The sequence below is a fragment of the Macaca nemestrina genome, chromosome 17 (assembly GCF_043159975.1).
Source record: "Macaca nemestrina isolate mMacNem1 chromosome 17, mMacNem.hap1, whole genome shotgun sequence".
Lineage (NCBI taxonomy): Eukaryota > Metazoa > Chordata > Mammalia > Primates > Cercopithecidae > Macaca > Macaca nemestrina.
Genome location: NC_092141.1, coordinates 91,199,599 through 91,326,578, shown reverse-complemented (window position 1 = coordinate 91,326,578; position 126,980 = coordinate 91,199,599). Strand labels below are relative to the sequence as shown.

General features: G+C 56.2%; 3 protein-coding genes and 2 long non-coding RNA genes across 25 annotated transcripts in view; 2 read left to right on the top strand and 3 right to left on the bottom strand.

Annotated features, from left to right (window-relative positions):
- Positions 1 to 22,257: 22,257 nt before the first annotated feature.
- On the bottom strand, positions 22,258 to 24,841 carry LOC105469339 (uncharacterized). 4 transcript variants are annotated; one of them, XR_011615230.1, is made up of 3 exons: positions 23,333 to 23,673; positions 23,022 to 23,141; positions 22,258 to 22,803 (listed from the first exon to the last, which is right to left on the bottom strand). It is a non-coding gene; the product is annotated as an uncharacterized lncRNA (long non-coding RNA). The 4 variants fall into 4 exon arrangements; XR_011615229.1 differs by lacking the exon at positions 23,333 to 23,673 and adding an exon at positions 24,344 to 24,841 and having other exon boundaries at positions 22,258 to 23,141; XR_979909.3 differs by having other exon boundaries at positions 22,258 to 23,141; positions 23,333 to 23,680.
- Positions 24,842 to 37,891: 13,050 nt separating this feature from the next.
- Positions 37,892 to 43,884, bottom strand: LOC105469338 (uncharacterized). The gene is made up of 3 exons (XR_979908.3): positions 43,216 to 43,884; positions 42,629 to 42,808; positions 37,892 to 39,655 (listed from the first exon to the last, which is right to left on the bottom strand). It is a non-coding gene; the product is annotated as an uncharacterized lncRNA (long non-coding RNA).
- A 131-nt stretch (positions 43,885 to 44,015) lies between these two features.
- On the top strand, positions 44,016 to 77,453 carry LOC105469335 (casein kinase 1 delta). Of its 6 annotated transcripts, none has more exons than XM_011720274.2 (10): positions 44,016 to 44,417; positions 52,156 to 52,266; positions 62,077 to 62,225; positions 62,821 to 63,049; positions 63,463 to 63,633; positions 64,194 to 64,342; positions 66,183 to 66,354; positions 66,767 to 66,906; positions 69,996 to 70,059; positions 71,213 to 73,391. In XM_011720274.2, the coding sequence occupies exons 1-9, from the start codon at positions 44,342 to 44,344 to the stop codon at positions 70,026 to 70,028; spliced, it is 1,230 nt and encodes a 409-aa protein (XP_011718576.1). In that variant the 5' UTR covers positions 44,016 to 44,341; the 3' UTR covers positions 70,029 to 70,059; positions 71,213 to 73,391. The 6 variants fall into 6 exon arrangements, 5 of the variants coding, with proteins under 5 accessions (XP_011718576.1, XP_070937981.1, XP_011718575.1 ...); XR_011615228.1 differs by lacking the exons at positions 69,996 to 70,059; positions 71,213 to 73,391 and adding exons at positions 76,415 to 76,563; positions 77,308 to 77,453 and having other exon boundaries at positions 44,081 to 44,417; XM_071081880.1 differs by lacking the exons at positions 69,996 to 70,059; positions 71,213 to 73,391 and adding an exon at positions 76,415 to 76,748.
- Positions 77,454 to 77,499: 46 nt separating this feature from the next.
- LOC105469337 (solute carrier family 16 member 3) lies at positions 77,500 to 81,913 on the bottom strand. The gene is made up of 5 exons (XM_011720276.3): positions 81,565 to 81,913; positions 80,291 to 80,539; positions 79,645 to 79,788; positions 78,619 to 79,374; positions 77,500 to 77,774 (listed from the first exon to the last, which is right to left on the bottom strand). Exons 1-5 carry the CDS (start codon positions 81,911 to 81,913, stop codon positions 77,500 to 77,502), a joined length of 1,773 nt encoding a protein of 590 aa, XP_011718578.1.
- Positions 81,914 to 105,574: 23,661 nt separating this feature from the next.
- The window catches only part of LOC105469334 (coiled-coil domain-containing protein 57), a 129,338-nt gene continuing 107,932 nt past the window's right edge, over positions 105,575 to 126,980 (top strand). For 3 of the 13 annotated variants that reach the window (XM_071081871.1, XM_071081857.1, XM_071081866.1), the window contains exons 1-7: positions 105,575 to 106,079; positions 111,938 to 112,136; positions 118,001 to 118,415; positions 121,514 to 121,622; positions 124,653 to 124,754; positions 125,903 to 126,060; positions 126,212 to 126,286. In XM_071081871.1, coding sequence (XP_070937972.1) covers positions 118,009 to 118,415; positions 121,514 to 121,622; positions 124,653 to 124,754; positions 125,903 to 126,060; positions 126,212 to 126,286 — 851 coding nt within the window. In that variant the 5' untranslated portion in view covers positions 105,575 to 106,079; positions 111,938 to 112,136; positions 118,001 to 118,008. Of the gene's footprint in view, positions 106,080 to 106,116; positions 106,188 to 106,260; positions 107,011 to 111,201; positions 111,386 to 111,937; positions 112,137 to 118,000; positions 118,416 to 121,513; positions 121,623 to 124,652; positions 124,755 to 125,902; positions 126,061 to 126,211; positions 126,287 to 126,980 lie in introns of those variants that run through there. The other 10 variants (XM_071081859.1, XM_071081860.1, XM_071081864.1 and 7 more) reach the window with 10 other exon arrangements.

Genomic DNA, 126,980 nt, shown 5'->3' with positions numbered 1-126,980 from the left:
TTGACAAGTAAATTACAGATCAAAGGTTAGTATGTTTAATTCATACAGAGCCGTATCAATCCATGGGAAGAAAACACCAACTAAAAATATGCAAATACAAAAATGAGCAATAAATACAGGCAACCATTCCCATTGCTAGGCATCAATGCAACACCAGTTGAAATGAGGTAACATTTCGCCAGCTGGGTTTGCAAAGATGTAAATGTCATTAAAATATAATGCAGCCAGGTGCGTGACTCACGCCTCTAATCCTAGCACTTTGGAAGGCCGAGGTGGGTGGATTGCCCGAGCTCAGGAGTTGGAGACCAGCCTGGGCAACATGGTGAAACCCGGTCTCTACTAAAATACAAAAAAAAAAAAAAAAAAAAAAAAAAAAAAAAGCCGGGTGTGGCAGCGTGCACCTGTAGTCCCAGCTACTCGGGAAGCTGAGGCAGGAGAATTGCTTGAACTAGGGAGGTGGAGGTTGCCGTGAGCCGAGATGGTGCCACTACACACCAGCCTGGTGACAGAGCGAGACTCCATCTCAAAAAAAACCAAAAAAACAAAAAACAAAAACAATAAAATATAATGCCCGTTTTACCTGGAAATCCCACTTCTATAAAAGTTTCATTGGGAAATTATCTTTAGGCACAGAAGCAAGTTTAGAGGTATAGTGACATTCATTGCAATGTAACTTTCAATAAAAAAATTTAACAACTGAAGCTGGGTACCGTGGTGTGCACCTGTGGTCCCAGCTACTTGGGAGGCCAACGTGAGAGGATCGCTTGAGCCCAGGAGTTTGAGGCTGCAGTGAGCTGTGACTGCACCACTGCACTCCAGCCTGGGTGGCAGAGCAAGACCCCATCTTTATCTTTATTTTTTGTGTGCGTGTTTTTCTTTTTTCTTTTTTTTTTTTTTTTTTGTGGGGATGGAGTCTTGCTCTGTCACCAGGCTGGAGTGCTGTGGCGTGATCTCAGCTCACTGCAACCTCCGACTCCCTGGTTCAAGCTATTCTCCTGCCTCAGCCTTCTGAGTAGCTGGGACTACAGGCACCCGCCACCACGCCCGGCTGATTTTTTGCATGTTTAGTAGAGACAGGGTTTCACCATGTTGACCAGGATGGTCTCGATCTCCTCACCTCATATTTTTATGTTTTATTTTTTAATATTTATTTTAATTTTTAAATAGAGACAGGGTTTTGCCATGTTGCTCAGGCTGGTCTCAAACTCCTGGGCTCAAGCAATCTGCCTGTCTTGGCCTCCCAAAGTGCTGCTGGGATTACAGATGTGAGCCACTGTACCCAGCTGAGACCCCATCTTAAAAATAGATATAACAACTAAGGAAGGATGTAAGTCTCCAAGCAGGAGACTTTTGCGATAGTGATTATGGCACATGCAGCGTGTGTTAAAAAGGCACCACAGGCTGGGCGCCGTGGCTCCCGCCTGTAATCCCAGCACTTTGGGAGGCCAAGGCAGGTGGATCACTTGAGGTCAGGAGTTCGAGACCAGCCTGGCAACAAGGTGAAACCCCATCTCCACTAAAAATACAAAAACTAGCCAGGCGTGGTGTTGGGCGCCTGTAATCCCAGTTACTTGGGTGGCTGAGGCAGGAGAATTGCTTGAATCCAGGAGGCGGCGGTTGTAGTGAGCTGAGATTGCACCACTGCACTCCAGCCTGGGCGACAAGGAGAGACTGCATCTCAAAATAATAATAATAAAAAAAAATAATAATAGAAATATTAAAAAAGTAAAAGGGCACCATGGAAAAATCTGTGACTTCACCCTAGGACCTCACACGACCCAGTGAAGCCACACAGACAGTTGTAGAATAGACGTATGAGGCACATTTAGTACAATATGGAAGGTGTACGTGCTGCTCACAGGGATGCATTCTGAGAAACGCATCACTAGGCAGTGTCATCACTGTGCGGCCGTCAGCGACTGCGCTCACATGACCTAGACATAGAGCCCAGGCCACGCCCAGGCTTCCTGGCGGAGCTGCTGTCATCGTATGGGACCCCCGTGGCACGTGCGGCCTGTCGTTGAGCAAAATATCTTTATGCTAAGCATGGCGACGCTTGTATGCATGTTTATTTCTGCATGACTAAAATAATGGAATAGTCTTACAAGCTGCTAACAAAGGGTCTCTCTGGGTGATGAGCTGTGGGTTCAGTTTCTTCTTTCTCAGTACTTTCTCAGTACTTGCATTTGACAATGGTGTGTTAGCCGGGGCAAGGAGTCACCAGACATGATGGACTTGGCATTCCAGGATACACTCCCCAAGTTCTCACGGGTTCCCAGGGCTGCAGCCAGTAGTGTCACACTGTCCCAAGGCCCTCATGGTGGCCTCTGTGGTGTCCACGGCCACTGCTGCTCCCTCTGCACCTGACGCTTGGACCCTCAGCACCAGGAGACCACCAAACTCTTCTGTAAACATGGATAAGTCACTAAGGTACCCGCATTTGGGGAGCCCCGGGACCCGTTCACCAGCAGCTGTGTGCCTGCCCGGCTCATGCTGGTTCCTGTGCGTCCAGCACTGACGGCTGGGACCCAGACAGTGACCAGGGAAAAGCTAAGGGGATGCAGGGATAAGGGGTTAGGGCTTGAGGTTCCAAAAACCCAAGCACTCCACACAGGGGACCTCTGTCAATTCGAGAGGGAGCCCGATGACCTTGAACAAGTCACTGCCCCTCTAGGCCTTAATTTGCCATCTGTAAGTAAGGGAGGTGGGTTCACGCTCTCCTCGATGGCAGGACTCTGGTTTCCAGGCCATGCCGGCCAGCCTGCCCACACCCTCACCCTCAGCTCCCACCAGGGTGCTGTCTCCACGTCCCGTCCTCTCATCCCAGATAAGCAGAGAGCACCATGAGCCCATCAGCAGAGCTCCTGTCACCTGAGGCATCCCCCGCAGCCTGACTGCACCCCGGGGACCAGACGTCATGCAGGGACAGGTTGTGCTCCCCAAGGTTCTCCTCTGCTCCTCATTCTCCTCGTGCTCCCCAAGGTCCTTCTCCTCTTCCTTAATCCCCTCCATGCTCTGGGCTGTGCTCCCCGAGGTCCTCCTCCCCTCCTCATCCCCTCCATGCTCAGGGCTGTGCTTTCTGAGATCCTCCTCTTCCTTAATCCCCTCCATGCTCTGGGTCGTGCTCCCCAAGGTCCTCCTCCCCTTCTCATCCCCTCCATGCCTCCACTGCTCATTTCGGTGCCCATAATCGTCTCTCCACTTCTCTGTCCACAGCCAGACTGCAAGGACCTGGAGGACAGGGAGGGTCCCTCATAGTGTGTCCCCCACCCCCACCCAGGCTCAGGTGTAGAGGGCCTCTGACAGCACGCTGTGTCCCGGGCGTGTCGGGTCAATGTGTGCGCCAGTCAAATTCTTCTCGCAACAAAGAGCATGCACCCTGCCTGAGTCCTGCTTCCCCCACCGTCTATTTCTGGGACTGAGCCTCTTGGGGCTTGGTTTTCTCGTTTGTAAAATGCGGACAAGACAATGCTTGTGAGAGCAAACACTCCCCAACTGCGCAGGCTTGGCAGGACGCCGCAGGAGACGGGAAGTAAAGCCCTTGACCATGAGGGGAAACCTTTCAGACTTGGAGAAACACAGTGAGCATCAGCCCAAGGCAGCCCCGTGCTTTGAGGAGTGGTGGGAGCCCCCAGTGTGGAGCACTTATCCCTCACCCCAAAGCCCGAGGGTGGCCATGGAGCCCCCGCTTCAAGATCTTAAAGCCAAGCTCCCAGCCTGGCGCGGTGGCTCACGCCTGTCATCCCAGCACTTCGGGAGGCCAAGGTGGGCAGATCACAAGGCCAGGAGATCGAGACCATCCTGGCTAACATGGTGAAACCCCGTCTCTACAAAAAATACAAAAAATTAGCCGGGCGTGGTGACTCATGCCTGTAATTCCAGCTACTCAGGAGGCTGAGGCAGAAGGATCACTTGAACCCGGGAGGCGGAGGCTGCAGTGAGCCAATATCACACCACTGCACTCCAGCCTGGGTGACAGAGCGAGACTCTGTCTCAGAAAAAAAACTAGGTTCCCAACACAAGGTGCTGGCCAAGGAACCGTGGCTGACAGGGAGGGGGTTGGCAAGGCAGGCAGAGGGCTCTGAGGGGCAGGGTCTGTGCCACCCAGGGGCTCACCCCTCCGACTCCAAGCTTGGCCCAGCCCCAAAGCCTGGACCAGGCCTGGGTGCCCTTGAGGCTCATGGCCTGATAGCTGGCATCCTGAGCCGGGCACTCTGTCCAGGAAGGAGATGGCCACACTGGCCACACGCATCTCAGGGAGTGAGGGCAGAGCCATACCCGTCACGGCCAGCAAAAAGCACACCCTCAAAGGACAGAAGCAGGAAGAAAAAGCTGTCAACACCCACGCAGCATGCCAGGGACGAAAGACAGATCCCTGACCCAGTGAAACCGCGGACGGAATGAGCAACAGGAAAGCCGCATTAGGGAGGGGCAAGATCCAGCTGAGAAAGTCTCCCAGAAGGGAAAAATAGAGAGAGAAAAAAAGAAAAAGCTAAGAGACACAGATAACCGAAGAGAAAACATATCCAATAAAGGGATAAGAAAGAGAGGGAGAATGATGATAAACCTCCCGGAAGCAGAGGAGAGAGAGCACTCACATCCCAGCAGCACAGAGAGGGCCACACAGGAGAGAGAAGGAAAACCCACTGGGCACATTCAGGGGACTAGAACATCAAAAGCAGAGAGAATCCTCAAACTCAGATGATCTCAGAATTCTCCGAGACACCTCTGGGTTCAAGGAGACAATGGAAGCAATATTCTTCAGTACTGAAAGAGAAGAAGTGTGTACCTGGAATGTCACCTCTGACTAAATTATCATAAAATTTAAGTATATAATAAAGATATTCTCAGGCATATAAGGGTTTTTGCTTTGTTTTGTTTTATTTTGTTTTGTTTTTTGAGACAGAGTCTCACTCTGTCACCCAGGCTGGAGTGCAGGGGTGCAATCTTGGCTCACGGCAACCTCCACTTCCTGGATTCAAGTTATTCTCCTGCCTCAGCCTCCTGGGTAGCTGGGATGACAGGCGTGTGCTACCGCGCTGGGCTAATTTTTGTATTTTTATTTTTAGTAGAGATGGGGTTTCACTATGTTGGCCAGACTAGCCTCAAACTCCTGACCTCAGGTGATCTGTCTGCCTCCCACAGTGCTGGGATTACAGGCCTGAGCCACCGCGGCCAGCTGCATATAAGGTCTTAAGACACATCAGAGAAGTTGACTTTGAAACCCCTCTTGGAGGCAGGATCCAAGTAAGAAGAAACCGAAACAAGATCCTTACAAGAGAAATAAGAAGCAATCAGATAGAGTTTATTTTGTCCAAAATAGAAAAAGCAATGACCAAAAAAAAAAAAAAAAAAAAAAAAAGAGCACAGGCTCTACAATGTATGTTCAATCTACGTAATAATCTAGAATCAAAATTCTAGATGGTACCAACGTCATGGAGAGAGGGAGGCGGAGACCGAGGGATGTGGCAACATGTGGAGACACTTCTCCTGTCACAAACAGGATGTAGATGAAGATGAGATTTAGAAATCAAGCTGGGCAGCCGGGTGCCGTGGCTCACACCTGTAATCCCAGCGCTTTGGGAGGCCGAGGTGGGTGGATCACTTGAGGTCAGAAGTTGGAGACCAGTCTAACCAACGTGGTGAAACCCTGTCTTTACTAAAAAATACAAACATTAGCCGGGTGTGGTGGAAGGTGCCTGTAATCCCAGCTACTCGAGGGACTGAGGTGGGAGAATCACTTGAATCCGGGAGGCGGAGGTTGCAGTGAACCAAGATCGTGCCATTGCACTCCAGCCTGGGCAACAGAGTGAGACCCTGTCTCTAAATAAATAAATAAATAAATGTAAAGATTCAACAATTTGTTGTCTACAGAAGACATCTACTTTTTTTCTTTTCTTTCTTTCCCTTTTTTTTTTGAGACAAGGTCTCACTGTCGCCCAGGCTGGCGTGCAGGGGCTCAATCATGGCTCTGTGTAGCCTCGCCCTCCCAGGCTTAAGCAATCCTCCTCCCTCAGCCTCCTGAATAGCTGAGACTACAGGTGTGCACCACCACGCCCAGCTAATTTTTTTTTTTGAATTATTTGTAGAGACTGGTCTCACTGTGTTGCCCAGGCTGATCTCAAACTCCTGGCCTCAAGCGATCCTCCCACCTCAGCCTCCCAAAGTGTTGTGATTACAAGCATGAGCCACCACGCCTGTAAACACACCTTAAACAAAAGGACTCCAATGGGTTGGAAATAAAAGGATAGGAAACTTATGAGGCAGATGGGAACCAGAAGAAAACAAAAGTTATCAATCTTATGTTCTGACAAAATGGAACAATAGAATAAGATACAACCAACACGAACACAGGTGAAACTAAAGATAAAGACAAAATATGCAAACCAGGAATGATGGAACTACAGAGAAAAACAGATACATCACCCATTTAAGCCCAAGCTTTTAACGTGCTCCTTCAGATCTAAGTCATGAAATTAGTTAACATGGACCTCTACGCTTGTGAAACAGAAAACAGATACTAGCATCAGTGTATGTGAAACCTTGTTTAAATGCTCATTTACTGTCATCAGGAACTAAGCAAGACGATGAGAACGAGGCTGGGCGCGGTGGCTCACACCTGTCATCCCAGCACTTTGGGAGGCCAGTTGAGTCCAGGAGTTCCAGACCAGCCTGGGCAACATGGCGAAACCCAGTCTCTACAAAAAATACAAAAATTAACCAGGCGTGGTGACGCGTGCCTGTAATCCCAGCTACTCGGGAGGCTGAGGTGGGGGCATCCCTTGAGCCCAGGGTTTGAAGTTGCAGTGAGCTGAGATTGTGCCACTGCACTCCAGCCTGGGTGACAGAACAAGGCCCTGTCTGAAGAGGAAGAGGAAGAGGAAGAGGAAGAGGAAGAGGAAGAGGAAGAGGAAGAAGAAGAAGAAAGAAGAAGAAGAAGAAGAAGAAGAAGAAGAAGAAGAAGAAGAAGAAGAAGAAGAAGAAGAAGAGAATAACACTTCTTAATTCCTCCACACCCTAAGATAACCATACTTGACCACACAGACAGGCAGGAAGCTGCCTCTGGGGTCTCGCACACGGTGTGGTAACGGAAGCCTGCACGCAGGGCAGTGCAGAGGGTCGGGGGAGCAGCTGCTCAGCAAAGCCGAGCCTCAGCTTCTACAAATTGAGGGGGCTGTCTAAGAAAATAAAGAATTAGAAATAAAAAATTATGTACACAAGCGAATGTTTATTTAGAATGAGAAAATCTCAAATTTTTAAAAAGCATCAACAATATCCAGGAAATAACAATATTTTTAAGTTAACGGGCGCCACAGGTTGTATTTTTGCTGCTTCATTTTGCTGCCTGCTCTCTGGCCGCCTCTTCAGATGGCCACGGTGTCGTGACATCATTTGTTCCCCTCCAGAGGCTCTGAGGGAGGACGGGCTCCGGGCCTCTCCCAGCTCCTGGGGCTGCCAGCGGCCCTGGAGTTCCCGGCTTGTGGCTGTGCCACTCCAGTGGCTGCCTCCATCGTCATGTGGCCTTCTCCCGGGCCTGTGGTTTCTCTCTTCACATCAGGACACCAGCCGTGTGGGACTCAGGGCCATCCAGTAACTCAACTGGATGACAATTGCCAAGACCCTGTTTCCAAATAAGGCCCCATTCAGAGGTTCCAGGTGGACACGAATCTCGGGGGACACTATTCAATCCAGGGCGACATCCCTCCCTCGGACAGCTGGAAAGAATATCCTCAGTTTTGGAGCCACTGCACAGCCATCAGCAGACCCCACTAAGCTAAGCCCAGCTAAACACCCAGCTCAGCGTCCCTCAGCCGGGCCCCAGAAATGCTCTGGGCACCTGATGCCAGAGGAGATGGCAGTCTGGACCAACCGCTGTCAAGACAGCTTGAGCAAATTGTATACAACCCCTTGCCAGACCCCGTCCAGGGCCTTCAGAGGGCTGAGGTCTGCAGTCAGGCGCTTCATGGTGAAAGGGCCCCAGCCAGGTCCAGCCAGACAGGCCGCCTCGAGGAGCCGGGGGGTGTGCACAGCGTCGAAGGCCCTGAAGGTGGGGTTGTTATTTCTGTGTGCTGTGTCGCAGGAGAGGAGGGCGCCAGCGACAATCCCATGTCAGAGACCCCGTCTGCTGCAGCTTCGCCAAGGGTCGACCGGAACTCAGGGGCAGACCTGAGACCACCCCCCAGCCCCATGGCAGGATTTTCCAGCCCCCAGCCTTCCACGTGCCCCGTTTGCCCCGGAGCCAGTGCTGGGCCTCCCCGGGCACGAGGACGCCCAGTTGAGTGGTAATGGGAGCTTGAGGCCTGAGTAACATCCTCAAAACCAAATGCCAGGTTAGGAGCAAAGCTGGAGCCAGGAGTAGGTTCTTGTTCCTCGGAATAAGTGACTTTTACACTCATTCAGCTTTTTTTTTTTTTTTTTTTTGAGACAAGGTCTCTCTCTGTCGCCTGGGCTGGAGAGCAATGGCGCCATCACAGGTCACTGCAGCCTCCACCTCCTGGGCTCAAGTGATCCTCCTGCCTCAGCCTCCCAAACAGCTAGGACTACAGGTGCACATCACCACATCAGGCTAATTTTTTTTCTGTGGTGGTGGTGTGGTCTCTCCATGTTGCCCAGGCTGATCTCAAACTCCTGTGCTCAAGCAATCCACCCGCCTCAGCCTCCCAAAGTGCTGGGATTATGGGTGTGAGCGACTGCGCCCAGCCTCATTTCCAAAGTGCTGGGATTACTGGTGTGAGCCACCGCGCCCAGCCTCATTCAACAAACACTGACTCAGTGGCTCCTTTGCCCAGGGTGGTGGTCTAGGTGCTGGGGATACAGCAGAGAATAAACAAACTCGGGGTCTTGTCCCAGGGCCCTGGGGGAGGCAGGGCGATAAGTGATATCCGTAAGCAGCATCTGAGGTGCTGGGCAGCAAGGGAGCTGATGAGAGGACAGTAGGAGAGCTATGAGGGGTTGGGAGGAGGGGAGGGCGCAATGCCAGGGCCCAAGCCAGGGGCCAGCCTGGGAGCACCAGGGCCGTGTCCAGGAGAGGGACAGGAGGGCCGAGGTACTGGGGCGGGTGCTCACAGTGTGTTTGCTGAACTGGCTGGAGGCACAAGTGCAAGAAGGGGAGGTGGAACAGGTGGATGAGGTGGGTCAGGTGGGTTGGGTGGATGAGGTGTGTTGGGTGGATGAGGTGGGACAGGTGGGTCAGTTGGGTCGGGTGGGTCAGGTGGATCAGGTGGATGAGGTGGGACAGATGGGTGAGGTGGGACAGGTGGGTGAGGTGGGACAGATGGATGAGGTGGGACAGGTGGATGAGGTGGGACAGGTGGGCCAGGTGGATCAGGTGGATGAGGTGGGACAGATGGGTGGGGTGGGTCGGCTGGTACAGGTGAGACAGGTAGGTGAGGTGGGAAGCTGGGCCACACGTTCTCTCTGGGAGAGGTGAGAGAAAGCTTCAGGTCTGTGCAGATGGCCCTGAGGGCTTGGAGTGCAGCCAGGGCCCTGCTCGTCATTTTCTGGGCACTGGGTTCCAGGGTCCTGGGCCCAGAGAATGGGTGCCGTCCCGGATGAGGTCAGCAGGGCAAGGTTGGGGAAGCACCTGCTCGGGCCATTGTGCTCCTGAATCAAGTACCTGGGGGTGAGCAAAATGTTCCCTTCCCCGCCGCCACCACCACCACCACACAAAGGCAAAGGGACGAATGTCCGGGGCTGCCTGAAGGCCTCTGGGGCTGCACCATGCAGGCAGGGGCCTCCCAAGGCAGGGGTCACAGGTGGGGGTCACAGGTGGGAGGTCACAGGTGGGGGGGGTCACAGTGGGGGTCACAGGTGGGGGGTCACAAGTGAGGGGGTCACAGGCGGAGGTCACAGGCAGGGGGTCACAGGCGGGGGGGCACAGTGGGGGTCACAGGCAGGGATCACAGGTGGGGGTCACAGGCAGGGGTTACAGGCGGGGGGGTCACAAGCAGGGGGTCACTGGTGGGGGGTTACATGTTGGAGTCACAGGTGGGGTCACAGGTGGGGGGTCACAGGTAGGGAGGTCACAGATGGAGGTCACAGGCAGAGGTTACAGGCGGGGGGGTCACAAGTGGGGGCATCACTGGTGGGGGGTTACAGGTTGGGGGTCACAGGCCAGGGTTACAGGTTGGGGTCACAGGTGGGGGTCATACGTAGGGGTTACAGGTGGGGGTCACAGATTGCGGGTAACAGGTGGCGGGTCACTGATGGAGGGGTTACAGGTGGGGGTCACAAGTGGGGTCACAGGTCAGGGGTCACAGGTGGGAGTCACAGATGGAGGTCACAGGCAAGGGGATCACAAGTGGGGGATCACAGATGGGGTCACAGGTGGGGGATCACAGATGGGGTCACAGGTGGGGGTCACAGGTGGGGGGTCTCAGGTGGGGGTCACAGGCAGGGGGTCACAGGTAGGGGTCACAGGTGGGGGGATCACAGCTGGGGGGTCACAGGTGGGGGGTCACAGGTGGGGGGTCGCAGCTGGGGGTCACAGCTGGGGGTTACAGGCGGGGGAATCACAGGTTGGGGGGTCACCCATTCTCTCCATTTTCCACTTGTCTACTGTCAGCCTCTGCCTGGTGGAAAGGGGTTACCAATGCTGTTGGGAAAATAGCCTCAGAGGACAGGACAGGGAATCACACTGTGGCCTGGGCAGCTGGAGTGGGGACCGGGAGCTGGTGGCGGACGTGGGGAAGACAGGAACGGAGGAGGGAGAAGGAAGGGGATAAAGGGGCAAGGAGCAGAGGGGCGGGGAGCAGGGGGAAGGGAGGGGATGGATGGGGCCGGGCCACCCCCGGGCTCGCAGAGTCAGCAGGGAGAACACACATCGGCTCGGCTCCCACAGGCGTGGGTCGGCCAGAACCCGGCAGCCGGGAGGCGGGGAGCCTGGGGCTCTTGGTGCTCAGAGGCCAGGGGGCCTCAGAGGGCAGCTGGAAGAAAGGCAGGAGCTACGCAGAGGGGCACTAGCCTCCCTGTGATAGGGCTGGGTCGCATCTGCTCTTCTCTCCTCCCTTCCTCCCCTCCCCTCCACTCCCCTCTCCTTCCCTCCCCTGACAAGCCCCCCTCCCCCAGGGCTCCTTCTCCTTCCCACCCCCAGCCCCAGGGGCTCCTCCGCTCCCCCATTTGCTTGAATGGTGAAGGACGGTGGGGTGGGCTGACAGTTGGACGGCTGCCGGGCCGGGAGCTGCTGTCCGGCTGAGGCTCTCAATCTGCCCTGCGTCCAGCGGGCAGCCTCCGAGACCCCCAAGCCTCCCAGTCTCCAGGTTGTGGCAGGTGGCTGGCCTGCTCGGAGACACCCCTGGGCCTGGGGCTTCTCATGTGCCCCTGAGCACATCCACCTTTCTCTCAGGTTCAAGCCAGCAGCTTCACCCCATTGTTTAATGCATTTAATCTTCATGGGCCTGCAGGGAGCCAGAGAGACCCTGCCTCTCCTTTAACGAAACCAGGCCTGAGCCAGGAAGAGGTGGCCCAGGCCAGGACAGCGAGGTCTGAGGGGCAACCGCCTGCCCCAGGTAACCATGATGGGGAAGGAGAGTTCCTCTCTGGAGAGACCTCACCTCCCCCACCCTGTACAAATGGGGAGTCGCCACCAGGGCCTGTGGCCACAGCTGGATGAGCTCTTCAGGAGCTGTGCAGGTTGGAGGAGTGGCGCAGTGCAGTGCAAAGACCCGCAGGACATGGTGCCCCCCGACACAGGGACACGGGCACCAGAGGCCAGGGCCACCACAAATGGCCAGGGCTGTTCCCACACTCAGCCTGCCTACCCCAGGTGCCCCACACCTTGAGACCACACAGTGGGTGTCCCGCCCCTAGCTGGGGAAACAGCCTGCACCGTCCTGTGCATGAACTCTTGGTGCTTCCTGAGTTGAAGATGAAAGTCTGCCCTAGACCACGGAGGAAGATGCCAGAAACCGGGGGAGGGTGAGGACGCTGTGGGCGCTGGCCACACAACTGCCCCTCTCCTTCCTCACCCACAGACTGGGCTGCTGTGGGATGTGGGAAATGGCTCCCAGAGGCCTGAGCAGAAGGCCAGGCTCCAAGGCTGGAGTGCCTGGCCATCCGTGGCCACAGAGGGAAAGCCGTGGTGCAGAGGCGTGGAGCCGGCCAGACCCACGCCCCCTGCTCAGCATGGTCAAGCTGAGGCTCGGGCCGGGGCTGACCCGCGGGGGGCTGAGCTTCCTGTTTTTCACGGTGGGCGCGGAGGCGGCATCCTGCCTCTCTTTCTCTTCTGCCACAGCATTCACCCCTGGAGCAGGGCTCCAAACCACCGCCCGCCCCTGGCCTGGGCCTCCAGCAGGCTCCCCCGCTACCTGGGACACCTCCACCCACGGCAGGACTCCCCATCCTAAGACCCCCGCCTGGGTTTCTACCCCAGCAGCCCCTGACGGCCCCTGTCATGAAGGATGGAACTTCCCAGCCCTGCTAAAGGCTCAGCACCCAAAAGACCACCTTCAGCTTTGGGCCCAGCCGCTCCCAGTCCCACAGTGCAGGCCAGGAGAGGGCGACCCAGACAGAGGACACCCGGCCTGCCTCAGGCCTCCTGGATCACGACGCCGGTGGGTGACTTGGAAGAGGGCTTCTCTGGGGAGGGGCCCCAAGCCCCATGGAAGTGGTTTTGCTCGGGTGAGGGGCTGCATCCCCTCCCAGGAGCAGGAGCTGGGAGCCAGGTCCTGGGACGGCACCAGGAGAGGGTCACTGCCGGTGCTGGCTGGCTGACTGAGACCCCAGGCTCTGGGACCAGGCTGCCCCGCTCCCTGCATCTACCCTCACCCCGAGCTTCAGAAACCTCAGTACAAGGGAGTGATCTGCAAAGGGACCTGGGCTTTTCCAACTCCCTCTCCCTGTGGCAGGCCCTAATTTCACATTTTCTGGCCTTCAAAGTCCCAGCCTGGGAAGCTGAAGAGACCCACTTCTCATTAAGGCCTTGGGCCTGGCCACTCGGCCACTGGCCTCCTTGAGCACACCTCACACTCGGAGAAGGGGCTGAGCAGCCTCTGTGGACGGGTAAACCGCGTTCCCACCAGTGCAGACACCACTTCCTACCCTGCGCGGAGGCCCTGTGCCAGCTGCTGTTTAGCTTCCCAGAGAGCCAGCCCCACCCAACCCCTCCTTGAAGACAAGAGGGGTCTGAGAAGAGCAGTGGCGGGGGGCCCCAGAAATTGGGGTCCCTGCGGGGGAGACAGGGTGTGTGCGAAGTGGAGTACAGGGCGTGTGGGGTAGCCCCCTTCTCACCGAGATGTGAGAAGGTCCAGGCCCTCCCTGGCACTCCCAGGAGAGACCACCTTGACCCTCAGAGTCCTCTACCGTTCCTCTCCACATCCTCAGCGGGGCAGGACCGAGACCTCAGATTCCCCAGGCCCCAGGCGCCTGCCTTTCCCACACCTGGGGGTGGTGGCTGGGGACCGGGCTAGTCTGCACAGGCTCCCTACTGCTCTCCCAGCTCCATGGGCCCCAACCCCCCTGCTGAGGGCTGTCACTTGCCAGGCTGGGGGAACATGGGCCAGAGAGCAGGGGTCCACCCCGGAAGCCCCGGCACCCCTGCCATCTCTGGGACCAGCTAGGGGGCCCCAGCACAGACATGCACCCCCTGGTCCTGGTCACCAAGCTCTGTGCGGGGGACCTTGAGACAGCACAGTGGGGGGCCTTGAGACGGACAAAGTGACCACATTGTTCCCAGAGCTGCCAGGAAGGACATTGTGTGCACCCAGGGCTGGCTCTCAGGCATGCTGGGACCCCTGCCCGGGCCCTCTCTCCACACCAACCCAGGGCTCCAGGGCCCCTGCCCCTTTCCCGCCATCACGAGCCACCCCTTCCACTGCCCTCAACACCCTGATGAGAAAACCTGTGTCACTTTCTCCCCCCTCCCCGGGAAAGCCCTGAGCTCAGCCTGTGCTGATGTGACCCCCGGCCCTGCTCCCTGGCGTCTGGGCTGAACCCGACTGCCCACCCAGCCATCCAGTGCCCTGTGGCCGGAGGTCCCCAGGGATGCACTTCAGCAGTCCCCCTCCTGCCCAGCCCACCCCTCCTGGCCCTTTCCCCGCCTCGGTCCATCAGCCAGGTCACCTCAGTGCCCCCCGATCTCCTTGCTGGGCACATCTGGGTTTGTGGGACCTGAGGCTTCTCCACGTCCAGGGGGTAAGGGAGAGGCCCAGGAGGCAGCTTCCGTCACACACGCCCTGCACACCTCCCCCTGGCCTGCCTGGACCCCCTTCCTCTCTGCTGGAATCTTCTGGGCCAGCCCCAGCCTGCCCTGACCCAGGGTGGGCCTGCCTCTGAGGCCTCTACTGCCGGAAGGCAGCCCTGGCGGGTGGCCTCCTAGCACCGTGGGCTGAGCACCCTACAGGAGCAACGCCAGCTGCGCCGGGCCGGCCCCGGGCTGAGAAGGGCTGCTTGCCCTCTGGTGGCGGGACAGGGCATGGGCGGGAGACTGCCTGCCAGAGCTTCCTGGCCTGCAAGGGAGTTGGGCTAACAGGTGGGGAAACTGAGGTCCAGAGGTAGCAGAGACTTTTGACAAGAGTTGGAGCCTTCCTCCCCGCCCTCAAGGTGAACTCCCAGTGGGCTGAGTGGTCATGGACCAACAGGAAGGTCCCCCCACAGGAAGGTCTCTCACAGAGAAACCTGCATCCCACACATTCTGCACGATTTGGGGAGAGTCCAGGGTTAGGAAGTCCAGAGTATGGGAAATTTTTTTTTTTTTTTTGAGACGGAGTCTCGCACTCTCGCCCAGGCTGGAGTGCAGTGGTGCCATCTCGGCTCTCTGCAACCTTTCACTCCCTGGTTCGAGTGATTCTCCTGCCTCAGCCTCCTGAGTAGCTGGGATTACAGGCACGTGCCACCACACCCAGCTAAATTTTGTATTTTTAGTAGAGACGGGGTTTCACCATGTTGGCCACGATGGTCTCAATCTCCTGACCTCGTGATTCACTTGCCTCGGCCTCCCAAAGTGCTGGGATTACAGGTGTGAGTCACTGCGCCCAGCCCAGAGTATGGGACTTTAAGAGCCAGCCTGAGAGCTGGGTTTTGTTGGGAGCAGCAAGGCTCACACCCCAAAGTCAGCAGTGTGTGGAACTTCATGGGACAGCAGGCAAGCAGCTCATCTTCTCAGCACATGGAGAGCTCCCAAAGCCACTAAGGAAGAGAAGAAGGCACGGTCCGGTCTCAAACAAGATAACAGCTTAGATACCTGTGAAAATGCCTGACTGCACTCATCGTCACAGAAATGCAAAGTGCAATTTTCACCCATGAAATTGTAAGCTTCAAAAATCCGTAGTCCAGTATTGATGACAGCGTGGGAACGTGGACAGTCTCCTATATCAGGTTCTGGTCACAGAGTAGAAGAGGAATGCACACAACACAAGAAGAGAATAGCAACCCGGCCAACGCAGGACTCAGCCTGTAACCCCAGCACTGTGGGGGGCCGAGGCAGGAGGATCCCTCAAGCCCGGGAGTTCCAATCCAGCCTGGTCAACATGGCGAAACCCCATCTCTACTAAAAACACAAAAATTCACTGGGCATGGTGGCAGACGCCTATAGTCCCAGCTACTCACTGGGGGCTGAGGCAGGAGGATCACTTGGGCTCCAGGAAGTTGAGGCTGCAATGAGCTATGATTCTGCCACTGCACTCCAGCCTGGGTGACAGAGTGAGACCCTGCCTTAAAAAAATAAAGACAAGAAGGCTGGGCATGGTGGCTCACACCTGTAATCCCAGCCCTTTGAGAGGCCGAGGCGGGAGGATCACTTGAGGTCAGGAGTTCAAGACCAGCCTGGCCAATGTGGTGAAACCCTATTTCTACTAAAAATACAAAAATTAGTTGGGCATGGTGGCAGGTGCCTGTAGTCCCAGCTACTCGGGAGGCTGAGGCAGGAGAATTGCTTGAACCCAGGAGGCAGAGGTTGCAGCGAGCTGAGATCGCACCACTGCATTCCAGCCTATGCGGCAGAGTGAGACTCTGTCTCAAAAAAAAAAAAAAAAAAAAAGAAAAGAAAAGAAAGGAAAGGAAAATAGCTACCCACCAGAAAAGTGGCAGGCGCCTGAGGAGACGCAGAGGCCGGGACGTGCCCCTCACCGTGTCGCGGTCCTCGCAGCCTCAGAGCCTGGCCACCCCTTGGTCCGGTGAGGGAGAAAGACCCGACCGTGGCAGATGCTGTCCAGGTTTGGGGGCACCGAGTTCTGCCGCCCGGTGGAGGGGACAGGGGTCACTTTTCCGGCTTTGGAGAGGAAGACCCACGAGGTCATCGACCTGCATCCTGCCGTCCGTGTCTCAGAGGGGGCCGGAGAAAGCGCTGAGAAGGAGTCTGTGTGCTGTGGGAGACCCGTCATCCCAGACACTTGAAGGATGGCTGCAGACGTGTCTGAGGAAATGGCCCATCAAGCTCTGTGGTCAGTCCCTCAGCAGAGGGGCCGGGCCAGGCCCCAAGACGCTGTCAGTGCTGAATTTGTAAGGAACAAACACCGTAAAAAAGAACAAGGCTTGGTGAGTGCGTGGCCAGCAGCCTCCAATGTGTGCAGAGTATTAACGTGTCAGGGCTGAGTGTTCTGGGATTGCTCTAGAGGCTGGCAAGGGCTCCTGAACCAGTGGTTTCTGTCCTGCCGGTCTGTCAGGGTTGGAAAGTCCAAGCCGTAGGACCCAGTTTCCTTTCTTCGCTGATGTTTTTCTGCCAGAACATTGTGGGCCATTACTTGTCTTGAGCTGGAAGCGGTTTGTATTTACACCTGTAAATGCATCCATCCTTTTAATTTATGTAAGGGGTTTTTTGTTTGTTTTGTTTTGTTTTTTGAGACAGAGTCTTGCTCTGTTGTCCAGGCTGGAGTCCAGTGGTGCAATCTCAGTTCACTGCAACCTCTGCTTCCCAAGTTCAAGTGATTCTCCTGCCTCAGCCTCCCGAGTATCTGGGATTACAGGCGCCCGCCATCACACCCAGCTAATTTTTGTATTTGTAGTAGAGACAGGGTTTCACCATGTTGGCCAGGCTGGTCTCAAACTCCTGATCTCAAGCGATCCGCCTGCCTCGGCCCCCTAAAGTGCTAGGATTACAGGCGTGAGCCGCTGCACCTGGCCAAATTTTGGTTTTCTAATGTTAGGTGAGAACATTAGGTCCCAGTAACATGTCATTGTGTAAGGAAAAATAGAAGTGCTGCCGTAACCAAAAATAAATAAAAAATTAAAACAAGAACAAGCCGGCCTGAGTGTTGACGCTGTGAGTTCTTGGTGATAGCCGCGTATGTGAGGATTATTCTCCTCTCCACCCTCCCCTGCTCGTCTCAACCTTCCTGAAGTTAAGAACAGAGGGTAGGGGTGAGGGGTCTCCGTGGTGACCGCGAGAACAAGGTGGAGCTCCAGTCGGGACAGGGACTGGCTCCGAGTGAAGAAGCAGGGGGCGTCCCGTCACCCATTTGGGCGGAAAGAATACAGATAGTTCCAAGGAGGGGCGCGCACCTGTGCTGGCCTCCAAGGTCGCAGCAGGAGCCGGAGCCAGGGCTGCTTCTGGGCAGGAAGCGGAGCTGGAATTCCCATCGTCCAGCCCCTTCCACCTCTTGAATTTTTACCATGGACCTAGGGCCTCTTCTGGTTGGTTGGTTGGTGGGTTTGTTTTACCGAGTTACTCCTGGAAGGCTGGCGGGAACTTAGGCATTCACTTGGTTCTTTCCACGGCAATTGTGGGGATTTTATCTGCCTGGCCCAGGCTCAGTGTTGGAGACGGGACCCAAATCCCTGCCCCACTGCCCTCCCGCCGGCCTGCCCTGTGACCTCCAGCTCCCGCATGGCTTCCCAGAGACTCCTCAACCAGCCCCACAGACGCAGGAGGCCAAGGCCCCTTAACAAATCCCCCATTTTATAGAAACCTGCAGGTGCCCCCTAGAGCTTCTACTGCTCTGAACCGACCCTGGTGCATGGCATCGCCCTGTGTGCCCACCTGCTCCTCAGACAGACTTCTGCGATCTTCATGACCCCACATTCAATCCGCTGCAGGGCCTGAGGGCACCGTCTGGTGAGGGGCATGCCCTGGGTCCCGTCCTCGGGGATTTTACCAACATTCGGTCACTGTGGACGCCTGGGGTTCTGGGGCTTTTGCCGACAGAGTGGAGAGCTCCTCTTTTTGAACCCGGTTTCCAGTCCCATCTCCCAGACTTCCGGCTTGTCACCCCAGGCCCTTCAGGAGTGAAAATCACAACCCCGCCCACTGGGTCCATCTGCAAGGCTGGAGCCAGCGTTCTGCAGGTGGACAGTGGCTGTCCTGTTTCCCAGAGCTCCCTGGGCCCCCCTGCTGCCCCCAGAGCCCTACTCTGCCTGCTGGCAGCCTCCCCCTCTCCTCTGCTGCCTTGGAAGGTGTGGGAGCCTCTGCCAGGTCCCACCTCTCCCTCATACCACACTCTCCCCTCTGTGCCCTTGCTCAGTCCCAGTCCCCTGGTCACATCGCAGGCAGCAGGCACTCACATTGCCTCTGCCAGCCCCAGAGCCCGGCCCTGGGCACCTCCACCACCTACGGGGTCCTCAACTGTAGCTCTGTTCCTTGAGGGCTGTGGAAGGCCACTCTGGCTGGAGTGAGCCGCCAGGTCCAGGGATGCCCTGTGGGGGCAGGGAGGAGCTTGGAGCTGGGCGAGAGGCATCCTCAGGAAGGTTGCCCAGTCGCTCGCTGCAGCTCTGGGGTTTGGCAAAATTTCCACTCTGCCGGGATGGTGTTTGTGTGATCATTTCCTTGCAATGACGTGGTTTCCACTGCTCGCGGTCCCTGGGGCATGTCATCCCTCCCAGCTCATGACTTCCGGGTAGATGGTGCCAGGAACTTACTGAAGGAGACAATCGGGGTGTTTGATGGAAACCTGTCCCTCAGGGCAAGCATCTGGGGTGGGGACACAGTACACGCAGCCTCCAACATACACGCGGAGCCCGGAAGGGGCTCAGGCCCAAGTGAACCCTCCCCAGATCCGCTCCCCACACGCACACACACAAGCTTCCTACGCACACACGTTCCCGCACCGCACGCCCGCCCCAGCCCTGCGTGACTGTTCCCCAGCCTCGCCCCTCCTGGCCGGCCGCTCCTGCTCCAGCACCTCCTCCTCCTCCCAGCCTCACTGGTTCAGCCTTGCTGAGCAATCAGCTCTTCTGGCCTCTGTCCAGGAGGAACCTGGGGCCAGGCACTTCCCGCACACGGCACAGCAGCTCTCACCTCACTGTACCGGGAACTGGAGATGAGTCTCTGTTTTTATATTTCGTCAACGTATGAATAATTTACAAATGTAAACACAAGGACAATAAGAAAAACCTTCATTAAAATGTTTAATGTGAATGTAAGCACAGAAAACCTTCTTGTACCCATAGCCAGTAAGCACAGACGTCTTAAGCAAAGAAGAAAGCCCTTCTGCTCACGTGAGTTGTGGTCCAGGGGCTGGTCACGAAATGGTGTGTGATGACGTCCTTCCTGCCACCAACTGCAGGAGAAATCCACTGCTTGCTCACCGATCACCTCCAGGAGAAATCCACCGTCCGCTCACTCACCGATCACTGCCTAGGACGTTGTGTGTCCCCCACTGCTGCCGTCACCGGCCACGGGCTCCTGGCTCCGTCTGACTCGTCTTCTCCCACCAGGTTTCTTCGCTTTGCCACTGTGGGCAGCAGTCGGAAGATCCTGAGCTCTCGGCTGTGTCTCATTCCACCTCGAAGAGGATGCAGGACCCAGGGCAGCTTGTGGCAAAGCTGCAGGGTGGCACGGTGTTGGGTCATCCTTCCAGAATGCTCTCATTTCTTAGGATTCCAGTCGTTGTGGCATAGCTGGGAGCCACAGATGCGTGATAATTCCCAGGATGATGGACTATAGCAGACATCTCATGATAGGAAAGCCAAGACCACCGGGATGCCTGAGTCATATGTTTTATAGGTTTATGAGATGTTTTTCTGCCTGACAAGATTCATGTTCTTGGGTCAGGATAGGATGCGTTTTACTCTATTAGAAAAGCAAAAGTAACTTTGTGTTCTCTTTGCACTTTGGAAGACCCATAAGAATATTAAACTCGTAAGGTTATCAATCCGTACAAAAGAACTGCTCCAAAAAGCCATTCCAGAACTAGCTTCATGGGGTGCTGGGGGAAGGGGGAAGGGAAGGAAGGATGGGAGGACAAAGGGGAGGCTGAGGCGGGTGGAGAGGAGGGAGGCAGGGGCGGCCAGCAGCTGGCAGGCGGTTGGGAGCTCAGGGTCGGGGGCTTCCAGGCATCGTGCAAGCTAATGTTTACATCCCCAGGCAGAAATCGGAATATAGGCTCTTTTCATATGTAACATTTCATTTGGCCTACTTGACAGATGGTTAAATAAAATGTCCATTAAACCTCATCACTACTGAGTTGCTAATACTCTCCTTGCAACATGGCTAAAACCAGCAGTGGAGGGAGCTGCCCAGAACCAGGAGACCGGAAAGCCATCCTTAGCAACGTCATCTGCAACACAATTTAAGTGGTGCCTTTTAGGCCAACTGCACTGTTGGTATTTTACCCAAGGTTTTGGGTAAAGAGAGGCATTGGAAGATTCCTTTTCCAGATCATAAGCCACTTCAAACACCCTCCTGTAATAGTTCATTTCCAATAAAATGCCACTAGGGCAGCATGAGTCACTGCAGTCAAGGTATGGAACCTGCCTAAGTGTCCGTCAATGAATGAATGGATAACAAAAAATGCCAGGTCTGTCCTGCAGACCCTGGCCGATGGGTGAAATGAGTACTCAGACACAGGTATGCAGTGTAAGAGCAGCTAGGGGGCTGCCTGGCTCTAGTGGCCAGAGAGCAGCTCGGAGAAGCTGGAACTGCTTGCTTTGTTTTTTTGAGACGGAGTCTTGCTCTGTTGCCCAGGCTGGAGTGCAGTGGCGTGATCTTGGCTCACCGCAAGCTCCGCCTCCTGGGTTCATGCCACTCTCCTGCCTCAGCCTACCGAGTAGCTGGGACTACAGGTGCCTGCCACCATGTCCAGCTAATTTTTTTATATTTTAGGTAGAGATGGGGTTTAGCCAGGATGGTCTCGAACTCCTGACCTTGTGATCCACCTGCCTTGGCCTCCCAAAGTGCTGGGATTACAGGCGTGAGCCACTATGCCCGGCCACTGTCTGCTTTTATTCAGTGCAGGCGCAATGCCAAAAACCTAGAGGGCACACAACCTGTAGGTAATTAACATTTATTATTCCCCTTTCAGGGAACATTGCACACATGATCAAAGGTTAACATAAGTAACCTGGTTAACATAAGTAAACAAGCCTGTTTAAGATAAATTCCCCTACACTCCTTTGTACCAACTACTTGCCCTCTGCCTCAGAGTTCTAGGACAGCTGCCTTCAGCTATTCTCCGCCCGGGCTCTGCAGAACTTTCCACCCTCTCAGAAGGTTTGTGTCCTTTTCCTACAGTTATTCCCACAACTCTGACCCATCCGCCACAGAAAAAGCACATTTACACCTTAGAATACCATTGAACCTTTAAAAAGAAGGAAATCTTGTCATTGTTGACAACATGTATGAACCTGAAGGACATCACTAAGTGAGCCAGGCACAGAAAGACAAATCTGCATGATCCACTGAAATACATATGGAGTGCAAAAAAGCAGAATTTGTAGGAGACAGTAGAATGGTGGTTACCAGGCTGGGCACGGGGGTTGACGTCTGTAATTCCAGCACTTTGGGAGGCTGAGGCAGGTGGATCACCTGAGGTCAGGAGCTTGAGATCAGCCTGGCTAACATGATGAAACCCCATCTCTACTAAAAATACAAAAATTGGCCTGGCACAGTGGCTCACACCTATAGTCCCAGCACTTTGGGAGGCCAAGGCAGGTGGATCACCTGAGGTCAGGAGTTTGAGACCAGCCTGACCAACATGGTGAAACCCCATCTCTACTAAAAATACAAAAATTAGCCAGGCGTGCTAGTGCATGCCTGTAATCCCAGCTACACAGGAAGCTGAGGCAGGAGAATCACTGGAACCCAGGAGGTGGAGGTTGCAGTGAGCTGAGATTGCGCCATTGCACCCCAGCCTGGGCGACGGAGTGAGACTCCATTTCAAAAAAATAAATAAAATAAAATGGCTACAACACACACACACACACACGCACGCTGGCATTACCAAGTGCTGTGAGGATGTGGAGGAAATGGAAGGCTCAGACTCCACTAGTAACATGGAAACAGCCATGTGGGAAAATCTGGCAACTTCTTATGAAACTTAACATACTCCTTTCCTTTGACCCACGCCTCAGTATCTGCCCAGAGAAATAAAAACATGTCCACACAAAGACTTCAAAAAGAAAGTCAACAGCAACTTTATTCATGATTGCCAATAGCTAGAGACAGCTACAAGTGTCCATGAATTCAGCAGGTAAACACACTGGTGTGTTCACACTGGACTACTCGGTCATCAGAAGAACAAACTCCCGAGTCGTGAAACAACACAGATGAATCTCCAGAAACATGACGCTAAGGGAAACACGCCTTACACAAGGACATGTACCTGAAAGGACAAGATCCATTGGTAGGAACTCTTAGAACGGGGGAACCATAGTGGAGAAATCAGAGTAGGTGGCGTGGTAGCAGTGGACATAGAAGGGAAATGGGCATAAGAGAATTTTCTGGGGCGAGGGAAGGGTTCTATTTGTCTTGATAGCATCTTCGGTTACACAACTGTATTTGTTAAAACTCAGCAAATGGAGGCTGGGCATGGCGGCTCGCCTGTAATTCCAGTCCCTTCAGGAGGGTGAGGCAGGAGGATCGCTTGAAGCCAGGAATTTGAGGTTACTGTGAGCCAGGATCACGCACTGCACTCCAGGCTGGGCCATAGAGCATGCCTGTCTTGAAAACAAAGAACCTCAGCGAACGTACAATTAAGTTTGTGCACTTGTTACAAACTTAACATTTAAAAACTACAAAAATTATATGCTACTGGTATGCACGCTGTTCAGGCGGTGAAGGATGCTGACATTTGCAATTTAATACTGTAACTAATATCGTTTAACTACAACAGCATAATAACAACGAGCGTAATAACGAGCACCTGCAGACCCACCTCCCGCAGCAAACCAGGTATTTCCAGTGACTTAGATCTACTCGTGTGCTTCTCCTGTCCCAGTCCCCGGAATGTGCAGCACGTTCTTGCTTTCCGAGGACTCCCCCCATGTGTGCGTACCTAAGTCAAATGTTTTATTTATCCATTTGTTTATTCAGAGACGAGTCTCGCTCTGTCACCCAGGCCGGAGTGCAGTGGCACAATCGCGGCTCTCTGCACCCTCTGCCTCCCAGGTTCAAGCGATTTTCCTGCCCCAGCCTCCCGCGTCGCTGGGATTACAGCTGCCCGCCACCACGCCCGGCCTAAGTCACCAGTTTTACAGGGTGATGTTGATCTGCCTGACAAGCTGGGCGGATGCACGGGGCAGGTGAGGCCGCGACCGCGCAAACAGTGGCGGTCACCGCAGAATCCAGGCGGTGCTCATCGCAAAATCATTTCCACCTTGCCAGATGTTTGACGTTCTTCATTAAACAAAACCCCCTGATCGGAACGCCCGTGGCCAGCGCGAAGGCGGGTCAGGGGAGCTGTCTGGGTCTTTTTTATTTTCCATCCTGGGGGACCCGCAGGCTGGTCCGCAGTGGCCCAGTTCTCCGCAGTCGGCCCCGGGCCTGACCCAGGCGCTGCCCCGGGCGGGGTCCGCAGCCCTGAACCCGCCCTCCCTCCCCGCAGCCCCGAAGCCCGCGCCCTCCCCTCCCCGCCCTCCCCTCTCCTCCTTACCCTCCCCTCCCCTTGCCCTCCTCTTCCCTCCCTTCCCCGCCCTCCCCTCCCCACTCTCCCCACCCCTCGCCCTCCCCACCCTCCCCTCTCCTGCTTGCCCTCCCCTCCCCGCCCTCCCCTCTCCTCCCCGCCCTCCCCTCTCCTCCTTACCCTCCCCTCCCCGCCCTCCCCTCTCCTCCTTACCCTCCCCTCCCCGCCCTCCCCTCGCCCTCCCCTCCCCGCCCTCCCCTCTCCTCCTTACCCTCCCCTCCCCTTGCCCTCCTCTTCCCTCCCTTCCCCGCCCTCCCCTCCCCACTCTCCCCACCCCTCGCCCTCCCCACCCTCCCCTCTCCTGCTTGCCCTCCCCTCCCTCCCCTCCCCGCCCTCCCCTCCCCTCTCCGCCCTCCCCTCTCCTCCTTGCTCTCCCCACCCTCCCCTCGCCGTCCCCTCCCCTCTCCGCCCTCCCCTCCCCGCCCTCCCCTCTCCTCCTTACTCTCTCCTCCCCTCCCCTCGCCCTCCTCTTCCCTCCTCGCAGCCCCAAAACCTGCGCCCCCCGCCCTGTCGCTGGACCCCTCCCGGCGCCCTCCCCTCCCCTCCCCGCACCAGCGCGCCCTCCCCTCTCGCACCCTTCTCCAACGCCCGCCTCCGCAGGGATGCGGCCCTAAGACTGGCAGGGAGCGCCGGTTCGACCCCTGCGCCCTAGCAACCCCTGCCCTCGCCGCTCTAGAGCGCGGGTCTCCCGGCCGGTCCCTCCCGGGTCTCCGTAGCCGGGATCGCCAGACCCTGCGAGCCGAAGCGCCCAGCCCCGCCCACTCCGGGCACATGACCCGGGCCTGGCCATTCACAGCGCAGCATCATCCAGCCTTAGTGATTGGGCCATCGGCGAGCACGTGACGCCAGCTAGGCCAATTAGAGCCCGGCCGTCTCTATTTATGGTGGAGCCGACGCTCGGCGCGCGGCTGGACGCGGTGGGTCGCGCTGGGTGTGTGGTTTGTTGTGGGTCTCCGAGGCACCTGCCTGCCTCTGTCCTGCGCCTCCGCAACCTCTTCTGCGAATGAGTCTCCCGAAGGACATCCGGGAGGATCGGAAACCTCAGCCCAGTCCCGGCGCGGGCAGTGCCCTGCGCTCCTACCCGCGGTCTGGCTGGGGTGGGCCCGAGGCCCCCGGCTCCCGGTTACCGCCGCGGGCGCGTCTGCGTCCTGACCCGGAGGGACCCACGGTCCGGGCCGTACCAGGTGGCGCTGGGGTTGGGGTTGCTGCCACGGAAGCCCAGCTCTGTGGACTCCTGCGGGGCACCCGCATCGCCCAGGACGGGGGACCCAGCCCAGCCGCAGGGGAAGGACTGGGGCTCGCGGGGCGGAGGGCTGTTAGGATTGCTGGGTACAACACGGAACGCCCAGTTAACGTTTTTGTTTAACGTGTTTTTTGTAGAGATGGGGGTTTCGCTATATTGCCCAGGCTGGTCTTGAACTCCTGGCCTCAAGCAATCCTCCCGCCTCAGTCTCCTGAGTAGCTGGGACTAGAGGCCTGAGACAGCAAGCCCTTAAGATTTTAAAACAGATTTGTTGAAATACAATGCACTTACTATGAAATTCACTTCTTGAAAGCTTACAGTTTTGCCGCATATTCGGAGATGTGCAGCCATCCTCACTATCTCATGTGACACCGTTTGTGTTGCCCCAGAAAGAAACCCCGTGCCCATGAGCGGTCACTCCCCACCCTGCCCACAGCCCTGCAAATCTGCTTCAGCCCATATAGATTTACCTCTACCGCGTTGGGCATGTACTAAAAAGTATTTGTTGTTTATCTGAAGTGCAGAATTATCGGCATCCCATATTTTTATTTGCTAATTCTGGCCAAGATTATTTGCTAATCTTGGCATCGCTGGTTCTGACCAAGGAAGCCTCAAGGAAGCAGGCAGGCACCAGAGCCCATCCCTGGCCCTGCCTGGCCCCTCAGAGCCCATCCCTGGCCCTGCCTGGCCCCTCAGAGCCCATCCCTGGCCCTGCCTGGCCCCGCCTGGCCCCTCAGAGCCCATCCCTGGCCCTGCCTGGATCCTCAGAGCTATCCCTGGCAGACTCCGGGCTCAGGTGTGCTGCCAGGCCAGGAGGGGGACAGTGAGGCTGTTTTAGGTATAACAGTCCTGGATATTTCCTGAGTATATTGTCCGAATGGTTCCTCTTTCCGTATTTTCTAGCTTCCTCTGTATATTTAAAAATAGTCTTATTAGTGTGTTTCTTCACGACATTTCAATTTGTTGTTTTTCATCATTTCCCACAATTTGAGTGATGCAAGATGGTCCTTTCTGAGCAGAGCTCCCCTCGCTCGTGCTCCTTTGTTTCGCGTAGATCTTCTTGAGGGGATTGTGTGGCCAGTGCAGGGCCGCGCAGGCCTCCCCACCCTGCATCATTCAGCAGAAGAACAGCTGGTGCCAGGGGCCCTCAACACGCTCACCCAAAAGTCAGCGAGGTGTGCACCGGTCCACTAGCCTTCCAATTGTAAACTGAAAATAAAATCTTGGCCAGGCATGGTGGCTCATGCCTGTAAACCCCGCACTTTGGGAGGTGGAGGCAGGTGGATCACCTGAGGTCAGGAGTTTGAGAGCAGCCCGGCCAACATGGCAAAACCCCGTCTCCACTAAAAATACATAAAAATTAGCCGGGGGTGGTCGCACACACCTGTAAGTCCAGCTTCTTGGGAGGCTGAGGCAGGAGAATTGCTTGAACCTGGGAGGCGGAGGTTGCAGTGAGCTGAGATCGTGCCACTGCACTGCAGCCTGGGTGATAGTGAGACTCTATTTAAAAAAAAAAAAAAAATTCCTAACCCCCCCCCAAACTGCTGAAAAGACCCCTCTCAGCCAGGGGGTCCCGGAGACACCTTAGAAATTTGAGTTTCCAGCCGGGCATGGTGGCTCATGCCTGTAATCCCAGCACTTTGGGAGGCCAAGGCGAGTGGATCACCTGAGGTCAGGAGTTTGACACCAGCCTGGCCAACATGGCAAAACCCCATCTCTACTAAAAATACAAAAAAATTAGCCGGGCATGGTGGTGGACGCCTGTAATTTCAGCTACTCGGGAGGCTGAGGCAGGAGAATTGCTTGAATCCGTTTCAGTGAGCCGAGATCACACCACTGCATTCCAGCCTGGGCAACAGAGTGAGACTCTGTCTCAAAAAATAAAACCAAAAAACTGAGTTTCCAGCCATGCTGGGATGGTAGGTCAAAGGCACCTCATTCTACCCGCTGCCGTGTGCGGTTTAGACAGAATTGACCAGCATTCATGTTAAAATAGAGATCATAAGACTAAGAATAGGCTCTGTGGCAATAAAATACCAAATTATAAACAGGACCTAAGGCCAGGCCTGGCGAAAGTAAGTCGTGCGTCCCTGCACATGAAGAACCAACTCTATTCTAAAGGCCGCAGGTTTCTCTTTTTCTCTAGCAGCTAAACAAGCACTAGCCTCACAATAAGCAGCGTTGAGACCGGGCACGGTAGGTCATGCCTGTAATCCCAGCACTTTGGGAGGCTGAGGCGGGCAGATCACGAGGTCAGGAGATCAAGACCATCCTGGCAAACACTGTGACACCCCGTCTCTACTACAAAAAAAAAAAAAAATTAGCCGGGCGCAGTGGCTCACGCCTGTAATCCCAGCACTTTGGAAGGCCGAAGCGGGTGGATCACAAGGTCAGGAGATGGAGACCATCTTGGCTAACACGGTGAAACCCCGTCTCTGCTAAAAATAGAAAAATTAGCCGGGCGTGATGGCCGGAGCCTGTAGTCCCAGCTACTCAGGAGGCTGAGGCAGGAGAATGGTGTGAACCCGGGGGACGGAGCTTGCAGTGAGCAGAGATAGCACCATTTCACTCCAGCCTGGGCAACAGAGCGAGACTCCGTCTCAAAAAAAAAAAAAAAAAATCAGCATTGAAACAACTGCAGCTCCTCCACCAGCCGACCCTGACTCCACACCCCTGCTCCACCAGCCATAGCTAGAGCTTTCCTTGGACAAGAGAGTCATTTCAGTAACTTTTCCCTGATAAGAGACCCCAACCATAGATGGGTTCTGGCTGGTTTACAGAGATTCTGCCCTCATACGCCTTCATGTCCTGAAAAGACCTTTCGAGGTATACGACCTAATTGTAATACGTTTACATGTTGCCTCTACCCCAAGGCGAACATGGGTCGTATGTAACATGCATGTTTGGATAAAGCACACGTGTCCAGATAAACATGCATGCATATTCACAGCACCTCCTGTAACCTGTTGAGTATGTATACCTGACCAACCCATTCGGCTTACATTCCTGTCTCACCCCACTCTCCCTCCAAGTGTCTCTGGCCTTAGGCTGGAGGCGACACTTCCCAGCCTGTCAGAATGGCCACCTTACAGGCTATAAACCTTTATAAGAAGTAAAGTCTCCTTTCTCAATGTATAGATCTTGTGATTTTTAACTTAACACAATCCACAGCCAGTTTCCTTCTTTTTTTTATATATATAATTTATTTTTTTGAGATGGAGTCTTGCTGTCCCCCAGGCTGGAGTGCAGTGGTATGATCTCTGCTCACCACGACCTTCACTTCCCGAGTTCAAGCAATTCTCCTGCCTCAACTTCCCAAGCAGCTGGAATTACAGCCAGTTAATTTTTGTATTTTTAGTAGAGATGGAGTTTCACCACGTTGGCCAGGCTGGTCTTGAACTCCTGACCTCAGGTGATCCACCTGCCTTGGCCTCCCGGAGTGCTGGGATTATGGGCGTGAGCCACTGCACCTGGCCTTTCTTTCTTGCTTTGGCTGGGCCTCCCGAAGGGGTCCCAGATGCAGAATATGATCAGAACAGACAAGGCCTCTCTGATTTCATCTGTTTCTTTGTTACTCAGCCATCCTTGCTCTCATTCCTCTGACTCGTAGGCAGCCCTTCCACTGCGTTTTGTGTACATGTGTTTTTTCCATCTCGAGACGATAGATTTAAATGCCCATTCTTGTTACCACTATTAGCAAGCTAGGAACGACGGGGAGAGCCTTAACCTGCTATGGGAGCAATCAGGAACCTACAGCAACTTTTTCCTTTTTTAGATAAACGTTTCATTTTAGAATAAATCTGCATTTCCAGATAAGATGTGAAGATAGATAGGAGGGCACTCTTGTTAACATCTGACATTAGTTTGGTGTTTGTGTGTAATTAATGGGCCAATACTGACACATCGTTTTTGACTAAGGCTCGCACTTGATTCCTATTGCCTCAGTTGCACTTGCTGTCCTTTTCCTGTCCCAGGAGCCCATCCCGGACCCCACAGCACACTCAGTCCTCAGGTCTCAGGCTCCTCTCGGCTTCCCTCGTGTTCGATGACCGTGGCAGTTGTGAGGAGCGCTGGCAGGTGTTTTGGAGTGTGTCCCTCTGTTGGGATTGGTCTGATATCTTTCTCTTGGTTAGACAGGGGATATGGGTTTTGGGAGGTAGACCGCAGGGTTGAAGTCCCCTCCTCATCCTGGCCTGTCAAGGACATATGCTCTCTACCTGCCAGGTCACGGGTGGGGCTGGCCTGGGCCACCTGGCTGACTCAGAGCCTGTCAGGTTTCTCCACCATGACGTCCCCCTTTCCACACGGTGCTCTTGGCGGGGAAGTCACTATTTGCAGCACCCAAGGAAGGCGTGGGGGGTTAGGCTCCCCCTCGTTAGGGGCAGAGTGTCTACATGAATTACTTGGAATTCCTTTGTGATTCATCTCTCCTCCCCACTTATTTATTTACTCAGTCATTTCCTTATATCGGTATGGATTTGTGGAGATTTATGCTGCAAGTTATGAGCCAACACGGTGCTGGTTTTGTTTTTTGATCACTTCTTCACCTTCTCACTATATTACCAGGGCTGCCACAGCTAAATGCCACAACCTGGGTGGCTTAAACAACAGGTGTTTTTCTTCTCACAGTTACGGAGTCTGGACGTCTAAGATCAGGCTGCCGGCAGGGTGGGTTCCTACTGAGGCCTCTACTGTGATGGCACCCATTCATGCTCACGTGGCCTCTCCCTGCACCCTCACGTGGCCTGTCTGCATGCTCACGTGGCCTCTCCCTGAGTCCTCACGTGGCCTCCCCTGTGTCCTCACGTGGCCTCTCCCCCTGTGTGCTCACGTGGCCTCTCCCTGCGTCCTCACGTGGCCTCCCCTGTGTCCTCACGTGGCCTCTCCCTGAGTCCTCACGTGGCCTCTCCTCTGCGTGCTAACGTGGCCTCTCCCTGCGTCCTCACGTGGCCTCTGCCTGAGTCCTCACGTGGCCTCTCCCCTGCATGCTCACTCCTGGTGTTTCTTCCTCTTCTCATAAGGACAACAGTCTTGGCCGGGCGCGGTGGCTCAAGCCTGTAATCCCAGCACTTTGGGAGGCCGAGACGGGTGGATCACGAGGTCAGAAGATCGAGACCATCCTGGCTAACAGGGTGAAACCCCGTCTCTACTAAAAAATACAAAAAACTAGCCGGGCGAGGTGGTGGGCGCCTGTAGTCCCAGATACTCGGGAGGCTGAGGCAGGAGAATGGCGTGAACCCGGGAGGCGGGGCTTGCAGTGAGCTGAGATCCGGCCACTGCACTCCAGCCTGGGCGACAGAGCAAGACTCCGTCTCAAAAAAAAAAAAAAAAAAAAAAAAAAAAAGGACAACAGTCTTGGCTGGGCACAGTGGCTCACACCCGTAATCCCAGCACTTTGGGAGGCCAAAGTGGGAGGATCACTTGAGTCCAGGAGTTCAAGACCAGCCTGGGCAATATAGTGAGACCCTACCTCTACCAAAAAAAAAGAGACACCAATCTAATCATGACCCTCATGACCTAATTGAACCTTAATCATTTCTTCAAAGGCTCCATCTCCAAATGCAGTCACATCAGGGGTTAGGGTTTCAACTTGTGATTTGGGGGCAAAGAAATTCAGTCCGTAACACTAGCACTGCAAGGCACTCCAGGATCATCTTGTGTATTTGCTATTCCAGTCCTAGAATCAGTCACTTAGCCAAAGACCTGTGGTTGTTTTCACTGGAGAAGGATCTTAGAGACCAAGATCTGAAGGCTAAGTGTGCTCACTGCTTCTCAGCTGACATAACAAAGAGAGAGATGTGTGTAGACGAAGCTGTGTATATACACATCTATTTGTACACATATCCACAAGTGGTTACATTAAGCATAAAATTATACCAATGTCTCTAATTCTGTTACCATATGGATCATTCTAGCCTTTCCCCTTGTTTATCTGTAAGCTCCCATTCCCATAGTGAGAAACCTGACCCCTACCACCTGCCACCACGTACTCGATTGTTCACTTCCAGAATGTTGTACAGTGGTTTCAGAATTATTAGCTGGTATCCCCGTGGGAAACGCCTTTATCAACTAGAGGACAGTGTTGACATCCTCTGTCTTTAGTCCTACAGACTCCACCCGTGTCCAGGGTTATTTAGGCCAGCACCCTTCCGTGAGGCTGTCCCATGCATCTGTAATGCAGTGAGAGTCCCTTGTCACAGTCTGAATTCCATCCCGGGATCCTCCATCTCCCAAGTGATTAAATTTGCATACATTAAGGCCAACTCTGTCTCCTGTACAGTCTATGGATTTTGACACATGTAGTTTTGTGTATTTCGCATTATAGTAGCATACTATGCTAGCACGTAGAATCGCTTCACGGTCCTAAAATCCTCTGTGTTCCATTCTGTTCACCCCTCCCTCTCTCCTCTTTTTTTTTTTTTTTTTTTTTTTGAGACAATGTCCCACTCTGTCACCGAGGCTGGAGTGCAATGGTGCGATCTCAGCTCACTGCAACCTCTGCCTCCCGGGTTCAAGCAAATCTTTTCCCTCAGCCTCCCGAGTAGCTGGGATTACAGGTGCCCAGCACCACGCCCGGCTAATTTTTTTTTTATTTTTTTATTTTTAGTAGAGACAGGGTTTCATCATGTTGGCCAGGCTGGTCTCCAACTCCTGACCTCAGGTGATCCGCCCGCCTCGGCCTCCCAAACTGTTGGGATCACAGACGCAAGCGGCCGTGCCCAGCCTCCCACTGGTTTCTTTCACCCTCATTCACAATTCATGCATGCCTTGGTGTGACGCGCTGGCACCTTCCATCTTACGTCACGGGACGGAGGTACTGACACCAGAGAAAGGATATCTTGGCTGCTTCCAGTTTGGACAGTTTTGGACGATTATGAATAAAGATGCTATAAACATTCCCATGAAGATTTTTGTATAGGCACTGATAAGTTTTCAACCCAGGTAACACCAAAGAGCACGGCTGCCAGATTGTGCGTCTCTGAGGCCGCGGGAACCAGGAGCACATCACTGGGCATTTTGTCCTGGTCATGGGCTCAGCCACTGGAGTTTCTCCACCACACACATGGTTGCTGTGGACACGAATGTCTAACCTGTACCATTGAAAAGTATGTCTATTTGCTAAGAGCTTTTAAATCATCAACACAGTAGGTGAAATCAATGATATTCCATCTAATGATTTTCTATGCCTGAGTTAGAGTTTTTCTTCTGTAGCGTATTGATGGAACAAATTGCACTGATATTGTCTGATATTAAACTAGAGAAACCCAGACCATGAGGTCCAGCTAGCCAATATTTTATTTCAAATTTTTTCTTTTTTCTTTCTTTTTTTTTTTGTTTTTTGTTTTTCTGTTTTTGTTTTTGAGACGGACGGAGTCTCGCTCTGTCGCCCAGGTTGGAGTGCAGTGGCGCAATCTCGGCTCACTGCAAGCTCCGCCTCCCAGGTTCACGCCATTCTCCTGCCTCAGCCTCCTGAGTAGCTGGGACTACAGGCGCCCGCCACCGCGCCCGGCTAGTTTTTTGTATTTTTAGTAGAGATGGGGTTTCACCGTGTTAGCCAGGATGGTCTCAATCTCCTGACCTCGTGATCCGCCCACCTCAGCCTCCCAAAGTGCTGGGATTACAGGCTTGAGCCACCGCGCCCGGCCTCTTTTTTTTTTTAGAGAGAGGAGCTCACTCTGTCACCCAGGCTGGAGTACAGTGGCACGATCACTGCTCAGTGCAGCCTCGAACTCCTGGGCTCCAGTGATGCTCCTGAAATCAGCAGCTCAAGTAGCTGGGACTTCAGGTACACACAAACACGTCGGCGAATTGTTTTATTTTTTCATGGCAACAAAGTCTCACTGTTTTGCCCAGGCTTAATTTTTAATTTTTTTTTTTTTTTTTTTTTTTTTTTAGTAGAGACAGGATCTCACCAAGTGGCCCAGGCTAGTCTTGAACTCCTGGGCTCAAGTGATCCCCCGCGTTCAGCCTGCCAGGGGGCTGGGATTACAGGCATGAGCCACTTCACCTGGCCCCTAATATTTTATTTCGTGTTTTTTGCACCTAAAATCTGGAGTGAAACAGGCCTCTCGTGTTCTGTTTTTGTCTGTTCTTGTTGGTTTGGAGTTGCTATCGCCCTAGCCTCATAAAGTGGGCTGGACACATCCCACTCTTTTGACTTTCTGGAACATTTTGTCCGAGACAGGAATTAACTGGCCCCAGAAGCTGAGTGGAACTCACTCATCCAGCAGCCTAGGCCCCGTGCTGGAGGAGGGCGGGCCCCCACAAACACTTTCAATCTATTCGGTTTTTTGCCTTTTTTTGTTTTGTTTTTCTCATTTTATAGTTTTCTAGGAATTTAGCGACTTCATGCCGGTTTTCAGTGTTACTGGTTTGTAAGTGATTCTAATTGTATTATTTACAACTCTGCAGTCACTTCCTTGCTTGTGTTTTGTTTGTGCGGTCTTGAGTTTTCCTTTCTTCATTCCTGCAGGGCACTTTCACGGGGTCATTCCTCCCATGCCTCCGCTTTTGGGGGTTTTGTTGTTTTCTGAGACAGAGTCTCACTCTGTCGCCCAGGCTGGAGTGCAGTGGCACAATCTCGGCTCACTGCAAGCTCTGCCTCCTGGGTTCAAGCAATTCTCCTGCCTCATCCTCCCGAGTAGCTGGGACTACAGGTCCAGCTAATTTTGTATTTATTTATTTATTCGAGACAGAGTTTCGCTCCTGTTGCCCAGGCTGGAGTGCAGTGGCACAATCTTGGCTCACCACGATCTCCGCCCCCACCCCCCGCCCCCATTCAAGTGATTCTCCTGCCTTAGCCTCCTGAGTAGCTGGGATTACAGGCATGTATCACCACGGCCGGCTAATTTTATATTTTTAGTAGAGACGGGGTTTCTCTGTGTTGGCCAGGCTAGTCTTGAACTCCTGACCTCAGGTGATCCACCTGCGTCGGTCTCACAGAGTGCTAGGATTACAGGCGTGAGCCACCGAGCCCGGCCTAATTTTTGTGTTTTTAGTAGAGATGGGGTTTCTCCATGTTGGCCAGGCTGGTCTCGAACTCCTGACCTCAGGTGATCTGCCTGCCTCAGCCTCCCAAAATGCTGGGATTACAGGCATGAGCCACCACGGCCCAGCTTTTGGGTTCTTTAATCCTCATTCTTCCCTCTCTCTCTCTTCCCTTCTTGCCCCAGTGCTTTCTGCCTTTTTAATTTTTCTCTCTTTGTTCCTTTGGGTCTGCTCTGACTTGAGTTGCCTGCCTCGAGTGGATGCCTCAGTGCTGCGTTGGAGCAGATAGAGCTGGTCTGGAGTCAGCTGCCTTCAATGCCTCCCCGTTTCTCGACGTCATCGCAACTCCCAGTTGTGCAGCTGTCCCTCCTTGAGCATCCCGCATCCTGCATCCAGCACTGTGCTGGGCCCTCCCAGCAGCTCTTCTACCCGCCCCCAACTTCCCAGCATGTGCTCAGAGCTCTGTTTCAGAGGTCCCAAATCTTGCGTTAATTTGACCCAGAATGCCCTCAGCCTGCTCCAGCCCCAGGGACATACCTCCCAGTGGCCTCCCCAGGGAACATGCTTGGGACTGGCCAGGGCTACCCCATGTTACCTGGTCACTTAGCCTGACCTCTAGAGCTCTGCCAGCTAAGTTGGGTGGGATGTCCTGCCTGGAGGAGGCGGCAGAGAAAGGAGGTGGCCTGGGTGGACACCCTGGAGAGGAGGTGCTAGGGAATTTCCCATGGCTGCCGATTCACTGGGTGGCCCCTACAGAGGCTGTGCTCACCTGGGGCAGGTGGGAGGCCCCAGTGGCTGATGACTCATGCCCAGTCACCCCACACAGCTGTGAGATGCAGAGAAGAGGGATGTCAAGGGCATCTGGGCACAGACGCTCCCCAGCTGGCCGGGATGGTGCCTGGGGTGCTGAAGAGCACGCAGGCTGGGCCTCTCTGCTGGTTCCGTGCCAGCCACGAGAGAGGAACGAGACCTCTGGGAGCTGGGGACAGGCATGACCCTTCCAGTTTTGTCCTGACCAGCCAGCAGCAGGACTCATTGGTGGGAGGGGGATGGGGCAGCAGCCCTAGGCCTGGTGGGGACCCCTCCGACTTCCTGCAGGCTGGGCCAGGGCTGCATCCCCTGCACTCCTGTGGGCATCATCCCATCACCTGCCCACACCTCCAGTGGCAGAGGCGGCCGAGGAACAGCTCTCTGCGACCTGGGTGAGGCAGGTGCCACCCGGACGCCAGGCCTCACTCCTCCCCTGGCTCTGGAGGAAAGACTCCATCCTGCTGGGAGTGGCTGTCCAAGTCACAAATGAGGGCAGTGGCAAGGACACGTCGTTCCTCCTGCATGCAGCGCCGGCTTCTCGGCCATTGCAGACAGTGCACTGATGGTGCCCTGTGTGCCCAGCCCTGCACAGCGAGGGTGGAACAGGGAACAGGGACTTCAGTCACTGCCAGTCACCCTGGAGAAGCTGACTAGAGGGTACACGGTTTGCCCAGGGCTGCCAGGCTAAGGACGGGCCCCAGGGCCGAGGGAGGGTGCTCCTGAGCCAGGCATGCAGGGCTGGGCCTGGGAACCCTGGAAGACCTCTGAACACAAAAACTGGAGCAGCACCCAGCCCAGGTGGCCCATCACCTTGTGGGCTATGTGGGGGAAGGTGTGAGGGTCCAGGTATGGGGCAGGTTCCACCCCCAATAGGTTCCCAGCTCAGGACTCAAAATGTCTGATGGGAACCAACTCCATCGGGGCATGCAGCCCCCACCGTGCGATGACCACAGACGTGGGTCACCCTTAGCCCTACCAAGGGCCAGTACAACCGAACCCCTCCTCCCACCTGGCTTCTTCAAGGCTCACACCCTCACCTGACCAGGTAAACCAGCCATGGAAGGAGCCACGTGCATGGAAAGCTCTCCCTCGTAGCCAGCCGTTACCGTGGATTCTGCCAGGGGCATGAATCAGGGCTGGGTCTGGGGCAGGGAGTAGGGGGTCTCTGCCTTAGCCCTACTGACTCAGGGCCAGGCCATTCTCTGTGGCAGCAGCCACATCCCCCCTAGAGAATGAAATCACCTCTGGTCCAAACCACTGGTCTCCAGCAGCCCTGACCACTCCGAGTATCACCGAGCACTTGAAATGTGGCTTCGGAGCCTGAAGACCTGCTTTTTACTTTTATTTAATTAATTTAAATAACCACATGTGGTTGACGGCTGCCATGTTGCACAGGGCATCTCTAGGGCAACCTCATCGCCGTCCCAGCCTTCGTGGTGGCCTCGTCGGTGCCTGGGCTAAGTCGTGGGAGGTGGAACATGAACTCACTTCCATTCCTGCCTGGCGTGGGCTGGGCATTGCTCGCCTCTGCCCAATTAGTCACCAGGGCTGGCTAGAAGCCTCGGGAACATGAAGGGCTGCTTTCCTCAGCTCTACCCGTGCCTCTGTCTAACCTGAGCCCTGGGTGATCCCAGCACTTCCTGGAGTTACCTTTGGCCAGCAGGTGGGTGATAGATAGGTTTGCCCAACACTCACGCACACACACACCTGTGCACACACACATGCATGCACACACGTGAACACACACATGCAAACACGGACACTCGTGCACACATGCACACACACATATGCACATGCGTGCACAGGTACACACAGGCACATGCACACACACGGACACATGCACACACACGGGCACACATGCACACGTGCACACGCGTACACTTGTATGCACACACGCAGGAACACATACTGCCTCTAGCTCCTGGAATACCACCCCCAGGTCCCATCTGGGAACCTCCACGCCGGCATCCTTTATCGGACTGAAGTCCCCTCCCCCTGAAAGCTGCTGGAAGCCGCAAACCGCAGCCCTCCTTGTGCAGCTGTCAGTGGCCTTCATCTGTGCAGGGCTGGCTTGTCCATCTTCATCACCCCCAGGCTCAGGGGTGGGGCAACATTGGTGTCTTCAGGAAACTGCAAGTGGGATGGGAGGTGAGGACCTCTAACCCAGCAAGGGAGTTGGCTCCAGACTCAGGGCTGCTTCGTGGGTTTTGGTGGTTTTTGTTTCTAGGTTTTGTTTTGTTTATTATTATTTTTTGAGACAGAGTCTCGCTCTGCACTCTGTCGCCCAGGCTGGAGTGCAGTGGCGTGAACTCAGTTCAATGCAACCTCCGCCTCTCAGGTTCAAGGAATTCTCCTGCCTCTGCCTCCCAAAGAGCTGGGATTGCAGGCATGAGCCACTGTGCCCAGCCTCTTGTTTTGTTGTTGTTGAGACAGAGTCTTGCTGTGGCCTAGGCTGGAGTGCAGTGACGCAATCTCAGCTCACTGAAGCCTCAAACTCCAGGGCTCAAGCAATCCTCCCACTTCAGCCGCCAGAGTAGCTGGAATCACAGGTGTGCACCACCATGCTGGGCTGAGTTTTATATTCTTTGTAGAGATGGTGTTTTGCCATGTTGCCCAGGCTGGTCTGAAACTCCTGAGGTCAAGCCATCCTCTTGCCTCAGCCTCCTGGGTAGCTTGAACTATAGGTGTGAGCCACCACACCTGGCTAATTTTTTATTTTTTTGTAGAGACAAGGTCTCACTAGTTGCCTAGGTTGGGTTTTTTAAAAATTTAATTAAATTAATTTTTTTTTTTTTGAGATGGAGTCTCACTCTGTCGCCCAGGCTGGAGTGCAGCGGCACGATCTTGGCTCACTGCAACCTCTGCCTCCCAGGTTCCAGCGATTCTCCTGCCTCAGCCTCCCGAGAGCTGGGACTACAGGTGCGCACGACCACACCGGGCTAATTTTTATATTTTTTAGCAAAGACGGGGTTTCACCTTTTTGCCCAGGCTGGTCTCGAACTCCTGACCTTGTGATCCACCCACCTCGGCCTCCCAAAGTGCTGGGATTACAGGCGTGAGCCACTGCGTCTGGACTTTTTTTTAATGTAGGCAAAATTTACATAACAAAATTCATCATTTTAACTATTTGAAAGTATACAATTCGGTTAATTTTAGTACATTTGCAATATTATGTAACCCTCACCTCTGTCTAGTTCTGAAACATTTTCACCGTCCCGAAAGGGAAGGAAACCCCCTCCCGATTAGCAGTCACTCCCCACATCCCACCCAGCCCCTGACGACCACCGATCCACAGTCTGTGTGGATGAATCTGCCTACTTTGGACATTCCATGTAAATGGACTCATACAGTATAGAGTCTTTCGAGACTTGCTTCTGCTGCTGAGCATCGTGTGTTTTCAAGGTTTGTCTGTGTTGTAGCACGTTACTGCCTCCTTCTTTTTTCGGTTAGTGCCTCCTTTTTTTTTTTTTTTTTGAGACAGAGTCTCACTCTGTCACCCAGGCTGGAGTGCAGTGGTGCAATCTCAGCTCACTGCAACCTCCACTCCCAGGTTCAAGTGATTCTCCCACCTCGGTCTTCCGAGTGGCTGGGATTACAGGCGCCCGCCACCACACCCGGCTATTTTCATATTTTTAGCAGAGGCAGGTTTTCACCTTGTTGGCCAGGCTGTTCTCGAACTTCTGACCTCAAGTGATCCACCTGCCTTGGCCTCCTAAAGTGCTGGGATTACAGTGTGAGCCACCGTGCCTGGCCATCATTCATTTTTTTTTTTTGAAACAGGGTCTCACTCTGTCTTCCAGGCTGGAGTACAGTGGTGCGATCACGGCCACTGAAGCCTAGACCTCCAGGGCTCAAGCAATCCTCCTGCCTCAGCCTCCCAAGTAGCTGGGACTGCAGGTGCACACCACAATGCTTGGCTAATTGTATTTTTGTAGAAATGGGGATTCGTCATGTTGCCCGGGCTGGTCTCAAACTCCTGGGCTCAAGTGATCCTCCTGCCTTTGCCTCTCAAAGTGTGGGATTACTGGCGTGAGACACCGTATCCAGCCTTCCTCACTTCTGATGAGAGCTCTGGGAAGATTTCTGCTCCCCACTGCTCCCTGCCCCCAGCTTCCAGGTTTTAGTGCTAGCCTACAGAGGAATTCCTTACAGCAGCATTTCCTGTAGAAAATCTGTTTAGCACTTACTTCACCCAGTTCCAGAGAGGTGATCATTATTTATTCTCTGCCACATGTTAGCACGCATGCAAGTATACACACACATGCATGCTGTGTACATGCACGTACACACGTGCACACACGCAAACATGTATGTACATGATGTGCGTGCACCTGTGTACTGTGTGTGCATAAATACACACACAACACACATGTGTGCATGCAGGTGTGCACAGGTGCCGACTTACACAGAGAGTGCTGCTAGACGTGGTGCCCCCTCCCCTTCCCCGCCCTGTCTGAGATCTGGGTTCCGTTTCATTCGTCGTTCACAGGGAGGCCTTCCTGGCCCCTTCCTGGCTGGGCTCAGGGTGTTAGACTCGGCATCCTCCCACACCCACAGACGCCTTCCTTCGCCCTGCCAGGCAGATGGCGTCTGTGCCAGGCATGAGTCCTGGGAGCCGTCTTGGTTGTCTGAAGGTGTTTTCTGCAGCTTCCAGTTATGTGTGAGCCGCTATCTCAGTCTGTTCGTGCTGCTGTAACCAAACGCCACGGACTGGGTATTTATAAAGAACAGAAATTGATTTCTCACAGTTCTGGGGGCCGGGAAGTCCAAGATGAGGGTGCTGGCAGGTTCAGCGTCTGGTCAGGGCCTGGTGTCTCCTCCCAAGATGACAGCTTGTTACTGTGTCCTGCAGAGGGGAGGAACGTGGTGTCCTCACACGGCAGAGAGACAAAAGGGGAAAAGGGACCAAACTCCCTCCATCAAGCCCTTTCACCAGGCACTAAGCCATTCATGAGGGCGGGGCCTCACGATCCGAGCCCCCCTCCAAAGCACCCATTCCACTGATGCACTAGGCAGGTCAGTTTCTGACACACGCTTTGGGGAGGTCACGGGCAGGTGACAGCAGAGCCCCAAGCCAGTCTGATTCTTTCACTTTGTTGTTGTTGTTGTTTGTTTGTTTGTTTGTTTTTGAGATACAGTCTCGTTCTTGTTGCCTGGGCAGAGTGCAGTGGCAGGATCTCAGCTAACTGCAACCTCCGCCTCACGGATTCGAGGGATTCTCTTGCCTCGGCCTCCTGGGTAGCTGGGACTACAGGTACGTGCCACCACACCTCGCTAATGTTTGCATGTTTAGTAGAGACAGAGTTTCACATGTTGGCCAGGCTGGTCTCAAACTCCTGACCTCAGGTGATCTACCTGCCTCAGTCTCCCAAAGTGCTGGGATTCCAGGTGTGAGCCACCCGGCCTGATTCTTTCCCTTTCTTAGCAGATTCTTTCTAAATGGGTATCCATAAACTTTCCTTTCCCTGTTGCTATAGTTTGGGTGTTGGTCCCTTCAAACCTCAGTTGAAATCTGATCCCCAGTGTTGGAGGTGTCTGGGTCATGGGGGTGGATTCCTCACGAATGGCTTGGTGCTGTCCTCTTGGTAATGAGTGAGTTTTCACTCTTACTAGTTCCAGCAAGACGTGCTTTTTTTTAAAAAGGCCTGCACAGCCAGGCGCGGTGCCTCACGCCTGTAATCCCAGCACTTTGGGAGGCTGAGGCGGGTGGATCACGAGGTCAGGAGTTTGAGACCAGCCTGATCAACATGGTGAAACCCTGTCTCTACTAAAAATACAAAAATTAGCCGGGTGCGGTGGCGGGTGCCTGTGGTCCCAGCTACTCAGGAGGCTGAGGCATAAGAATCGCTTGAACCTGGGAGGCGGAGTTTGCAACCTCCATCTTTAAAAAAAAAAAAAAAAAAAGGCCTATACTTCCCTACTCCTCCAGCTCCCTCCCGCACGCGGTCTCCACACACTCCAGCTCCCCTTCACCTTCTGCCACGAGTGGAGGCAGCAAGACCCTCACCAGGGGCAGACGCCCGATCTTGAACTTTCGAGACCTCAGCATCATGAGCTATGTTAGGCTGTGGTTGCCTTGCTATAAAGAAATACTTAGGACTGGGCAATTTTAAAAGAAAAGAGGGTCAGGCATGGTGGCTCATGCCTGTGATCCCAGCACTTTGGCAGGCCGAGGTGGATGGATCACTTGAGCTTAGGAGTTTGAGACCAGTCTGGGCAACACAGTAAGACCCCATGTCTACAAAAAATAAGAAAAATTAGCCAGGCATGGTGGCGTGTGCCTGTAGTCCCAGCTACTCAGGAAGCTGAGGCAGGAGAATCTCTTGAACCCGGGAGGCGCAAGTTGCAGTGAGCCGAGATCACACCACTGCACTCTGGCCTGGGTGACAGAGCAAGACCCTGTGTCAAAATAAATAAATAAATAAATAATGAGAAGAGGTTTACTTGGCTCATGGTTCTGCAGGCTTGACAGGAAGCATGGTACTGGCACCTGCTTGGCTTTTGGGGAGGCCTCTGGAAGCTTCAGATCATGGTGAAAGGCAATGGGGGAACAGGCAACTCACGTGGCCAGAGCAGAAGCCAGCAAGCGAGCGAGAGAGGTGACCCACACTTTTAAATAACCAGATCTTGGGAGAACTCACTATCTCAAGGACAGCACCAAGGGGATGGTGCTAAACATTTCTGAGAAATCCACCCCCATGGTCCAGCCACCTCTCAGCCACCACTCAGTGTAAACCCCACCTCCAACCTTGGGGTTTACAATCCAACATGAGGTTTAGTAGGGACAAATATACAAATTACATCATGATTCTTCATAAATTGTCCAGCCTCAGGTATTTCTTTTTTTTTTTTTTTTTTTTGAGACAGAGTCTCGCTTTGTCGCCCAGGCTGGAGTGCAGTGGCCCGATCTCAGCTCACTGCAAGCTCCGCCTCCCGGGTTTCCACCATTCTCCTGCCTCAGCCTCCCGAGTAGCTGGGACTACAGGCGCCACCACCATGCCCGGCTAGTTTTTTGTATTTTTTTAGTAGATATGGGGTTTTGCCGTGTTAGCCAGGATGGTCTCGATCTCCTGACCTCGTGATCCGCCCGTCTCGGCCTCCCAAAGTGCTGGGATTACAGGTGTGAGCCACCGCGCCCGGCCTCAGGTATTTCTGGATAGCAACAGTAAAGGAGACACTGTGGTGTTCAGGAGTTGTATCAGGACGGGCCCGGGTGTGGGCTCGCCCTCATACGTCCTGCTGGGAGCTCAGGGGGCTTTCCAGCCTGCAGGTCGGGACGTCCTTCTAGTCTGAAAGATGTCCTAGTATCATCAAACCACCCCACAGACCATGCCTGGAGACTCTGCCTCACACGCCTGTTCCCAGCAGTCACCAACCCCTCATCCCTCCCTTATCACCGCATCTGTGCAAGCGTCTCCCCTGTGACGGAGGCTGTTCCTTGGCAATGACTATCCTCAGCTTCAGCCCCCTGCTGACAGTTTTCTAGCTCAGAACCTGGGGCTCTGGCTGCAGGATGTCCTGTTCATGCCATGTCTGCATCCTGTCTTTTCGGAAGGGGTGGTGTCATTCTCTGGGCTCCACATCTGTTTTGTCCTCCTCTCTCTGACCCCGGGGCTCCAGGGCACCACTGTCCTCTTCCTTTGTCAGTTTGTTGTGTCTGGGGCTGGTAGTGGGGGAGCCACAGCAATCAGCCTCCCTCACCTTGCCCAGCCCGCACATTCCCAGGGCTCTGGCCATCCCCACTACACCACAGCCCTGTGTGCATGGGTTATAGAGTCAAGACACAAACACACAAAAGCCAGGCAGACGGGCACAGTACCTGCTGCAGCTGCATGAAGCTGGGGCACTGTGGGTGAGAAGAGCTAGAAATGTTGGGGCCATCAGAGCCCAGGAGGACCAGCTGAGGGAGGAGCAGCTGACAGGTGGGCAGGTGCCCCTGGTCAGGGAGAGCAGGACTCCCCAGGAAGAAGGATCACAGTCACCGCGGGAGAACTGGGCTCTGTTCATCAACAGAAAAGCCATGAGCGATCCTGCCAATAAGGTCAGTTTTACTAGTCTGGCAGCCCCCACCCCAGGCTCCTGTAACTCAGAAACTGGGCAGTTCCGACTGCCTGTGCCTCATTAGTGACTGACGGTGGTATGGCCGGTGGCGTCTCCTGTCTCCAGGCCCTGCTGTGTAACTTCAGGAATGGATACCTGCCTCCCCCACCCGACCTCCAGCTGTTTGGAGCTGAGGGGTGGAGAGGAAGGACTTGGGGGTGGAGAAAGGCGGGCACCACTGCGGGGCCTGCGGGGGCTGCTTTCCTCTTCTGCAGTGACCTGGACGGGCTGAGGCTGTTGTCTCACTCACGCTGTGGTGCCCACACCAGAGCCCTGGTATGCTACTGCCTCAAAACACACATTCACCTGTTTCACGTTCTTGAGTTTCAGCGAGGATGTGACAGGTCTCAACATACATGGATGTGGGACCATGGGTACGGGTTCTTCAAGGTCCCCATGCACCGCAGCCCAGGGGGCTTGTCTGAAGGGCTTTCTTCCCAGCGATGGGAATCAAAGGCCCCAATCTTTGAAGCTGGCCATCAGCCTGAACGTCCACTCCTTGTTTTCTTTTGCAAGGAGGAACATTCAGAACCAACACAGATAAGAATGTTGACTCGGTCTCCAGGCCGCAGGGACTGGCGGGAGGCAGGTGGTCTGGCCTCGTATTGTGAAAGGTGGTGGCTTTGCCCTTGATCTCCAAGCTGGACATCAGGACCTCCGAAGGCGTGGGCCCGCTCTGTCTCTGGCCTTAGGTGTCAGGAGGTAAGGCTGCAGACGCTGACGTCCTGGGAAGCCCCAAGCCCGGGAACTGGTAGCCCAGTGAGGGGGTCTCCCCTGTGTCCCCTGAGCCTGGCCTGTCACTCTGTCCAGGCCTCAGCTACCTGTCCCCTCCTGCAAAAGGCACCGCCTGTCGCGAGGAACTCATCTGGCTTCCTCGACATCTCGGGGGACACACGAAAAGCCCCCGCGAGAGCAGCGGGAGACTGCAGGTGGAAGGGGCTGGCGGCCCGAGGTAACGGGACGGTGCGGGGCAGAAGGGCTTGGCCCTGCGCAGAGTTGGGAGGAGGCCTGGAGCGCTCGCCCCGCCCGGCCCCGCCCCCGAGGGCCAGGCCCCGCCCCCGGAGCGCCGCGGCCCCGCCCCACCGGGTTGCTAGGGGAAGTGACGTCACAGCGCGATGGCGGCGGCTCCTTTAGGCAGCTGAAGGGGGATTTAGGCCCGGAAGATCCGAGTCCATCCGCGGCGGGGAGAGGGCAAGCGGGGTCGGCAGGGGCCGGAGCAGCGGCGGCGGCGCTCGGACTGTCCCATCCGCCCCGTATTGAGGCGCTGGGAGCGGCGGGGTGAGAGGAAAGCGATGGTGAAAGCGGGGCCGTGAGGGGGGCGGAGCCGGCAGCCGGACCCGCAGTAGCGGCAGCAGCGGCGCCGCCTCCCGGAGTTCAGACCCAGGAAGCGGCCGGGAGGGCAGGAGCGAACCGGGCCGCCGCCGCCGCCGCCATGGAGCTGAGAGTCGGGAACAGGTACCGGCTGGGCCGGAAGATCGGCAGCGGCTCCTTCGGAGACATCTATCTCGGTGAGGCCCCGCCGCCCCCGCCCGCCGTTCGAGGACCCGGGCCCGGCGGCTGCCAAGACCAATCGCGACCGCGGAAGGAAGTGGCGGCCCCCGCGGGGTCTGCGTGCAAGTCGGGGCGCCGCCGGGTCGTGGCCAGAACCCAACGGCCACTAGGCGAGCGCGGCCAGGGGTGGGGAGGGCAGTGGGGAGCGGACGTGGGGGAGGGGCAGGGCCAGGTCGGGGGCGCAGGGTCTGGAGGGAGGAGGGGACAGGGGAGCTGACCCGGGGTGGGGCATGGGCTCGGGGGCGCTGACCCGGGTAGGGGCAGGGTCGTGGGGAGCGGACCCGGGAAGGGCTGGGTGGGGCGTGGGGAGGCGGGCCTGGGGGAGGGGCAGGGCGGGGGTGGGGGCAGCGGGCCGCGGGCGGGGAGGGGGCGAGGCCGGGGCGGCGGAGCGGGCGTCGGCTTCCTCCACGCCTAAGGTCACCGCAGTAAACAAAGGCCACGGTCTTTCTTCCGCAGCCCGGTCCGGGGCTGTCTGGTTCCCCCCACAGAGGCTGCCCCTGCGTCTTGCACGCGTGGGGGAAAATGTCAGAAAGACCCAAATGCCTTGTGGGAGTGGGGGAGTGGCCCGGCTGGGAGCGGAGCTTGCCCTCCGCCTCGCAGCCGCCCTGATGACTGACCGCTGGGGGTTCTCTCTCGCCTGTGCCCCTTGGCCTTGGAGCGGTGACTGAGTGCAGATGAGCAAGGGTTAAGTTTAGGTGACGGTAGAGAAAGTCACCCAGGGTTAAGATGCTGGCGAAGTGAGAGGCAGATGAAGTAGTTGTACTCATGAGCTGTCCTTTAGACTATAACAGTCTCACGGTAGATTTCAAAAAACATGGGATTAGAACGTTCTGGGGTGTGTCATATTTACAATGGAAAAATATGCACGTGAACACAAGTGTAATGAAAGGTTGGCTTAAATCTTCAAGTTTGTAATTTTTTTTTTTTTTTCCTTTTTTGAAACGGAGTTTCGCTCTTGTTGCCCAGGTTGGAGGGCAATGGCGCGATCTCGGCCTCCCAGGTTCAAGCGATTCTCCTGCCTCAGCCTCCCTAGTAGCTGAGATTACAGGCATGCGCTACCACGCCGGGCTAATTTTGTATATTTAGTAGAGACGGGGTTTCTTCATGTTGGTCAGGCTGGTCTCCAACGCCCGCCCGATCTCAAGTGATCCGCCCACTTCGGCCTCCTAAAGTGCTGGGAAGCCACTGTGCCTGGCGGAAGTTTGTAATTTTAAAGTAACAATTTTCTGCACTTGTCAGTGGGATTGTGCAGTGCACGAGTTATTCCAAGACCCCTTGCATTTGAGGATATGTAGCCTGAGGCGGTGTGCCTGCAGAGGGGCTGCTGCAGACCTTTGAGGGGAGCTGTTTTCTGTTCCAGCAGCCCTAGCTTTTGGGGCATTTGTCAGCCAGGGTCAGGAATCCCATGGGATGTCAGTAATGCCTCTGGTCATACCTTTTAGATGAACCCACATGTGGACAGTACCCAGCCTCACTCCCTTCCCATTTTTCACCAGAGAGAGAACTCAGGACCCGGTGGGCTGACAGCGTTAGGCTGAATCCATACATATGGGTGGCTCATACTTCGGGTGCCTGGTTAATCTGCCGGGTAACCCCGTCATATGCCATGTTGTTGCTTTTGAACCTGTACATATGCCTTAGTGGCCTGCTGAGTAAGCAGGCCTTAGACATTTGGGTTTGACTGTTTGAACATTTATACCAGGTGGTCAGCTGGATGTGTTCTTGGCAGTGTTTTGGAAGTCAGGGTGCTTGGTAAATGGAAGTCGTTTGGCTTATTTATAGAACAGTAGATTTTGGGGAAAGTTTTAATCCCAGGATCTGAGTTACACTGCAAAGCCAGTCCATTAACCACCTTTAGGCAGGCATCAAAGAGAAGTATTTTGGGCCAGGCGTGGTGGCTCACGCCTGTAATCCCAGCACTTTGGGAGGCCAAGGCGAGCGGATCACTTGAGGTCAGGAGTTCGAGACCAGCCTGGCCAAAGTGGCGAAACTCTGTCTCTACTAAAAATACAAAAATTGGCCAGGCGTGGTGGTGGCTGCCTGTAGTCCCAGCTACTTGGGAGGCTGAGGCACGAGAATCACTTGAACCTGGGAGGCGGAGGTTACAGTGAGCCAAGATCATACCACTGCACTCCAGCCTGGGTGATGGAGTGAGACTCTGTCTAAAAAAAAAAAAAAAGAAAGAAGTACTTTGAAACTATTTCTTCTCTTCTCTGAGACCTTGTCAAACAACTTTTGTGCTTTCCAAAGATAGAGTCAGACAAATTTTGGTGTGGTTGTCACCAAGTGATTCCAGAGGTGGAGGGTGGAAGGCTGTCTCCTCACTCAGCGTTCTACCCTCCAGGCCTCACCTCTCGCTGGGCATACAGTCATGTTGGATACGGGATTGCAGGCGGCTGTGGCTCTGACTCCCTGGGGTTGGACCCCCCCCAGACAGCCATCCATCAGGGTACACGTCCAGTTATTTGAGTAGGGTTGGGCACAGCTGAATTTTTTTTTTTTTTTTCCGTCAGCATTGGCTCCTGGCCACACTGTGGTCCTTTCAGATGACCCCTCTGAGGAAATGAAAGGCGAGGTGGTCACGTTAGCCGGAGTAAGGCAGTTTGGAAGAAGCGTGGGTCTCAGCAGAATGGCAGTTAGAGTCAAAGATGGCTGATCTGAAGACCTCGAGATGGGTTGGTCATCCCCACCGTAGTTTTGTTTGTGCAGCCAGTTAGACATAAATTGAGGAACTAGGTCTTCATCTTGACCTCTGCGTGTCGTGTGTATTCTAGTGTGACTGTCGTTAAGACCATTCCTACTGTTGTCACTGTGGTGTCCTCCAGGTGGGGTTCACCTTGCTTTGAGCCTGGCTTTTGGGTTTTTGTTTTTCCACTGGGGACTTTCTGTGCTTTCCGGTGTTTGAGCCCGGGAAGGCGGGGGGAAGGCTGTGCTTCAGTGGAGTGCCCGTGGGCTAGAAGTGTGGTGTGGGCCTGCCTGCCCCGACCCTGCTGTGAGAGTTGGAGGGCAGTGCTGCAGTGCAGGACCCCACTGGGTTGTCGTGTTCCAAAATTGCCCCTTCAAAGGGGGCAGTATTTTGGGGCTATTTCTTGAATGCCCAGGCTTTGGAAAGTGGGACCCCAAAAAGAAAAATCTCAGTCTTCAGTCTGAGATTGCCAGATCTGGAAGGCCCTTCAGGAGGGCAGGCTGGGAGGCGGCACAGCCCACACACAACCTGTGGAGCGCACACCTTGGCAGCCTGTCGTGTGACCTGGCCTCGGCCCTGTGCTGCCCTCCACATTCGTGTCCGTGTGGTGTGGCCATAAACCAGAAGTCCTTTCGTTTTTGCTGGCAGAATACCAGTGAAAATAAACTTGATAACATTTGAAAACAGACAGTCCTTAATGTGGACCACGAGTTCCCAGCCCCAGTACCACAGGGGTGTCTGGGGGAAGGAGAGTGTTCAGCTGGGCCAGGTTAGAGGGAGAGGCCTGTGTTCACCCCGCAGGGGGCCCATGCAGAGAGGCAGTGAGAGCCCAACTGGCCTCTGTTCTCACCCGTAGTGTGTTCTGGAGGTGAGTGGCAGGACCGGATTACCTGGCTGGTGGGCTGGACAGGTGCATCTGTTGGCATTTGTACTTGATCCCATCGCACCGTCAGCTTGTCAGGGCCTCCGTTTGTCCTCCTGTTACATGGATGGACTGACCTCGTAATGTGCACGAGTATCTTTTGGGAGCTAACTACTGCTTCATCTCTGAAGCACATGTTTTTCCCCTCACTGACTGATTTCTCAAGAGGCAGCCTGCAGGGTGCCTGGCATGCAGTAGGACCCCAAGACGTTGACCAGCCATGAGAGGAGAGCGGTCACCTGTTCTCACTGTAGGTTCCGGGGTCTCCTCACTGCAGTGTTGAGGGCTGTAGCCTCTGTTGACCTTGGACTGTGCTTAATTCAAGCGTCTGTAATGAGAAGTCGTGGTACTGCTGACCGCTGCCCTGTGAGGTGACCTTTGTCCTGCTGCTCAAGGCGTCTCCCTGTTTCTTTGTTGACAAGACAATCAAGCCTTAATGGGAGTTGCCAGCGTCCAGGCTGACAGGGCCACACTCTGGTTAGGTTCACTTAATTCACCATCTGCTTTTGTTTTTTTTTTTTTTTGAGACGGAATCTCACTCTGTCGCCCAGGCTGGAGTGCAGTGGTGCAGTGGCCGGATCTCAGCTCATTGCAAGCTCCGCCTCCCGGGTTTATGCCATTCTCCTGCCTCAGCCTCCTGAGTAGCTGGGACTACAGGCGCCCGCCGCCTCGCCCAGCTACTTTTTTGTGTTTTTTATTACAGAAAGGGTTTCACCGTGTTAGCCAGGATGGTCTCGATCTCCTGACCTCATGATCCGCCTATCTCAGCCTCCCAAAGTGCTGGGATTACAGGCGTGAGCCTCCGCGCCCGGCCTTTTTTTTTTTTTTTTTTTTTTAAGACAAAGTATCATTCTGTCTCCCAGGCTGGGGTGCAGTGGCACGATCTCAGCTCACTGCAACCCCTGCCTCCTGGGTTCAAGCAGTTCTTCCGCCTCAACCTCCTGAGTAGCTGGGGTTACAGGTGCACGCCACCACGCTTGGCTAATTTTTTCTGTGTTTATAGTAGAGACGGGGTTTCACCATGTGGGCCAGGCTGGTCTCGAATGTCTGATCTCAGGTGATCCATCAGCCTTAGCCTACCAAAGTGCTGAGATGACAGCCGTGGACCACCACACCCGGCCACCATCTGCTTTTGGCTGCTGAGCTTGAGGGACATGCTTTTGTTTTTGTAGGATTAACATTAACTGACGCCCAAACATGGACTGAGGAAAGCGCTGTCTCAGGGCAGACCAGGACTGTTGAGCTGCAGGGAAGAGCTGAGGTTGTTGTGCTGATAGAATGTCCTTTGTACAAACAGACAGCCCAGACAACCTGGTGATCTGTGTGTCGCCAGGTTTTGGTTTGTTTTGATTCTGACACCCAGGGCTCAGGGTCTTTCAAATTCTCATTCCCCTTTTAGTCGTGCTTCTCAGATTTAACCTGCGGTGAAGGACCAGGCTTGTAATTTTCAATCTGTTGCACACCAAAACTTGTGTATAACAAGGTCAAAATGCTGCAGCGATGCCAGATTGCCACCACAGTTACTCAGCGCCTCCGTGCTGCCTTGTGGACTGGTGGCAGCTGGAGGACCTGGCTGAGCAGCACGGCTGGTAGAGTGTGGGGTGCCCCTGGTGGGTGAGGTGGGACAGGGCTGCAGGCCAGGGGGTCTGAGCAGTGCTCAGCGACCTTGAGGCAGGTGGTGCCCAAGGAATGCACAGACCATGATGCTCTGCTGCTTGATGCTTCTGCATAGCAGGTGATGAGGTGCCTGCTGGAGGCCCCAGAGAATTGCCGTCCTCACATCTGTGTACAGGGCCTGCATCCTCTGCTCCCCTGTAGAGACTTGGGGCAACCTTGGTGTCTGGTTCCACAGCAGGGCTGGCTCTGTGTGCTTGCACAGCAAGAGGTCCCAGCCCCATGATAGGGTGTGATTGGTGGTGTGTGCCAGAGCGGCTGGTGATGACTTTGCCCCACGACAGTCAGTGTTGCAGATGTGACTGGCAGACATTAGCTGTATCATCTACAGAGAAGTGCAGCGAGAGATGCTAGTCAGCAGGCTGTGTGGCCCCAAGCCATCGGCCCCAGGCCGTGGAGTCACTGGGCTGCCAGCTGGCGAGGGTGGCGGTGCTGTCCGAGGCTGCACTGCGCCTGCTTGGGGGTTCAGGGAGCTGCTGACATAACTAGTGGGATGAGTCACCCTCCCTCCCGGCTGGCGAGTTGAGTTCAGAGTCCAGGTCCTTAAAGGAACTCAGAGTTCAATTTTCATTTGCACAGTACATTTTTCGATGAAGTCATTTCTCTTGTAATGGGATAGACTGTCCCAACTGTAGGCAGGAAGAACAAAATTTATTACCTTGAGTGCTCTGAAAAGTCTCTGTTGATAGTAAGTGACGTTCTTAAATCTAGAATGGTCATTGGCGATGACCTGATGATGGCGATTCCTATGGAACGCAGCAGTGGCGATGGGTTTGAGGCCCAGGCCGGAAGTGGCACATCTCGTGCCACCATCTGGGCAGACGAGGGGGTTCTTGGGTGTTCAGTGGATGTGTGTGGATGTCAGCTGACGGCTCTAGTGCTCACTTGACCTTACTCTGCCTTTCATCAGGGAATCTTAAAGAGCTCATTCATCTCCACGACGCTCATGAAACAGATGTCAGACCTCACCACTGATCTCCATTGACAAGAGAAACTGAGTCACTAAGAACTAGCCAGGTCGCTTTGCCCAGCACTAGTCTCCCAGGGAAAGAATTCTCCCAGGGCTCTGTCTGGGCTGCTGAAGCTAGTGTGAATTCCTTTGCACATAGCCACGCTGTTGGGAAGGATTCCAGTGTCTTTTTTTTTTTTTTTTTTTTTGAAACGGAGCCTTACTCTGTCGCCCAGGCTGGAGTGCAGTGACGTGATCTTGGCTCACTGCAAGCTCCGCCTCCCGGGTTTACGCCATTCTCCTGCCTCAGCCTCCCAAGTAGCTGGGACTACAGGCACCCGCCACCACACCCGGCTAATTTTTTTTGTATTTTTAGTAGAGACGGGGTTTCACCGTGTTAGCCAGGATGGTCTCCATCTCCTGACCTCGTGATCTGCCCCCTTCCGCCTCCCAAAGTGCTGGGATTACAGGCGTGAGCCACCGCGCCCGGCCGATTCCAGTGTCTTATACTCCGAAGGGATCCGTGATGGAAGAGGAGAGAGCTGAGTATGTGCTGTGTGCAGCTTCTTTTTCTCTCCTCTTTGGTTAAAGCTCCTGGGATACCTCACGCAGTGCATTTGGGGAAGGCTTCGGGCCAGATTCAAACTCAGTAGTATTTGTGGGTGAACCTGAGAGGGATGGTGGCTGTCACGTTTGTCATTTATCAGAGTAAAGCAGAGATGGAACATTTCTAGATAAAAAGTGTAATTTTGCCTCCAAACTCATAGTCCAGTCATCAGGGTATTAGATGTGTCATTGGTTTTAGCCATTGACTGACGAAAGATGTGCGACCGGTGTGTGTTGGTAGGTGGTGCATTTCGGGCTTTGAAAACAGGCGATTCTTCTGGCTTTGTGGCCCCAGGAATGGAGAAGGGCCTCCCTCCGCCTGGCGGAGGGTGTTTGCAGTAGGTTGGCTGGAGATGACTCCTGCTGCCTGCTTGGGTGGACTACGGCTGTGATTGTTGGGTAAAAACCCAGCCCTTCCTCAGGGGGAATCTCAAACCACCCCCTCCCAGAGGCCTGTCAAGGCAGCACAGAGAAAAGGGAATGGCACCCTGGAGCTCCACCATGGGCTGTCTGGGGCAGGTGGATGCAGGGGCCCTGGTCAGGGCTGATGGGAGGACGCAGACCAAAAGGGCTACTCTGGAGAGGGAGCTGCAGCACCTGGAGACTGGTAGGCGGGTGATGGAAACTGCATAGACTTTCTGTGCAGTTCAGACTGCTCCTGTTGTGAAAATGGGACTAAGGATAACTTCCCCCAGAGATGTGCTGGCCAGTGAGCCCGCCTTACTATGCTGGAAAGGAGAACACATCCATTACTTGGTCCTTCCTGGAAAACTCACATAGTGCTTGTCGTTTCTCCAGCATGTTGGGTATTTGGTGGACACCAGGTAATTCCTGTTGCGGTTTTCTTTCTTTGCCAAGGTACGGACATTGCTGCAGGAGAAGAAGTTGCCATCAAGCTTGAATGTGTCAAAACCAAACACCCTCAGCTCCACATTGAGAGCAAAATCTACAAGATGATGCAGGGAGGAGGTAGGTCCTTTACCAGTCACAGAGGAACACCAGGGTTCTGTTTGCTAAGGGAGAACAGCAACTCAGCATTGCTGGTTAAAATAAACCCAAAACTGGCTCTGGGCAAAAGGGAGGGAAGTGTTCCCCACACCCTGACGAAGAGGTCACAGCTTCCTTCAGAGAGTCTCGGGTCCAGAGACCCTCCCTCAACACAAAGATACGTCTTATGGGCTGGGTGCGGTGGCTCACGCCTGGAATCCCAGCACTTTGGGAGGCCAAGACGGGTGGATCATTTGAGGTCAGCAGTTCGAGACTAGCCTGGCCAACATAGTGAAACCCCGTCTCTACTAAAAATACAAAAATTAGCTGAGTGTGGTGGCGGGCACCTGTAATCCCAGCTATGCAGGAGGCTGAGGCAGGAGAATCGCCTGAGCTTGGGAGGCAGAGGTTGCAGTGAGCTAAGATCACACCACTGTACTCTAGCCTGGGCGATAGTGAGACCCTGTCCCCCCCCCAAAAAAAGAAAAGAAACATCTTATGCCATCTTGTCCCTTTGTTTAAATTTTGCCTCATGTCGGGTCATGGTGTCTGAAATCAAAAGTTTGTGTGAATTTTAATGCATGATCCCTTTGGTGTCTGTGCCCCTCAGTGGTCGCTGGGGCTGTTGCTGGTGGGACCTTCCTGCTGTGTGATCCCTGGGTGAGGCCTCTGCTCCTTCGCATGCTTTGCTTACAGCTTGGGGGATGTCCCTTCACACTCTCTGGGCTCGTTTTCTCCTGAGCAAAACAAGAGTTTTGGGCCTGGCGACCATCATGACCTGTTCCAGCTCAGTTACTGTCCCCGTTCGGCGAGCCCTCAGCCCAGAGCCTTAGGTACCTGGTGTTCCATGGTGGGCCGAGTATGGAGCAGAGTGCTCCCGTCCTGACCTCAGAGTCCAGCTCTTGCAAGTTCCCTGGACTTTGAAATGGTTCAGCTGATGGAGCAGGAGGGCATTCTCTGCAGGAATTTCAGAGCCATGAAGCACGCATCTCAGCAGCAGAGCTTCGGTCTGGCAGGTGCGCTCTTTGGGAACAGGGCTTTCTGTCTGAAGAGTGGCTGTGCCATGTCCGTGGAGCCCTCCCAGTTAGAAGCCTCCGGGGCACATTTGTAGGCGGATGGTTGGATGAGTCCCCTTGGGCAACCGGCCAAAGGAAAACTTGTTCAGGGTCTCTGTTAGCCCTGTCGTCACGGGAAAGGGAGGACTGTTGATGGGCTTTTTTGACATCTTTTCTCAGCACAAGCAACATAATCTGTGCTACTACAAGAAACTGACATTTCTAAGTTTATGTGACACAAAATGTCTTTGGCAGCACCTGTGGTCCTGGGGAGCCCGTTACAGAGAGGGTCATCCAGTGTGTCCTACACAGGCCTCACATGAGCGGAGGAGGCCACAGGAATGAAAAATCCCATCACCAACCCAAGGAAAGCTCAGCAGAGACCCCACCCGGGGAGCCTGTCTGGCGGCCCTTGGTGGTGGACTGGCTTCTCAAGGGCCTGGAGCCTGCATTGAAGGTGTGACGAGCCAAGGAGAGCAGGGTGGTGCACGGTGTGACCTTGGCCTGCGGGAGCCTGGTGCGGGGGTCGAGTAAAACCTGCACGCTTAAAAACACCTTAAGTTTTTACGAGAGACATCTGCAGGTGAACTTGCAAGCCAGAGGTACACAAGGGCAAAGGGAAGAAAGCCAGTCCTTAAAAGCACAGGATAGGCCGGGCGCGGTGGCTCATGCCTGTAATCCCAGCACTTTGGGAGGCCGAGGCGGGCAAATCATGAGGTCAGGAGATCAAAACCATCCTGGCTAACATGGTGAAACCCCGTCTCTACTAAAAAAAAATACAGAAAATTAGCCGGGCTTGGTGACAGGCTCCTGTAGTCCCAGCTACTGTGGAGGCTGAGGCAGGAGAATGGCGTGAACCTGGGAGGCGGAGCTTGCAGTGAGTGGAGATGCGCCACTGCACTCAGGTCTGGGTGACAGAGCGAGACTCTGTCTCAAAAAAAAAGAAAAAAAAGAAAAAAGCCCAGGATGGTCACTGGGGAAGCCAACCCCGAACCAAAAGGTAGCTACGTGGTTCCTGAACAGGACTTCCCCTGGCACTAGTGCCATTCGTAGTGGTGTGTTCTCTGCGTGGTAGATGTTGGCAGCACCCCAGCCCCCAGTTGTGATACTCAAAACTTCCTTCAGACAGTGCTGAAGGCCCCTGGCAGGCAAAGTTCCTTCCCCTGTGGCCACTGGCTTGAGAGAGTAAAGAAGCTGCACCTTCCTGTTCCTGCCCATGCACCTTCCCTAGGATCCTGGAAACCAAACAGGATTTCAGAAATGGATTTTCTCCCTTTTGGGCTTCAAGCTCATTGCCATGTCCCTGACCATTCCAAAATGTAGGTCAGGTCTTCTGTGTTAAATGCACACATACCTGGTGGATACTGGCAAAGTTTTGTTGTTTTGTTTGTTTGTTTGTTTGTTTTTTGAGACGCAGTCTCACTCTGTTGCCCAGGCTGGAGTGCAATGGCGGGATCTTGGCCCACTGCAACCTCTGCCTCCTGGGTTCAGGCCATTCTCCTGCCTCAGCCTCTGCAGTAGCTGGGATTACAGGCGTGAGCCACCCCGCCTGGCTAATTTTTGTATTTTTAGTAGAGACAGGGCTTCACCACGTTGGCTGGGCTGGTTGTGAACTCCTGATCTCAGGCGATCTGCCCACCTCAGCCTCCCAAAGTGCTGGGATTATAGGCGTGAGCCACCGCGCCTGTCCAGATACTGTAAAGATCTAAAGATCTGCATTTTAGAAAACAAATGATGTCCAGGAAGGCAAAAGGCCTCATTCTGGTGGTGGTTCTTGAATTCACTTTGAGACAAAACCAGGGAGTTGACAAATAATGGGAAGAAATTGCTTCATCCAGAAACCACCAGATCTTGCCGCCGCCCGTTCTTGTGCAGTGTCTGCTGTGGGTGATGCAGATTGTCCTGTTGTGGGTGGTGCAGATTGTCCCCTTGTGCAGTGTCTGCTGTGGATGGTGCAGATTGTCCTTCTGTCTCTGAAAAAACGGGCAGCAAGCACCTCTCATTGCGGTTTTCCTTCCTTTCATGTGAGAGTCAAGCAGTGGTGCCGGGTTCTGATCTTGCTTACGTCTGCTTGATGGAGGCTGCCTTTCAGGAGAAAGCTCCACGCCGAGTGCATTCTGTTATCTGCAGCTTGGGAAGAGTGAGCATTAAAAACACACCGGTCACTGCCCACAGCAGCCCTGGGCAGTGGGTACTGAGCTCTTCAGCCTGATGTTGCAGATGAGGAAACTGGGTTTAGAAGGCTGTGTAACTTTACGGAGGACAGACTTGAACTTGGGTGTTCTAGCCCCCCAGGCTACTGCTCAAGCAGCTGTCTGCTCCCAGAGAAGGAAATGGCAGCCACCCTATGTGGCCTTCAGCCGTCAGGAATGTGCCCCAGATGCTCCCACCTGTCCCAAATCTGGTTGGGACAGTAGATTCAATACCTGAAATAGTAGAAAGAAACTAAAATTAGCTGTGTTGATAGAAGACTTGGATAGACACCTAGTTTTTATCAAAACCGACTGGACTGGTGGGCAAAACCCAGGGACTGTTGTAGGTGCTCTTTTCTTTCCGATCCTACCATCCCCCAAAAGCGGCTTTAGGTCACTCCCTCCTTGGGGAACCCCTCAGCAAGCAACATTTACTTAGTTCTCAGCTGCTTTTGGTCAAGGCTAAGATGGCAGGCCTGGTTTCTGGGAGGGAGGAGGGAAGTGCTTGTGTAGAACTGGGCCAGTGGGTGAAGGTTCTGTGGTTGAGGGTGGGCGACTGCCTACCATCATCTTTTTATTGTGAAATATCGTACAACTCCAAAGAACGTATGTAACATGTATGGTATCGAGGACATTAAAATCAACAACCAGGACCCTGTCCTGCCCGTCTGAGAGGAACGCTCCTCCCTGTGGAGCCCATTTGCCTGCCATGCCCCATGCCTGTGCCAGGCCCTCGCTCACCCGTTTGTAAGTTTTTGTTTCTTTGTCATCCTACAAGAAACTTTCAAAATCCAAATAATGAAATTATCTAGAAACATTTTACAGTTAGATAAATCATTTTAGGGTTGAATTGCTGAAAACTTCATGAAAATTTCTATTTGCATTAATGCTGAGTCCCCACATTTATATTGAAACTTTTCACAGATCAGGGTGGAGCATGTCTTTATGTATCTGGCCTTGTCCCCCCATTTTTTTATCCCCACGCATATATTTAGCTACCTTTGGGCACCATGAGGCAAAAGTGTTGAGGTGACAAATAGCAGCACGAGTGGCTGCTTCTCACCGTGACAGCACCTGGACAGGGCAGCAGGGTGGCCCTGGATGACTGGCACACTTAGGCAGCCTTGGGTCTCTGTTTTCAAACCCATTGGCTTCACTTGTTACTGCACAAACACCAGTCGCAGTAAGTCCATTGAGCACAAGTGCATTGGGAGCCGAGAGCGTGTTGCTTTTACTGTATTTTATCCATTCTCTAATGCCATGAATGACGGGGTGCATTGTGACAGCTAACAAAAAAGGGGTGATTCTGCTGAGACTTTGGGGGGCAGGGAGGAAAAAGAAACAGGCCAGGTGCAGTGGCTTACACCTGTAGTCTCAGCTACTTGGGAGGCTGAGGCAGGAGGATGGCTTGAGCTCGGGAAGTTAAGGCTGCAGTGAGCTGTGATGGTGCCACTGCCCTCCAGCCTGGATGACAGCAGGACCCCTGTTTAAAAAAAGAGAGAGAGAAAGAAAGATGGTGTCAGTAAATACACCATCAGTAACACCAGTCAGTACACCATCAGTCAGAACGCCGTCACTCACGTCAGTCAGTAAACCATCAGTCATGTCATTCAGTACACCATCAGTCAGTACACCATCAGTCACAGTCAGTACACCATCAGTCAGTGCACCATCAGTCACATCAGTCAGTACACCGTCAGTCACATCTGTCAGTACACCGTCAGTCACATCTGTCAGTACACCAGTCAGTTCACCATCAGTCACGTCAGTACACCATCAGTCAGTACACCATCAGTCACATCAGTACACCATCAGTACACCATCAGTCACATCAGTCAGTACACCATTCACATTAGTCAGTACACCAGTCATGTCAGTACGCCATCAGTACACCATCAGTCAGTACACCATCAGTCACATCAGTACACCATCAGTCACGTCAGTACATCATCAGTCAGTACACCGTCAGTCACACCAGTCAGTACGCTGTCAGTCACACCAGTCAGCACGCCGTCAGTCACACCAGTCAGCACGCCATCAGTCACACCAGTCAGTACGCCATCATTACATCAGTCAGTACGCCATCAGTTACATCAGTCAGTACACCATCAGTTCAGATGGATCATGAGTCCATGCCACATACGTCTTTTGAATACATGAAAGTTTTAGTGTTATGCAATGCGGTCTGTATTTTGTAACTTTCTTTGACCCAGAGTATTCCAGAGTATTCCTGAGATTCTTCCCTATCGATTGCAGCTCTAGGTAATTGATTTTCATTGTTTGATCATCTACATAGTTGTATAAAGTAGCTTCCTCTTACTCATTCTGCGTTGAGCCCTGGGGAGCTTCTAGCATTTACTCTTAGGGACAGTGCTTTTGTGCACATCTTGTCCATGTGTCTGGGGCACACGTGCTAGCACCTACGTCTGAAGGTGCAGTGGCTGTTGCTTGGCACGTGCAAATGTCCAGTTCTGCAAGATAACGCAGGCGTCCGCATATTGATGTGTATCGATTTTTCCAAAATGGTTATGCAGATTTCCATTCCCCCCCTGCAGAGCAGCAGAGGTTTGTGTAGCTCACATCATCCTCAGCCTCACAACACTGTTTTCAGCAGGGCAGGGGGTGAAAAAGGCAGGAAAAAAACTGCTGTTACTGGCATATTGATGTGATGTCATTTCCTACATAGGGATCTCAACAGATTAGAGAGTTTAGCAAATTTAAGATCAAAATATAAAATCTATTTATTTTGTTAAACCAACAATAATTAATTAGTTATGCAATGTAATTTAAAAAGTACTGCTTACAGTAGCAAAAAGGTATCTAGGGATAAATTTTAAGACACATAAGTTCTGTATGCAGAAAATATATAAACTTTATTGAAGGACATTTAAGAAAGATTTGCCTAATTCTCCTCTATGTTCAGAGAAAGGAAGATGCCAGGTGTCAGGTCTCCCAAAGTTGCTCTTAACATTGAGTGACGTTCCTATCGACATCCAGCCACTTCTCCTACATGACGAGGTGATTAGAATTCACCGAGAAGAGTGCAAGGCCAGGGTTAATTAAAACACCTGTGAAGAAGAGGCCCTTTGCCCTGCAAACACCAGCACTTACTCTAAAGCTGTCACGATGAAACTTTGTGTAGTTCTGGCCACGAGAAGGGCCTAGAAGGAGTGACAGCCTAGAACACTGAGCACGCCGGGCCTCCGTGGGTTGTAAGTATTTATCGCTCTCTGTTAAGAGGAGTCCTGAGTGCTTGGAGAAGCAGCTGATTCCAAGGCTGGGGCAGAAAGAAGGAAGGTGAATCTGGAACATGTGGCAGAAAGAAAAGAAGTTCAAAACCGATAGGCATTTGTTGTGAGGGTACGGGAAAAAGCTTGAAAGGTTATCTGTTGCCTAAATTTAGGACAGTGAAAACTTCAAAATGAGTATTAAGAAGAAGGAACTGTGATACATTGGAGTGGAGAAAGAGAATTTGGGAATCCATAATGCTGCATATATAGAGAGAGAGAATTCACAAATCCGTAGTAAGGTTGAGTATCTGAAACACCCAAAATCAGAAACTTTATGAAAAGTGCTGACATGATGCTCAAAGGAGATGCGAATGGGGGCAGTTTGGATTTTCAGATTAGGGATGGTCAGCTGTGGCGCAGAATGCAACTATTCCAAAATCCAAAAGTAGGTATGTATTTGCATGTGTATATCATATGTTTTCAGGTTTATATATACATTTATATGCAACTGTTCCAGAATCTGAAAGTAGATATGTATTTGCATATATATATCTCATATGTATTCAGGTTTATATATACATGTTTTTAAAATATATATACTTATATACAAAAGACTGAAGTCAAACATAAACACGCATGTATATGTATATGCCTCATGCCTTTAACTTGTTTTTTTTTTTTTTGGTGAGACGGTCTCATTCTGTCACCCAGGCTGGAGTGCAGTGGTGCAGTCACGGCTCACTGCAGTCCTGACTTCTGGGCCTAAGCCATCCTCCCACCTCAGCCTCCCGAGTAGCTGGGACTGTAGGCGCACAGCACCAAGCCCAGCTAATTTTTAAAATTTTTTTGTAGAGACGAGGGTCTCACTATGTTTCTTTCTGGTCTCAAACTTGGGCTTAAGTGATCCTCCCACTTCCACCTCCATCGTGCTGGGATTATGGGCCTGAGCCTGGCCAGTTAAACTTTTTGATGTGGAATGCAGTTGAAATCTGTAGTAACGTTTCATGACTTTCTCTGCTGATTTGAACATCCGGGTCCATTTCATTTGACCTCTGACTCCAGGTTTGTTTTCCACTGTGGATGCCGGACATCGAGAATGTCACGCGTGCTGTGCTCTTCCACGTTCTGCAGGCTCCTCCTCAGCTCTCTTCTGGGATGAGGTTGGGTTCCTGGATCTGCTCAGTCTGGCCTTTGTGCTTATGCTCCCAGCAGTGCAGGGGGCAGCCCAGGGCGCCCTCTCGGGGCCCCTTCCCGCCCTCAAGCACGGCTGTTATTGGCTGGTATGGCTGTCAGTCACTGGCCGGCCGGCGTTGTTGAAACCGCCCTGTCATGTGTGAGGCTGTGTGTTTTGTTTTTTCCCTTAGTTAAGGTGTGAGGGCGAATCAGGCCCCATTACTGTTTTTGCTAGAAGTAGAAGTAACTTTTATACTTTTAAAAGAAAACAATAGCATCTCTTTTTGACGCTGAGGGCAGAAATTATTTTTTAATGTAAGATACTGAAAGCACTCATAAAGCAAAAAGATAGAGGCATTCACATTCATGAAAATTAAGTCTTTTCATCAAGAAACTCCAGAAGAAAATAAAAAACGTGCCATTAACTGAGAGATACTTGCCTCACAAAAAGCCTACAATGGTTTAGTATCCGGAATTTATAAAGAACTACTATAAATAGGAAAAAGATACCACGATAGAAAAACTTAGCCAAAAAAAAATACACACCTTCAGAGGAGAGGAGCTACATATGGCCAGTAAAACGAGCCGGGCGCGGTGGCGCCTGCCTGTAATCCCACCTACTCAGGAGGCTGAGGCAGGAGAATTGCTTGAACCCAGGAGGCGGAGGTTGCCGTGAGCCGAGATGGCGCCCCTGCACTCCAGCCTGGGTGACAGTGAGACCTCGTCTCAAAACAATAAAATAATGAAACAACTTTTTTAATGAAGTAAATTTCCCTAATGGTACCAAAACTTGCTGTAAGACTAAACTAAAAATCTGTCTTGCCATGGAAGGACATAAAAGGTTTATCCAGGCCGTTCATAAGCTGTATGTGTGTAGAGCCATGTGTATAGTTAAGGACCCAGTGCTGTGAAAACATACCAAAAAAACATGTTCTTGTGGATATAAGAAAAAAAATAGGACTGAAGGGCATATTTTGGGGGTGGTATTTTGAGAAACCCATCTGTTGCTGCAGTATTCGAATTTGACTCTGGCGTGAGGCTGCGGTGCGCACTCCTGCGTGTTCCTGCACGCGTCTTTACCAGCACGTGTTTCCATCTCTCAGCGTCTTCTTGTGGTCGTTGACTTTTCATACGTAAAGTCTTGGGTGAAGTGTCCAGGTCTTTCACCCATTTTTTTCTAAAGTAGATTTTTTTTGTTTTGTTTTCAGACAGGGTTTTGCTCTGTGGCACAGGCTGGAGTGCAGTGGTGCCATCGCGGCTCACTGCAGCCTTCATTTCCTGGGCTCAAGTGATCCTCCTGCCTCAGCCTCCCAAGTAGATGGGACCACAGAAGCGTGCCACCACACCCAGCTAATTTCCAAAGTTTTTTTGTAGAGACATAAGGGTCTCCCTATGTTATTCAGGCTGGTCTCAAACTTGAGCTCAAGCAGTCCTCTCGCTCCAGCCTCCCAAAGTGCTAGGATTACAGGCATGAGCCACTGCACCTGGCCCGTGTGTCTTTTTAGTGTTGATTATGCCTTCAGCACTGATACTGTGCAGCCATCTGTAAATTCTTCCTGTTAGATTTATTGTGTCTGTATTCTCGCTTCCTGATTTGTATATTTCAAGCTTGGGTTACTGTGTAAATCCCCAAAAAGTTTTCATTGCTTTTATTTTTCTCTTATCCAGTCAAATACTTCTACCAACATTGTAGTAATTGAACATATTTTCTTCTCTCACCTAACCCATGGTAGCTGCTTTCTCTCCTGAAGCTCCTCCCCTCTCCGGTGTGACGTCTCTGGCGGGCTCTGCTGGTCCTTTTCTGCCTGAGCTCTTTCTCCCACATCATGACTGTTTCCTGTGTCTCCCGCCCCCCTGCCCTAGAAGACGAGAGTCAGGGAGGTGGGGCTTCGATCCCCTCCTTGTCCCCTTTGCAGCTCCTGCCCGCTTGGCCCTCGTCCAACCTCTGCCTCAGGCCACTTGCTAACAGATGGGGCCTAATCAAGATGGGTCCCTGAGGACCGGCGTTGCCGGGGTCTTCTGCCTCCATCACCCCTTCCCCGTTCAGGGTTGTCACCAGGACCCCATGGTGTGCACAGCGCAGACGTAGTGTGGAGCTGAGGCAGGGCCTGGACTGAAACGCTGTCTGATTTCCTCGCCTAGTGGGCATCCCCACCATCAGATGGTGCGGGGCCGAGGGGGACTACAACGTCATGGTGATGGAGCTGCTGGGGCCGAGCCTGGAGGACCTCTTCAACTTCTGCTCCAGGAAATTCAGCCTCAAAACCGTCCTGCTGCTTGCCGACCAAATGGTAAGGACTGTTTCCTGACACTTGGCACACACTTGCCGTCTGATGGAATCAGCCGCTCACTTGTGCTGTTCTCGCCATTATTACGGCTGTTAATTCACAGAGGAAATGGAAATGTGCTAAGCCTTAGCCTTGAGGCTCTGGTGGCTCAGCTGAGTGGCTTGGAGGCCACCCTCTCGGTACCAGCATAGCACGTTTCCATTCAGCGGGCCCCTCCGTCTCAGGAACATGCGTGTGATTCCTAAGCACCTCCGTGCAGCTTCTCTGCCAATCCTGGTGTGTAGCCTATGCGGAGAACAGTGCTGGGAGAGACCGATGTCTAGTGGCGGGTTGTCCCCTCTCTGTCGCCTCACCTCTCTGTTTTGTGGGAGCTGAAGGCAAAGCGCCTAGGCCCGTGGAGGGTGGAGGGTTGCTGAAGGCACCTGGGGGAACAATTTGGTCAGTTCGGCGTCCCCCTCACTAATGGTTAAACTACCCTGCCGTGGCTGAGGGGCTGAGGGGCAGGAACAGCGCAGCCACTGGCACAGCGTCCTGCAGTTGAGCTGTCCCTCCCTGAGACTGCCCTGGGCTGCCATCTCGCGCCTTGCTCTGCTCGCAGATCAGTCGCATCGAATACATTCATTCAAAGAACTTCATCCACCGGGATGTGAAGCCAGACAACTTCCTTATGGGCCTGGGGAAGAAGGGCAACTTGGTGTACATCATCGACTTCGGGCTGGCCAAGAAGTACCGGGACGCACGCACCCACCAGCACATCCCCTATCGCGAGAACAAGAACCTCACAGGGACGGCGCGGTACGCCTCCATCAACACGCACCTTGGAATTGGTGAGCCCCTGGGCATGGGTCACTGACCTAGGGTGCCTTTGGGCATGTCCATGCCTCAGCCCAGGGAGAGGCCAGCCTCTTGGGGAGCTGGGGGTGCGAGTGTGTCATCAGGGGAGCTGGGGGTGCGAATGTGTCCTCGGGAGCTGGGGGTGCGAGTGTGTCCTCAGACCTCTGCAGCAGACAGTCTGGCTCATGACTGCCAGGTGTATGGGGGCAGGCGGATGCTGGGATGTTTCTGAGTCACCTGTGATGTGTTCGGGAATTTCCTTAGTATGCATAAGGGGCAGCTCTGGGTGAGAGTGATCCGGGCGTGCGTGTCTGAAGCTCGTCTCCACTGGAAGTGCCAGCCAGGTCTTTTGCTTTGACGTGAGCACGCCAGTGCCGTTCTTCACGCCTTTCCCTTTTGTTTTCAGAACAATCCCGAAGAGATGACTTGGAGTCTCTGGGCTACGTGCTAATGTACTTCAACCTGGGCTCTCTCCCCTGGCAGGGGCTGAAGGCCGCCACCAAGAGACAGAAATATGAAAGGATTAGCGAGAAGAAAATGTCCACCCCCATTGAAGTGTTGTGTAAAGGCTACCCTTGTAAGTCTTTGGAGGCTTCTTCTCAGTGGAGCTGCTCATGGGGGTTGCACGTGCGTCGGGCCCGCCTCAGGTGTGCTGAGACGGCTCAGCCTGGGTTTTGTCAGAAGAGTTGCTCCCCTTCCAAAGGGGTGGTGGCAGGAACGAGGGGTGCTTTTGTGTATGGTGGTAATAGCCTGCCCTCCTGTTCATCTTGACTTGCCAAGTGCCCATCAGTGTGGAGAGCACTTGGAGGCCCTGCAGAGATGGCAGGTGAGGCAGGCCTGAGCCTTGGGGTCCTAAGTGGCTGGAAGGGGATGGATGGGCAGTGGTGGGGCCTCTCTCTCTCTGCATTTGTAGGACTGCTCCAGGATACATACCACAGATGAAACGAAATTGTGCTTTATGATTTGAATTTTTTTAAAAGCTTTCTTAAGGCCTAGAGTCTTAGAAATCTGCCAGGTGTTTTGTATCTGTCCTTCTCCCCTTGAGTGTGCAGCAGCAGGAGGTAGACAGCGACGCCGGCAGACACGTCGAGTTGCAGTTGGGTTTCACGAGTTAGCTTTGAGTTTCTTGTTTTGCAGCCGAATTTGCCACATACCTGAATTTCTGCCGTTCCTTGCGTTTTGACGACAAGCCTGACTACTCGTACCTGAGGCAGCTTTTCCGGAATCTGTTCCATCGCCAGGGCTTCTCCTACGACTACGTGTTCGACTGGAACATGCTGAAATTTGTAAGTTGCGCTGCCAGCACGTTCGCTCAGTGTGGTGTGCGGGGGATGCCTTGTCAGCGAGAGGCCGGTGACCGTCTTGTTGGGGGGCTGTACCGTATAGGGAGTGTCTCTGGTGGTGAAGGGCGAGTGTGTAGTGGGCAGGACTGGGACTGAGTGGGTGTCTGCCTGCCAGAAAGGGGTGCCAAGAAGTAAGACACCATCAGGGAACGCAGAGGGGTCCGTGGAATTCCCGGGTGTGGACAGCAGGAGGCCCCATCCCTCCCTGTCACCAAGTGGAGCTAGGGCCCAGAGCATGCCCTGGGGGCAGAGGGTGGGGGCTGGGGGTGTGCATTCCCATTCACTGTGCCAGATGGTCGTGGTGCCCACGAGATGAGTGGGGTTGGGGCCTGGTGAGGTGCTGCCCGTCCAGCCTGACTGACCCTGTTGTGAGCTGGTTTTGCCTGTGGCTCTCTTGATGCGGGTGTGAGCATGCCCTGGAGCCTCTAAAACGCAGCCCAGCCCTGGGTCCACGTCTGAGCCGAATTACTATTCCGACACCGCTGCCAGAATTGAAGCTCCTGTGGAACTGCTGTTTTCTTTCATTAAAAACTTGCTGTTAAGTTGTCAGTTTTAAATAGAAGTTGGAGTCTTTCCAGGCAACAGTCTGATGGAGGAGCAGAATTGCCTCTTGGGAGGGTACAAAAACGGCAGCCTTGTCCAATATTCGTGCAGGGGCCAGGGAGGGGCGGGGGTGCCCTGGACCCGGCCTTGGCGCCTCCAGGTGCTGGGAGGGGTGCACTCTGCAGAGCGGATGGGTCCCTCTGCCGAGGCTCTGCTGCCTCGGGAGGCGGCAGAGTGACCCTCCTGCGGTGTTTCGGGAGGCGGCAGAGTGACCCTCCTGCGGTGTTTCGGGAGGCGGCAGAGTGACCCTCCTGCGGTGTTTCGGGAGGCGGCAGAGTGACCCTCCTGCGGTGTTTCGGGAGGCGGCAGAGTGACCCTCCTGCGGTGTTTCGGGAGGCGGCAGAGCGACCCTCCTGCGTGGTGGAGTCACCTGGCCCTCAGAGCAGGCTGGGCCAGTGTTTTCCGTAAACGGCAGCCTGAGGAGTCTGGGCGGTGCTGGCTGAATGGTGCTGCAGCCGCAGGCGTGTGTCCCGCTGTGTGTTGCCTGGTGGACATGGCTGTGTGTAGTGAGCTGTACTTGCAGGAAGAGGTGGCACCTGGGTTTGGCCCCGGCTGTAGTTTTCAGGCCCCTGCCACACAGCATTGGCAGTTAGAATCTGCTCTTTCATAGGCTGCTGTCTCGGCTTAGAATCTGACCTCCCCACCCCTGTGCATCTGGACAGTGCAGCACAGACCCGGCTGCCGGCCGCCCCGCCACACCTGCACAGGCTGTCACAGGCCGCAGGGTCTGGACCCTGAGTGAACTCCTTGTCCGAGCAAACGCTCTCATCCCCACCCTGCTTTCGTCCCCAGCTGTCACCATTTGGGGCCTGTCTCTGGCCTCTGATGGTTCCTGTCTCTCTCCTCTCCCTGCGCGTGTCAGTGAGCATGTTCACAGAGAAGCAGGGGGCCAGCTGTTGCCCATTTTGAAGTTTAAGGAAGTTTTGAGCCCACAGGGAAATGACATACGAGTGGAGTTTTTTTGATTGTTGGGGGAGCTGAGAGGCCTGACTCTGACCCCTTGTGAGGATCACGCTGGCATCCCGTGGGGAGAAACGCATGGCCTGTGGGCGGCTTCGCAGGCAGTCTTGTCCCAGTGCCGTTTGGTAGGGATTTTCTCACGTGGCCGGGGCAGCCTAGGACCTAGGGTTGCTTTCTGTCAAACCTGGTTCCACTCCAGCCTCATCTCCTGCCTCCTCAGGGTGCCAGCCGGGCCGCCGACGATGCCGAGCGGGAGCGCAGGGACCGAGAGGAGCGGCTGAGACACTCACGGAACCCGGCTACCCGCGGCCTCCCTTCCACAGCCTCCGGCCGCCTGCGGGGGACGCAGGAAGTGGCTCCCCCCACACCCCTCACCCCTACCTCACACACGGGTGAGTGCCCCCCCCAGCGCTCTGGAGCAGCTCTGGGGTGACTTCCTGTGTCCCGGGGTTGGTGGGGAGAGTACACTTGGTGGTGGACGCTGTAAGTGCCCCGTGTCAGGCGATGCTCGCTCCTGCGGGTAGATGAGCCAGGCTGCCCGGGTGCCTTTAGAAATGAGGGCACCTGCTGGTGTGCGTGATTCCTCCCACATCTCACATTCCTCCCCTATGAGCCCCTTGGCCTCGCTCCCACATCCCTTTGTGTCCCTCCGGCCGGATCTGAATGTTGGTGGCCATCGGCTGCTGCCAGCTCCTGACTGTCCAGGCAGCCCGGGGTCCTCTCTGGCCACAGCCTCTCACAGGAAGCCCCAAGCAAGAGGCAGTAGACAGGGGCGACCCACTCCGTTTCTCTCCCTGTCCTCAGCTAACACCTCCCCCCGGCCCGTCTCCGGCATGGAGAGAGAGCGGAAAGTGAGTATGCGGTTGCACCGCGGGGCCCCCGTCAACATCTCCTCGTCCGACCTCACGGGCCGACAAGATACCTCTCGCATGTCCACCTCACAGGTAGGTGCAGAGCTCCTGGGCGGGCGCTGGGCCTTGGGCTACCCCGTCTGAGTCAAGAGCGGGCTGTGGTTTTTCCAGGGCTTCTTTCCTTCTTTCCTTTCTTCCCCCCATTTTTGAGAGTTTTTAATCTTGCCAGGGTGTGGTGTTCTGGTTGCAGATGAGGCTTCTCGGGAGGGCCTGGGAGACAAGCTGGGCCGTCACGGGGCTTGTCTCCTGGTCGCAGGTGGCCAGTCTCAGGTTCAGGTGCCCGAGGCCAGCAAACCGTGGGGGCTTTCTCCTGCTGTTTGAGTGCCCGCTGCCTGCAGCTGTCCCCAGACAGCCAACACCACGCGCCCGCTTGCGTCCCGTTGTGGGTGCCCCTGGCCCAAGGGAACCTTCCTCATTCTTCCTCATTCTTGCTGCTGGCCAGGGATGGAGGCCCGTAGGGACCTCCACGGGCTCCCCGCGCGACCCTCCCTGGTGGCATGCCCTACGACAAGGCTTTCCTTCTTTTGACGGCCTCGCCTGTCTTCCCTCGGACGAGAAGTACCCTGTTGCACAGCCGGGGCCTGGCCACGCCCGCCTCCTCTTCAGCATCCTGCAGCAGCCTCTCCTCTCCTTGCTCTGGCTTCTGTTGTCTTCTGCGTTTGCTAACGTGCTCTTTGAACCAGAACAGCTTTCTCCACATGGATCCATTGTATTTTTTCAGATAGTTGTCTGGGTTGTTCGCCAACAGGGACAGGGTTAGTGGGGCAGGGCCGTGTTTCACCAGCAGGCATCCTGGGGGGTGCCCAGATCCCCCACAGGTCTTCCGGATGAGCAGGAACTCGGTTCAGAAACGCCCTGGAGCCTGGCTCTGGGCTTGTGGGGAGGTGTCTTTTGGGGTCACAGGATGGAGCCAGGCCTGCTGCCGCGAGCGGGGCTGGGTGTAGCTGGCTAGCCAGGAACACGCCGGAGTGGGGAGCACTCTTGACCACCTGCCGTCTTTTAATAAAGTGATTGGGGTTACTGCATATTTCTAAGTCACTAATGATATCACTAGAAGTGGATTTCTTGTATGATAACTTCCTCCCAAAGAGACCAAAGATGCAGGATTTTGACTTCATGGTTATTTGAATTGGGTTCAAGGGGTCTGGGCTGCATCACGAGAGTGGGTCCCTTACCTGCACACAGCCCTGCTCTCACCTCCAGACACAGAGAGGGTTTAACTGGCTTCTTTCCAGGAGCCTGGCACTTGCGCATCAGTTACCGTGAGCAGGTCCCAGGAGGGTCTGCCCGGGCCCTCGTGTCTTCTTGACACACGGCTGGCTCTGTAGCCCTGAACCATGGCGCAGGAGCCGAGAGTGCTCCCCTTGCTGGGCGCTGGCTGGACCTGGGCCGCCTTGCCGCAGCGCTTGGCCAGCAAAGACTAGGGAAGGGGCCTGAGTGCTTTCTGTTTGTTTTTTTTTTTTTTGAGACGGAGTCTCACTCTGCCGCCCAGGCTGGGGTGCAGTGGCCGGATCTCAGCTCACTGCAAGCTCCGCCTCCCGGGTTTACGTCATTCTCTTGCCTCAGCCTCCCGAGTAGCTGGGACTACAGGCGCCTGCCGCCTCGCCCGGCTAGTTTTTTGTAATTTTTAGTAGAGACGGGGTTTCACCGTGTTAGCCAGGATGGTCTCGATCTCCTGACCTCGTGATCCGCCTGTCTCAGCCTCCCAAAGTGCTGGGATTATAGGCTTGAGCCACCGCGCCCGGCCGCTTTCTGTTTGTTTTAAAGAAAGTGAAGTGTTTAGTGGTTTGGGATCTTCGAGGGCAGTGAAGCCGTCCTGAGCGGGCTGAGCAGCCACGGCCTGAGTCCAGCTGCCTCTTCTCGGAACACAGCCCTGGTGGCACCTGGGTGTGGCCATCATAGCCACGAGCCCCCGAGGTGGCCGTGAGCAGTGCCTCCTTCCATGGTGAGCTATGGCAGGAACCCACGGCTGGCTCTTAGGCCCTTGTTTTCCATGTGAGGAAATACGATGTGGACTCTTAGCAGGGAGGAGTCTCCAGAGAGAGCTGGTTTGGGGGTGTGTTCTTTCCGAAAGAAGCATCTTGGCCTCTGCTCCTGGATACCCTGGGGGGCCTTCTTGAGAGGCATGTTGAGGGCTCCCCACCTCCAGGGCCGGCCCCTCCGTCACCATCTCACGGGAAGGCTTTGGCTGTGTTCCCTTCCTGCCAGACTCTGCCAGCACCAGCACGGGTGGTGGCTGTGACCGGCGGCCCCCCGTTTTGAATCCCAAGGGGGGTACAGGAGGCTCGAGTGCTCTGAGCGCCTCATCTGCTTGCTCAGGTGAGCTGGAGAGACAGTCACCACGGGCAGTGACTCATCCCCGGCCAGTCTTCCTCCTCGGGCCGTCGCTCTTCCCGGTTCTTTCTGCTCCTCTCAGGAGTCCTTGCGCCCCATGGAGATGGGAGGAGGCAGCAGGAAGGTCTCCCAGGGCTTGCTGGCCATGGCTGGGTGGAGGACCACATGGCAGCCCTGCCTGCAGGTCACAGAGACCCCCATAGTTGTAGGACTCCGCCCCAGCCTGGACTCCACCTGGGTCTGTTCCATCTTCACCCCCTCTTCTCGGGCTGTTGGTGTTCGGCCAGGGCTCTTTGGCCACGGTAGCCTGGGCCCTAAAGGCCATCTAGTTGCTGAGTCTGTTTGGGGTTACTTTGTGCGAAGAACGCCTCGTCACTTCAACAGTTGATGACTCGCTTTGATCAACCCCTGTCCAGGACTAGGCCTGAGCCGTGTTGTCATAGCGGCGAGGACGTGCGTCTCCGCTGCCTGCAGGCTGCGCCCTGAGACCCAGTTGTGGGGCTGCCCAGTACCTGCCATCCCGCTGGGAGTCAGGTTTCCTTAGTGCTTGAGAAGACTCAGGAGGGCCTGTCCCGTGCCCTCATTGGCCTTAAGAGCAAGTGATTCCTATCCAGAGGCCCGTCCCAAGAGGCAAGTGAGGCTGTGCGCCGTGCCTGGGCTCACCCAGGCGGCATCCGTCGGTCTGTGGACCTGGTTGAGGCAAGGACGCCCATCTGGACATGGGGCCGACACAGGTAGTCAGGGGGCCGGCGGGACGCTTACCAACAGCTGTCTTTTCCCCACCTCAGAATAGCATTCCTTTCGAACACCACGGCAAGTAGCTGCTCGTCTCCCATCGGAAGGCAGCACTGGGTGAGTGTGCGCGCGGCGGGCGCCAGGCAGCAGTGCCAAGTGGGTGGGAGCCACCATGCCCCGCCCGTGGGAGCTTGCAGGTGGGCTGGGCTTGCATGCCAGGTGCTGGAGGTAGAGTGAGGCTTCTTCTGCTCTGTTCTTCTTGTGGGGTGCAGAGCGGCGGCAGTCCGCTGCCCAGTCTTGGGGGGAGGCTGTCCACAGAGAGCCTTGGAACAGAGTGAGCCCAGGAAACCATCCTGTTGGCCTGTGGCCTCCCCGTGACTGCGTTCTGTGTGCCGTTGCTCCCCTCCTGTCCTGGGCGCCCACCCGTGGGGCAGGAGCGGCAAGGCGGGTGCCCTGAGCACTTGAGTTGCCTTGTCTAGGGTGGGCCGTGCCTGGAGGGCGTCTGTGTCCTGCTCAGCTGAGTGGCTCCACGCTTGTGTTGGGGGCTCCTAAGCTCTTGCCGCGCCACACTCCTGGCGGTCTCTGCCATGCCGGCTTTTCTAGTCGCCTCTCTCTTCCTGTCTCATTTATCTCTGTCCTTGTTTTGTGTTTCTTTTCACACTTGGTCTCTGCCCAGCCGTCTTGTCCACGCAGCTTCGTCTGTATTAACTCCTCCAGCTGCAGCCCACTCACTCCCCGCCGTCGGTGCATGGCCGGCGTCCACGCTGTGCTCCCTCCTTGGCGGCCACGCGCGCTCGGCAGCTCCTTCCAGCAGGGGCTTGCGCTTCTGTCGGGTCCGTGCCGCTGGGAGACCTGCTGCAGTTTTCACACTGTGCACACTCTGGAAATGTGTTGACAGGAACTGCTTTTCACGTCTTCCCCGAGAAGGGGTACCCGTTTTCAAACACCAGGTTCCTTTCCAGGAAGGGAGGCAGGAGCACCCATCTCCACTCCACTCTGATCCTCCGACCGTGCCGAGCTCGGCTCTGCGGGCACCTTGCTTGCATGCCTCTTCCTCCTTCCCGTCTTCCTGTCACTCGTTCTGCTGAGCACGTGTCCCGGCCACAGAGGCCCCTGTGCGTGGCGAGGGACGCAGGCGTCTAGACTGGGGCTAGGCAGTGGCAGTGCGTCCCCTCCCTGCCCAGCACCGTCACCGTGGTATCTGTGCCCGGGTGCCTGACCAGCTCCCCCGGCCCCATGCTGACCTTCTCCTGTGCTTTGGCTCCGACAGATTCCTGGTCGGGTGGCTTCCAGTGGTCTTCAGTCTGTCGTGCACCGATGAGAACTCTCCTTATTGCTGTGAAGGGCAGACAATGCATGGCTGATCTACTCTGTTACCAATGGCTTTACTAGTGACGCGTCCCCCGGTCTAGGATCGAAATGTTAACACCGGGAGCTCTCCAGGCCACTCACCCAGCGACGCTCATGGGGGAAACAGACTAAACGGACAGACTCCAAGAGCTGCCACCGCTGGGGCTGCACTGCGGCCCTCCACGTGAACTCGGTTGTAACGGGGCTGGGAAGAAAAGCAGAGAGAGAATTGCAGAGAGTCAGACTCCCTTTCCAGGGCCTCAGCTCCCTCCAGTGGTGGCCGCCCTGTACTCCCTGACGATTCCACTGTAACTACCAATCTTCTACTTGGTTAAGACAGTTTTGTATCATTTTGCTAAAAATTACTGGCTTAAATCTGTGTAAAGAAAATCTGTCTTTTTATTGTTTCTTTCTTGTCTGTTTTTGCGGTCTTACAAAAAAATGTTGACTCTAAGGAATTCTGAGACAGGCTGGATTGGAGTTTGTGTATGAGGTGGAGTCGGGCAGGGAGAGGGTGCAGGCAGATCTCAAGGGTGTGTGTTGTGTTTGTTTTGCAGTGTTTTGTTGTCCACTTTGGAGAGGAGATTTCTCAGCAGAAGTCTGTGGTGTGTGTGCGTGCCCGTGTGTGGTGGGACCTCTTCAACCTGATTTTGGCGTCTCACCCTCCCTCCTCCTGTAATTGAAATGCCTGCTGTCGGGAACTCTTGAGGCCCTTGGAGAGCAGTTAGGGACCCGCAGGCTGCCGCGGAGCAGGGGTGCGCGGTGGGTGTTACCAGGCAAAGTGCTGTGCTCTTCTTCCCCAGGAGGTGGGCAGGCAGCTGAGAACCTGGAAGCAGAGGCTTTGAGACCCTAGCAGGACAATTGGGAGTCCCAGGATTACAGGTGGAAGATGCGTTTCTGGTCCCTTGGGAGAGGATTGTGAACCGAGAGGTGTGTGGTTACTGCAGTGTTTGTTGCCTTTGCTGCCTTTGCACTCGGTACGTTTTCTCAACACTCAGTGCTCCTGGGCAGATTGGCAGTCGATCTGTGTGAATGCCCGTGCTCAAAACCAGGAGCAGGGCTGTCCTTGCCAGGTGCCAAGACTAGCTCAGAAAAGCCGGCAGGTCAGAAGGACCCACCCCGAGGTGCCAAGGAGCAGGTGACTCTCCCAACCTGACCCAGAACCTTCACGCCCAGGAAGTAGGGTCTGCGCTCTGTGACCTTCTGTTGGGCGCGTGTCTCTTGGTCAGAAGTGAGGCAGCGTGCGTGGCGCCGAGTCCCACCAGAAGGCAGGCGGTCTCCGTGAGCTGGTGCTGCCCCAGGCTCCACGCTGCTGTGCCCTGAGGTTCCCAGGATGCCTTCTCGCCTCTCACTCCGCAGCAGTTGGCCAGTAGCCAGTGGCCTTGTGCTCCCACCCCCGATGCGCAGTGCAGTCTGTGTTCGTGGGCACTTCTCCTGGACCCCATCACGATGGACAATGTTCCCTTTGGACTCTAGGACCCTGAAGGTGTGTACCTGGGTTCTTCCCTCTCCTCCCCAGAGATGCCCGGACACCGTAACTGGCTGGCATCCTGGAACACAGTCGTTCACCCTCCCGGCTGGCTGGCTGGCTGGCTGAGCCCATGGGTGTTTTCTGAATCCTAGGCTGGTTACTGTGTAAGCATTTTGGAGTGCGGGGCCTTGAGCGGGTGGGAGCTGTGTGTCGAAGTACAGAGGGAGGTTGGGGTGGGTCAGAGCCAAGTTAGAGATTTTCTTTGTTGCCGGACGCCTTCCTGAAGGTGGACGTCCCCGACCCGGAGAGACGTTGCGGCTGTGGCCTGAAGTGGCGCAAGCTGGCTTTGTAAATACCCGTGGTCCTGATGTAGCGCCAGAACGTTTGTGCAAGGCAGCTCTGCGCCCGGGTTCCAGCCTGAGCCTTGCCGGGTTGCGTCTTCGGAGTGTGCTTGTGACAGTCCTTGCCCAGTATCTAGTCCCCGTCGCCCCGTGCAGGAAACGTAGGTAGGACGTTGTGTCAGCTGTGCACTGGCGGCCAGTCTCCAAGCTGTGCGTTTGTATCGCCACTGTATTTGTGTACTTTAACAATTGTGTAAATAATAAATTCATAATGACTTCTACCTTTCTTCCCTCCCCTTTCCATGTGGTCTTTATTTCATCAGCTGGAGAGTTTTCAATGCATTGAGGTGAACTCTGTGAAAATACTTTTTTGAGACGACTGTTTGTTCTTTCTCAGCCTGTGGGTGTCTGGGAGCTGGCAGAGCAGGAGGAGAGCTGTGCCCTGGGCCTCCTGCCGGGCAGGGAGGGGTGGCGACTGCTCCTCGCCGTGCTGCCCCCTTGGGCTCTGGTGTGCACACGGAAGTCCACGCATGTTCTGTGTGATGGTTCTGGAGAGCCCCTGCCCTCTGAGGTGGCGCCGGCAGCGGCACTCCAGCCGCCTGGGGTGAGCGCGTGTCCATTCCCACTGCCATAGGGCTGCAGTGCTCAGGGCTTCCCCTGTCACTTGAGCTGTTGAAGCCCAGGAGCTGCCCCGATGGCCCTGCACAGGAACAAGGATGCGGTTCCTCTCTGCCCGCCCCGGAGCACACAGCAGCGGCCCCTATCCAAGGCCTTCGGGGGCTGTCGGGCTGCCAGAGCAGGGAGGTCCACACCTACTCCTGACCTGTGCTTGTGTGTGGATGAGCTCAGCCAGGCTAGGCCGCCTCCCCTCCAGCTTCCCTCCCGCCCCTACCTCCACCCCACACACTCCACTCCAGGCCACTCCTTTGGTCCTTGGCCACAGCCACGCCAGCAGGGTCACACTGCCTAAGATGAGGATATTTTGGTTTGTAGTGAAAGCATAAAGACTTTGGGTCGCTTGTGTGGAGGTTGCTGGAACTAAGAATGGTGTAGCTTTCTGAGCCCCACGTGGGTGTGTGCTGAGGGGGTTCCGGGGCTGTCCCGCCGACTCTGCCTGTGACGCACTCCGCCCTGACCCTGGGGAGGCCTGTGGCCTGGAGCTCTGCCAGCCCCTCCTGCGCAGACTTTGCTGTCTCCCAGGGCCTTCCCCGTCTCCAGGCCCCCTCACATGGTTCCCTCTTGCTGCCCCAGACTGAGACGGTGTGTGGGGCCTCACTGTGGCCGTGGGTGAGGCTCAGCCCCTGCCCTGTTCACCGGCCCCAACTGGAAAATGGCAAGACCCAAGTTCCAGTTCCTGCCTGACCTTCCCCAGGCCCGCAGCCTCCCTCCTGGGGTTCCCTGCCCTGAGAGGGAGCAGGGGCTGCACGTCCTCAGGGCCTGCTGGGTGGCGGCTCTGCATCTCCCCTGTGAGGGCCTGAGCGGACAGGGCTAGAGAGCTTGTTCTCTGCACCTGAGTCTGGCTGGGTCTGTGTCCTCAGGCGTGGTTTAGGGGGAAGAGCAGGTCTGCCAGGCACTGGGCACTGCCTCCCGGGAGCTTCACCACAGACCCCTTGGAAGGCCCAGGGATGGCAGCGTCTGGAGCCACCAGGCCCTTTCTGGGTTCCCTGCGCCTCCCCCACCACCTCCCCCAGCACGGGCCCTGCACACGTCTGTTCCAGGCTGTTCTCTGGGAAAGCCCAGGCCAGGTGAACACGTCCCTCCTCCCTCTGATGTGGGATCGTGTGAAGAAGTCTGTGTGCCCTCTGCCCCCCGCCCCGCCCCGCCCCGCCCAACGTAGCAGTGGGTTCTGGATGGACGTGTCTCTGGTCAGGGGGTCTTCACAACATGGTAGACCTGAACCACTTTTGGCCCCAGAATCTGTCACCGGGGTTGGGGGGTAGCTCTGTGCAGCCCACACACCAGACCTCTGCGCCCAGCTTCCTCCAGCCCCGGCCGCCCTTCCCTTCACTCCTCCCTTCCCTCCACTCCTCCCTTCCCTCCACTCCTCCCTTCCCTCCACTCCTGCCTGCTGTGTCAGAGCAGACCCGCTGCCCCATGGCTTCTCGCCTATAAAGACACCAGCTGAAGGAGGGGGTGGTAGAACTCAACACCCACTCTGCGGCACAGGGACCCCAGCCCCCAGACGTCCCGTCCCCCAGCCACGCATGGCCGCCTTCCCCAGGGACCCCAGCCCCCAGACGTCCCGTCCCCCAGCCACGCATGGCCGCCTTCCCCAGGGACCCCAGCCCCCAGACGTCCCGTCCCCCAGCCACGCATGGCCGCCTTCCCCAGGGACCCCAGCCCCCAGACGTCCCGTCCCCCAGCCACGCATGGCCGCCTTCCCCAGGGACCCCAGCCCCCAGACGTCCCGTGCCCCCAGCCACGCATGGCCGCCTTCCCCAGGGACCCCAGCCCCCAGACGTCCCGTGCCCCCAGCCACGCATGGCCGCCTTCCCCAGGGACCCCAGCCCCCAGACGTCCCGTCCCCCAGCCACGCATGGCCGCCTTCCCCAGGGACCCCAGCCCCCAGACGTCCCGTGCCCCCAGCCACGCATGCCCGCCTTCCCACATCGGGACCACTCCTGAATCACTGAGCAGGGCCCCTCAGGCGTGTCTGTCTAGGAGCAGCACTGCCTGGCCACTTTGTGTTGGGCCTCTGCTGTGTGCTGTGGGTGTGGGGACCAGAGTGGGGCAGATGAGGGGTGACAGTTGAGCTGGAGGGGCCTGCTTCCTGCCTAGGGGAGGGTGAGGGCCTGAGATACCTGGAAACAGAGGGTTCCAGGAGCAAGCACCCCCCACCCGGCCATGACCTCCCTGCCAGTACCTCTGTAAGCCCAGGTCACTCCTGAGGCCAGCAGAACCAGGCACAGCCAGGTCCAGAGGCGGCAACTCCTGGGTCTGAGCAGCCCCCATGGGGCCCTGATGTGGGGGTGCCGGCCGGGGAAGGCCATGTGTCTTCTGAGGCCCAGGCTGCCTGCTTCCCACCACCTTGCCTGCTCCCACCTCCTCGTCCTTCTCCCTTCAGCTGCTGGGTGGGGCTGGTGGACTCTGTCGAGACACATGGGCCTGGCTGTGCAGAGGTGGACCTTGATCCATCCCTGCAGCTGCTGGCATTGCCTGCCAGCCTGAGCCCTGCTAGAGGCCTCCACAGCCCTGCGGCTGCAGGCAGGAGCCTGGGCTGAGAGCGCTCCAGCCCAGCTGGGGCAAGGCCAGGGGCAGATGGGGGCACCTGGAGCTGAGATGTGCGCTTTTCGCTTGCTTTTCATTGCAGAGGAGCAGGGACATGGCATCTCTCCGGCTGCACGCAGCCCGCCAGGGCACCCGCTGCCGTCCCCAGCGCCCACGACGCACCTACTGAGGGCCCCGGCGGCCTCTGACCGGGCTCCCAGCCACGCAGGCCACTGCTGGCCACGAGGGCAGGTGGGTGTTAGGTGCCCAGGACAAGCTCAAGTGCTGGACTGGGCTGGATGGAGGACAGGGCACAAAGACCAGCCCTGGGCACTGGCCGCACTGTGCACACTGCCAGCCAGAGGGGCGAAAAAGGGAAGGCAGGAGAGCCCTGTTTCTTAAACATAGCAGTGAATAAAGTGGCCTGTTCCACCTCAGCTCCCATATAACCACCACTTAGGGGCTCCCAGGGAACGTTTCAGAGACCACCCTGGCACAAGCGGCCTCCAGGCACCCGCCCCGCACCCCCCTCCACGCAGTGCCTGCCCCTGCTACGAATGCTGTGCTGCTGCAGGGAAAGCTGGTGAGGACAGAGCCACTGTAGGAACAGCCAGGCTACCAGCAGATGTGAGATTTGGGACACAGAGTTAGGCCACATGGCAAAACCACACAGTCCTAGGAAACCATTGTCCTGACGCTCCACCCACATCCAGGTTTATTTCCACCTTCCAGGGGTGGAAGGAGCTGTCCCCAAGACACTAGAGGGGTGGGCACAGGCCCCACGTGAGAGTCCAGGGTAGGACAGGCTGGAGAGGGCCCCACGCAGCACCTGCCCTGCCAGCCTGTCCGCGGCCCACCCTCCCATTAAAGTCACGTTGTCTTGCAGTGCGGGTTTCTAGGTCCTTGAGCATAGCAGTGGCCGCAGGCTGCTTGGGACCAGCAGGCGGGGCCCCTGGTGAGGATGCCTTGTAACCTTGTGGCTTGGTTTCACCACAGATCCACTCTGGAATGACATGGTTCCCACCCCGCCACCTTCCCCCGCAAAACACTGATCAGGTGACGATCCGCTGGGCCGGCAGCCGGAGCCCAGCCATGGCCCTGCCTGAGCCAGTCCAGTTTGTAAAATAAATAGCAAGCGTTGCCGGCTTCTGTACCTCCTCCCTGTGCCTGCCGGCCCCGCCCAGCCACTCAGACACTCGTTTCCGGGGTGTGAATCACCTCCCCGTTTTTCTCAGGCTCAGCCTTCAGGAAATGCTCCACCTCCCGCAAGTCCACCCCCGAGTCTGCAGGAGGTTTGTGGAGCTTCTCCTCCTCCGCGGCCGCCACCTCGGGCTGTGGCTCCTTGGGCTTCTTCCTAATGCAGAAGAAGTTGCCCAGCAGCAGAATCAGGGAGGAGGTGAGCACCTCGGCCCCCGCCAGGATGAACACGTACTTGTAGACGTGGGTCGCATCCAGGAGCTTGCCTGTAGGAAGACCCCCTTTAGTCCCAGCTGCTTCTGCGGGCTGCCCCCAGGGCCCACAGCTCCCCCAAGCCTGTGTCTCTGCGTCTCAGCACACACGGGTCGCCCTGTCTGCCTCTGAGTTGGTGGGGCTGGGAGGTGTTCTCTCCCTCCATGTGTTCCAGCTGGGGGCATCCTCCCTCCTCAGCCTCTTCTCCCTCCTCCCCAGGGGAACGAAGACTTAAGAGGCTAAAAATAGCAGTGGCTTTGCGGAGAGTTTGGGCTTTGGTTGGTGGCAGGAGTCAGGCTGGTCCCCACCGAGTTCCCCTGAGGCTTCCAGTGGGCAGCCACAGAAGCCCTGCTGTGTTCAGCACCAGCTCTGTGTCCTGGCCACCGCGGACTCCAAGACACGAGTCTGGGGGTGAGACCTTGGCCCTCCCCAAGCCCAGGACCCCCTCGCCAGGCAGCCAGAGCCTGGGCAAGGCTGCTCCAGTCAAACCTAATTTCCCTCACGTGTTAGCTCAGTCAGCCTTCAAAAAGGAGGCCCCAAAATACAAAAACTGGCTGTGGGGTTGCCCGGAGCTGCCACGTGGTGCCCATGTAGAGCCTGGAAGAGCTGCCCACCCCACGGATCCAGCCCCTAGCTGCCTTGTCTATCTGGGGTGCACTGTGCCACATCGAGCCCCCCACTCCTAACGGAGATCCATTGGCCCCAGCAGAATCAGGGCCGGTTCAGCACAGTGCACCCCCTTCAGCTCTGAGTCCCACAATGCTGACAGCTGCCTAGGGGTGTGTGTCCCTGCCTCACAAAGCGGGCATCTGATGGGAAGGGCAGACGTGGGGAACTGCCTGGGGGCGCAGCGCTCACCTCCTGATGGGGGCCCGATGAGTACGGCCACCGCCTCCATCAGCAGCACCAGGCCGATGGCGCTGGAGAACTTGTGGGTGCCCACGATGGCCATGAGCACCTCGAACTGCAGGGCCCCCACCATGCCGTAGGAGATGCCAAAGAAGATGCAGAAGACCACCAGGCCGCCGTAGTCGCCGGCCGTGGAGCCCGCCAGGTCCGCGAGGCCGTTGAAGAACATGGAGAAGCTGAAGAGGTAGACGGAGTAGGGCCGCACCTTCCCAAGCCCCGCCACAAAGCCCGCAGCCGGCCGCGCGAAGATGTCAATGAAGCCCAGGACGGTGAGCAGGAAGGCGGCCTTGGTGTCCGGCACGCCCAGGTCCTTGGCGTAGCTCACCACGAACACGGGCGGGATGAAGAGCCCCAGCACCATGACCGAGGCGGCCACCGCGTACAGCACGAAGCCGCGGTCCCGGAAGACGCTCAGGTCTAGCAGGCGCCGGGAGGATCGCGGCGGCCCCGAGCCCGGCTGGGCCGCGGCCACCAGGGGCCTCATGAGTGCGGCGCACACGCAGCAGTTGAGCAGCAGGCCGCCCAGGATGAGGAAGCCGCCCCGCCAGCCGTAGCGGTCCTGCAGCAGCTGCCCCAGCGGGCTCAGGGCACACAGGAAGACGGGGCTGCCTGCTGCCGCCAGCCCGTTGGCCATGGGGCGCCGCTTGCTGAAGTAGCGGTTCAGCATGATGAGCGAGGGCTGGAAGTTGAGCGCCAAACCCAACCCTGGAGGAAAGGGAATGTGGTGAGAGCCCCCACAAGGCTGCCCCCAAAGCCCAAGACCCGCGTCTCTACCCCCAGGTGCCCACGGGCTCGGGCTCCCAGTGTGCAGAGCCCCTGCCACCCACACACGTGAGAGGGGGACAACGAGGTGGGGCCGGAACATCCCGCAGCCACCCGCCCTGCTGTCCTCCAGAGGCGGCCTGGACCCAGGAGCAGAAGTGCACGGCCCGCCCCCCTCTCGGCACCTGCGGCCCACCGGCCGGCCCCACTCACCAGTGATGACCCCAGTGGTGAGGTAGACTTGGATGATGCTCCGGCAAAAGGACGCAGCCACCATGCCCAGGGACGCAAAGAGGCCTCCCACAAGCATGACGGGCCGGCAGCCAAAGCGGTTCACGCACACGCTGCAGAGTGGGCCTGAGGAGGGCGGCAGCTGAGAGGGGCTGGGCCTGCAGCCAGCTCTGCCCCCGCCAGCCCACCGAGCTCCCAGTCTGCAGCCGGCCTCCCCTTCCCACGCCACCCCTCCCTCCGCGGGGCACCGGGGCACGCTGGGGGCCAGTCCCAGAGCGCAGGGCAGAGTGACAGGCGAGTGCCACCTGCTGGGCTCCGTGGTCCCTGCAGCGCAGGAACAGCCATCTTTTCAGGAACGGCTCTGGGCAGCCCTGTCCTCTGGGACTGTTTATAAATACAGCCGACCCGTTTGGACAGGGGCCAGGATGGACTTCGCACCCTGCCTGGGTTGGCCCTGTGGAGAACATGTTGCTGCCCAGCAGGATCCGGCCCCGAGGGCTTCCCTCCAGGGTTCCTGGGGAGCGGGCAGAAGGCCCTGTTGCCGAGCCTGGCCACACGCGGGCTCCTGCGCCCGGCATGATCTGCCAGCAGAGCCCCGGACGGGGGCCCGGTGTGAGGCCGCCCTCACCTGTCCCGTAGAGCATGGCCAGCAGGATGGAGGAGATCCAGGCTGTGTCGCTGTAGCCGATCCCAAACTCCCGCATGAGCTCCTTGAAGAAGACGCTGACGGCCTTGGGGAAGGCGTAGGAGAAGCCGGTGATGACGAAGCAGCCGAAGAGCACGGCCCAGCCCCAGCCGCCATCGGGGGCCTTGACGCCTGTGGGGCCCTCGTCCACCACGGCCCCTCCCATGGCCGAGAGGGTCGGTTCCGCCTCACCTGAGAGAGAACGCAGGCTGACTCAGGCTGCCCGGGTGACCATCCCAGCTGCAGCCCGTCGGGGAGCAACACGAGCTGGGTGGCACACACGCCTGGGCTGGATGGCCCCGCAGCTCGGCTGAGGGGCAGCTGCCCAGCGCCCGCACTTGTGGCCCCCTGACCTGGTGCTTGGTGGAGGCAGGAGGATGTGGAGGGAGGCTAGCAGCTGGGGGTCCCACTCCCTCTGCACTGCCTCCTGCACTCACATAGCTGGCTCTAAAGGGCAGTGGCTTTTTTGGGCTCGGCCAGGACTCAGATTACCTCCTGGGAGGAGCAGCCCCCGGCAGGAACATGGGCCTGGCCGTCATTTCTGTCCTGGCTCGCTCTGGCTGACCCGTGCTGGGCAGGGCCACACACCATGATTCTGGCAACAGCCTGCACCTCCGGTCCCCAGCACTGAGCTCGCCCCGGGGCCTCAGGGGTCGCGTCCGCCAGGTCTCTCCCTGTCTAAATCTAGATGGAGCGTGCCTTGCTCTGGCTCTCCTGCCCCCAAGGGCCCACTTTGGCTTCAGTGGAGCCTGCCAGGAGCTTGCACAAAAGGAGGCGGGCAGTCGCTGGCGGTGAGGGGCTGGGCATCAGGCTGGAGCGGGCAGTTGGAAGCACAGGGGCTGCAGTATTAGAGTGGGTGGGGTGGGGAAGGGGGGGCACAGCTGGCCCCTTATCCCTGGATGCCCCCTTGCCTCCCAGCAGCCCTTTTGCTCAGCAACTTCTCCAGTGAGAAGAGACTCACCCCACCTGTGCCTGGAGTGACCCACAGGCTGCAGCCTAAAATCGGGAGGGTCTGGAGCCTCCCGGGGAGGGGAGGGGCTGGGGAGGCTCCCATCCAGCCCACCAGAGCAAACCACGCCAGCCCCCACAATGTCTGAAGCTGGTGTCCCTTTTGTAAACTCCAGGAGCTCAGCTCGTTTGAGTCAAGTTGGAACCCGAGGCCAGACTTCCATCTTCATGCCCCACCCCACCCAGAAGTCACCTTGTCCTCTCCTTACCAGGGAGCTGCAACCTGAGACCTTGGGTGGTCTGGTCCAGCCGGCTCAGCTTCTCCAGACTGCTGTGAACCAGCGCCCTGGGAGGCAGCAGCAGGCCTGCTGTGCAAGCTCCACGCAATCTGTGGGGCTCCACCCCCACCCCCTTTCCTTGGGTTCCTCCTGCAAGTGTGTGCGCAGACCCCATCCTGGTGGGTCCTCCGTGACGGCCCAACTTTGCCTCTAAGGCAAACACGTAACTAGAGGCAGGACCCGCACAAGGGCAAGGACCTTTGCTGGGAGAGTCTGAGGGGTTCCGCGCGTGGCTCCTCACTCCTTCCGAACCCTCCCCACATCCAGCCTGCCTGACCATCCCCACCACGGGTGCTGTGCCTCCTGGAGCCCCTGCCTTAGAGGTCCGAGGATGGTTTGTAAGGGCTTCGTAAGTGTTCCACGAAGTCACTGTTACTGGGAAATGCCGCTTGACGAGGGGACCCAGGAGCCAGCTGTGGCTGGCTGGCTGGATGATGACGAGGCAGATGCGGTCCACTGGAGCAGAACAGACCCCCGCCACAGGGCCAGAGGTCCACTCCCCAACCTGTACTGGCTTCCCTGGGGCCAAGGCCTCGGGACCATTTCTGGGAAACCCGGGAGCAGCTTTTGCTTCTGCACCTGGACACCGGATGCCCCCACCACAGTGCCTGGGACAGGACAGAGGAGGACTGTCGCACCTCCCCAGGACACACCACTTCAGGACATGCTGTCTGGGGTCACTAAGCAGCAGGGTAGGTCCTGCTCATACTGGTATTAAGTTTAAAAGTTTCCTAAGATGACAGTATACAGCAGGGTAACTACAAGATATTAAAAATACATGCACTTGAGGAATGAAACTGGGAAAGGATGCAGACTGTGGGTCATGGGGGAGACTGGAGGGGTTGACGGCCTCAGGGCCCCAGCTTGTTTGGGGTTGCAGGTTGGCACTTTTTAAAATAAACAGGCCATGCAAGGCCAAGGAAGGAAATACACAAGAGACAGAACAGCCGGATTTTGCGTACCCCAGGCTCCCCCTCCAAAACACAAAGAGGCACCAGGGCCTCTGAGTCTCCTTGGCTGCACCAGTGGGGGCGGGGGACGCAGGCAAACCCAGCATCTGAAGCTTGCAGGGTCCTCAGAAGACAGACGAGGGCTCGCGGGGAGGCAGGGGACGGGGGCCACCCTCAGGAGACGCGGCGCCCCTGAACTAGAGTCAAGGAGGGCTGGCAGAGGGTTGGGGCAGTGCCAGGACTCACTGGCCAGGAGGGCACAGCATGTTCTGAGACCTGAGATGCTTGTGGCTTCCACGTGAAGCTCACGTGGGGAGGGCCATTTTTCTGTGTCAAGATGAGGCATTTGGACAAGCCCCCAGACCACAGCCTGGCACCATCGTCTGTCCTCACCCAGCCTGGGGTGCCAGCCATGCTGAAATGGCTCCAGGAGTTCCCACTCCAGCTCCAGGTGTCCAGGGGCTGACTTGGAGCCAGCTGTCTGCCCACATGGCTTGGGGCAGGGGATTCCACAGGAGGCGGAGTACGGGGAAGGGGCACGAAATAACGGCGCAGACAACCCATCTCCCAGGGTAACCCCAGCACTGCGATGGGCCAAGGTACAGGTCGCCTGGTGTTCCGAGGACCACCCTAGGGCTGTCCTGCCTGGAGCACACGCCACAGTCACCAAGCATTGGCCTCTCCGTGGGCAAACGCCATAGGCTGGCCTTCCCCTGACATTTACTGCCCCCCCGCCCCCCAGGAAGCGTGCCAACCCGCCCAGAAATAACCTGGCCTCTGGGATGAGAAAGCTGATCTCCCAGGTGGGGGCTGCCGGAGAGCGGGTCCCCCAAAGACCACGACCCCAGGCTGCTGGAAGCTGAGCAGGAGGCCTGGGACAGGGGTGGGTGGAGCCCTTGCAGGAGACCCCGCATCCCACAGCCATGTGCCCTCCCAAGCCAGGGGCTGCTGGCAGCAGTTCCCTCAAGGGTGCAGGGCACAGGGGTCTGTAAGGACCCCTGGCTTCAGGCCAGGACTCAACCATGAAGCCCTCAGGACCTGGGTGCCTGCCAGTCAGACCCCTGCACTGCCCCATCACAGGCTTGGAACGCCATGCCAGGTGGCTCGAAATGCCGACCTGCAGAGCCAATGTGGACTCACGCACAGAGGGTCCGGAACCCGACCCCTGCTGCCTAAGCCTGCTCCTCCTGGGCCTCCCTCCAGTAACCTCGCTGACCTCCTTGGGGGCACTGGGCACCCTGGCATGCTTCCCCACAGGCGTCTGGACCTGCAGACCCCTCACCCGCCTAGGTCCTCAGGTTTATGCGCAGTGCTGCCGCCTCGCTGAGGCCTCCACTGGACTGTCAGCCCGTTCCCTGGGTCCGTGCAGTGGCCTGAGCCCCGGGCCCGAGGTCTGTTACCTAACTGACTCCAGCCCTTGAAGGATGGGCCTTGGCCCTGCCTTTGTGGCCCAGGCAGGAGGCGGAGCAGGAAAAGGGCAATTCCTTTCCTTCCTGGATCCAAGGGAGCTGCCTGAGGACCAAGGAAGCGGCCCCTCTGTGGCTAGCGCCTGGCTGCTAAGGGGTGCTGAGGGCAGGAGGGCGCCGCACCGGGGGAGGGGCCTCGCTGAGTTCCTTTCTTCCCCCGCCGTCCCTGTTGTGCAAACAAGGAAGGAGCAGTGAGTAACCCCCGGCAGCCCCGCCCCGGCCGCCTGCAAAGGTGTCCGGGCCGAGCTGGCAGGGGGTGGACGCTGCGCAAGGGGCTGCCCCAGGCCTGGGCCCTGCACCCCACCTCTGACCCCCGCAGACCCCCGCGCACGCCCGTGCCCTGCCGCTGTGTCCGCTTACATCATGACGGCAGAGGCCGGCGGGGCAGACGCACAGGCCGGACTGGCCACTTACACCAGGGCCAGGAGCCCCCACTGGTGCCCCAAGAGGGACTGGGCTCAAGTCCCACGTGGGAAAGGGAGGCTGCATGTGCCGCCGCCGCCGGCTTCAGCCCTGAGCTGACACTCCGGGGTCTCAGAGCTTGAAGACCCCTATTCCGCAAGGCCGAGGTCACCGCCCTGGGGCCGGGAGGCGGTGGGGACCGGAGCTGGTCCAGAGCCGCCTTCCCCCACCTCCCAGGCCTCCTGGACCCCGCCAGGCCGCCCCTCCACGAGGCCACCTCGCCCCATTCCTGGATTCCCATGCACCCCTCCACCCTAAAGCCAGTGCCCGAAGGCCAAGACTAGAGGGGGACTCGGGTCAGGAGGCGCCCCCCCCCCCCACCGCCGCCCAACGGGCGTCGTGGGGACTCGGGGGGAGGTAGTGACCGGGAGGAAGCAGGAAGGCGGGAGGTGGGGGGCGGAGGGGGGAACCCAAAACTCCACCCTTGCCAGGAGAGGTCCCTCCTCGGCGCACCCCCGCCCGGGCTGGAGGGAGGGCGCCTGCGGGTTCCGGCTTCCCGGCTCTGCCGGCGGGGGTCGGCGCGGGTGGGCGAGCTTGGGCGGGGCCCACCTGGGGGAGGGGGAGGGAAGGATGCTCCGCCCGGTCCCGCCCCGCCGGCCGCGGGACGTGGGGGACGTGACCGCGCCATGGGAGGAGCCCCCGTATTGCCCGCAGTAGGAGCCCTACCGGACGCTACCGTAATTGCCGGCGCGCGGGTCTACCGGGGTCAGCGGAGCCCGGGAGCCGCGCCAGGCGTCGGGGCCTCGAAGCCACAGGGCGGGGCCGGCTCCACTTGCTGCAGAGGTGGGTTGAGTGGGCGCGGCTCGGGGACGTCGACTCGTGAACCGCGGGTCTCGGGGCAGGGGCCCCCGAGGTTCTGTGCGTGCGGCTGCCCGGCGTGGCCCATTTCACAGATGGGACGGACTCGGGCAGGTGACGCTGGGAGGACTCCACGAGCCCTATCTGCTCCCGCCCCGCCCCTGCGCCAGGGCCTGGGCACCTCCAATGGCTTTGCGCCACCGCCCAGAAGGCCCCTGCTGGGGCCCAGAGTGTAGCCCACATTTGGCTCCTCACTGGAGGGGGCGGCACTGGCCCTTCTGTCCCACGTGGCCAGGTCACCCCAGAACCCACCGCTGAGCCAGCCAAGCCTGGCATAAGGGTCACTGCAGGCCAGTGGGGGGGAACCGTCTGGCCTGACGGCTGGGCCGGGATCCATAGAGCCCTCTGGTAGCTGCACCTCCAAAGTAAAGTGCCCTGCTTCAGTCAGTGGGGGCTGGCCTGACCATGCAGGCCACATGGCTTTCTGGGTGGCCTGGATGGTGGGCCCTGCCCAAGGTCACATGGGGTCGTTACCAAGTCTGCCTTGAGATCAGGCCTCCAGATGCCCACCCCAGACTGTCCACACCACAGAGCCCTGGGGGAAAGACTGCACCTGCCAAGGCAGTGCCCCTGTGCACTCAAAGCCTCTCTGGGGGCAGACACCCGCCATGGCCTCCTAGCACCTCCTCAGTTCCTGCTCGCCATGTGGGAGTCCAGCCCAGCCTCCTCCACACCATGCTGGAGAACAGTTCCTCTCCCAGCACGGTCAGGCCAGCCCCCACCTGACTCCCAGGCCTGTGAAGTGAAGCTGGGACCCTGGACTCCCCAGCCCCAATAGACACAAGACCACCCACCCTTGTGCTCAGCACGGACAAGCCCTTGGGCCTTGGGGTGGGCCAACGGCCATTTCCTGCCCAACAGGCCTGACTCTGGCCATCACCAGGAGAGGGACCCTTTCAGCCCAGGCCTCCTGGCCACGAAGCTCGGTGCCTCTGGGACAGAGAGGAGGACAGCGGCCCCTCGGCTCCCCCTCTGGTCCCTCACCGACTCCAGCCACCCCTGGTGGCCCCGGCCAGAGCCAAAGACTTCCCTTCCAGTCTGCAGCCCCTGTGTCTTGGCTGGCCCAACACCCAGGGAGGCTCCTCATCAACCCACTTTTCGGATGGGGAAACAGGCGTGGGTTAGGAAGTGGGAGGCTACCAAAGTCTGTGCCTGGTTTTCCCACGCCTGGGGGCCGGGGTAGAGGTAGGGCGAACCCAGGGAGCCCAGCCTGGCCCTGGAGGGGATCCTCCATTTCCCTGCACGGGCTGTTAGTCATTGCCCAAGGGCGGGTGTGGGTCGGGGAGTGTTTAGGGTGCTGTGAACAGGGGAAAGCGCCTCGGCCAGAGCGCACGTGCTCCCCACTCCCCTCGGGGAGGCCACCCATACAGGGAGGGCTGCAGCAGCCCCACCAAATATAGCCCGCGCCCCCCGCCGCCGCGGACCGAGCTATTTATACCCGGACCGGGCCTGGCCGCCAGCGCAGCCACCTCCTGGCCGGAGCCCAGCCCCTGAGGGCAGCCCGACGGGTGGACGCCCGGCCGGACCGGGGGCCACGAGACTGGGCAGCCAGGGATGCGAGGGCGCGGAGGGGCGCGGCTGGCTCTCGGGAGCCCTCGGTGGGGGCCGCGCGGGGGGCGAAAAGGCTAGTCCGTGCCCCGGGCGCCCCCGGACCTGATGGACAAAGTGGGCGGGGTGGGGGCGAGGGTGCGGACCCAGAGGCCGCCCCCTTGCCGGGCACGGGGAAGCTCTTGGGCCCCGGCCCGCGCACGAGCGTCGCGGCCGCGCCTACCTGCCGCCGCTGGGCCGCCTCCGCCCGCCTCTCGCCGCCTCCGCCCGCCTCTGCCGCCCGGCGCCGCGCCGGGGGCGACTTTAAGTGCTCGGGTCGCTGGCGCGGCACGTCCCCCGCGCACGTCACCGCCTGGCGCCGCCCCTGCGCGCCCCGCCCGGACCCCGCGCCGCCTCCGGACGGGCTCCCGGGCCGCCGCTCCCCGACGGCGCGTCCCGCAACCCCGCCGGGCCCAGGGACCCCCCAGCCGGAACCGTCCCCGTGGCGTCCCCGTGGCGTCCCCGGTCCGGAGCTCGCCCGCCCCCTCCGCGCCCCGGGACTGGGGCCACCCTGCCTCGCCTCCCCCGGAGTCCAGGCTCGCTGCTCCCCGCCAACCCCCATTCCCCCGTCCCTCCGTTTCCCCGGCTCGCGGGGAGCGCGGCGCGGCAGGTCCCAGCGTCCTCCAGGCAGCGACCCCTTGTCCCCCAACGCCGGGGCCCCTTGGGCGGGGAGGGGCGCGCGGGCCCCGTGGGGTTCCGGCCGCCTGGCTCAGCTCCGGGCCCGCATCCTCCCTCTCTGAGGCCACATCCGACCTGTCCCCCTTCAGACCTCCGCTTCCTCGTCGGTCCCGGTGCGGACGGCGGCCCCTCCTGGCTCGGGGAGCGGCCCGCGGCCTGCGCTGCCTGGATTTGGGGCACGGCCTCGCCCTCCCTGAACTTCCGTTTCCCCAGGTGGCTCCGCGCCCTGCGGGGCCCTACAAAGCCACCGACTCCAGCACTGCGCCCCTGCCCCGCCCCTCTCGCGGCTGAGAACCCGGACGTCTCCACCTTCGGGGAGGCCAGGGCTGTCCACCCGCTGGACCCCGCGAGGCGCTTCTCCCAGCGCGTTTGCAACGTGGAAATAACGGGGCACTTTGGGTGCCGAGGTTTGAGGCAGCTTCAGGGTGTAAGGCCTTTGTTGGCCTGGACCAAGGAGTCTGGTTGTCAGGGCCACAGGACGCTTTAACTGGCCCCTCACGGACCCTGGGGCTTCGGAGGCCCCGGCACCAGTAAGCCCGGACCTTCGCACAAAAGAGGCAGTGGGTATCAATGGAGGATCCCTCCAGAGGGCAGGGGGAGGCGCATCCCTGGCAGTGAGGCCGTGTGGGCCTTGGCTCTCCACCTGGAGCCCAGCCTTCCGGGATGCCAAGTCCAGTAAGGCCGCCTGTTCTTTCTGTGGAATGTAACGAGCCCGCCCTCCCACTGGCACTCCCAGAGGCTGAGTCTGGGCCTCACCCCTACCTGGGGCCCAACCACCCCCATCCCCAGACGTCAAGATGAGAGCCTGTGAACAGAACCCAGGCCTGTGGCAAGTGGTGAGGGGGCCTCGGACTTCGTGGAGGGAGACCCCACGTAGTTGGCCCGTGCTGCCGCCCCGGGCAGGTGGTGGAGCCACCCTGGGTGATGCAGGTGGTGCTCCCGTCTTCCTGTACCAGGCGATTCGTCAGTTTCTGTGAGGGAGAGCAGCAGAGGGTGGGGGCACCGTGCTCCCCATCCCGGATTGTTGAGTCACCAGGCCTGCCAGCTGGGCTTGGGGCCCCCACCGAGGCCTTCAAGACACCTTCCACGCCTGCCTGCGGCTTGGCCCTGATCCCTGAACCCTGAACCCTGAACCCACCCTAGAGCAGCAACGGGGGGAGGAAGACAGAGCCGGAGAGCCTGGGGTCTCACTGCCCCCTCCTGCCTCTTGAAGCACAAAGGGGCGCCCCTTCGAGAGCCAGGTCTTCTCCCAGCTGGGAAGACGCCCACTCATCCCTCCAGGGGTCCCAGGGAGCACCTGGGGTTTGGCTCAGACCCCCAGGTCTGGCCCCCTCTTAGGCATGGCTTCTCATGAGTGTGGACCCCAGGACTGCGCACCCAGAGCTGGGGTGGAGCCTCCTTGCCCTCAGAGGGGAGGGAGCAGGCAGACTGACGAGCACTGGCTCCCAGCAGAGAGGTCAAGTCTGTGGGCTTTGACTGGGGGGACTGGAAGCCCACCGAGTGGTCACAGTGATGTGATGGCTGCTGGGGGCTGGGGCTGGGGGCTTGCCAGGTTGTCACCCAGAGGAAAGGCTCAGCACGGCTAGCGAGCAGGCCACCGGGACAGCTCAGCCCAGGCCTGGACAGGACAGGGCGCTGTGGGGTTGGGCCAGAGCCTCCGCGACCCTGGGCCCCTCTCTGAGGATTCTGGCACTCTGGTAGCATGAGGTACCCCTGACCTCCAAGTGCTCAGCTTGTAGAAAGGTCTAGCAGTTGCGGGGGGGGGGCATTCCAGGCCTGGCACCAGGGCCCAGGTGGCCAGGCTCCATCTGACACAGGACTCCATGGGCACCTGGGCACTGAATACCACTCAGGTTTTGGGTAAGGTACCTTCCGGGGGTCATGCCCCTCCCTCAGCAATCATGGATGTGTCAGAGACAGCGATGGTGCAGCAGGGGAGAGGCACCTCTGGGTGTGGTGCAATCCCCTCGCCTGCTATTGGCCTGGAGGTGCGGGAAGGGGTAGGAAGGGCCACGTGTGTCTGCATCTCTGCAGCCACACTCTGGGTGGTGTGGGGAGCACCCACCCCAGACCTGGCTCCAATGCCTGCTCCCCCACAGTGGCCCTGGGTCAGCCCCCAGGCCCAGGCTGCCCTTTTCTGCAAGAAAGGAGGTGTGGGTGTGGACAGGTGGCACCATCCCTGGCCAGTGAGCAGCTTCACAGGACGCCCCCCCTGTGACCCCACGGCCCCCAGTCTTGACACCAGCCTCAGGTGCCCCCGCCTGCCCCCACCTGCCTCCAACTTCCTTTTGTTCCCAGTTCCAGCTACGGGGCCCTGGAATGTCCTCCTAGGGGCCTGGCCCCCAGGTCCTTCCCACCCTGCTCCCTGGCAGGCTTAAGCTCCCTGGGGAACATGGTCCCACCTTTTCCAAGAGCAACCTTTGTGGGAGGGGACGGGCATGAAGGGAAGGCTGGGATCTGCTTCCTCCCCCATGGGCTGCCCCAAGGGTCTCATCTTCAGTCAGGTTGGGAGCCAGGCCCTACCTCTGTGTCATGACATGACCTAGGAAATGCGGAGAGGCTGCTGCCCCAGGGAGGGTGGCAGAACAGGCCCCCAGACCTATCGGGGCCAGATCTCGGGTCCCAGGGAACCTTCCAGGGTCTAGGGAGCCACACAGAGCCCACATCCTGCGTCCTGGGGATCCCCGCACACCATTTTCCAGATCCCAGCAGGGCCACCCCGTCCTGCCCCAGTCCTGGCCGTACCACCCAGCACCAGTTGCCGCCCCATGGACAGGACTGCGGCCAGGACTGGCCGGGTCAGGGGAAGAAAGCCGAATCACGGGGAAGGACATTCCGGCCGAGCCACAGCCCCGCCTCCCTGGGGTCCTGGGCTGTCCAGCGCCTGACCCTGCCTGCCTTACAGCTCCCTGCCCAGAGGATCTGGTGACACAACTGTCACAGCCTGTCACTCCACACCTGTGGCCACACCTTCCCCAGACTCCAGACCCGTGCGGGGCATGTGGTGGGACGTGCCCAGGCTGGACAGGGGATGCAGCCAGGACGGTGCCAGGGGAGGCTGGTGACCCCACCGCACAGAGCCTAGACCCAGGACCAGGACCATGGCCCAAATCCACGCCTTCCCTTCACTCGCCCCAGAGAACCTGTCCAGGCTCCCAGAAAAATACATTTTTTTCTTTTTGTTTTTGACAGAGTCTCACTCTGTCACCCAGGCTGGAGTGCAGTGGCGCAATCTTGGGTCACCGCAACCTCCGCCTCCCGGGTTCAAGCGATTCTCCCGCTTCAGCCTCCCAAGTAGTTGGGATTACCGGCACCCGCCACTACACCCGGCTCATTTTTGTATTTTTAGTAGAGACAGGGTTTCACCATGTTGGCCAGGCTGGTCTTGAACTCCTGACCTCATGATTCACCTGCCTCGGCCTCCCAAAGTCAGAAAAATGCATATTAACCTGGCTGCTGCTGGGCCTTCCTTGTGAGCGTCAGCTCAGGCAGGGGGCAGAGGTGAAAAGGGCAGGAGAGCCCACACCGTGGCCCAGTGGGGCCTGACCCACCACACTGCTGCCCATGGTGGGTGTTGGTCATGGGGTTCAGGTGTGATGCATGGTGTAGGGGTATGAGTGTGCAGGAGAGTGGGGTTAGGGGTGTGCAGGGGCATGAGGGTGTGTCTGTGCACAGGTGTTGGGGTACGTCTGTGCATGGGTGTAGGGGTGTGTCTGCACAGGTGTAGGGGTGTGTCTGCACAGGTGTAGGGGTGTGTCTGCACGGGTGTTGGGGTGTGTCTGCACAGGTGTTGGGGTGTAGGTGTTCATGGTCTGATGAGAGCAGCTGTTGTGGGCTGGCCAGGTCTTCTTGATGTCCTCAGTGACCTCTCGCTCTGTCATTGGGAGACAGAACTGAGACGGGGTCAGTGCTGCTGGAACATTCAAAACTAATGCCCATTGGATCCTGGGCCGTCATTCCAAGAATGTGGTCAAGTGGGGAAAGAAAGAAGTGTGGGGATCTCTCCGGACCTCAGTCTCTTGCTCTGTCAAGTGGGCACAACAAAGCTCACCTGGTGGCTCTTGGGAGGGTTTCACCTCTAGCCCTTCTCACCTGTTAGGTGCATCTTCCCCTCCTGAGCACCCCTGAAGACCTCCCACAACCCCTCCCAGAACCCCATTGAGAAACCACATTTTCTTCCATGCCCTGCCCCCATCATCCTGTCAGCACTGGCTGGGCTCTCAAGTTAGACTTCAGGTTCATCCTCCCTCTACCCCACGCCCGGCTCTGTCCACGGGTCAGGCGTGGGCTGTGTCCTGGGGCCGGATGGCTTGGCCTCTTGTCTTCCTGATGTCTTCCCTGGTGCCCTCAACTGAGCTCTGCCAGGACAGCCATGTGTGGGTGCCAGCAAGTGCAAGGGCTTTGTGGTGTGGGGACTGAGGTCCCAGCCCATGGGGAGCTTCTTAGGGACACAGGCTCTGAGGACAGGCAGCCTCTGCCTAGGGGTCACTGCTCCACCGGGACACGTCCGTGCCCGTCCGCCACCACACTCTAGGACCACTCTCGGGGAACTCTCCTTTGCCTCTTCATAAATGAGAGGATGGAGCCTCAGAGAGGTCAGACTCAGCAGCCAATCATGCTTGGCTCTGGCCTTCCCTGTCGAGGGGAGGGCAAAGGGTGGGGAGGGTAAGGGGCAGGGTGGGCAGGGGGGCAAGGGGCAAGGTGGATGGGGGAGGGCCAGGGGCAGGGTTGGCAGGGGGGCAAGGGGCAGGGAGGAGGTGCCGCCCCAGCACTGGTCCCAGGTGTGGACTGCAGAGCCACAGTGGGTGCGAGACCAGGGAGGGCCAGAGAGCAGCCTGGGGGCCCTGGCCTGTCCAGACCACAAGGCTCCCGAGCCTCTCCTCTCGGCTCTCCTTCAGTCTCTGAGCCTTGGCATGGGCTGTACCCTCTCCCTGGGTACTTGGGGCACAGAGGGCTTCGCCTGTGGGCTGCAGACCCCAGAGGAGGCTGGTGCACCTCTGTGTGGTTCCAGGGCTTTCTGTTATCCAGATGCGGTAACCAGGTTGGGGTAGGACCTGGCTGCGAGGGGCAAATCATGCCAGAGGATCCTGGGCAGGTCCTGAGCCACGGCTGTTGCTTACCCACGGACCCTGCCAGGGTCCCACCACCCCTACCCTGATCGGTAGAGGTGAAGCCTCGGCTCTGGGGGAGACACTGGGCTGGGAGGCCTCTGCCATACCTGGGAGACAAAAGGGCCTGGTGTCCACGTCCCACCTTCCCCACAGACTTGCAAACTGTATCAATCCTCTACTGCCACCTACAAAATCATCCCCAGGCCTGGCACAGTGACTCAGGCCAGCAGTCTCAGCAGGTTGGGAGGCCAGCAGGAGGATCCCTTTGGGAGGCCAGGAGTTCGAGACCAGCCTGGGCAACACACATGTACATAGAGACCAGGACACACCCACCTGTGGTCAGGTAGGGCTGTGTTCCATTTCCTCCTTTACTTTCCTCAATTTCCCATTTTGCCAGCAGGGACTTTGTATTACTTGTTCATTCCTTTTAAAGATCAAGGTGGGACTGGGCGTGGTGGCTCATGTCTGTAATCCCAGCATTTCGGCAGGTGGATCACATGAGCCCAGGAGTTCAAGGCCAGCCTGGGCAACATATTAAAATCCTGTCTCTACAAAAAAAACACACAAAAATTAGCCAGGCGTGACGATGCACACCTGTAGTCCCAGCTACTTGGGGGGCTGAGGTGGTACGATTGCTTGAGGACGAGATTTTGAGCCTGCAGTGAGCCAAGATCATGCCACTGCCCTCCAGCCTGGGACAGAGTGAGACCCTGTCACAAAAAGCAAAAATCAATAAATTGGACTGGGCATGGTGGCTCACACCAGTAATCTCAGCACTTTGGGAGGTTGAGGCAGGCGGATGACTTGAGGCCAGAAGTTTGAGACCAGCCTGGCCAACATGGTGAAACCTAGTTTCTACCAGAAAATACAAAAAATTAGCCAGGCATGGTGGTGTGTACCTGTAATTCCCACTATTCGGGAGGCTGAGGCAGGAGGGCAGGAGAATTGCTTGAACCCAGGAGACGGAGACTGCAGTGAGCCTAGATCATACCACTGCACTCCAGCCTAGGTGACAGACCAAGACTCTGTCTCAAAAAGAAAAATAAATAAATAGGGCGGGCGCAGTGGCTCACATCTGAAATCCCAGCACTTTGGGAGGCTGAGGCGGGCGGATCACCTGAGGTCAGGAGTTCGAGACCAGCCTGGCCAATATGGTGAAACCCCATCTCTACCAAAAATACAAAAATTAGCCAGGCATGGTTGTGGGCGCCTGTAATCCCAGCTACTCGGGAGGCTGAGACAGAAGAATCGCTTGAATCCGGGAGGCGGAGGTTGCAGTGAGCCGAGATCACGACACTGTACTCCAACCTGGGTAACAGAGCAAAACTCTGTCTCAAAAATAATAATAATAATAATAATTAATTCAGGTAGAGCTTCTGTAGCACACGGCTACGGTGGAGGCAGCTCAGAGGCACTGGATGTGCTCACGTTGTTGTCCACCACCAGCTGTCTAGTTTCAAAACTCTTTCATTACCCCTTAAAAACACCCTGCACCAGCTGGGCGCGGTGGCTCATGCCTGTAATCCCAGCACTTTGGGGGGCCGAGGTGGGTGGATCACGAGGTCAGGAGATCGATACCATCCTGGCTAACACAGTGAAACCCTGTCTCTACTAAAAATGCAAAAAATTAGCCGGACATGGTGGTGGGTACCTGTAGTCCCAGCTACATGGGAGGCTGAGGCAGGAGAATGGCGTGAACCCGGGACGTGGAGCTTGCAGTGAGCGGAGATCACGCCACTGCACTCCAGCCTGGGAGACACAGCGAGTCTCTGTCTCAAAAATAAATAAATAAAAACACCCTGCACCCATTAAGTAATCGCTCCCCATCCTCCTTCCCACAGCCCCTCCCCATTCCCTGGTATCCGCCCATCTGCTTTCTGTGTCTGTGGACTGGCCTGTCCGGGACATTTCATGTGAATGGAGCTCTGCGGGGTGTGGCCTTTGTGACCGGCTTCTTTACTGAGCATCACGTCTTCCACGTTCATCCATGGGACAGGGTCTATCAGTGCTTCATTCCTGTTTGTTTTTGACGGAGTCTCGCTCTTGTTGCCCAGGCTGGAGTGCAGTGGTGTGATCTCAGCTCACTGCAAGCTCCACCTCCCCGGTTCAAGCGATTCTTCTGCTTCAGCCTCCCCAGTAGCTGGGATTGCAGGCGCCCGCCACCATGCCCAGCTAATTTTTATACTTTTAGTAGAGACGGGGTTTCACCATGTTGGTCATGCTGGTCTCGAACTCCTGACCTCAGGTAAGCCGCCTACCTCGACCTCCCAAAGTGCTGGGATGACAGGCGTGAGCCACCACACCCGGCCTCTTCATTCCTTTTTACGGCTGAATAATGTTTCCTCACATGGATGGACCACGTTTCGTTTCTTCACTCGTCTGTTGATGGACATTCGAGTCGTCTCCACCTTTTGGCTGCTGTGAACAGTGGTGCCACGGACGTTCACGGCCAGTGTCTGTGTGAACAGATGTCTTCATTTCTCTTTGGTGTGAACGTAGGAGCGGAGTTGCTGGGTCCCAGGGCGACGCTTCTCTCCGTGAGGAGCCACCACCCTGTTTTCCTCGGAGGCTTTGGCTGTTTCCATTCTCAGCAGGGTATTCAAGGGCTCCAGTTTCTCCACATCCTCGCCAGCGCCTGTTACTTTCTGTGGAGGTTTTCTGGGAGATGTTTGTTTTTCAGAGACCAGGATCTTCTTTTTTTAAATTTTTATTTATTTATTTATTTATTTATTTATTTATTTATTTATTTTGAGACGGAGTCTCGCTCTGTCACCCAGGCTGGGGTGCAATGGCCGGATCTCAGCTCACTGCAAGCTCCGCCTCCCAGGTTTACGCCATCCTCCTGCCTCAGCCTCCCGAGTAGCTGGGACTACAGGCGCCACCACCTCGCCCGGCTAGTTTTTTGTATTTTTTAGTAGAGACGGGGTTTCACCGTGTTAGCCAGGATGGTCTCGATCTCCTGACCTCGTGATCTGCCCGTCTCGGCCTCCCAAAGTGCTGGGATTACGGGCGTGAGCCACCGCGCCTGGCCTAGGATCTTCTTATGTTGCCCAGGCAGGAAGTCCCGGGCTCAAGTGATCCTCCCGCCTCCGCCTCCTGCCTGGCTGAGACTCCAGTCCCGTGCCGCCACACCAGGCCTGTTTTTCATAAAGCCATGCTTGTGGGTGTGAAGTAGTGTCTCATTATGGATTGGATTTGCATTTCTCTAATGACTAATGATGTTGAGCATCTTTTCTTATGCCCACTGGCCATTTTTTTTTTTTTTTTTTTTTTTTGAGACGGAGTCTCGCTCTGTGGCCCAGGCTGGAGTGCAGTGGCGCAATCTCCGCTCACTGCAAGCTCCGCCTCCCCGGTTCACGCCATTCTCCTGCCTCAGCCTCCTGAGTAGCCTAGTAGCGCTCGCCACCACGCCCGGCTAATTTTTTGTATTTTTAATAGAGACGGGGTTTCACTGTGTTAGTCAGGATGCTCTCGATCTCCTGACCTCATGATCCACCTGCCTCAGTCTCCCAAAGTGCTGGGATTACAGGCCTGAGCCACTGCGCCCGGCCTACCCCACTGGCCATTTTGTATCTTCTTTGGAGAAATGTCCATTCGGATCCTACCCGTTTTTATATTGGGTTGTCTTTGTTGTTGTTGTTTAGTTTTACTCTCTTTCATGTTTGGAACAAGGTCTCACTCTGTTGCCCAGGCTGGAGTGCAGTGGTGCATTCGCAGCTTACTGCAGCCTTCACCTCCCAGGCTCACACGAGCTTCCCCCGCCTCAGCCTCCCAAGTAGCTGGGACGGCAGGCGAGCATCACCACCACACCCAGCTAATGTCTTTGTGTGGTTTTGTAGAGACAGGGTTTCACCATGTTGCCCAGGCTGTTCTTTGAACTCCTGAGCTGAAGTGATTTGCCTGCCTCAGCCTCCCAAGGTGCTGGGATTACAGGTGTGAGCTGCCATGCCTGGCCCTTTGCTGAGTTTTACAGGTTCTGGGTATTAAACTCTTAACAGATACATGGTCTGCAGATATGTATTTTCCCCCATTCTGTGGGCTGCCTTCACTCTCCTTTGATGCACAAAATTGTATCTTTGTTTTTTATGTTCCTTGTGTTTTTGATATCATCTCAAAAAACTGGGCCGGGTGCAGTGGCTCACACCTGTAATCCCAGCACTTTGGGAGGTCGAGGTGGGCAGATCACTTGAGGCCAGGAGTTTGAGACCAGCCTGGCCAGTAGAAACCCGTCTCTGCTAAAAATACAAACATTAGCCCGGTGTGGTGGTGCACGCCAGTAGCCTTCCCAGCTACTCGGGAGGCTGAGGCATGAGAACTGCTTGAACCCGGGAGGCAAAGGTTGCCGTGAGCCGGGATCGCACCACTGCACGACTGCCTGGATGGGTGACAGTGAGACTCTAAAAAAAATAGTAATAATTAAATAAATTATGCTTTCTTTTGAGAGTTTTATGATATTAGCTCTTATGTTTTGTTTGTTGATCTATTTTCCATTCATACTTACACATGGTGTGAGATAGGGATCCAGCACTATTCTTTTGCATGTGGATATCCAGTTGTCCCGGCACATTTGTGGAAGAGATCTTTACTTTCTTTTCTTATTTACTTTAAAAAAAATTTCTTTTAGATGGAGACTGGGTCTCACTATATTGGCCAGGCTGGTCTTGAACTCCTGAGCTCAGGTGATTCTCCCGCCTCGGCCTCCCAAAGTGCTGGGATTACAGGCGTGAGCCACCGCGCCTGGCCGGAATCTATCCTAAGGACAAAAATCAGTGTTGTCAGCCTGCTTCTGTGTTTAAGCTGGAGTGGGTGTGCCGGGCAGGGGTTGCCTGTGGGGCCAGACGTTGCCCTGGGTCTCCCCTTCCCACTCCTGGGGTGGAGTGGAGCCCTACCCCAGCCCCTTGGCCCCAACACTCAAGCCTCAGCAGGCCAGGGGGTCATCAGCTGGAGGCCTCAGTGGTGGGCATGGAGCAGGAGGCAGCTCTCCTGGGCACTCAGGGAGGAACATCCTTCCTTGGCAAGAAGGTTTTGGGGTGTCAGAGCCTTGGTGGCCGTGGAGCCCAGCCTGGGGCATCCAGGCCAGGCTGGGCCAACAGAGACAACTCTGTCCCAGGATTGGGGTGGCAGCTGGCTGGATGGGTGGGGACGCTGCCCTCTCCTCTCGGCTCAGCCTTTTGGAGGCTGGACAGAGCGTGGCCCTAAGAGTTCCCCCCACCTGCTGTGAAAGGCAGCCCCACCAGCCCTGAGCGTCCAGCATCCTGGGTGCGGTTTTCCCCCTTTCTCCTCTCCACCTGCCCTGTGTCCCACCCCTGCCTCCTCTTGAGCTGGGGACTGGGGGGTCAGGGTTTCCTCTGCCCTCCTTGGAGCCCACGTCGGCCCTGGGTCTGCCATGGAGGCAGGACTGGAGCGTGGAAGGAGAGGAGTCAGGGCTGGAACTCAAGGCTGGGTGGGAGCAGCGCAGCCCGTGCTCACCTGTAGCCCTGCTTCTCAGTGCAGCCCCCCCCGCCCCCTCTTTGCACCCTTTGGTCAAGCAGTGGGGGAGCAGCCCAGGCAGTGGCCTCGGACCCTCCTGCTCAGGGGCGGCCACCGGCACCTGGGAGGCTGGTGGGGAAGGGCCCCATCGGTGCCCCTGCCAGCTGGGGCCTCCAGAGACAGAGCAGGCCCAGGGAGCAAGGCCTCTGGCCTGTGAGACCCTACTGGCAGCCACCGGCTCCTGGGGAGCCCTCACGGCCTGCAAGTGCCTGGGGGTGACCCAACCTTCCCTGCTCTCTGCACAGACTAGCTCCTCCCCCGCCCCTTGGAGACGGGTGGGCACTCTCCCAGGTGGCACCAGCAAAGTTGGCCTCCAGGCCAACCCCCAAGTGCCTCAGCCCAGCAAGGCTCTGTCGCTGCCCCGGTCTCCGGGCCCTGCCTGGTCCTGGGCGTCCTCCTCTTCTGCAGCCCAGGGTCTTCTCCACGTCTCCTGAGCCCCATCCCTGCTCCTCTCCTCCCTGCCCACACCTGCCCGGGGTGGCCCCGTCCACTCTTACAGCCCTCAAGAGCTTCCTCTCACAGTAACCCCAGTCCTGCTGGGCTCACGCGGGGCTGCCTCAGCCTCTCTCTCCCTTATCCTCAACCCCCATGTCCAGTGGCAAGTCCTGTGGTCCCCAAGCCCTAGTGGTGCCCCCGGAGGCTCAGTGAGCCATTGGCATCCTGGGGTCCTGCCCACCCCAGCGCTGGATGGCACAGATGCAGGTGAGTGATGGGCTTCAGGAACAGCCAGTGCCACCAGCCTGGCCCCAGGCCCTCGTCCCTGCTGCCCATTCTCCACGCACAGCCGGAGGGGACCTTCTGCCCTTCTGCCGTGATCAGCACCAGCCTGGTTTATGCTCTAGCCCCGGCCGGGCCTCTGTCCTCTCTTCCCTGGCCTGGAACGTCATTTAGGTATCACCTGCTTTGGTGGTCCTGGTGCGGCCTCCCTGACCAAGCTCCACCTGCACACACCCTCGGCACCTCACACACGGCTCCTTCAGGGATCTGTGCATCCACTGCGCTGTCGAGAGCTGCCTTCTTCCTGCATTTCTCCTCCTCCAGTGACCTCCTGGGCTTGCCGAGGCCGTCCACTCCCCAGTGACCGAGGCTGGGCTCGCCTTGGCCGTCCACTCCCTAGTGACCGAGGCTGGGCTCCCCTTGGCCATCCACTCCCCAGTGACCGCCTGGATTCATCTTGGCCGTCCACTCCCCAGTGACCGAGGCTGGGCTCGCCTTGACCGTCCACTCCCCAGTGACTGAGGCTGGGCTCCCCTTGGCCATCCACTCGCCAGTGACCACCTGGATTCGTCTTGGCCGTCTATTCCCCAGTGACCAAGGCTGGGCTCCCCTTGGCCATCCATTCGCCAGTGACCGAGGCTGGGCTCACCTTGGCCGTCCATTCCTCAGTGACTAAGGCTGGGCTCGCTTTGGCCATCCACTCCCCAGTGACCGAGGCTGGGCTCGCCTTGGCTGTCCACTCGCCAGTGACTGAGGCTGGGCTCCCCTTGACCATCCACTCCCCAGTGACCAAGGCTGGACTCCCTTTGATGGTCCCCTCCCCAGTGACTGAGGCTGGACTCCCCTTGACGGTCCACTGCCCAGTGACTGAGGCTGGGTTCCCCTTGGCCGTCCACTCGCCAGGGTTACGCAGAGCTTGTCACTGCTGGGACTGCAGCTACCCCATGTCTCAACCCAGAGCACCCCAGGTCAAGGGGCAGAGGTCGCCACCTGCCAGCCCCAGCCTGACACACGAAGGCACAAGGAGGTTCTGAGGTGCCCTTAGCCTTCACCAGGCCAGAGCCAAGGGCGTGAGGACAGCAGCCAGGCTGTGGCTGGAGGGCTATGGGGTTGGGGGCCTGGGGAATGGGGCCGGACTGTGAGCCAGGATCTGTGTCTCCCGCCCGAGGGGGAAGGCAAGGCCTTGCTCAACCTTCCTGTCCGGCCAGGACTGCAGGCCCCGCAGCCGGTGACTCAGCACTGAGCGCTCAGTGGAACTTCCTGGGGGGTTGGGGAGGGGCGTAGGACTTCTGACAGCGCCCGTACCTTGCCCCTTGCCGCGACACTGGCTCAGGAACCGCCATTTCCACACTGTCGGCGGCCGGGGTGCAGCCCCATCCCTTCCAGGGGCCACGTGAGCCCCTTAGCTTCCCCAGCCTCAGTTTCTTCACTTTTACCCCAAGACGGGTGGACTTTGTGGCCTCTACAGGACGTGGTTACAGTGTGGAAATGCCGTGCATCCCCCAGGCTCCCCCTGGCTCCCTCAAAGCACCTCCTGCCCACAGGCTGCTGTCCCTGCAGTGGACAGGGCAGTCAAGGAAGGTGGATGCCGGGGCACCTTGGCCCCTCTCTTTCTGGATGAAGCCGGCCTTGGGAGGACAGCCTGACTTGGAGCCCTGTTGGGTGCCCACCCGCTGGGCGGCACGGCCTGTTCCACACCAGCCTCGAGGGAGCATCCCCTAGTCCTGCCCGTGTCCACACCAGGATCCCTGGCAGCACTGGCCCTGCCTCCAGGTCTTTTTTTTTTTTTTTTTTTGAGACAGAGTCTCGCTCTGTCGCCCAGGCTGGAGTGCAGTAGCGCCATCTCGGCTCACTGCAAGCTCCGCCTCTCGGGTTCACGCCATTCTCCTGCCTCAGCCTCCGGATTAGCTGGGACCACAGGCGCCCGCCACCGCGCCCAGCTAATTTTTTGCATTTTTAGTAGAGACGGGGTTTCACTGTGGTCTCGATCTCCTGACTTTGTGATCCGCCTGCCTCGGCCTCTCAAAGTGCTGGGATTACAGGCGTGAGCCACCACGCCCGGCCAGCCTCCAGGTCTTGACCTCTGGGAAGTGGCTGTGGTTGTGGCCGCTGTGGGGCATGTCTGACGCCGCTGTCCGGCTCCTGTCCCATCTGGACAGTGCCGGTCTTGCTGGTCTGTTCCTGGAGGATCTTCCTGTCCAGAGGAGCCTCCCTGCCCCCAGCCCTCAACCAGGAGTCAGTGCCCACCCCCCTCCTCCTGGAGTAGGCAGACACTGAGGCCCACCCACATCCACCAGGCCCTTTCATTTCTTGGCTCCTCTCCGGCCTCAGGACCTGGGAGCCAGGCAGATGGTGCCCATGGTCACCCTTTCAGCTGAGCCACATGCCCGGGTGCCCCAGGGACAGAGCAGGGCGTGCCACAGGCACTGGCCAAGTCCAGATGGAAACAGGGCCCGTCCACACCCACCGGGCCCTTTCATTTCTTGGCTCCCCTCCTGCCACAGGGCTTGGGAGCCAGGCAGATGGAGAAGTTGCCTCTGCAGGTCTGACGCAGGCATTCCCCAAACCTGAGGGGAAGTGGCTTGCTCTGGCCCATGCAGGCTGGTGCCCAGGCGGGGGCCCCCGCACCTCTTGTCCTGGATCCCTGTGCTTTTAGGGCCCCGCAAGAGGCCTGGAGGCCCCAGGCAAGCAGCTTTTGGGGGCTCCCACGGTGAGGTCTGCCACCAAGGTCAGTCTGTGTTCTGGGAAGCAAGAGCTAGAGCCCACACCTACGCCCTCAGCCATGGCCTTCTGACCTTCCTCTCACCCTCCCTTGTTTACCCCACTCAGTGACACGGGGCTGCCTGACACCCAGATGTGTGTTGACATCTGCTCTGGGCTGGGCGGGGCATAGGTGCCAGGAATGCCGCTGGGAGCAGGACAGCCAGTTCCCCACCCACCTTGCTCTGCCACAGAGGCATGGGAGGGTCAGGTCCTGGCCATGCCACTCACCGGGGCACCAGGAAGGGCCCTTGGCCTCCACTGTCGTGGCATCTATGATGAGGGTGGTTGCAGGGTGGCCTGGGGGAGCCAGCACTGGGGGCTATCAGCCCCACACAGGTCCAGGGCTGAATGGTGGTTCCCAAACAGATAGGATCCAGTCGTAGCCGCTGGTCTATTAGAATGTGGCATGGGAATAGGGTCATTGCGGATGTAATTGGCTGGGTGGTCCCACTCCAACGCGATGGCATCCTAAGAAGGGCAGCACAGGGAGACAGAGACACAGGAGAAGCCGCGTGATGGTGGATGTGGGGGCGGGAGGGGGCGATGGGGCTGCAGCCAAGGACGCGGAAGCTGGAAGTGTTAGGCGCCTGTGGTCCCAGCTACCTGAGGCAAAGGTAGGACGGATTATCCCATAGGGCGTCTGGAGGGGCTGTGGCCTGTCTGACATCCTCAGCTCTCCTGAACTGGGAAAGAAGAAAGGACCAGTTTGAGGTTCTTTGTTTTGGCGGCCCCAGGCCCTGGCACATACCCTGTCTGCCTCCCACCTGTGAGTGCTGCTGGGTGCTGGAGGCCAGGAGTGAGGTGAATGTGGTGTCCCTCAGCCAACTCCCAGCCACCCGCACTGAGGGTGTCCAGGTATAGCCCAGCTGGGGAACTGGACAGGGAAAGAAGGGAGGGGTGCTGCAGTGCTGGGGGGCAGGGAAGGAGGGGGAGGGGTGCTGCAGTGCTGGGGGGGCAGGAAAGGGAGGGAGAAGTGCTGTAGTGTGGGGGGCAGGGAAGGAGGGGGAGAGTGCTGCAGTGTTGGGGGGCAGGGAAGGGGGGAGGGGTGCTGCAGTGTTGGGGGCAGGGAAGAAAGAGGAGGGGTGCTGCAGTGGGGGGCAGATAAGGAAGGGGAGGGGTGCTGCAGTGCCAGGGAGGCAGGGGAGGGAGAGGGGTGCTGCAGTGGGGGGGCAGGGAAGGAGGGGGAGAGGTGCTGCAGTGCCAGGGGGCAGGGAAGGAGGGGGAGGGGTGCTGCAGTGGGGGGGCAGGGAAGGAGGGGGAGAGGTGCTGCAGTGCCAGGGGGCAGGGAAGGAGGGGGAGGGGTGCTGCAATGCTGTGGGGACCATCTTCTTCAGGCTGGGGGTCCAGGGCTCCAAAACATCTTTCTGCCCCAAAGGAAGCGCTGAAGGGCAGGGAAAAGCGTCCCCAGATGCCAAGGGTGTGGCCAGGGGCAGCGCCTTCAGTTTGGTTTGAGGGAATCTAGGGGTATGTGGGCACCTGCTGCTGGGGGGATTCAGTGAGGTGTGGCCTCGGGCCTGAGCTGACGGCGGGTGCCCTGGAACTGTGGAGCTCAACCCAACTGAACGGCCCTCGAATCAGAGCACAGGCTGTGAGGGCCCTGGGCAGGACCAGACTGGCCTGCCCCATAGCTTCAGGACCCAGGCAGTGCCCGTGGCACACCCTGCTCTGTCCCTGGGGCATGCGGGCATGTGGTCAGCTGAAGCGGTGACCATGGGCGCCATGCTGCTGACGTGGCCAGCACATGATTCCAGGCCCAGATCCCCATGACCTGGTGAATGACCTGCTGGAGCCTCGTAACTGAACACCACAGCCTGGGGGTCTTAAACGACATTTACTTTCTCACTTCCGGAGTCTGGATGTCAGAGATCAGGCTGCCGGCAGGGTGGGTTCCTCCTGAGGCCGCTCCGTGGCTTGCAGAGGGCACCCTCTCCCTGAGTCCTCATGTGGCCTCTGCTGTGTGCTCACTCCTGGTGTCTCTTCCTCTTCTTATAAGGACAACAGTTCAGGGCCTCACCCTTAGGACTCACGTAACCTTAATTACCTTCTTAGAGGCCCTATCCATAACACATGGGTTTAGGGGTTTTTTTTTTTGGAGACAGAGTCTTGATCTGTCGCCCAGGCTGAAGTGCAGTGGTGCGATCATAGTTCACTGCAGCCTCAAACTGCTGTGTTCAAGTGATCTTCCCACCTTGGCCTCAGGTAGCTGGGACCACAGGCACGTGCCATCACACCCAGTTAATTAAAAAAAATTTTTTTTTGGCCAGGCATGAGGGCTCAAACTTGTAATCACAGCACTTTGGGAGGCTGAGGCAGGCAGATCACTTGAGGTCAGGAGTTTGAGACCAGCCTGGCCAACATGGCAAAACCCCATCTCTACTAAAAATACAAAAATTAGCCAGGCGTGGCGGCAAGCGCCTGTAATCCCAGTTACTCAGGAAGCTGAGACAAGAGAATCACTTGAACCCGGGAGGTGGAGGCTGCAGTGAGCTGAGATCATGCCACTGCACTCCAGCCTGGGCAACAGAGCGAGAGGCTATCTCCCGAGCTCAAAGGATCCTTCCTTTGGCCTTCCAAGGTACTGGGTTTATAGGTGTGAGCACTGTGCCCGGCCCACACGTGGGTTCCTATAGATCCCACTTTACAGGCAGGGACACTGAGGCACGCGGAGCCGGGATACAGACCCAGCAAGTGCCAGCTCCTCTTCTGGGTGGCCCAGCCCATCTCTGACACCCACACTTACCCAGGCCTGGTGGCTGCATCATGGACATGGGGGCAAGGCAGCTCTCTGGGTGCACAGAGGCAGGAGCTGAGGCAGGGATATGGGCATCCTTTTGGGTACATCTAGTCCTAGAGCTGATCCAGGGGCCAAATGTGCAGCCAAGGCCAGGTCAACCCCAGCACTGCCCTGTGGGTGGGTGTAGCAGGGAGCCAACGGTCCAGGCCCTACATCCTGTTCTAATAGAGTGACAAGTCTGAAGAGGCTGGGGGTGTACAGGCACTGAGAAGGCAGCAGGAGGACAAGGAGCCAAACATATGGGGTGGCAGGGGAACCCAGGGAGCCGGATACACGGTGGGGGGAGTCCTGGGAGTTGGACACATGGGGCAGGTGGGGGTCCAGGGACCTAGACACAGGGAGTGGGGAGGGGATTCCAGGGGGCTAGATACACAGCATGTGGGGTGGGTCCAGGGGGCTAGACACACAGGGTGGGGGGTGGATCCAGGGAGCCGGACACACACGTGGGGTGGGGAGGGAGCATCCAGGGAACCAGGTCTAGGCAGAGGCAACTGGCGCAAAGGCCCCGAGGCAGAAGAGGGTTTGGTGTGTGAGACGGGACTGAGGGCAGTGGGTGAGGGGCAGCCCCACCGGGACGCGTGGGTCCAGGAGGACGGGCTGTAGGGTGTCTGGGCTGCAGGCACGGCAGGGATTGGAGTGACTCAGTGTAACAATGTGGGTGGGGGATGACACCAGACCCCTGGTTTATTGCCCCACCAGGGGAATTCCCAGACACCAGACACCCCCTCCACTCCCACGCAGAAGTGCGGGCTGAGGGTTCGGGTGGACCAGGCTGCTCTGTCCCGGGGCCGGGCTCCGTTCATTGATCCGCAGATGGATAAGAACAGGTGCCATTTTCGGAGGATGTGAATGGTGGGGAATGGCTGGCCCTGAGGATGTTGTTCCCACAGGATGGTGGGGGCGCCTCCGGGCCCCGTCCTTTCCCCCAGTTCCCTAACCAGGATCTGAGCGGCTGCGCGCACGGCCCGGGCCCCGCCAGTCCCCGAGCCCGTGGGCGGCGCCGGGAACTCGTGCCCCGGTGGCCGCAGCCGACCCTCAGGCAGGACTCGGTGGCGCCCCGGCCCGTACAGACCCCCACGGGCAGCCTCGGCCGCCCCCGCCCCCGTGCTCCCCTCATCTCAGGGCAAACGCTCAAGACACCCCTTCGGGACCGCGAGCCGGGCGGCCTCAGGGAGCGGGCGCCTGGGGACCCTCGGCAGGGCCGGGGGCGGCGAGGGTGGGGGCGCCTCGCGCGGCGGAGCCCGCCGTCCCCATGGCCCGGAACCCAGTCCGGAGTCGCCCCGCTGACCGGTGAGGAGGCCGGGCTCCCTCCCTCGATCCGCGGCGGCGGTCGGCTCGGCCCGGGGCGTCTCTCGGGCCTGGGCGCAGCGCGGAACCCGGCGCGGCGGGAGCGGCCGGAACCCAGCGCCAGGGACCCCGTTTCCTGCCGGCGGGACCCGAGCGCTGCACCGAGCGCAGCCGGACGCGGCCGACTGACCCGGTCGCTGTGGCAACGCGGCGGGACCCGGCAGCGCTGCTGGCGGCCGTTCAGGTGAGGCGCGGGCGGGCGGCGTGGGCGGCGTGGGAGCCGCTCCGACCACTCTTCCTGTGGAAAACCTCGGGACTTGCCGTCCTGTCGGACGAGGACCTGGAGCGCGAGGTCGACCCTCAGAGCCCGGCCGGGCCCGGACCGGGGACCCGCTCGCGGAGGCTGCGGCGGGGCGGGGCGGGAGTGTTTCCTCGGTCGCCCTTGGATGACCTGGGGCGGTGGGCGCTGCCGACCAGGGCCCCGCAGCCCCGGGAGAGTTCTCCGGGTTCCGCCGCCGCCAAGGACGGCTCCGCGCCCAGGCAGCCTTGCTGTGTCTGAGTTTAAAAAAAAGAAAAAGAAAAGAAAGGCCGGGCGCGGTGGCTCACGGCTGTAATCCCAGCACTTTGGGAGGCCGAGGCGGGTAGATCGCTTGAGGCCAGGAGTTCGAGACCCGCCTGGCCAACATGGTGAAACCCCGTCTCTACTAAAAATGCAAAAATTACTGGGCGTGGTGGTGGGCGCCTGTTGTCCCAGCTACTCGGGAGGCTGAAGCAGGAGAATCGCTTGAACCCGAAGTTGTAACCGAGCGAGTTATAGAGAGAACGCCACACTCTGAGACTAATTCAGGCGTTCTTTATTGCCGGCGGCGACCGAGAGACGGCTAGAGCTCGAAATTATCTCCGCCCGAAGAAGGGGCTAGATTTCTTTTTAAACCTTGGTCTAAATAGGGGACCGGGAGTCTAGCTGAAGCTTTTTTTTTTTTTTTTACAGAAGCAGAACAGCCAAAAAAGTTAAAAGAGAAATGGTTACAGAAACAGTTACAGGAAAAAACAAAAAACAGTTTCAGGTGCAGGGGCTTCAATTATCACAAAGTGATAAACGCAGGGGCTTTGGGTACCATCAACAGAGCGCGTTCCCAGGAGCTGCTGGTACAGCTTGCTCCAGTTTCTTATCAGTAAGTGCATTCCTGGATGTGCTTGGGGTCGGCTTGCACCAGGTATGTCCTTAAGGGAGGGGAATAAGAGGCTGCAAGCAAAGAAACCAACATGGAGTCTGTCCAGCTCTCAGCTAAGAGAGAATCAATCAGGTTAAAACAAGGTAGGGTATTACACCGCGAGGCAGAGGTTGCGGTGATCCGAGATCGCGCCGTTGCACTCCAGTCTGGGAGACAAGAGTGAAACTCCATCTCAAAAAAAAAAAAAAAAAAAAAAAAAAAAAAAAATTATCTGTAACTTAGAAAAAGATACAAAAGCAGCACAAAGATTTCCCGTGTACCCTTTACCCACAGCCCCTAGAATGCTGATCTCTTACAGAACCACAGTTCATTCAGCAACATGGAGACGCTGGCGTTCATGTTAATATAATCCCGTGATCTGGTCTCCAGTATTTATTCTCGCTTAGCAGCTGCTTCAAGGATGACTGTACCGTGGTCCAGGATCCAGTGATAAGTCCACTATTTTATAAAATGCCCCCCATTTTGGATTTCTCTGATGTTTTCTCGTAATTGATTTCATATTACTCGTAATTGATTTCATATTACTCATTTTTGGTCAGAAAACTTCAATAGGGAAATTGTGTCCTTCCCAGTGTCTTATGAGCCACAGGATGCCCCTGGCTGTTGGTGCTCATCGGGGCCCGGGGGCTGAGGTGGTGCCTGCCAAGTGTGTCCACAAAGTTGGGGTCCTTCCCTTTGTAAATAATGCATATTTTATGGGGAAATATTTTGCCACTATGTAAAAAATCTTCTTTCTTTTTTCTTTTTATTTTCTTTTTTTTTTTTTAAGATGGAGTCTCTCTTCACTGCCCAGGCTGGAGTTTGGTGGCACAATCTTTGCCCACTGCAACCTCCACCTCCTGGGTTGAAGTGATTCTCTTGCCTCAGCCTCCCAAGTAGCTGGGATTACAGCTGCCCACGACCACTCCCAGCTAATCTGTGTATTTTTAGTAGAGACGAGGTTTCACCATGTTGGCCAGGCCAGTCTCAAACTTCTGACCTCAGGTGATCCACCACCTTGGCCTCCCAAAGTGCTAGGATTACAGGTGTGAGCCGCCACGTCCAGCCTTTTTTTTTTTTTTTTTTTAATTTTTTTTTTTTTTGAGACTTGAGTCTCTTTCTCTCACCCAAGCTGGAGTGCAGTGGCTTGATCTTGGCTCACTGCAACCTCTGTCTCCCGGGTTCAAGCGATTCTCCTGCCTCAGCCTCCTGAGCAGCTGGGATTACCAGCACCTGCCACCATGCCCAGCTAATTTTTATTTTTATTTTTATTTTTTTTTTGTATTTTTAGTAGAGACGGGGTTTCACCATGTTGGTCAGGCTGGTCTTGAACTGCTGACCCCAAGTGATCTGCCTGCCTCGGCCTCCCAAAGTGTTGGGATTACAGGCCTGAGCCACAACGCCCAGCAAGATCTTGTTTCTAACCATATACTTCTGTCACTAATTTTAGCACCCATGAGTGTTTCCCCAAAATAACTATTAATGTGCTATTTGTTAAATGATTTTTCTGTTTCCGTTACTCCTACATTTATTAGTTGGGATTCTCCTGTAAGAAAGAACCATCTCTTCTCATCAATTTTCTATTAATTTTCATTACTATATCTTTTTTTTTTTTTTTTTTTTTTTGAGACGGAGTCTCGCTCTGTCACCCAGGCTGGAGTGCGGTGGCCGGATCTCAGCTCACTGCAAGCTCCGCCTCCTGGGTTCACACCATTCTCCTGCTTCAGCCTCCCGAGTAGCTGGGACTACAGGCGCCCGCCACCTCGCCCGGCTAGTTTTTTGTATTTTTTAGTAGAGACGGGGTTTCACCGTGTTAGCCAGGATGGTCTCGATCTCCTGACCTCGTGATCCGCCCGTCTCGGCCTCCCAAAGTGCTGGGATTACAGGCGTGAGCCACCGCGCCCGGCCTCTTTTTTTTTTTTTTTTTTTTTTTTTGAGATGGCGTCTCACTCTGCCATCCAGGCTGGTGTGCAGGGGTGAGGTCTCGGTGTTAGTACGAGTCTCACTCTGTCGCCCAGGCTGTGGAGTGCAGGGGTGAGGTCTCGGTGTTAGTACGAGTCTCACTTTGTCACCCAGGCTGGAATGCAGGGGTGGGGTCTTGGTGTTAGTACGAGTCTCACTTTGTCACCCAGGCTGGAGTGCAGGAGTGACGTCTTGGTATTAGTACATCTTTTTATCCCATGGATTCTAACCCATTGCTATCATGTACTTTGTGGCTCACATTGTCCAGATTAAAGTGTTAGAAGCCCCTTCAAGTTGGCCTCTCTGTCCTCATAGCACGTCCCAACCTTCTGGAGCATTTTCTTTCTTTCTGGCACCACAGAATTCAGGCTCATCTTACGCTTGCCTTGACATATCCCAGAATCAGTCATTTCTCCAAGGAGTCCTGGTTCCTTTTAGTTTAGAAGGTGGTGTTTAGAAACCAAGATCCCAGTACCAGATAGACATATTGCTTCTGGGATGCCATTTCTTCTTGGTTTTCTTAATGGATAGAGCTAGGCAACGTGTGTTTCTATACACTATACACATGTAAATCTATTTCAGTGTATCTGTGTCCGTGTATATATTAAAACCCGTGGCTGGGTACAGTGGCTCATGCCTGTAATCCCAGCACTTTGGGAAGCTGGGGGGAAAATCACTTGAGGTGAGGAGTTGGAAACCAGCCTGGCCAACAAAATGAGATGCCCATCTCTATAAAAAATTATAAAATAAATTAGCCAGGCATGGTGGCGTGTGCCTGTAGTCCCAGCTACTTGGAGGCTGAGGTGGGAGGACTATCTGAGCCCAGGAGTTTGAGGCTGCAGTGAGCTATAATCATGCCACTGCACTCCAGCTGGGGTGACAGAGTGAGATCCCATCTCAACAAACAACAAACACAAAAATACCTGTGAGTTTATTACAAGTTACCCACTTGTAATCAAGTTAGGTTCACCTGTTTCTTTTTTTTTTTTTTTGAGACGGAGTCTCGCTCTGTCGCCCAGGCTGGAGTGCAGTGGCCGGATCTCAGCTCACTGCAAGCTCCGCCTCCGGGGTTTACGCCATTCTCCTGCCTCAGCCTCCCGAGTAGCTGGGACTACAGGCGCCCGCCACTGCGCCCGGCTAGTTTTTTGTATTTTTTTTAGTAGAGACGGGGTTTCACCGCGTTAGCCAGGATGGTCTCGATCTCCTGACCTCGTGATCCACCCGTCTTGGCCTCCCAAAGTGCTGGGATTACAGGCTTGAGCCACCGCGCCCGGCCAGGTTCACCTGTTTCTACTTCATTTTGAGTCCTTACTGATTTTAAGGGTTTTTGTTTTTTGTTGTGCTGTTTTTGGCATGTGAAACGTGTACGTCGTTCTAAAAGTCCGCAAAGTCTAAACTCAATGACAAGACTTTGACTTCAACTTCTATTTCTCATTTACTCACTTTTTTTGGCAAGTGCACATTCAAAGAAAACAGCTCTTCATGTTCCTTCATGGTGGTGGTGCCTTCTTCAGCAAGTGCCAGTGACAGAATTAAGACCTACTGCCGATCTCTCTTATTTCAGTTTTAAAAATGGTTATGGCTACTCTTTGGCAGTCAGTGAGGAAGTGAAAAAAAACATGGGGTCACAGGTACATAATTTTTGTCCCCTGGACCTATTTAAAGAGTAGATGAGAGGCCGGGTGCAGTGACTCACACCTGTAAGTAGGTGGGAAGATCGCTTGAGTTGTAGTTTTTTTTTTTTTGAGACAGAGTCTCGCTCCGTCGCCCAGGCTGGAGTGCAGTGACTGGGTCTCGGCTCACTGCAAGCTCTGCCTCCTGGGTTCATGCCATTCTCCTGCCTCAGCCTCCTGAGTAGCTGGGACTACAGGCACCTGCCACCACGCCCGGCTAATTTTTTTGTATTTTTAGTAGAGATGGGATTTCACTGTGTTAGCTGGGATGGCCTTGATCTCCTGACCTTGTGATCCGCCCGCCTCGGCCTCCCAAAGTGCTGGGACTACAGGCGTGAGCCAGCACGCCCGGCCGAGTTGTAGTTTTTAGATGGGCATTCGAGGCTGCAGGGAGCCATGATTGTGCCACTGCACTCCATCCTGCGCGACAGAGTGAGACTCTGTTTCAAAACAAAAGAGTGGATGTACTGAATTTAGCCTCCCAGAGGGCTGAGCAGCACTCTCTGGAATCCAACAGGGGCCGCAAGAGCTAAATTCAGTACACTTAAAGGTGAGAGGATCATTTGAGGCCAAGAGTTCAAGACCAGCCTGGACAACATAGTGGAACCCCATCTCTACAAGAAATTAAAAAAAAAAAAATAACTGCCTGCAGTCCCAGCTACTCAGGATACTGAGATCGAGTCCTCTGTCCTGAGTACAAAGTGAGTGAGCCACCCCAGACCTGCCTTCCAGTCCCAGAAAGTGTCTTGTAAGTTAAGGGTATTAGCCGGGCGCGGTGGCTCACGCCTGTAATCCCAGCACTCTGGGAGGCTGAGGCGGGTGAATCACAAGGTCAGGAATTCAAGACCAGCCTGGCCAAGATGGTGAAACCCCATCTCTAGTAAAAATACAAAAATTAGCCAGGCGTGGTGGCAGGTGCCTGTAATCCCAGCTACTTGGGAGGCTGAGGCAGAGAATTGCTTGAACCCAGGAGATGGAGGTTGCAGCGAGCCGAGATCGCATCACTGCACTCCAGCCTGGGCAAGAGAGCCAGACTCTGTCTAAAATAATAATAATAAAAGTATTAAATATATTTACATATGGAGGTCATAAAAATATATATATATTTGGGCCTGGTGCAGTGGCTCATGCCTGTAATCCCAGCCCTTTGGGAGACCGAGGCGGGTGGATCACCTGAGGTTGGGACCAACATGGAGAAACCCCATCTCCGTGTATTTTTAGTAGATTTTATTTTGTGTGTATTTTATTCACAGGTCTGGAAAACTCACACTGTTTTTCCTCTACTCTCACACCACAAGAATCATCAGCACAGAGGAAGACTTCTGTGACCAAATGTGGCGGGAGAGGGAGTTTGTCACCAGCATGTGAGCAGTCAGCTCTGCAGCAGACTCGGCTGGGTGTCCTTCAGTTCAGTTCCACTATCGCCTGCCTGGAGAGAGGTCAGATCACAGGGTGAGGGCTCAGTCCCCAAAATGCAACCACCCAACGGGTTCACCCCGCCCGCTGCCTAGGCAGAGCCGATTCACCGAGGCGGGAATTAGGATCGAGAAAGAGTGAGTCACGCAGAGCCAGCTGTGCGGGAGAACGGAGTTTTATTATGACTCCAATCAGTCTCCCCGAGCATTCGGGGATCAGTTTTTAAGGATAACTTGGTGTGTAGGGGCCAGTGAGTTGGAGACGAAAACCTAGGGAGTCGAAGGTGTCCTCTTGCGCCGAGTCAGTTCCTGGGTGGGGGCCGCAAATGGGATGAGCCAGTTTATCAGTCTGGGGGGTGCCAGCTGATCCGTGGAATGCAGGGTCTGCAAAATATCTCCAGCACTGATTGATCTTAGGTTTTACAATGGTGATGTTACCCCAGGAACAATTTGGGGAAGGTCAGAATCTTGTAGCCTATAGCTGCATGACTCCTAAACCATAATTTATTATTATTATTTTTTTTCTTTTTGAGACACGGTCTCACTCTGTCACCTAGGCTGGAGTGCAGTGCTGCGATCACGGCTCACTGAAGCCTCAACCTTGTAGGCTCAAGTGATCCTTCCACCTCAGCCTCCCTGGTAACTGAGACTACAGGCGTGCACCATCATGCCCCAGTTAGTTTTTGTATTTTTGGTAGAGACAGCATTTTGCCATTTTGCCCAGGCTGGTCTCGAACTCCTGGACTCAAGTGATCCTGCCTCAGCCTCCCAAAGTGCTGGGACAACAGGGGCCAGCCACTGCGCCTGGCCCTAAACCATAATTTCTAATCTTTTGGCTAATTTGTTAGTCCTACAAAGGCAGTCTAGTCCCCAGGCAAAAAGGGGGTTTGTTTCAGGAAAGGTGCTACTGTCTTTGTTTCAAACTAAGTTTCTCCCAAACTTAGTTCGGCCTACACCCAGGAATGAACAAGGAGAGCTTGGAGGTTAGAAGCAAGATGGAATTGGTTAGGTCAGATTTCTTTCACTGTCTCAGTTATAATTTTGCAATGGTGGTTCAAAGACTGCCCCGCTTCTGACACCAGTCACTAGTCCTGGCCTCTGGAACTTCTGACTGACCACTGGCTTCAAGTTGGGGTTCTCACAACCCCCTCTTTGGGTTCGATTTGCTGGGGTGACTCACAGAACCCAGGGAAACACGTAGGTTTAACAGTTTATCATAAAGGGTATTACAGAGGATACAGATGAGATGCGTAGGGGGAGATATGGGGGAAGGGGTTTCCTGGAGGACCCCCAGCCCCCCCACCACTCCCCAGGAACCTCTCCAAACCCTGTCCTCTGGGTTTTTAGGGAGGCTTCCTGAAGTCAGCATTCCTTCCCCCAGGGTAGAGGGTGGGCGCTCTGGGGAGAGGCTTATGACCTACAATGGAAGGTCAGGTGAGAGTGGAGACCTGGGAGGATTCTGTGTCCTGAGGCCTGACACGCCCAACGTTGTAACAAAAGACTGTGACGAGGGAGAGTTATGAGCCAGGAACTGCAAGAAAACCATGATGCGTCATCATACCACAACAGGTAGACCTACAACATCACCGTTAGATCAGCTCAGTATTTTAAATGAGAAAATCTAAGTGACGGGACGCCCCCGGTGCTGTGCCAGCCCCTGCTGGGAGGTTCTCCTGGAAGGGGGTGCCTGCTTGGCAGTGGGGCCCTCCCCTCCCCGGAGGCTTCTCCTGCCGCTCCCCAACCCGGAAGCTTCATGTGGTCCTTCTTGAAACCAGGTGCTTGCTAGTGACGCCTGCTGGCCGACAGGCAGATTGCGTCCAGACGCTGAACCCGTGCTTTTGAAAGCCAATTAATCTCCGCCTTGAGGCTTTGGGGATCATCCAGAGATGGGATTTGTACGGAAGCAGGGCAGGCCGTTCTGTGATGAGGTCAGAAGGAAAGGCGTGCCAAGCCCAGCTGACTTACAGGCCCTTGGTGTGTGGAGCTTCTCGTGGGTCCTGAGTGTGATGGATAAGGCGCTGGAGAAGCTGGGCGCTCCCTGGGTGCTGCAGCGAGTCACTTGCTGTGTGGATTTATCAGGCTGCTCTTCTGTGCAGAACACAGAGGCCGGGCAGCACCCCTCTCACATGGAGGGGTGGCGCGTGCCATCTGCCTGTCCTGGCTGCCTGAAGCTTTTGAGAAGCGGGTGACCTGCTGAGTCCTGAGCCCTGGTGGGAAGGAACCTCACCCAATGTGGGGAGAGGGGTCTGGGGGCCTGGAGTAGCACGTGTGCAGAAACTGGCAGATAAAGGCTGCTCTGGGCCTGCAGGGAGCAGCTGAAGCCACGCAGGCTGGGCCCCGTCCTCGGTATGTCTTCATACACTGTGCCAAGGAGATCGAACTTTATTTTGAAAATGGTCAGGAGTCGTGGGCAGATTTGAGGCCAGATAAGGTCACGTGATCAGATTCTCAGAAGAGCAACCCCCATGGGTGGCTGTGATCGATGAGTTAGAGGCAAGCCCAGTGGCAGGGCGCCTGGTACCGGACGGGAGCCACAGGCAGTCCTCAGAGAAGAGGCCCGTAGGCCTCGCAGATCTCAGGCTCTGCAGAGAACGGTGGTCAGGACTCACAGGCACTGTGTGAAGGGTTCTGAGTCATCAGAGATCACAGTGATGTTCCATCATTTAATGTGTATTTGCTGATATTCCGATTCTTTCCCTGTGTGTGCACAGGTGTGTGCATGGCCTCTATGTACAAAATGTTTCTGTCGCCAAGACTGTGCCAGACGGCGGGACTCACTACACCTGACACTGGGGCGATGGCGTTGTGCCAACATGAGATGGCAGTTAGGAGAGCTTCCCTGCAGTGATATTCAGGTTGAGGTCCCAGTGGCAGGAGGAGCCTGCCCTGTGGTTAGGAGGAACTTTGTAGGCAGAGGGCACCTGCCACACATCCCAGGCTCTGGGGGCGCGTGGCAGTGGCAGGAAGGAGTCTGGGGTCCAGGTGTCCTCAGTGGAATGGGAAACCTGGTTAAGCATTTTTGAAAAGATTCCTTTGGCAGCCAAGAAAGTGGGAGTGCACAAGAGGCCAGTTGAGGTCTTTTTCGGTAAGACACTGTGGTGGCCGAGGTGTGGGCACAGGGTGGGAGACAGCGAGAGGGGTGGACGGTAGGGACACTGTAGGAGCCGAGGGAGACGAGGAGCAGGAGTGTGGGAGAGCACTGAGATGGTCGGTAGGGACCCCATTAGTTCGGGCAATGGGTGGGCACGCGCAGCTTGGAGGAGCCAGGCCGAGGTGGTCCAGGTGGCGTGATGGGCCCAGGGTGTTGGGCGGGGCTGGGCAGGGGGCTGCATCGCGGGAAGCGTGTGGGATGAAGGCCATCTTTGCTCCAGAGCCTCGTCAGAGAAGTGCCGTCTCAGGATCCCCAGGGGGCCCTCGTGCCGCCAGTGGGTGTGCCCTGCTGACGAGCCCTTTCTGGAGGGGCCCACGGGTCTTGCAGCCCCTTGTGCTTTGTTACCCACCTCCTCCTTGTGCTTTGTCACGGCTGGTGCTCAGCCTGGCTGTGCCGTTGTACCCGCTCCCTCTGGGAGTTGGGACTTTGTACAACCTCTGCTGTGGCCCGAGGGGCAAAGGTACCCAAGACAGGCTGGGGCTTCTTTCTGCTCTGGCAGCAGCTCCCGGGCCATGTGCCACCAGGCCGGAAGTTTGTGCTTGTCCCCCAACTGGGTGTGGCCCTTTTAGGCCATGTAGTGCCCCTGTGTGGACACCAGAGAAGAACTGTGGGGGATTTCTGTGTCCAAATTGAGCTCATGCTTGGACCTCTAGAGGGTTGGGGGCAGCTAGGACCAGCCAGAAGAAACTTTTTTTTTTAATAGACCACTCACTGTGGCGTGGAACTCCTGAGTTCGAGTGACCCGCCCACCTCAGCCTCTGAAAGTGTTGGGATTACAGGCAACAGCTACTGTGCCCAGCTTGTTGGTTTTTGTGATCTTTGTTTTTAAATTTTATTTTTTCTAGCACTTTATTTTTATGGTTTTACCAAAATATCAGTCCATGATGAACAAAATAAAAGAACAAAGGAGGCCGGGCGCGGTGGCTCAAGCCTGTCATCCCAGCACTTTGGGAGGCCGAGGCAGGCGGATCACGAGTTCAGGAGATCGAGACCATCCTGGCTAACACGGTGAAACCCCGTCTCTACTAAAAAATACAAAAAACTAGCCGGGCGAGGTGGCGGGCGCCTGTAGTACCAGCTACTCGGGAGGCTGAGGCAGGAGAATGGCCTAAACCCGGGAGGCGGAGCTTGCAGTGAGCTGAGATCCGGCCACTGCACTCCAGCCTGGGCCACAGAGCGAGACTCTGTCTCAAAAAAAAAAAAAAAAAACAACAAAGGAATGTACTCTTGGATGGTATATTAAACCGTTCTTACATTGCTAGAAAGAAATACCTGACGCTGGGTAACTTATAAAGAAAGAAGATTTAATTGGCTCACGGTTCTCCCGGCTGTACAGGAAGCATAGCGTTGGCACCAGCTTCTGGGCAGGCCTCAGGAAACTTTCACTCATGGCGGAAGGTAAAGGGGGAGCAGGCAGAAGCAAGAGAGGGAGTGTGAGTGGCGGAGAGACGCCACATCTCACCGGAACTCATTATCACCAGGCACTTGGAAATGACAAGATCTCCCCAGAACTCACTGTCACGAAGACGGCGCCACGAGGGGTCCGCCCGCACGGCGCAAACACCTCCCTCCAGGCTCCAGCTCCCACGCTGGGGATTACAGAGGGGTCCGCCCGCACGGCGCAAACACCTCCCTCCAGGCTCCAGCTCCCACGCTGGGAATTACAGTTCCACACGAGATTTGGGCAGGGATAAATATCCAAACCGTATCAGGTGGTGGATCTTTCAGGAGCAGGGCGTTAGGTGGGAAGGGGCGTTGGTTCTGAGGGACTGACCCGGTGTCAGTCCTCGCGTAGCCACTTAGCAGCCTTAGTTTTCTCAGCCGTGAAATGGACAGGGTGCTGCGTTGAAGCTATTTTATAGAACCTAGCTCTTGTAGCTGGACAAACCGTGTTTCCCATCTTTCCTTCCTCTACTTCCTCTGGATTTCTTTTTTTAATTTAATTTTTAATTTTTGGAGAAAAGAGTCTTACTGTCGCCAGGCTGGAGTGCAGCGGCGCAATCTCTGCTCACTGCAGCCTCTGCCTCCCGGGTTCAAGTGATCCTCCTGCCTCAGCCTCCCCAGTAGCTGAGATCACAGGCATGCGCCACCACGCCAGGCTAAATTTTATATTTTTAGTAGAGACGGGGTTTCACTGTGTTGGCCAGGCTGGTCTCAAACTCCTGACCTCAGGTGATCCGCCCACCTCAGCCTCCCAAAGGGCTGGGATTACAGGAGTGAGGCACCGCGACTGGCCTTTTTTTTTTTTTTTTTTTTTTTGAGAGAGAGTCTTGCTCTGTCACCCAGACTGGAGTGCAACCTCCGCCTCCTGGGTTCAAGCGATACTCCTGCCTCAGCCTCCCGAGTAGCTGGGACTACAGGCACGTGCCACCAAACCAGACTAATTTTTTATATTTTTAGTAGAGATGGGATTTCACCATGTTAGCCAGGCTGGTCTCGATCTTCTGACCTCAAGTGATCCACCCACCTTGACCTCCCAAAGTGCTGGGATTACAGGCATGAGCCACCATGCTCGGCCTAATTTTTGTATTTTTAGTAGAGACAGGTTTTTGCCATGTTGGCCAGGCTGTTCTTGAACTCCTGACCTCAGGTGATCCGCCTGCCTCGGCCTCCCAAAGGGCTGGGATTACAGATGTGAGCCGCTGCGCCCGGCCATGGTAACTGTTGATAGGGAATGTGAGGTGGGTACTGTGGAAGGAAAATTAGGGCCCCTCACGGTGCACCCTGAACCTGCTTTCTCTTTACTGCAGTGGCCACCATGCTGCCACTGGACTCAGAGCCGGCCCTGAATGAGCTGCTGCTTCGCAAGGAGGAGGAGTGGAGGGCGTTGCAGGCCCACCGCAGCCAGCTGCAGGAGGCGGCTCTGCAGGACACACGGAGCCAGCTGGAGGAGGCACAGGGGAAACTGCGGTGCCTGCAGGAGGACTTTGTCTACAACCTTCAGGTGCTGGAGGAGCGGGACCTCGAGCTGGAGCGCTATGAAGCTGCCTTCGCCCGGGCCAGGGAGTGGGAGGAGGCCAGGCGGTCAGAGGTGAGCGAGCTCAAGATAGAGGCAGCTAAGCTGAGGCAGGCGCTAGCCAGAGAGGCCAGGAAGGTGGAGGAGCTGCAGCAGCAGCAGCAGCTGGTGTGGCAGGAGCATCGCCTGGAGCTGGAGCGCGTCCACAGGTGAGCCACCGACCGACGAGCCCTCCCCCGCAGCACCTGGCGGAGGCCCCCACACGCCCCCTGCTCCACCGTGCTGCCCGAGCACTGCCCACTCTCACTGCCCCTCCTCCCGCTGCTGATTCCGGGCCACGGGAGCTGGTCTGTCTGAGTGGCCGAGTGTCTCGTGGCTTCTGAACGTGTGTTTGTTGAGTGAATGTGTGTGGATCCAGGAATGCCCTGTCTTTTTCTGGGCTCTGATATAACTCTGAAATTAATGGAGATTGGTTTAAATATTTGGAATTTATTTCATTAATTACAAATCTATATTAACACGTATTTGAATTTATAATGATTTTAATATGAAGTCTGTAGTAATTTCAAAACTAAATGAGCTGACTTAAGGCAAAGTCGACATAAAAACCTACAGCCTTTGTCGTGGGGCCTGCGGTGGGGCCCCTGGAATTACCCACATGCCCGGGGTCCCCTCAGCGCCACTCAGCCAGCCGCGCTGTGGAGAGTTTGGGGAGACAGGAGGGAAGGAAGGAGGACAGGCTTCTCTGACAAGATCTTCCATCCCCCACTTCGGAAGCACCGCAGGTTCATCATAGCACGTTAGCAGTTAGAGGCCCTTCCTGTGTAATGCGTGTGTGCAGATGTCAGGAGAGCTGGCTGTACGCTCTGTTTGCACTTAACAGGAGCCTAGATACTTTTTTTTTTAATGTTTTACGTATTCTTTTAATGTAAGCAGCATTTTTTTTTTTATTTTGAGATGGAGTTTCACTCTGTTGCCCAGGCTGGAGTGCAGTGGCGGGATCTCGGCTCACTGCACGCTCCGTCTCCCAGGTTCAAGTGGTTCTCCCGCCTCAGCCTCCGGAGTAGCTGGGACTATAGGTGCCCACCACCACGCCTGGCTATTTTTTTTTTTCCTGTATTTTTAGTAGAGATGGAGTTTTGCCATGTTGCCCAGGCTGGTCTTGAACTCCTGACCTCAGGTGATCCACTGGCTTCAGCCTCCTAAAGTGCTGGGATTATAGACATGAGCCACCGCACCTGGCCATAAGCAGCTTTTTAAAGTACTTTTTAAAGCCACAGGAGTAAACTGTTCTTATCATAGAAAGTCATTTCTCAGAGAAGACGCTGTGGTGGAATGGGAAAGTAAAAGCCGCCACGGACCATCTGTTGTGTCATCTCCAGGCCCTAAAGAGAGCCGCCTGCGCACACCGCTCCAAAATGTGCATCCAGCACTTCCTGATTGATTTGTGGCGTCTGTTCTTTGTGTCAGTGTGCTGGGTTCTGCCGCACCCTTTTGACTGACCGTCTACCCTCTGTTGTGTATGCTGGGCCTGTTTGCTCAGAAGGGTCTCAGATGGGTGTGAGCAGGCCAACAGGACCACGCCAGGTGCTCCTGTGCAGCAGAGAGACCTTCTGCGGCAGGTCAGGTGCAAGGAGAGGAGACCCACGTTGGTAGGTGCGGTGCCACTCTGGCTCAGAAGGCCCACCCAGTATTCCGCAGCCAGTATCTCCTGTAGCAGCCCACAGGGATCACGTCTGTGGCCCCGCAACAGATGTACCCCAATGAGAGTCACTGTCTTCTAGGAAGCCTACAGTATTTATGGCTCCTTTATCGCATCTCCCTGTATGGATAAACAGCGTGGATAGAAAGTGCCAGTCCACAGTCGTTTGACCCAAGCAGCACTGCTTGGTAACGTGGCACACACCCACGTGCCACCTTCCCAGGGTCCAGGGAAAGAGCTAGAGAGTTGAGCTGGAAGTCAGCTTCTCCCTGAATGGAGGGAGAGTGTCTAGAAGCTCCCGTCCCCAGCATGAAGGCTGGCGCTCAGGCTGCACCTTGTCCAGACGCAGAGTCCATGCAGGCGCATGCGATGCTTGGACAGCTTTGCCCTCCCGTGTGGGTGCTGACTTTCTCATAGCTGTTTTCCAGAGTGTTTAGAGCATCCTTTTAAAAGTGCTTTACATTATGTTGTGAGGTGTCTCTTCAAGTCTTTTGCTCATTCTTCTCTCCAAGTGTGGGATGTTTTCAGCCATGTTCAGGTACTTTCTCAGTCTCACACTCTTGTTTTTTTGAGACAGAGTCTCACTGTGTCACCCAGGCTGGAGTGCAGTGGCGTGATCTCGGCTCACTGCAGCCTCTGCCTCCGGGGTTCAAAGGATTCTCCTGCCTCAGCCTCCGGAGGAGCTGTGATTACAGGTGTGCGCCACCACGCCCGGCTAATTTTTGTATTTTTAGTAGAGACGGGGTTTCACCATGTTGGCCAGGCTAGTCTCGAACTCCTGACCTCAAGTGATCCACCCACCTCAGCCTCCCAAAGTGCTGGGATTATAGGCACGACCCACCACACCCAGCCTGCTATAGCTTTTTCTTTGCTGAGATTTGTTTTTCCGTTTGCTTTATTCGATTACTTGAAGTGCTTTTATAACGACTGCTATAGCATCCTTGTTGAAGAATTCCAGCGTCTGTGTCATCTTCGTGTTGGCATCACCTATTGTCTTTTCTCTTTCAAGCGCAGATCTTTCTTTTTTTTTTTTTTTGAGACGGAGTCTTGCTCTGTCTCCCAGGCTGGAGTGCAGTGGCGCTATCTTGGCTCACTGCAAGCGCCGCCTCCTGGGTTTACGCCATTCTCCTGCCTCAGCCTCCCTAGTAGCTGGGACTACAGGCGCCTGCTGCCACACCTGGCTAATTTTTTTGTATTTTAGGTAGAGATGGGGTTTTACCTTGTTAGCCAGGATGGTCTCGATCTCCTGACCTTGTGATCTGCCCACCTTGGACTCCCAAAGTGCTGGGATTACAGGCATGAACCACCGCACCGGTCAGATCTTTCTGGTTTTTGGTTGTCAGTTTTTTTTTTTTTTATTGTATCCTGGACATTTTGGATTTTATGTTGTGAGACTTTGGGCCCTATTTAATTTCCTCTTTTATAGATTGGTGTAGCATGCTGGTCCAGGTGGGGCTGGAAGTTCTGCTACCCTGTGGGTCCTACTGAAACCACCCCTTCGTAAAAGCAAAGCACCAACTTTCATGTGTCAAGTACACCTTGAAAATATATTACCTTTGCTGAATATTTGGTGTGGCTTTGCTTAATGCTGTTTTATTACCACAGTGACAAGAATGGTGAGATCGACCACCACCGGGAACAATATGAAAATCTGAAATGCAGGCTGGAGAGAAACCTTGAGAAGCTCGATGGTGAGCTTGCTCTACAGAGACAGGTAGAGCCTCTGGGTCAGCCCCTTCCTGGGTGCTTTCCCCGCCTGCCCACTGGGAAGCTGAAGTCATGTAGGGCTGAGGAAGAGACAACCATTCGGTTCATTGCCTGCATTCTCCTTGGAGTACAATGGCGCCATCGGGGCAGACGCCACTCTGAGACGGTCTGCAGGGAAACAGGATGGGCTGTCTGCATGCAGCCACCTCCACGGTGCTTCCTTGTTTCCTTTCCTCACAGATTAGTCAGGGTTCTCCAGGGAAACAGGCAATAGGAGATAAATCGTAGGAATTCATTCATGCAGTTATGGAGGCCATGAACTCCCACAGTTTGCCATCTGCAAGCTGGAGAACCTGGGAAGCTGGTGGTGTAATTCAGCCCAGGTGTAAAGGCCTGAGCACCAGGGAGCCACTGATGTGAGTCCTGGTCCAGTTCTGAAGGCTCAAGATACAGGAGCCCAGTGTCCAAGGCAGGAGAAGGCGAATGTCTCAGCTCAAGCAGAGAGAACAAGTTCACCCTTCATTGCATTTCGTTCTGTTCAGGCCCTCAGTGGATTGGATGACACCCGTCCACGCTAGGAGGGCAGATCATCTTTACTTCGTCTGTGAATTACAATGCTAGTCTCTTCTGGAAACACCCTTGCAGACACTCCCAGAAATAATTTTTTACCAGCTATCTGGGCAGCCTGTAGCCTAGTTGTTTGACTCATGGAATTAACCAGCACACCTCAGAAATGATGAAACTTTTAAATTGATTTTTAGAAAAGTATAATTTTAAAAACATGAATTTTTACTGTAGAAAAGAATTTGGAATTCAATTATGGTAAGTTTAAAATGCTTCAACTGACAAATGGCAGTCACCGAATTTCTCCTCAGGGTTCTTGAAACTCAGCCTACACCTCCAAGAGACCGAGCTGTGCTGGGGTTTTGTCGAAAGACATCCTATAGATTTATATCCAGAGACCACAGTCAGAGATGCTGCTACTGTGTGCATATGTGACAAGGGGCTGCGTCTCTGCAGGTATACGTGTGATGAGGGACTGTGCCTGTACAGGTGCAGGTATATGACATGGGGCTGTGTCTGTGCAGGTGCAGGTGTCAGGAGGGGCTGCGTCTCTGCAGGTGCAGGTGTCATGAGGGGCTGCGTCTCTGCAGGTGTCATGAGGGGCTGCGTCTGTAGGAGTCACAAGGGTCTGCGTCTCTGCAGGTGCAGGAGTCACGAGGGGCTGCGTCTCTGCAGGTTCAGGAGTCACAAGGGGCTGCGTCTCTGCAGGTGCAGGTGTCATGAGGGGCTGCGTCTGCAGGAGTCACAAGGGTCTGCATCTCTGCAGGTGCAGGAGTCACGAGGGGCTGCGTCTCTGCAGGTGCAGGAGTCACGAGGGGCTGCGTCTCTGCAGGTGTCATGAGGGGCTGCATCTGCAGGAGTCACGAGGGGCTGCGTCTCTGCAGGTGCAGGAGTCACGAGGGGCTGCGTCTCTGCAGGTGCAGGAGTCATGAGGGGCTGCGTCTCTGCAGGTGTCATGAGGGGCTGCATCTGCAGGAGTCACGAGGGTCTGCATCTCTGCAGGTGCAGGAGTCACGAGGGGCTGCGTCTCTGCAGTGTCATAGGGGCTTCTTCTATGAAAGTGCAGGTGTGATGAGGGGCTGCATTTATGCAGGTGCAGGTGTAATAAGTGGCTGTGTCTATGCAGGTAGGTGCAAGTGTTACTAGAGGCTAGGCTGTGTCTGTGGAGATGTCATGAGGGGCTGCGTCTGTGCAGGTGCAGCAGTGATGAAGGGCTTTGTGGAGGTGTGACAGGGTCCCCTCTCTGGTCCTGTCGGATGTTGGGAGCTTGGTCATGGTAGGATAGGCCAGTGTGTTGTTGAGAATTTGCCACAGTCAGGTCACTAGAGAAGGAGGCCACGCTCACGTCATGATGGGCCCTCGTGTGGACTGTCCACTTGTCCCCGGAAGTGCTGAGCTCACTCCCCTTGTTCACAGGTCCCTGAGGCTGCTTCTGAAATGGCCTGCAGAGGACTTTCTCTTGGAATTCTCAGAGACCAAAGAGCTTTGTCAATTGTAGGTGAGTTTGAGAACGCCCAGAGTTCATTAGGCATGAAGCCAGCATCTAAAATCTGTGGTCAAGCAGAGACCAGTGGTGACTTTTCTAAGTAATGAGGCTCCCTCAAGTGGCTCCAAAGTCACTTCCAAAGAAGGAGTTTGAGGAGAATCCAGCTGTGGGTGGTCCTGCCCAGCAGGTGAGGGGCTCTCGGCAGCATTTGGGAACAGTGGCGATTTGAGGCTGGTTGTAGTTGGCGGGGCACCGCCATTCTTGTCAGGGTTTCTGGTTGGGCCGTGACTCTGGCTGACTTCCCAGGCCGTCCACGCCAAATTTCTCAGACTCAGCAGGGCTCATTCAGGGAGAGCCATCTCAGATGTTGGGAACATGGATTTTTTATCATGTCCAGATAGTAGCCTTGTCTCTGGAAGGAAGGAAACATGATGTTTTAACATAGCAGCTTTGGTTACTAGCGGAAATTTGGGCGGCACGCATCTAGTGTGGTTCTGGGCAGTCTGATCCTGTGTGAGCTCTGGGATGCTGGCACCAGTTGTTGGGAAGCTCTGTTCTGCTGCTGGCATCTCAGCCTTTTAGTTACTAAACTGGGGTCTTACATGCTTGTCAGTTTCATGGTTTCCCTTATTCTGATTTCTTGTCTCTTGTTTTGGAAGATCTTGGTGTTTGTTATTGTCAGAGGTAGAATCGACTCAATGGAGATAAGGATTTTTCTTTTCTTTTTTTTTTTTCTGTGGTGACAGGGCCTCACTATGTTGCCCGGGCTGATCTTGAATTCCTGGGCTCAAGCGATCCTCCCGCCTCGGCCTCCCAGAGTGCCGTTACCGGTGTCACTGACCCCAGCTTCTCTCCTCGGCAGTGTGTGTGGTCCTTCTCTGTTGACCACCGTGTCCTGCTCACCTCTGGATCCCACCTCCCAGGACATGGGTGGGGGTCTTTGCTGGGTTCCCACTGTTCTTTCACCATGAAACCTATTTGTTCCAGGAACTGCTGCTGGAGTTTGAATTGAAAATGCAGAAGAGGGAGCACGAATTCCGTCTGCAGACTGACAACATGAGCAACACAGCCTTGTCCCAGGAGCTCAAGGTAACTGGGGACACCCTTGGGTCTTGAAGGTTTTTTGGTTTTTCCTTGGTCAGGTGTGGTAGCTCACACCTGTAATCCCAGCACGTTGGGAGGCCAAGGCAAGAGGATCCCTTGGGCCCAGGAGTTCCAGACTGGCAAGCAGGTGGGCCATGTGGATGCCCTGTGCCCCATGGCAGGGTGGGCACTCCCATCAAAGGTGGGCACTGGGTGCCAGTTCACCTCCGCCCCCATCTGCTGTGTAAGTCGGTCACAGCCCTGGACACCTGCCCGTGGTGGGCATCATAATACGCAGATCAGTAGGGAAAGCAAAAGCTAAGTCTCAACGCCTGCCAGGCCGGGTGCAGCTCAGGCCGGGTGCAGCCCGGTCCTCATGTCGGCTGACTTGGGTGCAGCAGCCATCGTCACCACCCGTGGCTTACAGGCTGGGAAACAGGCCTGGGAAGGTACCGAAGAGCTCAGTGTGCAGCTGGGACTCGAGTGGCTTGCTCAGCACTGAGCCCCTTCCTAGACCCCTGGCTTTGTGTTTAATTTCCTTGTTTAAATAACATGCAAATTATGTGCTAAGAAATGAAGTGCAGTTAAATTGGTCTGTTGGGCTTGGACCAATTAGGGTATTAGGGTACCCTAATGGACTGATTTTGGTGGGGTACTGAGTGTTGTCAGGGGGTCAGTGAAGGCCAGGCACGGTGGCTCACACCTGTAATCCCAGCACATTGGGAGGCTGAGGCAGGTGGATCACCTGAGGTCAGGAGTTCGAGACCAGCCTGGCCAACATGGGGAAACCCCGTCTCTACTAAAAGTACAAAAGTTAGCTGGGTGTGATGGTGGGTGCCTGTAATCCTAGCTACTCATGAGGCTAAGGCAGGAGAATTGCTTGAAACCAGGAAGGGGAGGTTGTAGTGAGCCGAGATCGCGCCATTGCACTCCAGCCTGGGCAACAGAGCGAGACTCTGTCTCAAAAAAAAAAAAAAAAAGTCATTGAGTCTCATTTGAGTTGTGTTAGGACATTCTCACTCTTTTACTGCTTCTTTGCTTCTTGAATTTTCATTTTTCTTCTCCCAATCCTGATAAAATGGCAATATGTACCCCTAATGCCTGAGTGTCTTCTCATTATCACCTCATTTTGAACTCTTTTTTATCATTCAAAGGTTAAACTACTGCACAAAGAGCTGGAGGTTCTGAAGGAGGCCGGGGCAAAGGCTGCAGAGAGTCTACAGAGGGCAGAGGCCGCCAACGCCGAGCTGGAGAGGAAGCTCCAGAGTCGAGCCGCGGAGCTCCGGGACCTGGAGGCCATGAACTGCGCCCGGTGCGCGAGTCCTTCATCTCCTGAGGCCTGCTCTGTGGCAGCCTTGCAGGCCGGGACCAGAGTCTGGGGGATTCTACCTTTTCTGCTCATTCCAGGCTGGCCTTTGCTTTCATCTCACTTGCTCCTTCCACAAATATTTGTTTCTTTTCAGGGTAAAGGACTTAGAGGATAAACTTCACTCTGTGCAGCTAACCAGGAAGAAGGAAGAGGAAACATTTCAGAGGAAGTGAGTGTTTCGCCTCCCAACGTCGTGCTGCATGTCAGTGCTCCCAGGAGAGGAGGGAAGTGGAACCACTGTGCCGATGCCCAGGGAGCAGAGGGTCCCACTCCAGTGTTGGGGCCTGGGAGCCTGCTGCTTTGCATTTCTCTGTTTCTCTTTCTTTTCTTTTCTTTTCTTTTCTTTTCTTTTCTTTTCTTTTCTTTTCTTTTCTTTTCTTTTCTTTTCTTTTCTTTTCTTTTCTTTTCTTTTCTTTTCTTTCTTTCCTTTCCTTTCCTTTCCTTTCCTTTCCTTTCCTTCCTTCCTTCCTTCCTTCCTTCCTTCCTTCCTTCCTTCCTTCCTTCCTTCCTTCCTTCCTTCCTTCCTTCCTTCCTTCCTACCTTCCTTCTCTCTTTCTCTCTCTCTTTCTTCTTTCTTTTCCTTTCTTCCTTCCTTCTTTTCTTTTCTTTCTTTTTCTTTCTTTCTTTTTTTTTTTTTTTTTTTTTTTTTGAGACGGAGTCTCGCTCTGTCGCCCAGGCTGGAGTGCAGTGGCCGGATCTCAGCTCACTGCAAGCTCTGCCTCCCGGGTTTTTACGCCATTCTCCTGCCTCAGCCTCCCGAGTAGCCGGGACTACAGGCGCCCGCCACCTCGCCCGGCTAGTTTTTTGTATTTTTTAGTAGAGACGGGGTTTCACCGTGTTAGCCAGGATGGTCTCGAACTCCT

Coding starts and splice junctions, on each gene's coding strand:
- LOC105469335 (XM_071081877.1), top strand. CDS start 44,342: ATGGAGCTGAGAGTCGGGAACAGGTACCGGCTGGGCCGGAAGATCGGC. Junction 66,355..66,766: donor CACCCCTACCTCACACACGG/GTGAGTGCCCCC, acceptor CCCTGTCCTCAG/CTAACACCTCCCCCCGGCCC. Junction 66,907..67,315: donor CTCGCATGTCCACCTCACAG/GTAGGTGCAGAG, acceptor GCTGCTGGCCAG/GGATGGAGGCCCGTAGGGAC.
- LOC105469337 (XM_011720276.3), bottom strand. CDS start 81,913: ATGGTCAGGCAGGCTGGATGTGGGGAGGGTTCGGAAGGAGTGAGGAGC. Junction 79,789..80,290: donor GGCCATGCTCTACGGGACAG/GTGAGGGCGGCC, acceptor CGCCCTCCTCAG/GCCCACTCTGCAGCGTGTGC. Junction 77,775..78,618: donor CATCGGGCCCCCATCAGGAG/GTGAGCGCTGCG, acceptor GTCTTCCTACAG/GCAAGCTCCTGGATGCGACC.